This window comes from Natator depressus, chromosome 20, assembly GCF_965152275.1.
Source record: "Natator depressus isolate rNatDep1 chromosome 20, rNatDep2.hap1, whole genome shotgun sequence".
NCBI classification, from domain to species: Eukaryota; Metazoa; Chordata; order Testudines; family Cheloniidae; genus Natator; species Natator depressus.
Genome location: NC_134253.1, coordinates 21,470,539 through 21,612,473, shown reverse-complemented (window position 1 = coordinate 21,612,473; position 141,935 = coordinate 21,470,539). Strand labels below are relative to the sequence as shown.

General features: G+C 50.6%; 3 protein-coding genes across 7 annotated transcripts; 1 reads left to right on the top strand and 2 right to left on the bottom strand.

Annotated features, from left to right (window-relative positions):
• The first annotated feature begins 8,831 nt into the window (after nucleotides 1-8,831).
• On the top strand, nucleotides 8,832-20,385 carry LOC141975332 (transforming growth factor beta receptor type 3-like). The gene is made up of 17 exons (XM_074935619.1): nucleotides 8,832-8,886; nucleotides 9,401-9,579; nucleotides 10,517-10,642; nucleotides 11,422-11,590; nucleotides 12,017-12,176; nucleotides 12,511-12,655; nucleotides 13,156-13,345; nucleotides 13,807-13,988; nucleotides 14,231-14,392; nucleotides 14,658-14,747; nucleotides 15,126-15,299; nucleotides 15,796-16,116; nucleotides 16,787-16,925; nucleotides 17,339-17,407; nucleotides 17,687-17,797; nucleotides 19,288-19,401; nucleotides 19,856-20,385. The coding sequence occupies exons 1-16, from the start codon at nucleotides 8,832-8,834 to the stop codon at nucleotides 19,383-19,385; spliced, it is 2,370 nt and encodes a 789-aa protein (XP_074791720.1). The 3' UTR covers nucleotides 19,386-19,401; nucleotides 19,856-20,385.
• Nucleotides 20,386-20,610: 225 nt separating this feature from the next.
• Nucleotides 20,611-24,539, bottom strand: LOC141975331 (uncharacterized). Its single transcript, XM_074935618.1, has 5 exons — nucleotides 24,500-24,539; nucleotides 23,301-23,506; nucleotides 22,105-22,248; nucleotides 21,679-21,844; nucleotides 20,611-20,982 (listed from the first exon to the last, which is right to left on the bottom strand). Exons 1-5 carry the CDS (start codon nucleotides 24,537-24,539, stop codon nucleotides 20,768-20,770), a joined length of 771 nt encoding a protein of 256 aa, XP_074791719.1. The 3' UTR covers nucleotides 20,611-20,767.
• An 8,249-nt stretch (nucleotides 24,540-32,788) lies between these two features.
• Nucleotides 32,789-120,266, bottom strand: EVI5L (ecotropic viral integration site 5 like). 5 transcript variants are annotated; one of them, XM_074935290.1, is made up of 21 exons: nucleotides 120,068-120,264; nucleotides 111,299-111,447; nucleotides 99,183-99,409; nucleotides 90,662-90,851; nucleotides 90,036-90,260; nucleotides 85,253-85,327; nucleotides 83,974-84,099; nucleotides 83,484-83,627; nucleotides 79,880-79,969; nucleotides 77,014-77,111; nucleotides 75,957-76,017; nucleotides 75,200-75,253; nucleotides 73,746-73,778; nucleotides 67,576-67,716; nucleotides 60,933-61,061; nucleotides 55,045-55,185; nucleotides 49,255-49,413; nucleotides 46,689-46,835; nucleotides 45,947-46,042; nucleotides 45,634-45,729; nucleotides 32,790-40,943 (listed from the first exon to the last, which is right to left on the bottom strand). In XM_074935290.1, the coding sequence occupies exons 3-21, from the start codon at nucleotides 99,362-99,364 to the stop codon at nucleotides 40,620-40,622; spliced, it is 2,511 nt and encodes an 836-aa protein (XP_074791391.1). In that variant the 5' UTR covers nucleotides 99,365-99,409; nucleotides 111,299-111,447; nucleotides 120,068-120,264; the 3' UTR covers nucleotides 32,790-40,619. The 5 variants fall into 5 exon arrangements, with proteins under 5 accessions (XP_074791395.1, XP_074791394.1, XP_074791391.1 ...); XM_074935294.1 differs by lacking the exon at nucleotides 55,045-55,185 and having other exon boundaries at nucleotides 32,789-40,943; nucleotides 120,068-120,266; XM_074935293.1 differs by lacking the exon at nucleotides 73,746-73,778 and having other exon boundaries at nucleotides 32,789-40,943; nucleotides 120,068-120,266.
• Nucleotides 120,267-141,935: the final 21,669 nt, after the last annotated feature.

Here is a 141,935-nt window from a genome sequence, read left to right as displayed (position 1 = left end):
ACTGCCCACTGTCAGAAGACAGGGTACTGGGCTAGATGGACCATTGATCTGACCCAGTATGGCCGTTCTTATGTTCTTAACTGATGGAGCCCGTTGGGTTAATAGACCTGTGGAGCACCAGTCCCAAGCTTGGAAGGAGCGCTCTCTCCCTTCCGAATTCAGGAATCATGTTGACATTTTCACGAATTGTGTGTGTTATTCCTGAGCATGGGCATCTTACCTGGCTCTCCCAAGTTGCTTGTAGTAACTTTACTGGTTCTTAGTCCCCTTTTCTCCCTCAGTCGTAGTCCAGACGACATGTCAAGCTTGTTGTCCCTCTGCTACCAACCAAGCTGGTCTTGTTAATCTCAGTGGGTTTCTTGGATTTAAAATAAAAAAAGAGAGAGAACAAAAAACCCACAAAATATTTTAAAAGGAAATTGTTGCTTATTTTAATAGTTTTTTTTTTACTCTGTTTGTAGAAACCCTCTTAGAAGCTTGAAAATAAAAAATTCTTTCCCTAAATGGTTGTCTCTTTCCACTCAGCAAATGTCTCCAGTATGAAACCTTCTGTTTCTACAACCGCTTTCTTCCCAAAGTGATTGAATCCATAGTGATCTCCTTGCCCAGCAGTGAAATGCAGCCACGTCTGGGTGGGATGCCACAGCTTTTTAATGGCACACGGCAAAGCTGCACAATGGGCAGCCCTGAAATGCAGCCACCTCTCAGCTGAGATACAGCAGCTGTTCAATGGCACACAGGAATCACTCATGCAGCGCTGAAATGCAGCCCCCTCTGTGTGGGGAGCTGCAGCTGTTTAACAGTTGCATAGCAACCGTATGCAAGTCAAAAGGTGAAGAATCATGGCTTGATTTGAAAATGGAAGGGGGTGGGGATTAGGGTGACAGAAGGTAATTTACTCATATTGGAATTAACCCAGACATCAAGATTAACTGAATCTTGAGTAGGATAGCGCCAGGAGCTCCTTACTGACCCTAAGCAAGGACCTTGGTTTTATGTTTCATTGGAAAGACTAAAGCCTGTTCACCAGGGAATTGATAATGTTCTTCCTCTGGGTTTAAAAATAAAACTATATCTGGAGAGGTGAGTTGAATTAAAGGTCAGATCTGATAAAGTGCTAAAACGGGAAACCATTTTTACACAATGTCTGAGGCAGGTACATAGATTTTTGCTACATTTCCAGAAATTGTTCTCTTTCCGAGGACCCCCGTTGTCTGTTAAAATGACAGCTCTGTTCATGAAACAAAATAATTTTCTGTTACCTGTGAGTGTGGGGCTTCCAACTGATTTGTTTAAAAAATAATTACATGCTAATTAACACAGAAATTGGTGCAAAAATAATCATTTAGAATTTACCTTTCCAGCAACTTTTTTGTTTGGTTGGGGTTTTTTGTTTGTGTGGGTGTCTGTGATTCGATGGATTTAAATGTACAATTTTTACCATTCTCATGCCTCTTCCTAAAGGGATGGAGGAGCCAGTTGCTAGGGCATGGGATTGAGAGCCAGGACTCCTGGGTTCTATTCCAGGGTCTGCATCACAGTGCTGCTGTAGGTAAGTCACTTGGCTGCTCTGTGCTCAGTTTCAGTCTTACCAACCTCAAGAGTTCAAAAAGCATGAGTCAGGCTTGAAAAATGAGGTGATTGGTTTAAAAATCAAGAGGGGTTGGTTGTGTTTAATAATAAGGGGGGGGGGGATTTGCCTTCTGGGTTTTGAGCCAGCAGGAGGTCACATTTTCAAGCTTTTTCTCCTCAATCACAAGGGCCAGAAACTTTTTTTTTTTTTAAATGAAAACTCAGATTCTCACTCAAATCACCTGGCTGCTGGAGCTGGGGCTTTAAGAAAAGCACCAGATATTGCAAGGATCCTGACAAAATCCTGAGAGTTTCAGCACTACAGGTTTTAGCTTGTTTGGGTCTCTCCGAAGGGACGGATGGGTCAGTTGATAGAGCCCAAGATTTTGAGGTAAGACTCCTGGCTGTGCATCGCTGTGTGGTTCTAGGTAAGTGTGCCTCAATTTCTCTCTTGCCAAATTGGGCGTGTGCAGGGAATGATGCTGATCGTTCTTGTTAAAGGGAGTTGCTTGGAACTTCAAAAAGCATCCACAGTCGGGGCCAGTTTCCCCCACAAGTGGGGGCACCCAGAACCTGTCCAGAAGTGTCACAGTGGAAGCTGCTGGGGGCTTGTGTACTTTTGAAAATTCTTTACATTCCCAAAGGGGAGCCGTGCCCTGAACAAGCCGCATCTATCCTACGAAAAGCCCTTCGCAAACAGATTCTTTTAAGATTTTCCTGGGTGTCTGCCTCTCGCTGTGCTGTCAGCGGAGGCCTCCCTTGTCAGGCAGCATTGGAGCGGGAAAAACGTCCGAGTTGTGCAGACAGTGTGACAGCAGGGTTTCAGTTGTCAAGAGCCCTAAGCTTTTAGTCAGCGGCAGCAGCTGCTGAGCAGCAGAGGTGGGTGGAGCAGCCTTGAGAGGGGTTTAGCTGAATTGCTTTTTTGCAAAGGCTTGTTTTGCTGGAGGAGTTAAATGCAGTCTGTTCATCGGAGCCTGATCCAGCACTTAGTCCCAATCAGGATTGGGTCCTTAAACAGCCATGGGAAAACATCCATAATTTTAAAATTGTCCCAAACTGTCTGTCTTCCTCCATAGCTGCAGGCTTCAATGCTGGTGTCTACGTCTTAAAATTGGAGAGGGTGCAGAGAAGAGCCCCCAAAGCGATCTGAGGAGTGGAAAATAATGCTGTTCGGTGAAAGGGTTTAAGAGCCCGGTTAGCTCACCAAAAAGAAAAGCAAACGGTGTCTTGTTTATGGCATAACCTCCTGGGCTGTAATGGACCCGTGAGTCTAGTGCTGAAAGATCGAACAAGAACCAATGGCTGGAAGTTAAAGCCGGTCAAATTCCAAATAGAAATAAGGCAGGTTTTTAACGGGGCGGGAGATTGATCAGTATTACAAACTCCTAGGGAAGAGGCGGATTCTCCAGCTCCCAAAGCTTTCAAATCCAGACTGGCTGCCTTGCTGGCAGGTGCATTAGCCAAACAAGTTCTTGGGCTCAGCGGTAAATGTGTGAAATGCAATGGCTTCTCCTATACAGGAGGTCAGACCAGATAATGTAACGGTCCTTTCTGGCTTTAACCTCTGTGAATTCTACCTCCTGCATTACCCTGGTAAATGATTTCCTATTCCAGAGGCTTCAGCATCTGTCCTGATGCAGGAAACAGAACCATGCCTCATCCCCTAGGTGCTGCGAACAGAGATGGATGGAGCCCTTGCTCCCTGTGCTGAATAGTTCTTTTCCCCTCCTGCTTCCGTGAGATCCTGAGCTGTCGGACAGGAATGCCCCGAATTTGAGATTTGCCCAACTGGCAGTAGCTGAAGCTTGACACCCCCAGACTTGTTCTAGATGCAGCGGGACTGGCCTGGCTTGGGCAGAGAGACGCACGACAGAAGGGTGTTACTGGCCAGTCCAGGCTCCAGAGGGAGAGACCGGCTCGTTTCCTTCTCTCCCATCTAGTTTTAACCTCTGTGTCAATGTGGTTCTGTGCACAAATGAGACAGCAGAAATGACCCTTTCTAACACCCAACTGGGCTCCTGCCCATGCGTGCATTGGAGCCAGATCTGCTGCTTAGAGTGACAAACAAACTGCGGAGCCAATGCAGCTACAGGAGAGTGAGCTGGAGTCTACTCCTGTCAGTTGCCCTTGTGCATTACCCTTGATAGCAATGGGGCCATGCAGGGGTTATGGGGGTATCGTTGGGGGGGGGTGAGGCTGTGTGGAGTGTTGGGGGTAGGGCCGCAGCACAGGGGTTACTGAGGATAGAATGGTTAGTGATTGGGTTCCTGACACGGCAGGGAAGCTTTTAATAAAAATCCGAGTTTTATTATTGTTCCTGCCAGGTTTGAAAATCCCTGTCTTTAACAAAACAACTTCTGGGGCCAAAAATTAGAAGCAACAGGGTCTGGAGAGCAGCAGGGGACAGTCGACGCTAAAGCACAGGGCTGGGAGTCAGAACTCCTGAGTTCTACTCTCAGCTCTGGGTGGGTGGGGGGATCTAGTGTTTAGAGCAGGGGGGAATAGGCTAGCAGAGAGGACTCTGGGAGGGCAGTGTGGTCTAGTAGTGAGGAGATTGAACCAGGACTCCTGGGTCCTATTTCCAGCTCTGAGTGGGGGCGGGGTCCTAGCACTGTAGTAATAATTGGGCATACAAAGTATACAAATAATTGGCCCTACCGCTTTTGGGAGCCTAACTGGGAAGTGGATAAAAGTTCATAAAGTGTCACAACAACCTATAACAACGAAGGCTGGTGGGAAAAGATGCAAAAGGGAGACAGACAGACAGAATTAGTCCAAACAAAAAAACCTCCTGATACCACTCAAGGACTGTGTTATGATCATGCCCAGTAAACTACGGGAGTGTGGGACCAGATGTCAATGAAGTAAAAATTGGTATGTCAGAAATGAGGCTTAGTTGGGGAACAAAATCCTGAAGGGATGGGCTAGGCCAGCTGTCTCCCTTTGGGGGTCCTTAAAAAAAACAATTTTGGGGGGAACTATGGTTGTGGAAGTGGGAGTCAGAGTGCAACAAGTGCTGAGGGGAAGGAGCAAACTTCATCATCATGGCTGCCACCCCTGCCTGAGATGCACCGGGACACGACTGGGCCTTCCTTGTCCTGCTCCAAAGAGATGTCCGGGCCAGAGAGTGTGACCCAGACAACATCACCACCTGCACTGACTCCGGCTAAAGCCTGACCCCACCTGGGATGTGAGACTATTTCTTCACCTGCCCCCCTCCTCTCCACGGGTCCTTTTCCTTCCCTACCTTCTTCTCTTCCCTCCTTATGCCTTCTGGCAGAGCTGGCAAAGACTGTATATTTTGCAATGCCCTAAACAGCCCAGCTCTGGTACAAGTTTGCCAGGTCTCAGAATGGCTGATCAGTCCCTGCGTGCCGCTGTTTCTCCAGCAGGGAGGTGGCAAGTGAGAGTCAACGGCAGAAGGAGAAGCTGCATCCCTTGCATCTTCTCTCCCCTCTTGCATGTGTTTAATGTGCAAATGCATTACCCACTTTTCCTTCTCTTCTGCGTCTTTAATAAGAGGGCAAAGGGGTGTTTAATGGGCTGTTTGCTGGGGGACTAAGCAGGCTGATGGCTCTGGTTACCAAACCCCAAAGCTTAATGTCAAGTAGGGACAGGGTCACGTTAACATCTTTCACTCTTTGGGCCCTTCTATTCCATCTACATTAACACAACAGCCGTGAGACAGGGATTGAGCCAGGACTGGCTGTGTGACCTCGGCCAAGGCCTTTGAACCGTGTGCCTCATTTTCCTCTCCTGGGTGTAACACATCCCTGCCTTGTTGGGCTGGGTGTGGGTATCTCCACTCTCCAGTCCAGCTGTTGTTTCATTGTCCTAGCCATCGATCCATGAAAGCCGCTGCAAATTACCTGTGTTCCACCTTGCAGCCCTTCCCCTCCCCCCTGCCGTGTGGGTGGCAGCGAGTCACAGTGACCCAGGGTTTGGCTGCCTGGGGGTTAGCGCAAGGCCTAGAACCCAGCGCCTCTCCCACCCTGCCTGCATTAATCATAAATCCACCCATCTCTGGGGCGACCCAAACTCCCCCCTTGGGCAGCTGGTTTTCTTTTTCCTCCTGGCCCCCATGGGAGGAGATCGGTATCTCCCACCTCCTGGCGCTCAACAGCTAGGGCCACATGAGTGCAACAGGGCTCAGCCCTGCCAGACATTCACCCCCTGCTTGCCTGGTTACAGATGGGCAGAGTTACGCCGGGGAGACCAAAGGTGGGAGGTTGCATCCAGCTTTGGTGTACAGCACATCAACAGTGGGAGGGGGTTCACTTTGTTGATAAAGAGCATAGAATCATAGAATATCAGGGTTGGAAGGGACCCCAGAAGGTCATCTAGTCCAACCCCCTGCTTGAAGCAGGACCAATTCCCAGTTAAATCATCCCAGCCAGGGCTTTGTCAAGCCTGACCTTAAAAACCTCTAAGGAAGGAGATTCTACCACCTCCCTAGGTAACGCATTCCAGTGTTTCACCACCCTCTTAGTGAAAAAGTTTTTCCTAATATCCAATCTAAACCTCCCCCATTGCAACTTGAGACCATTACTCCTCGTTCTGTCATCTGCTACCATTGAGAACAGTCTAGAGCCATCCTCTTTGGAACCCCCTTTCAGGTAGTTGAAAGCAGCTATCAAATCCCCCCTCATTCTTCTCTTCTGCAGACTAAACAATCCCGGCTCCCTCAGCCTCTCTTCATAAGTCATGTGCTCTAGACCCCTAATCATTTTTGTTGCCCTTCGCTGGACTCTCTCCAGTTTATCCACATCCTTCTTGTAGTGTGGGGCCCAAAACTGGACACAGTACTCCAGATGAGGCCTCACCAGTGTCGAATAGAGGGGAACGATCACATCCCTCGATCTGCTCGCTATGCCCCTACTTATACATCCCAAAATGCCATTGGCCTTCTTGGCAACAAGGGCACACTGCTGACTCATATCCAGCTTCTCGTCCACTGTCACCCCTAGGTCCTTTTCCGCAGAACTGCTGCCTAGCCATTCGGTCCCTAGTCTGTAGCGGTGCATTGGATTCTTCCATCCTAAGTGCAGGACCCTGCACTTATCCTTATTGAACCTCATCAGATTTCTTTTGGCCCAATCCTCCAATTTGTCTAGGTCCTTCTGTATCCTATCCCTCCCCTCCAGCGTATCTACCACTCCTCCCAGTTTAGTATCATCTGCAAATTTGCTGAGAGTGCAATCCACACCATCCTCCAGATCATTTATGAAGATATTGAACAAAACCGGCCCCAGGACCGACCCCTGGGGCACTCCACTTGACACCGGCTGCCAACTAGACATGGAGCCATTGATCACTACCCGTTGAGCCCGACAATCTAGCCAGCTTTCTACCCACCTTATAGTGCATTCATCCAGCCCATACTTCCTTAACTTGCTGACAAGAATACTATGGGAGACCGTGTCAAAAGCTTTGCTAAAGTCAAGAAACAATACATCCACTGCTTTCCCTTCATCCACAGAACCAGTAATCTCATCATAAAAGGCGATTAGATTAGTCAGGCATGACCTTCCCTTGGTGAATCCATGCTGACTGTTCCTGATCACTTTCCTCTCATGTAAGTGCTTCAGGATTGATTCTTTGAGGACCTGCTCCATGCATCTCTCTGTCTGTGCCCTACCAGGGACTGGCATCTTTTTGAGTGGTGGGGAGGGGGCTGGGATGCAGGACTCCTGGGTTTTGTGCCCATTTCTGGGAGGAGAGGGTTGGGATCCAGGATTGGGTGCGATTCCCTTAAAAACCGTTGGGAGTCTAATCTCTCCCCTCCCCTGCTCTCTGGTAACCTGACCCTGAGGAGTTGTTATTTTTAAACCTCCCATTGACCCAGATTATTTGTATTCTTCCAATTATTTTTAACTTCCCTGCAGGGAGCAATGAATCCAGCCAGAGCAAAGGGACCCGATGGCCATGGGCCTCTAAGCCCCAGGGACCCACTGCTTTCTGGACAGGCATAAAAGAGCCAAGATCCCTTTGCAGCCTGCACCCACAACCACCTGGAACCCAAGAGTCCTGGCTCCCAGAACCGCCCCCCTTCCCAAGCCTCTTTGCTGTTCTGCGATCAACGCTGCTGCAAGGTAAAGGTGCCCCGGCAGCCTGCTCGTGAGTAGGGTTTGCCATGACCCTGTTCCATGGGGATCTGGCTGGATGTGAGCGGGGGCTGGATTGGAGTCTGATCCCCTCCCAACTTTGCTTCTGTCCTGGATCCAGCTGACACTGGATCAGACTGTGTGGCAGTCCCAGAAGAGGTACCCCAGGGACAAGCCAGCCCCTTGGCATGTCAGGGAGGGGCAGGGGTAGCTGGGAATGGGGAGGAAGGAGGGGGGAATGTTTCTATATGGAACAAGCCTGAAGAGGCACTGGGAGCCAGGACTCCTGGGTTCTATTCCGGGCTCTGGGAGGGGAGTGGGGTATAGTGGTTAGAGCAGGGGGGGCGTGGGAGTCCAGATTCCTTGGTTCTTTACCATACTCTGGAAAGGGAGATGGAATCTAGTGGTTAGAGCAGGAGGCTGGAAATCAGTGGGACCGTGGGCATATCCCTTACCCTCTTGTGCCTCAGTTTCCCTATCTATAAAATAGCAATAAAGGCAAACCTGGGGAGTTGGGAGGCAAAATTAATCTCTGCAAAATGCTCTGAGATGCATCAATCTTGTAGGTAAACCTTCCCCACCCCACCCCACCCCATCCCAAACTGGGTAACCTGGCAGGAGGGGGAAGGAGTCTGGGAGCAGGGGATACCCGGTTCCCTGCTAAGCAGGAAGAGGTAGGGGGAGGATAGTGGAACACCCTTCCTAGGGGGAGGTGTCTAAATACTAGCAGGGAAATCTCATTATTGCCCTGAAGCAGCCCCCCCATGCCACTTGGGGGGAGCACTCCTGGGGTATGTCCGTCCTTGTGTCACATACTTCCCCACCCCCCGTCTGGATTCTTGGGTGGGGAGGATCCCTAGTCTCAGCCAGGGAGTAACGCTGACCCACTCGTGTGAGGATGGAGGAGGTACATGCTGCATCCCAGACACTGTGAATGACTGGGCCCCTGGACTCCCCCTCCCCTTGCCCTGAAACCTCATGGCCCCCCCCCACACACAGCCCCCTCTGTTCTGGGTCCCAGAAACCCCTCCCTCACCCTGGAGCACCCCCGGCACTCACTACAGTTTTCTCTTTCTCTCTGCCTAGGATCACCACCCCCCTCCCCCGGCATCCCCTGGTCAAATTGGGGAGTCCTGCACACCGGGATTGCAGGGGATGGCAGCTTGGAGCTCGATCCTGCTGCTGCTGCTGCTGTGGGGCCAGTCGGCAGGTGGGTGAGGGGGAATGGGGAGGCCAGTCAGGCCCCCACCGGGAGATCGATGGAGGGAGAGGGGGTGTCATCAAATGGTCAATGTGTGTCCCAGTGCCCTGCTTCCACCCTAACCACTAGACCAGTGGTTTTCAAACTCTGTATTGGTGATCCCTTTCACACAGCAAGCCTCCGAGTGTGACACCCCCGCCCCATGCATTAAAAAGGAGGGTAATTTAATTGGGGTTGTGAGCCCTATGGAACTGACAGCTCGCAACCTCCCTGTAACCTTCTGAGGGCTCATGGTCCCCTAGTTTGAGAACCCCTGCACTAGCCCCCACTCCACTCCCAAAGCCAAGGGTAGAACCCAGGAGTCCTGGCTGCGAGCCCCCATCCTCTAGCCATTAGACCACCCTGCCATTTCTGGGGGGGCAGGAGGTTCCCCTTCCAGGCACAGACCAGCTGCTCCCACTTTGGGAACTGCACTCCTTTGTCTGGCTCCTGCTGACCGGGGCCCTTTCTCTCTCCTCTACAGCCGCCTGGCACTGGGCCCTGTGCCAGGCTCGCCCGCTGTCCGCTCGCCACCCTGTGCTGGGCTTCTGGGAGCGGATCCGTGCAGGCACGGGTTGCGCCAGCCGGGGGCGCTCGGCCTCGGGCCGGGAGGTGCACGTGCTCGTCCTGAGGGGGCTAGCGGGGAGGATGGGGGCCAGACAGGTAGGTGGGAGGGAGTGTCCCTTCCCTGTCGTCTTCCAGCCTCACCCTGGGCCCCCCACCTCAGCCCCTTTACCCCCTGCCCTCCATCCTGTGCCCTCTTCCTGCTCCCTCCCCCAATTCCACCCTCTCACCCCCTGCCCTCCACCCTGCCCCCTTCCGTCCATCTTCCTGGTCTCTGTCCTTCAGCCTGTGTGCCCCAAGCTGCCCCTTCCCTCTGCCCCACCCTCTCACACCTCCTCACTCCCAGCCCTCCACCCTGTGCCCCCCAACCTGCCCCTTTTCTCTGCCCCACCCCCTCACTCTGCTCTCCACCCTGCCTCTCCCACAACTCTCACCCCTTCCCTCCACCCTGCCCCTTCCCTCCGCTCCACCCCCTGGCCCCCTTCCCTCCAACTTGTGCCTCCTGCCCCTCCCCCAACCCTCCTCACTCCATCCCCCCAACCTGTACCCCCACCCTGCCCCGTTCCCTCTGCCCCACCCCCTCACTTCCTGCCCTTCATCTTGTACTCCCAACTTGCCTCCTGCCCCTCCACCCTGTACCCCACAGCCTTGCCCCCTGCCCTGCATCCCACATGCCTCCCCTCCAGTCTGTGCTCCATGCCCCCTGTCCCAATCCTGTCTCCAGCCCCCCGCTACATAGTCCTGCTTCCTGTCCCTGCCATCCCCATCCCAACCCCATGGCCTGTGCCCCCACCACGCCCCTTCCTCCAACCCCACTGCCTCACCCCCTGCCCCCACCACACTGTGCCTCCCTATAGCCGCCCCTCCCACTCCTTGGTGCCCCAGCCCCTCAGCTGGCCACATGCCTGCCCTGTGCCCCCCACACCTCCCCTCCCCTACAGCCCCCACACCTTTCCCTGCACCCCCAGCCCCATGGCTTTGCCCCCTCCCCTATGTGCCTGAAGCTCCTAATACAGGGCCCTTTGCTCCCTCCCAGGTGAGCCTAGAACTGGGCCCAGCGCCCCACGGCAGAGCCCCTATCTTTGTGCTCAGCTCCCCAGCGCCTGTGGTCTGGAGCCTCCAAACGGCCCAAGTGGCTCTTGGGGAGCAATGGACCTTCCAGGTGAGGGTAGGGGCGGCTGTGGGGCTTGGGTGAGGGTGGCTGTGGGAGGGGAAGGTGGGAAGGGGGGTAGGAGGGCTGGGAGGGGAGGGCAGGGACATCGGGGCAGCTGGGGGAGGGTGGGGCAAGCAGTGAGGGTGGAGGAAGCATGGGAAGCTTGGGGCAGGTGGGGAGTGGAGCTGGCACAGGTGTGGGGGGAAGTGTGGGGCCAGCAATGGGGATTGAAAATGGGGAGGGCTGTGGTGGGGATGGTGGGGGGCTGGAGGTAGCTGTGGCAGGGGCAGGTGAGCAGTGGGGGTGGAGGCAGGCAGTGGGAGTGGTGGAGGGGTGGGAAGGGGGGGCTGGAGGTCACTTCTCTGGACTGGAGCTGGAGCAGGGTCCCTGGATGGGACAGTGGGTGCAGAGGGGCAGGGTGGGGGCTGGGGACCTGGGAGCATTTGGAGGCAGAGGAGTTTGGGCCCAGGGGCAGCGAGAGGAGTGGGGTGGGTGGAGCAGGGCTGGGTGGGAGAGGGGCTCTCAGGCCCAGGAGCAGCAGGGGTTGGGGGGTTCTGGCCAGGGGCAGTGGGGGTAGGGGCACAGGTTGGGAGGCCGAGGTATTGATGGTTGGAGGATCCTCCCCTCGACAGTTAGCCCTGGGGCTAGGAGGTGTGAGGAACCCAGGAGTCCTGTGGGGGCTGGGAGCGATGGGGAGCTGTGGTGGGAGTGGGGGGTATGTGGCACCCCACTGGGGGATGGGATGTCCATTCCCCAGGTGACCTCTCACCTTTATGCCCCCCCCACAGGTCTCCCCGGGGTCCAGAGTCTCGGCCCTGGGGGGTGTCTCTGTCACTGAAACCCAGCTGCCCCAGACCCCCCGAGGGCTCCTGCGCTGGGCGCATGAGGAGCACGGTGGGGTCAGCTCCCTGGCTGCGTATCGGGGCGTCAACACGGTCTATGTGCGGCTGGGAGACGGTATGGGGGGCTGGGGATTGAACCCCCGTGTCAATGGGGGGAGGGATTCAGGGTGGCTGGGGATCAGATCCTCATGTCAATGGCGGGGGGAAACCCAGGGGGGCTGGGTATTGGACCCCTGTGTCAATGGGGGGAGGGATTCAGGGTGGCTGGGGATTGGACCCCTGTGTCTGTGCGGGGAGGGGACCCTGGGGAGCTTGGACTCTGATCCTCATGTCAATGGGGGGAGGGGACCCAGGGGGCTGGGGATTGGACTCCATGTCAGTGTGGGAGGGGACCTTGGGGATCGGACCCCAGCCCCATGTACCTGAGGGAGGGAATCCCAGGGAGATATTGGGGGATCTACCCTAGGAATCCTGCATTCCTTAAGGGACCTCCGGGGTTAACCCCCCAACCTCCCCAGCCCCTCTGCATTCTCGCTACCAGATGGGGTCTTGCCAGGTGCCTGCAAACCTCGCAGGAACTTCCTCTCCCCGACCCACTTTGCCTCTGACGTCCAACCACAGCCCTTGCGGGGCTGCCTGACCTCTGACCCCCCATGGGACCCCGAAGTTCACGTCATCCTCTCCAAAGGAGCCAGGCCCCGGTATGAACCGTATATCAGAGCATCCTCCAGGGCTGGAATAGTGGGGGGCTGCGGGTCAGGATTGAGGGGCACCAGCAGAGCTGGGGGGCAGTGGGGAGCCCAGGGCTGGGATAGCGGGGGAGGGGAGGGCAGCTGCGCATCAGGATTGAGGGGCACCAGCAAAGCTGAGGGTGGGGGGGGGGAGCCCACAGCAAGGACAGAGGGGGCTTTGGGTCAAAATAGAGGGCCACTGGCAGAGCTGGAGGGCTCTCCACCCCTTTTGCTGCTCAGCCCCATGGCAGGAAATGCGCAGCCTAGCTGATGTTGGGGGTGGGGGGTCCTGCCGTGTCTCCAGGCCCCCAGCACATCTCACTGTGGAGCTCCAAGCGCCCCAAGGCTGCTGCTCCCCCCGGCTGGAGCTGATCGTGGTGCTGAAGAGCGAGGGCGCCACCAGCTGGCTGGTCCGAATCCACCACATGGCTGGGCGTCTGCGAGTCCTGGTAAGAGAGGGGCTCCCTGGGGATGGGAGAGGGGTTACAGGGGCCAGGAACAGCCCCCCCATGCACTGAGGCTGCTCCCCTCTGACCCCTCCCCACCATCAGTCTCTCCCGCATGACCCTGACCCTTTGGCCTGATGCCCCCTGACATCTTCTGAGCCCTCATGACCTTTAACCTCTGATATGGCTTCTCCTCCTGGCCTCAACCCCCTCTGGCCTGGTGCCCCCTGTTGCCAAGGTGAACCCAGGAGTCCTGGTGCCCAGCCCGGCTCCGCTGGTTCCGAGCCCTCTGGCTCCTGACTCAGTGGCTGGGGTGGAGCTGCCCCTCTCTTGAACTCCCCAGCCCCTCCTTGCGCTGACACCTTGTTCACCTGGAGCTGCTCGTTTGTATAGCATTGCCCATGATGCCCCGTTCCAGCCTCAGCCTGATCACCCTGAGCTGGAGCATGGTCTGGGTTGGCCTTGGGCTCTGTCACTTTGCCCTGCCCTCCCTTTCCTTACAGGCATCCCACAAGGTCTCGGTCAGCTGCACAGAACCAGAACCAGACCTGGCTCTGAGCAGCAGCATGTCCCTGGGCCTGGCCTATGCCAGTGACCCCATGGCCTGGGCAATGGAGCAGGGGCTGCCTGGGGTCACATCTTACACGGAGGCCGAGCAGGTGAACAGGTTCCTGGTCATCGTGGGGCTGGATGGTAGGTGACTCCTTCGGGGGCAGGGAATGGGCACAGGGTGCAATGCCACGAGAGGGCCATTAGGGGGCCCACCTGACTCAGGCCCTGCCCTGCCCCCAGTGCGGGGGGAGCTGCAGTTCTGCCCTGTGGCCCCCACTCCCCAGGCACAGCCAGACCCTTGGTGGCCCCCAGTGGTTGGAGAGGCTCATGCCCCAGATGATGCCCTCACGGCTGGCATGTCTGTCCTTCCCAGGGCACCGTCACATCCCAATCCCCAGTGCCATGGTGAAAGGGGAGAAATATGGGGGACTAGGACATAGAGCTGGGCAGTTCTCAATCCAGCCAGCAGGGGGCAGAGTTGCTCGCGCTCTCTCTCTCTCACACACACACATCCCCTCACCCTGTTCTTCAGCCCTATTCAACCCCCACTGGCCCTGTTTCCTTCTTCCCCTCTACCCCCTCACTCTGTTTTCTCCTGCTAGGGGACCCCAAGGCTCCCCACCCCTCCATTCCACCCCCCAGACCAGCCAAGATCTCCCCAATGATCTGGGAAAGGAGCCGAGCGGCCCCAGGAGGCAGGAGCGCTGTGGGGCTGGCGGGAGCTCTGTCTGTGGCGTGTCTGAGCGAGAGGGTGGTAGCTCATGTCAACAAGGACATGCTCCAGGTGAGGAATCCCCTTGTGTAAACAATTCCTTCAGTGCGGCACTAGGGGGCATTGTGCTGCAGTGAGTGTGGTGGGGGCTCAGCAGGGGGCGCTCTCCCCTCACAATCAGTGCTGGTCCCAGTGCAGTGCTAGGGGGCGCTCTGCTGCAGAGAGTCAGGTGGGGGCTCAGTAGGGGGTGCTCACCGCTCGCACTCAGTGCCGGCTGTATCAGTCTCATAGTCTCCCCCACCTGCCTCGGCCAGGCCGCCAGACTCTCCCCAGCCCGAGTGACCCTGCGGGACCCCAGCTGTGCAGCCCAGTCCAATGGCACCCACTTCCTGCTGGAGTCCTCCCTGGCCGGCTGCGGCGCCCTGCGCATCCCAGCCCTAGGCCCCACCTCGGGCATCGTGCGGTACCAGAACGCGGTGAGCTGTGGTATAGAGGGGACAATGAGGGACTGAGTGCGAATGGGAGGGGGTAGATGTGAAGTGAAAGTGTCTGGGGGTCTGCAAACGGGACAGTGTGTTAGGGGAGTCGAGGGGACCAGGACAGGGTCAATGGGGGCTGGACGGGGCTGGAGGAGTGGGAGAAGTGTGGACGACTGGGAACGGGAAGGCTGGGGTTAATGGGGTCTCGTCTGATGCTCTCATGTTTCTGATTGTGCCAATTGCTCCCCACCCCTCCCCCCAGGTGGTGCTCCGGGGCAGCGGGCCAGGGGTAGCGCCTGGGGGTTCCCCACTCCCGGCGAGACAGGCTGAAGATAGCTCGGAGTCCATTGAGGTGGGCAAAGGGGGAGGGGTGGCGTCTTTGGCTGGGCGGTTCTGGTGCTGCTGTGGGGCAGGTCCCTCAGGCCCTTTCAGTGGGGGAGGACCTGGGATTGGCGGATTCCCTCCCAAACTATTGGGAGCAGCTCAAAGTGGGGAAGCATGCTGGGCCCGCTCTGAACCCCCCTGAGCTGGGATGGGGGTTCCTGGCTCCCAACGGCTCCTGGCTCAGTGGGGACCAGGCAGCAGCCGTGGGGAGATGGAGAGCCTTGTTAGGGGAGGTGTCCTAGGGCTTGGGAAGACAGGGCTAACTGGGGAGTCTCTAGGACTGGAGTTCTGGGGGCTGGTCCCCATGTCCCCTACACCCCCCACACCCTCCGCTCCTCTCCCACAGTTCTCCTGCTCCTCCCCAAGCCTGAGCCAGCCGTCCCGCTTTGCCAAGCCCATCCTGGATCTTCCCTTCCACCTGGGCCGTGTCCTGCTCAGCCTGGAGGTCTACAGCTCGGAAGCCTTCACCAAGGCCCAGGGACCCTGCACGGTGTCGGCCAACAGCCGCGTCTTTGTGGAAGTAACTGAGGGGGAGGGAGGCACCATCCAGCCCCATGGCACTGGGATCCCCCTCCCCTCTGCCCCAGCAGGCCTGGGGCTTTGCCCAGTACCCCATCACCTTGGGAAGGGCAGAGCTCTGAGGGGCTGTGCTAGCCAGGTCTCCCCCCCAACCCCAGGCTGGTTAACCTGCTGGAGCTGTGGGGTTCTCTCCCCCAGGCCCCTTCCACACCCACAGGGGGGTTGCTCCAGCCTCTGGGGCAGAAGCTGTGGAGAAAGTTACAATATTAATCTGGCAGGAGGTCAGATTGGTGGTGTTAGAGCAGGGGGTCTGGGTGTCAGGACTTCTGGGTTCTATCCCCAGTTCTGGGAGGGAAGCAGGATCAGGGATTAGACCGGGGATGGGTGCCAGGACTCCTGGGTTCCATGCTTGGGGGTGAGATCATGTTTGTGGAGTGGGACCCAGCAGGCCTGAGGTGTCCTGTCCCCTCCCCTCCTGATCTCAACCCTCTGTGCAGGCTGCTCTGGCTGCCTTCGACCCCTGGCTCAGCTTCAGCATCCGCCTCTGCTTCCTCTCGCCGAGCTCCTCCTCCTCGCTGGACTCCCCCTACATCCTGGTGCGGGGGGGCTGCCCGGCTCACCCCGACGTCTCCCTGCACCCGCCCCACAAGGGGGCTGCAGGCCAGGCATCGCCCTCTGGCTCCCAGGAGCTACAGCGCCTCAGCTTCCTGCTCCGGCCCCTCTACAATGACTCCATCCAATTCCTGCACTGCCGCCTGGCCCTCTGCGCCCAGGAGCCCCAGGGCCAGGCTGGGGTCTATGGGGGCGCCCTCCCCAAGGTCTGTACCGTGCTGCCGGATGCCACCCCTGCTCTAGCCTGCTCCAGTGTGTGGCTGCAGGCCATGGGGAGGATAAAAGCCCAGCTACTGCAAAGGGGTGGGGGGGGGTGTCTCCTTTAGCTCAGATGGCAGAGTGAAGTGGCCCCAGTTCTACCCTGGCCTCCAGGGTTTGTCCCCCAGGCTGGATTTCTACCCTGGGCTGCAGGCAATGCTGGGAACACCTGGATGGGCTGGTGGCTGGAGGGGAGGGGCTGAGTCCCCCAGGACAATACAATGGTCCCTGCTGGGGGGGTGCCACAGGGGGCCAACTCTGCCTTTGGGTTCAACGCTGCAGGGGCTGCTCTGGGAGGAGAATGGAGTCCAGTGTTTACAGGGTCAGGCCCCCTGGCTTCCATCCCCAGCCTCTGGGAGGAGTTTGGGGTCCAGGTCACAGTTGTGACCCCCGGCAGGCAGCTGCGGGGTCTGACTTTCTCTCTGACAAATCAATGTCAATGTATAAAAATTCAGACAAGCGTGGCTGGGCTCAGGAAGGGGGTGGGATCCCAGGGCTGGGAACCGTGGGGTGGAGGGAGGGGCTGGTGCTGAGACTGGGAAAGTTTGGGGGGTGAGGGTGGTGAGGTGAGCACCCAGTACTGGGACAAGGTGCCTGTCTGAGCCTTGTCAGTTTCAGTGTGGGCCCCAGGCCGGGGCATGCACCAGCAGCAGCGTGGGGGAGCCGGGCAGCGGGCGGTTCCAGCACACCTTCACCAAGCCCATCATCGTAATGGTGGGGAGCCTGGGCAGAGCCACCAAACCCACCCCAGGAACAGGTGAGTCCTGGGACGGGTTGGGGGCTGGTTATGGGAGCAGGCAGAGAGACTGCAACACACCAAGGCCCTGATGCAATTGCCCTGCAGTGCAGCACCCCCTTGCACTGGGCTGGGGCATTGGGGTCAGCACTGACTGCGAGGGGAGAGCGCCCCCTACTGAGCCCCTGCCCTGCTCCCTGCTGCACAGCGCCCCCTAGCATTGGGCTGGGGCATTGGGATCAGCACTGACAGCCAGGGGAGAGCGCTCCTTACTGAACTCCTGCTCCCTGCTGCACAGCACCCCCTAGTGCCATGCTGGGGTATTGGGGATGGTCAACACTAACAGCCAGGGGAGAGCACCCCCTAGAGGAGATCAGGGGATGTCTCCATCGTTCTCTCAAAGTGTTTCTGGCTTCCTTGTCCTCTCCCAGCAGATCCCTTTCTGGTGCCCTTTCCTCCGGCTGGCAGGAGGGGGAAGGTGCTGAAGGGAGACACACCCCCTGGTAAGAGAGGCCCCCTTCATATCACCCCCTAAGCCCCCTGCTGTCCCACTTGCCTTGCAAGCTGGTGAGAGCACATAGTTCCCCTTGGTTTCAGTGGGAACAGAGGGCATGCTGGGAATCAGGATTCCTGGGTTCTATTCCCTGCTCTGGGAGGGGGTTGGGGTCTACTGGGTGAGAGCAGGTGGAGAAGGAGTCTGGGAGCCTGGACTCCCTGGGTTCCACCTCCCCCCCCCCCCCAGCACTGGCTCTGCATCTGCTCACTCTCCCCGTTCCCCACAGCCCCCCTGCCCCAGGGCCTGGAGCTGCCCACTGTGGTGGGCATCGTCTTCTCAGCTTTCGTCATTGGTGTCTCTCTCACTGGGGGGCTCTGGCTCATTCACTCCAAGACAGGTAGGAGGGGCCGTCGGTTGAGGTGGGGGTCAGATGGATGGTGCCCCCATTGATCCAGTTGCCACCCATGTACCACCCCCCCCCCCAGCTGGGCCAGTGGTTCCTTCCTAGCCAATACATTTAGGAGTCAGGGTGGGCTTGTTATGTGTCACATGCATGTGGAGGGGAACCAGGGGAATCCCTCTCTGTACCCTGGAGTCTAAAGCTACCAGCATCCCTGGAGCCCCAGGGAAAAGGCCCCTTAACTCTGGGAGGGGATGGGGGAGGGGGTCTTGGAGCCAGAACTCCTGGGTTCTGTCCCAGCCCTGGGTGGGGAGTGGCATCTAGTGGGTTAGAGCAGAGAAAGGCTGAGAGCCAGGACTCCTGTGGGGCTAATGGTTAGAGCAGGCTGAGAGTCAGCATGTCGAAGGGTTACTGATTCCTAGCCCCCATCCCTAAAACGCCCTTAAGTTCTGTTCCCCTTGGCACTCTGCCAGTCCCAGCCCTTTCTCCTAAGCTCTGACAGCCTTGTCCCTGACCGCAGGATTCACACCAGGGCCTTTCCTTCTAGTGAAGCTTCCCCCAGGCGCTCTGTCTTGTGCCAAGTTACACAGATAGCCTGCGGGACTCCCTGCCACAAGGTCTAAAGGTTTAGCTGGCGTCAAATAAAACTGGATGTCTGTAGCTAATGGGTGGGGTGGCAGAGGCAGCATGAGATGAATCCAGGCAGCAGATGACACTCGAAGGGTGGGGTCTTGACCTGGGGGGGGGGTAATCCTTGTTCCTTGCTATGAGCTGGTGGAACTTCTTGCCACAAGGGCTCTGTGAAGCTGGGAGTTTAGCAGGGTTCAGGGAGGGATTTGATGGTTCTACAGTGAATGAGAACAATCCAGAGACACCAGCATGGCTGCCAGGCAGACCCCGGGGCATGGGAAGGGCTGCAGTCCTTCTGGTTTCCTTGCTAACTCTCTCTTCTCAGTGATGGCGGGCTAGGCAGGGTGGTGCAGCAGTCTGGGCAATAGCCTGGATGTGAGAGGCTAGGGTTCAAGTCCCTGCTCTGGCACAGCTTCCCTGGGTGAGCTTGGGCAAGTCACTTTAAAAAAAAAAAAGTGCCTCAGTTTCCCCATCTATACTACGAGGCTAATAGCACATGCCCTATAGTATGTGGGGGGTGTTATGAGGGTAAATACGGTAAAGATTGTTTTGGGGCAGCTACTACAGTAATGGAGGCAGCTAGGTGCTGGAGATGGGCAATTATTCTAGAGCTGCCACTGCCAGCAGGCGCCTCTCTGCCCAGCAGGGGGCAGCAGCAGGCGCCAAGTGGCCACCTAGCTAGTGCCCAGTATTATCCAGGGTGCAGGTGGTGCTGCCCTGATAGGGATCCCCAAGCTGTGGCTCCCTTGTACGATGATCCCTGGCAGTTCCTGCCCGGGGCTGGGCTGGGTGGTGTCCCACCAGCCGCCCCCCGTTGCACTCCCAGGCCAGGGTTTCTAACACCCTGTTTGTTCCAGATCCTGCTGAAGTGCCACCTCCAAGTCCCTCAGCCCCAGCTGTGCCCCCTGCGTTGCCGGCACCTGATGCTGGTGCGGTCTGTGCCCCCCTGGTCTAGGCGCTCAGAGACCCAGGTACGGGGGGTGGCAGGACTCTCAGCCCCCCCCCCCCCCAATTCCCAGGATCTTGAGTGTGACTCATGGTGAATGAGGCACAGTTATGGGAGCACGGGGAAGGGTTGGGGGAAGGGGATGCACTGGGGGCAGAGCTGGGGGGAGGCAATGCCGTGGGGCAGAGCAGGCACTAGGGACTGAAAAGTGCACGCTGCAGCTCAACCCCCCTGTGGGGCTGCTGGGAAAATACCCCCACCCCCACCCGTGGAGGAAGGAGATACCGTCAGTGTGGAGATGGGGCCCCAGCCATGGGTGGGGCCGGGGGTTTGGAGATCCCCCAGCGTGGGTGGGATTCCCTGCTGCAGGGCGGGATGTTGAGCTGTGGGGGATGAGTTGAGCTGTGGTGAATGGTGGAGCATGGGGGTGGATGGGGGGGGCACCCCCACTGACCCATCTATCTGTCTCCCTCTGGCAGCTCACAGGGGCCTCCCTGTCCGTGCTCGTGGGGATACGCTGGCACTGGCCCCACCATCACCACCTGCAGGCGCCCGGCCCTGTGGCTCCCAGGATCAGCAGCCGATTGGACTCTGCTCAGCACAGCCAGGGTGGCCACTGGGGGAAGGGCCTCTCCACCTGGCCTGGAGGGCCCCCTCCCTGTGACCGGCGGGCAGCAGGCCTCGCCCAGGCCGGAAGGGGCCCTGGGGCAGGCCCCACGGCATTGGGACTGCGGCACCGGCTGGTTCTTTGCCGGCTGCAGGGAGCGTTCACGCTTTCTGGGTATAAAGGTGATGGTGGAGGATGGGCCGGTGCTGCCCGTATGTTATTGCTCACGGCGTCGCGCTGCCAGGGGCCGGGACGCAGGCTGCTTTCCACTCACGTCCTTTAATTCTCCGCCGGCAGCCGGGGGAGGGTTACAGCGATGGGCCAAGGAGCCATCTCTGCTTACTGGGGCGCAGGGCAGATCTCGGCTCACATCTCTCCCCTGCGTCTGGGTCGGGGGCACAGCCCCACAGCTCAGCCCTCCCTCTCCCCCATCCCAGCCCCCAGGGGAGATGCTCATGCAAGGAGCCAAACCAGGCTGGTGCTTCCCCCTTGCCCCAGACAGTGCCCCTGACTGTCCCACTGTGCCCACCTTCAGCTATAGGGGGACCGAAGGTCTGGCTGGCACGAGGGGGCCACGAAGGGCAGGCAGCTGAGTCCTCCTGCCGGCTGTCGGCTCCGTCACGTGGTGGCTGTGGGTCCCAGCAGCACCTGCCAGGCGAGGGGGGGTGGGGTGCGATGGCAGCTTGGGGGATGATCTAGGAGCCCCCTCAGCTCTGGGGTTTCTCCTCTGGCCTCCATAGCTGCCCCTGCAGGCCGGGTGTCCCAGACCCCACCTGCCTGGCCCCTAGCGGAGGGCACCCAGTGCCTGGCCACCCCCGGGGCTGTGGAAGAGCCCGTGGGTCTCCTGGTGGCGCCGGAGGTCCACCTTGCGCTGGAAGCCCTTGGGGCAGAGGGAGCAGGCGAAGGGCTTGTGCCCGGAGTGCTTGCGGCTGTGGGTGATGAGGTTGGAGCTCTGACTGAAGGCTTTGCCGCACACCTGGCATTTGTGAGGCTTCTCACCTGCGGGGAGAGGGAGAGAGGTTAGGTGTGGGGGCTGCAGAAGGGGCCAGGATCCCTCAGGGCTCAGCAGAGAGCCCCAAAACTCACCCAGGGTTCTGCAGGACTGGAAGGACCCTAGAGTAGCAGGGCCCTCATCTACCCGGCCGCCCATGGGCCCACGCCCCCACCCAGACAGCCACGGGCCCAGCACAGCCTGGATCCTGCTTGGGCTGCAGTACGGGCATGGGGGTGATGTTTGCAGCCCTGTGACCCCCTTCACCTGCCATTCCCTGATCAGGCCCCCAGGTGCTGCTGTTGCTCCATGGAGTTGCGGAGGGCGGGAGCTGGAGCAGGCGCGAGGGACCAATTTGTGCAGGGCAGGACATGGAGACAAGTGCATCAAATGTCCCGCTGTTCAGTCTGGCTGCAGATCCTGGTCTGCAGCCCCTGCTGTCCCAGCCCTGGGCTCCCACCAGCTCTGGCGCTGCCCCCCAAGCCCCCCCTGCAGCCCACTGCTGTCCCACTCCGCGGCGCTGGTACGCCTAATTCCCAAGCCACAGCTCCCCGCTGTCCCAGCCCTGGGCTCTCCCAACAGCTCTGCTGGTGTCCTCCAGTCCTGACCCACAGCCCCTGCTGTCCCAGCTTTAGGGTCCCCCCAAATGTCTACCAATGCCCCCTGTCCTGGGGTTGGGGGAGTCCGAGCCGGCTGCCTCTCACCAGTGTGGATGAAGGTGTGTTTCTTCATGTCGGATTTCTGATGGAAGCGTTTCCCGCAGAAGGGGCAGGGGAAGGGGCGTGTGTCCGAGTGGATGAGCAAGTGGGTGGAGAGCGTGGATGAGCGCTTGAACTGCTTCCCGCAGATCCGGCAGGGGAAACTCCTCACCTGCAGGGAAACCCATCAGCTGGGGCCTAGGGGGGGAGGGGGGGCGAATTTTTGGGAACTGCAGCAACCCCCCGGTCTCCTCCAGTGGCCTCCCCCGTATAGCCCTGCCTTCACCCCCCACCATGTTAGACCCATGGCTGCCCCCTGCCCAAATGGATGCCCATCCAGGCCCCCAAAGCCCCCCACTGCTGCAAAAGATCCACCTCGAAACCCCCATTTGTATATCACCATCCATCCTCCCCACCCCAGGCCTCACCCACCTCTGGCTTCCCTTTGCCCGGGCAGGGAGGGGCAGGCTGGTGCTGCAGGCTGCCTGGATGTCCACACATCCCCCATGGGGCTATGGGGCTGCAGAGCGTTGAGCATTTCAGGTGGCTGCCTAGCCGCTGGGCTGCAGGGAGGCCCTGGGGGTGGGGAGAGAAAGGGGGTCAACATGGGGAGCCTGCCCCAAATGTACAAGCTGGAATTGGTGGTGGCCATGTAGGGCAGGGCTGAGACCAAACTCATCAGGGCAGTGACTGAACCTAGCCCCTCCAGTGCCTGGACGTTTGTTGGGGCCAACCTGTGTCACCTGCCTTTCTTCTACAGCCACCTTCTCATGAGTCTGACCCGGAAACCTTACAATTCCCCCCCTCCCACCCGCTTTGTGATCTGACACTGGGGAAAGGGGCCCACTGGGCAGCCCCTGGCAGGGACAGGGCTCGGTTACCTACCAGCCCCCTCCACCCAAGCAGGGCGAGTTTCCACCACACAGCGTGGCAGCACCTAGCACCCCCGACAGGGACAGAGCCGGCATCACACTGGGGCCTGCACAGAGTGCTACACTCCCTGGTCACACCCTAAACAGACACAGGGTGGACGGGTAAACTGAGGCACAGAGTGGGAGGGGAAGAACTCACCCAAGCAGATCAGAGAACCCCGGTCCCCAAGTCCCAGTCTGGTGTTTTGTCCACTAGGCCACTCTGCCACTTGTGCCTGCCCCAGAGACCCCCACCCAGCTGCACAGGGGAAGCGCAGCCCCATGCTGGGCAGCACCAGGCTGGGCATGGGGAGGGGGCTTCACTCAGCTCTGTTTAAAGGTGGGGGCTGGGAATGGGACATGGGGCCTTTCCCCTCTAGGGGGTGCCAGCTCCCATCTTGCCCCAGGGCAGGACTAGCTGGCTCAGGGGGCAGGGAATGGGACATGGGGCCTTTCCCCTCTAGGGGGCGCTGGATCTGATCCCGCCCAAGCTGGCAGTGGCAGGGAGTGGTGCCCGCATGAAGTGAGGTGGGAAGGGTTCTTCATCCAGTTCCCAGGGGCAGGAGCCTCCAAACAGCCCCATTGCTGGCAGCCCTGAGGGGAGGCCAAGCGCTGGAGAGGGATGGAGCTCCCGGGGCTGGATCACGCAGGGAGGCCTCAGCTCCCAGGGTCAGCAGGGCGAAGGCCTCAGCCCAGTCCCTTGGGGGGGCCCATTACCTTGTCACAGCAGCTGCACCTGTGTGGTGGCTTGGAGAAGAGCAGGAGAGATCCCAAGAGGCCAGAGGGCTCCTCGGCGTCCCCTCCCAGCTCCCTCCTGGAGCACAGCGCCGGCGGCAGGACGCTCTGCACCAGCTGCTTCAGCTCAGGGCTGCGATAGCTGCTCCAGAAGGGCTTGAACGACACATCTGGGGGGCTGCTCACGCCTACGGGGAAACAGCAACTGAGGGACTGGGACATGCAGCCTTTCCCCTCCAGGGGGCGCTGGCTCCAGCTGGCTCAGTGGGCCAGTGATTGGGACATGGGGCCTTTCCCCTCCAGGGGGCGCCGGCTCCAGCTGGCTCAGTGGGCCAGTGATTGGGACATGGGGCCTTTCCCCTCCAGGGAGCGCCGGCTCCAGCTGGCTCAGTGGGCCAGTGATTGGGACATGGGGCCTTTCCCCTCCAGGGGGCGCTGGCTCCAGCTGGCTCAGTGGGCCAGTGATTGGGACATGGGGCCTTTCCCCTCCAGGGGGCGCCGGCTCCAGCTGGCTCAGTGGGCCAGTGATTGGGACATGGGGCCTTTCCCCTCGAGGGGGCGCCGGCTCCAGCTGGCTCAGTGGGCCAGTGATTGGGACATGGGGCCTTTCCCCTCCAGGGGGCGCCGGCTCCAGCTGGCTCAGTGGGCCAGTGATTGGGACATGGGGCCTTTCCCCTCCAGGGGGTGCCGGCTCCAGCTGGCTCAGTGGGCCAGTGATTGGGACATGCGGCCTTTCCCCTCCAGGGGGCGCTGGCTCCAGCTGGCTCAGTGGGCCAGTGATTGGGACATGGGGCCTTTCCCCTCCAGGGGGCGCCGGCTCCAGCTGGCTCAGTGGGCCAGTGATTGGGACATGCAGCCTTTCCCCTCCAGGGGGTGCCGGCTCCACTCCGGCCCCAGGGTAGGGGACTGGCTGGCTCAGAGGGTGGGGAATGGGACACGGCTGGTTGCTGTTGTGTAAGATGAGGTTAGGTGGGTCTCAGTCCAGTTCCCAGTGGGGCAGGTGGCCCCATCACAGAGCTGGCCACCTGCCTGCCACGGCCCCCCAGAGCAAGGCCAGATGGGGCTGAGAGGGGGATGGGAATTGCAACTGGAGAGGGAAGCTGGGAGGCTGGGGGTGAAGGGCTGGTGTGGGATTGGGAGGGGCTCCCCCAGGGGAGGATGGGGCTGGTTGTGGGGGTTACCTGGCAGGGGCCGACAGGCCCAGCTCTGGCTGAAGTCCATCTCGGAGGGGGGGCTGCACCGTGCCTGGCTGGTTGCCCCATCCCTATCCTGCACCCCCCAGTTTGCCAAGGCCCTGGGGTGGGCTCTGCTCCCTTCCTCTGCCCCGTGCCCCAACTCGGGGGGCCAGGCCAGCGCCGGCCCTGCTCGGGGTGCTCCCCAGGCTGGGTCTGGAAGGAGGATTTGCTGGTGAGATTCTCTAAGCCTCCCCTCCACCCCCAACCCTGGGCTGGGCAGGGCAGGGCAGGCAAACCCCCGGCCTCCAGGTGAGCTCATGGGATGGGGAGGTTCGGGGGTTCTCGCCACGTTCACCCAGCCCCACCCTTCCCATTCCCTGCCCCTCCCTTCCTCTCCAGTAGTGGGTGCCCTTCTTCCCTTGCCTGCCCCCCGTCCATTCCCCTGCCCCCTCCCGCGCATTCTTCCTTTGAGGGTACTCGTTCCCCTCACCTGCTGCCCCAGCTCACCCCTTCCCCCCGCTCCCACTCACCGCCAAGACCCTCCGGTCGCTGCCCCGAGTGGTTTGGGCCCCTCTTGCTTCTCACCAGGAAGGAGCGCGGCATCCTGGCAGCTGCGGGACGGGGAGAGTCACTATGTGGCTGGCCCAGCCACTACCCCTTGGAGCCTGTGGGGGGCACTGAGTCAGTTGAGAATGGCCCGGACAGGCCTAACCGGTCGCTGGTCTGTAGCGGGTCCCAGTAGGGGCAAGTCACTAAGCAACCCCTCCCGTCTCCTGCCCCTCAGTCATTCTCTGCAGACGGGAATGGGGGTCAGGACTCCTGGGCTCAGTGCCCAGCTCTGGGAGGGGAGTGTGGTCTAGTGGTTTGAGGGGTGTGTGTGTGTGGGGAAGGACTGGGGGTCAGGACTCCTGGGTTCTGCCTGTCTCTGACTTGCTATGTGACCTTGAGCCAGTCCCTTCCCCTCTCTGTGCCTCAGTTGCCCCATCTGTTCATTAATCCCTGTGAAGTGCTTCAGTTCACAACTCCAGATGCCCTTTCCTGCCCTGGACCTGACAGTGCTGAGTGCAAGGACCAGGCTTTGCATCTGTTTGTACAGCCCCATGCACAAGGGCCCCCAATAAACCATGGGGCTGAAGATTGTCCCCAGGAACAATCAGATGCTATCTCACACCACTAGGGGCTAGTCATAATGACACCTGCCTGGCCCCGCGAGGGGCAGGTCAGGGTATTCCAGTTAACTGATAGTGAAGAGACCTGTTCTGAGGTCATGCAGCAAGACCGTGCCAAAACTGATACTGGAACCCAGGAGTCCTGCTCCCAGCCCTCCCCCTCCATCTCTAAGCACTAGATCCCACTCCCCTCCCAGAGCTAGGAAAATAACCCAGAAGTCCTGACTCCCAGCCCTCTCTACTCTAACCACTAAACCCCATGCCCCTCCCAGAGCTGGAAAAAGAACCCAGGTGTCCTGACTGCCAGCCCCCATCTAGCTGCTAAACCCACTCCCCTCCCTCACCTGGAAACAGACTAGAGCCAAGCCGCGCCTCTGACAGCAGCCACAAGAGGTGCTGTACAAATGGGCCAGAGCTCAGCTGGTGTAAATCAAGTAGGCTCCAACTGCAAACATCTGATTTTCACCACCTGGGGATCTGGCCCCAGTGACACCAATGGAGTGACACCAGTTTACACCAGCTGGGGATCTGGCCCAAGGTATGGCAGGAAGTTTTCCTGTACAAAACTGGTGCAGGAGCCAGCCCAGCTCCCCAGCTCCCACTGAGCGACACTGCCCCCCCCCCTCCCCGGAGGTGGGGGCTCGGCTGCTTTTAGAGCCTCAGAATACCCTACTTACTGCCCCCCGGGGCGGGAGATGATCAAGTAAGTGGCACCAGCAAGTTACGGGACAGCGCCCTGCAGAGCCCCAGCTCCAGACATGGCCCCCCAGGGACAGAGCTGGAGCCAGCACAGTGCGGGTTGGGTCGGGGTCATGGAGCGACAGCTGGTCAGGATGGTGGGATAGAAAGAACTGGCTTGTATTTACAGCTGTAGGAAGGGAGTGGGCTGTAGTGGGTTAAGGCATTGTGGAGCTGGGGCTCAGGACTCCTGGGTTCCATTTCCTACTCTGGGAGGGGAGTGGGGTCTAGGGGGTAGAGCAGGGTGGGCCTGGGAGTCAGGACTCAACGGTTCTATTCTAAGCTCTGGGAGGGCAGTGGGGGGTCTAGTGGTTATAGGTTGGGGGCTGGGAGTCAGGATGCCTGGGTTCTGTTCCTGGCACCCAACTCTGCGAGGTGTCCTGCCCAAAAGGGCCCTGATTGTGTCTAATCTCCATACTATTTCCTGCCATATGGAAGCCCCAACTGCACCCAATCTGGACAGACACAATCCATCGGCAGTAAGGAAGCCGTGGCAAGACACTCGCATGGACCTCACACCCCCAAGGGTTCACTCACCTGCAGCCTCCGCGCTGTGGGGGATCCTCTGCGGGTGGCTATTCCACCACCTTTGCCATCTCAGCCTGAGAGCCGGGGCAGGGCAGAGCACCCGTATGACGCGCAGCCAATCAGGCTGCCGGACGGGGGCTAACGCTCCCCACTGCAAACCACAGCTGGCTTCCTTCTGATCCGAACAGGCGCCTAACTGCCAGCTGCAAGGCAGAAACCACTGGCTGGAGGCAAGGGGGCGGGGGTGTCTAGTGGCAACAGTCCCTGATCCAGCTGTGCATCAGCAGGGAGCTGGGGCTGTTGCAGTTAACTGGGGCCATCAGCTGAAGGTCCTCAGATTGGACGCACTCTCTCTTGCCCCAAAGCAAGGCGATGGGCCCAGATTGTCCCCAGGCTGCAGTTTAGAGACCTCATCCATCTGTTGATCAGGCTCTTTCCGCCAGCCCATAACGCACGCACGGCCTCTCTATTTTACCTACCAACCTGGGCAGAAATCTGTGCTCTGAAAACAGGCAGTTCACTGCAGGGCCAGCAGGGGGTAGCATGAGGCATTGCTTTTGTGTAGAGCCTACAAAAACGTCTGGAGGGAGCCGATCTCGAGTCCAACTACATCATCGTGATGGAGATCTCTCCCCCACTGTCATGCCGGGTGCTGTGCAGACGGCGAGGGAGACTGGAAGCCCTGTTGTGCCGGGTGCTGCACAGACGCCTAGCGAGACAGACAGCTCCTGCTCACAGGAGTTTACAATTTAAATAGATGGGAGAGATGTAAAATCCCCCTTTTACAGCTGAGAAACTGAGGGCCAGATCCACAGAAATACTTAGGTGTCTAAGTGTAAGGGGACTGTTGGCCCTTTACTAAAGCTCAGTGTGTGTGGGGGTGTGCTTGTGTGTGTGTGTGTGGGGGGGGTGGGTTGGCTAGCTCCCAGTACCAAAAAACATGGGAAGAGTCCATGAGAAATCAGTCCCCAAGGGCAGTGGGGAGAGGCCAATATTCCAGGTCAGCCTGATTGACAGGGCGGGCAGGTTAATCAAGGAGTCAGGAGGCCAGGGGGTTCCCACCCTCCTTGTGAGCTGGAATTGCCTGGGTCAGACAGAGTGGGGCCAAGCTAAGGAGAGAGCAGGGGCCCAAGCTGAGCTGGGGAGCAGAGCCGTGCCAGCCAGAGAACCAGAGAAGCAGCCCAGGGAACAGACCTGTGCTGGGAGCAGAGCTGCAGCAACTGGAGCCAGAGGGGCCAGAGAAGCAGCCCAGGGAGCTGGAGGCAGGGCAGCAGCAGCAGCCCAGCAGAGACCGAGTGGTGGAGCTGGGGCTGGGGCTGGAGCAGTCTGGCGCTGGGTGCAGTGAGCAGCTGGGGGGAGCGAGGGGGACCCTCGGCAGTGGGCCCAGCGCAGGGAGATGGCCCCAGCCAGGGGGCCTTGCAGGCCAGACTTGGAGGGGGATCATAACCCCAGTGGTGGAACTGATGCTGGCAAGAAGGGTCCTGCCACCTAAAGCCTGAGGGCGTGTGGCTACCGCCAGAGCAAGTGTCTGACCCGCAGCATCCCTGCAGCACAGCCAGGCCTGGGCAGGAGGCCTGGGACATGAGGGACAGACTGTGAACTGCCCTGACATCCCAGAGACCCTGGTTGTGATATCCCCTGCCACAGAGAGGGGTCACGTGATTGCCTTAGCTTTTTAAAATTGATTGCTGTTTAATACATTGTATTTGCTTGGAACTGTATGTGATGATCAGTGGGTCAGGGAAGCGTCCAGAGCAGAGAGAGCACCCCGGAGTGGGACACCCTAGCCCCTGCCCTAAGTGACCATGACAAGACTGGGGGTCAAGCCCCTCAGGAATCCTGGGCCCAGCCTTGTTGGGGTTACAAGGACTCTGCCACAGGAGAATGGAAAGGCAGCCCTGGAGGTCAGGCAGCCTCTGGGTAAAGGGAGCGGAAGCAAGGACTCTGATACTTTCACTAGCCCATTCCACTGGGGTCGTGTATAAGCCAGGAAAGTTCCCCACAATAGCGGGACCATTCCCTGGCTTACTTAAGTCCCAGTTTTATTCACCCTTGTGATCCACAAAACCCCTCCTGGCTGCTGTCAAACCCTGTAGGTGCCTACACTTGGCACCTGTGTTTTCAGCATAAAGTTTCCTTTGGCACCAAGTTTCAGCCTCTGGGCATGCACACTGCTGCCTCCCTCTACTTGACCGGCACCTAAGCCCCAGACATTTGTGAACCCGGGAAGATAAGCAGACGAGCGCCTGCCTCAACTGCAGGGCCTGATCCGGTAGTCGGCCTTGGAGGCCACCCACTCCCATTCAAACTTCAGCCAGAGAAGGCAGTGGTACCACCCCCAGTGTTTTAGGCCAATGGTCGGGCACTCAGCAGGGATGTGGGAGACCCGGGTCCAATCACCCTTCTACCTGCGGGGGAGTGAGGATTTGAACAGGGGTCTCCCACATCCCAGCTGAGTGCTCAAGCCACTGTGCTAAAGGTGTAAGTGGGGAAGCGTCACCCCTCCTGCCGTGCAAAGAAACAGGCACCGCCCTGATTCTCACCACAACCAGCCTGGGCACCCCCCCCAGCAGAGGGCTTCCCGCTGCTCATTGCTAGTGGGTGGAGGCACCTACCGGCAGCCCTGATTTGTGCTGAACGCCATGAGAGGGGCGGGGCTTCAGACACACCCCTTTTGTCAGCATCGCCCCATTGGCTAGTTTTGGCAGCTCCTTCCCCAGTATGCTGGTTTTTGTGGGTCCTATTTGACAGCCCCACAATGGATGGGAACAGCAGATATGGTCTGGCGGAGCGGTGGGAGCAGCCCTGGATGGGCCCAGCCCTGCGATGGATGGGGATAGCTGATGGGGGGTGGGAGCAGCCCTGGATGGGCCCTGCCCTGCAATGGATGGGGATGGCCCAATGGGTGTGGGGGGGGGAGCAGTCCTGGATGGGCCCAGCCCTGCGATGGATGGGGATGGCCCAATGGATGTGTGGGGGGGGGAGCAGCCCTAGATGGGCCCAGCCCTGCGATGGATGGGAATAGCTGATACAGATGGGGGGATGGGCCCAGCCCTGCGATGGATGGGGATAGCTGATACGGATGTGGGGATGGGAGCAGCCCTGGATGGGCCCAGCCCTGCAATGGATGGGGATAGCTGATACGGATCGGGGGATGGGAGCAGCCCTGGATGGGCCCAGCCCTGCGATGGATGGGGATAGCTGATACGGATGGGGGGATGGGAGCAGCCCTGGATGGGCCCAGCCCTGCGATGGATGGGAATAGCTGATACAGATCGGGGGGTAGGAGCAGTGCTGGATGGGCCCAGCCCTGCGATGGTTGGGGATAGCTGATACAGATGGGAGGATGGGAGCAGCCCTGGATGGGCCCCAGCAAACAGAACAGCAAGAGTCCTGTATTGCTCCCTGTTCCACTCCTCCAGACCTGGAAATTCAGAGGGCTGGGAAGAAGGCAGGAGCAGCCCCTCTGTCCCAACCAATGCACATCCAGCACTGTTGGAATACAGCCACCTCTGGGGTGGAGCTACCGGCTTGAATCACAGCCATGGGGGGAGGTTTTGGCAGGACACACACTGCTATTGCAGAGGGATCTTTAAGGTCTACACCCAGGCAGACAGGGCTTTAAAATCTTAACAGAATGCTCCACCTGCAGTCAGCTGCTCCGAACCCACCTGCCTGGATGATAGTTGACTGCATGGGGGGGGGCATTGCTGGGTCCAGCTCTCAATCCTTCAAGCAGCTCCTGCAACATGCACCTCTGAACAGCCTCCCCATCATGTCAGCCATGTGCCAGTTTCACTCTCTTGCCGTCTGGTTCTGCTCTGACTCACGGGAGCCCTGATTCCCCTGCCCACTTCCTGTCTCAGCTGGGAGGCTGTTTGCACAGATCTCGCTCTGGGCTGGGCAGGCTGGCTCAGTGCAAGAACTGAACGGGCAGTAGGGGTGATGCCTTTGCTCTGATAAATCCTTCTCATGAGCAGCAAGTCACAAATATCTGGTGCGTGCAGCAGTTGAGTCCGTATGCCATTGGCTGCCAGCCTGGCTCAGACTGATGGGCCCATCTAGCCTGGTATCCCACCTGCGGCAGCGTCCAGCACTGCCAGCTGCAGAGGATGCACCCTAGTGGGCATTAATGGAATAACCTGCTCCCAGGGGAAGTTTCTACCTAACCATTAGCTAAAGGTTGGCTCATGCCCTCAAACCCTGGGGCAGCTGACTTGGTAGGAGCCTGCCCGGTGCAGCCATTGACAGCGGAGGAGCTACTCAGCTTCACTAGATATTCCAGCCGAGAGCAGCTGAGATCCCCCCAGCTCAGCCAGAGGGAAACTCCTATTTGCTGCTGAGGCACCTGCCCAGTCCTGCTGTTCAGACCCCAACTGCAGCAGCATGCACTGCCCACTGCTTCGCCCGTCTCTATGGAGGGGAAGCTCACAGGGTCCCTGCTAATAGGGAACTCGAGCAAAAGGCCAGCAGGGCGATTGTGGCTCACAGCCACAGGGCAAGGACTGGGAGTCCTGGAAGGAATTATAACCAAATTCAGGAGCCCTGGCAAAGGGATATCTGGCCAGGGTCACCTCGGCAACAGCCTGAGCTTGGCGAGAGCCCGCTCAGCACAGGGGAGAGGGCAGTCACACACAATGATCCGCACGAGGTCAGAATGTGAGTGTCGTGAATCTCCCCTGAGCGGGAGTTATTCTTAGGGGTGAGCGAAGCATGGATTCGGGGCCTGGGAAAGGGGCTGGACTGACAGCCCGGCATAGAGAAGGCCTCTTATTACAGGCCATGACGGGGCACTTACCCCACTAGCCTTCCTTTACGGTGCATTCAGTCACGGCTCTGTGGTCCCACAGCTGCCAACTAGGACTGGTCTGTGTGAGATGGACACCAGCCCTTCAAGAACCGGGACTCAGACCCACCAAACAGCCACCATCAATTTTCACTACCTGAGCTGGGCTGGCTCTGAACCAGTGACCAAGATGGCAAAGGCTTTGGGCTGGATCCCGAGCTGATGTAAATCAGAATTGCCCCATTAAAGTCAGTGGAGTGATACTGATTTACACCAGCTAAAGATCTGGCACTCTATGTCCCATATCAGTTCTCCCCTCACCCCCTTGCATAGAGTTTAAGACCAGAAGGGGCCACTATGCTCAATGTCTGCCCTCCAGCATAATCTAGGAGAGAGCAACGCATCCAGGGCTCCCAGCACACAGCCCGTATCTCGTGCTTGAGCTACCGCAGCTCATTGAAAAACACTTCTGCTCAAGTGCTGGAGAATCCACTCCGCCCCCAGGTCATTTCTGGTGGTCAGTCACCCCTCTCCTCATTTGCACCTTATTTTTAGTCTATATTTGTCTGGCTTTAAATTCCAGCCACTGGACTGCGTGATGTCTTTGGCTGCTGGTCGTAAGAGCAGCCTTCTCCCAACCCCGAGTACAAAGGCAGAAAAGATCCACTGGCTGGAAGCTGAAGCTAGATAAATCCAGGCTAGAAATAGGACGTGCATTTTAATGGAGAAGGAAATGAACTGCTGGGACAATTTCCCAAGAGGTGCAGTGGATTCTCCATCACTTGGAAGACCGACTCGAGAGTGGCTGTATCTTTCTCTGTGTGCGCACGCGCGTGCTCTAGCTCAACCACAAGCTATGGGCTGGCTGCAGGAGTCACTGGGCGAGGGTCTATGTGGTTTATGTTATATTGGCCAGACGACATGATCACAATAGTCTTTTCTGGTCAATCTGTGAATATTTTTAACATGCTGACATTTTCCAGATGCGCTCCGGAAGCGGTGCTGACCTGCCAGCCTTCCCGGCCATGCCTGGAACAGAAGCGCCCTGCAGAGCCCAGAGGCACAGAGTTAGTAAGACAGTGTAAATAGTTTATTGTTTTTGATGGTTTTTCTCTCTTTTTTTGAAAGTACAGATGTTTTTTGCACAAGTCAGTTTTTTTTTAAAATGGGCGTGGGCTGAAGAGAACGAAGGTTACAGTCAGAGAGGAGGAGAAGGGGTCATCGCTACATGGATACACCAGACACACGAGTTTGGGAGCGGTCAGACCGTCGGGCGGCAGTTACAGTACCATCAAAATGAACCAAAATTCACTGCAACCTGAGTGCGCTTCTCGGATATGGAGCCAAACGGGCTTCCCCACAGCTGAGCTCGCGCACCTCGCAGGAAGGCAGCATCCAAGCCAAGGAGGTGGCACCGATCTGACATGCCTTTGCACGCTGATTGCCAGTGAGGGAGGCGCCCGTGTGTGTTGGATTCCCTGTGGGGTGGGGTGTCGGTAATGACTCCACCCACTGGTGGGAAGCCCTGCCAGGTCCCCTCCTCAGTCTCACTCGCATCTCACGGTTACTTTCTCTGGAGAGACCAGTTCCACAGCTGGTGGAGCTTTGCAGCTCCAGTGCGACTCCAACGTACACCAGCTGGGGGTCTGGCCCATTGACTCCTACGGAGCAATGCTGGTTCACACCACCTAGGGATCAGTCCCGTGATTGCTGATCCATAGTGGGTGAGCGATCTCTGTGTCTGAGTACCGGCCAACATCCCCTGGTCTAACCTCACCTGTCCTGGGGGTTTCCCCTGCCTCGCAGAGGAACTATTGGAACCATTTACCAGGGTCATGGTGGATTCTCCATCACAGATAATCGTTAAAGCAATGCTGGATGCTTTTCTCAAAGCTCTGCTCTAGGAATTATTGGGGGAAGGTCTCTGACCTGTTATCTAGGTGGTCAGACTAGACGATCACAATGGTCCCCTCTGTCCTTGGAATATGTAACTCCTTATGATCTCCTCCATTGAATCTTCTGAGCTCTCTGCTTCCTGGCCCCCAGGGTCTCCCATCTGGTTCCCATCAGCACCGCTCCTTACTCAGCATGGGGATGGGCATGGAGAGGTCCTAGTTATTCCCTGGCAGCCAGGTGGGGAGACTGAACCTGTGTCAATCCATGCGACAGCTGAGTCCTAGACACAGATCCTGGCTGGTCCTGGTCACTCTGTGGGCCTTTTCTCTCTGGGTCTGCCCTTTGCGGGACTGTCCACTAAGAAGTAGGGCAGACCTGGAGGGGGCTGTTAATGCCCCAACAGCACAGTGGCTTTACAGCCTCTATTAAAGATGGACAGGCAGGAGATCTTGAGTGGTAGAAACTCTGACATTTTTGCTCTTAAATGTTGAGGCTTCCCCAACTTCGGGGGTGTCACAAAATGTGTTTCCTAGAGGTGGATTTGAACCCAAGCCCTAGCTCCAAGTGCCCCCAAATTTGGGGGAGTCCAGGCTGAACTTTCAGGCTCTAAGTTTGCTTCCCCTTCTCTCCGAGTCCCGCACTCAATAAATTAGTAGCAGTTTAAAGCCGGCTCTGAACTTCCCTACAGGGTGACCTTGGGCAAGTTCCTTCCCTTCTCTGGGTCTCAGTTTCCCTCCCACCCTCCATCCTGTCTATCTAGACTGTCAGCTCTTTAGAAAAGGGGCTCTCTTCTACTGTGTCTGTGCAGCACCCTGCAGCCCTGATCTCAGTTAGGGCCCCTAGACACTGCCATAGTACACCTAATAATATTTCATCCAGCACATTCCACATGTTTTACAAACATAACTAGTTGACCATCCTGGCACCAGATGGGGAAACTGAGGCAGAAAGGAGGAGGCAGTGACTTGCATTGCACGATCTGGAGTCAGAGCTGGGATGGGAACACAGGAGACACCGGGCTCCCAGTCCCAGAGTCTACCCACTAGACCACGCCTCTCCCTCCCTAAAGGACAGAGTTCAGGTGAAGCCCCCCCCCGCCAACAGCTACTCAGCACCTACTCCCTATCTATGCATCCACATGGGCGCTGCCTGCAGCCTGCCCTGCAACCCTGGCTGTGCTAAACAAAGGGCTTGCCAGAGTGGATCAACCTAACGGTCTATCCAGTCCTGTCTACAACTGGCCAGTCCCAGCTACGTCAGAGGAAGATGGATCCTTGCAGCGGGCAGGCAGTTGAAGAAGCAGCAAGGGGACCAAAGCTGCCAGGTTAGAGGCAACAAGAGTGAAATGTCTGGCTGAGGTTTGCCCATGGTGTGCTGAGCTGTACTTACGCTCTTGCCGGGGAGGGGCGGGCATACGTGAGTGTCAGCAAGCAGGCGTGCCCTGCCGCCCTGGATGCTGCCTTCTCGGATCTAGGCGGCTGCAGCCTACTACAGAGCACACAGCAGGTCACCTTTAGGCACCTTGTTTTAGTTGCTACTCAAAAATCATACAGGAAAAAAACAAACAAAACAAACAAACAAAACCAAACCCCCCAACATAAGTAGCTCGAGAATGAGCCTTGCCAGAGCCGCGGGGAGTTGGGGAGGCAGTGGATTTTCCCTTCTAAACTCAGTTCAGTTTGCTTTAGTCATGATCCAAACCCTTCCACGTGCCATAGTAGCCAGCACTGCAGGTGGGATTTACAGGCTCTGTCCATGTCACGGAGGCGATAGCAACACATCAAGCAAACTCCCTTGCAGGCAATGGGAGCCTTCAAAACACGCCTTGAACTTGGCACCACTTATCCACACAGAAGAGCCAGCTGAGACCCTGATGCCCCGCTTGCATGGAGTGCCTGGGAAGGAACCTGCAGCTGAACTGGCCCTGTCTATGGTGGATGGAAAGCCACCCAGAGCCTTCCTACCAAGTCACCCCACAGTGCACAACTTCGTCATTTGTAAGAAGCCCATGCTCCCAAGCCGTATGGCCCGGCGCTATGGAGCGGGAGCCCCAGGATACATTGCTACTGGGGACATGGTCTATGGATGTGTCGAAGGGTGTGGGGTGAGGGACCAGGCTGAACAGCGACATGCTGCCATTGATGCAACCAAGGGTCTGCCTAGAGTAGACTGTGTCCAAGGCTACTAGGGAGTCTGGACAATATTCTGCTCTGACACCCTCTGGCTGGGCATTTCCACCGACAGCAGTGGGGGCAGAAAGCGGGTGGCCAACCATGCCTTGCAGTTCTTCTCCAGGTCCAGCCCTGGGGGGAAGGCAGCCAAGGAGTAACCCAGTGGCCTGCTGTAGGCAGCAGACTCTGCTGGGCTGAGCTTGTGGTTACACCCACGCTGTCCCACCCATTTCAGTGGCATTGCATGGGACTCAGCAATGGCAGAATCTGGCCCTCTGTTCATGCAGGTTGCTGCAATGCTGACTTGAACCAGGGACCTCCTGTGGGCTGCAGGCAGCACCCCTATCAAAGAGTCCCTCCCCCACCAGCTGTGCAAGAAGAAGGGGTGCTAAACTGGGAGTCAGCTCATGCCACCTCCAGGGAATGATATTACCCCACCCTGCTTCCTCATGGCCCAGCACCTCTGTGGTTGGGATGATGTCCTAGGGAGGGTCTGGGTCTCCCTGAGAGCTGATTCCTTATGGGGGGTGGCGGTGGGCAGGGAGCCGGTCCTGAACACCTGACTGCTCAGTGTGTAGCTGTGGAAGTGGGCATGCAAGAGGAAAGGGGGCATCTGGAGCCCACTCGTCCTGTACCCCAGATTCTGCTATTATTAACTCCAGTGTGATCCCACTGAAACCACTGTGTGTGTCTAAGTGGGGACAGGATTCCAGCAGAGCAGAGCAGGGCTAGTGTCTGCTCCCTACAGCAGGGTCATACCCAATTGCAAGGTGCGACGTGCGAAGTCTCTGCTAGAACGTGATAAACCCGCCCAAGGGGACTGTCTTCTCGGAAAGGGTGTGAAAATAAGGGCCTGATCCTGACTACAGCAAAATTCCCAGCGAAGTCAAAGAGCCAAAGCCAGAGACCGTGAACGATTTACTCAGTTTACTCAGGATATACTCTAGAAAACTCCCACTGATTTCAAAGACATGTTTTGCCTAAGTACTGAGGCCAGATCTCCAGTTAGTGTAAATTAGTGTCACGGTGCTAGAGCCAACAGGCTAAATCCCTAGCTGGTGTAAATCAGCGTAAGTGCACTGGGGTCAATGGGGTTATGCCGATTTGCACTAGCTATGGATCTGGTGCAGACACACTGCTCTTAGTAGTAGAAGTAGTACAGTGTCCTCTGTAGCTCACGACAGCTTACGCTCAAATAAATTTGTAAGTCTCTAAGGTGCCAAAAGTCCTCCTGTTCTTTTTGCAGATACAGACTGACACAGCTGCTACCCTGAATCCTCCAGCTGTGGCCCCGGCACTGCTCCCAGCTGCAGTACTTTGGAAGTCCTTTAATAGGAGCCAAATGCCAAAGCCTTTCCTTCGGCAAAGCTCTCAGCTCCTTGACTGGGTAAGGCCCAGGTAAATGCCGAGTACAGGAAGGACTTGGCCCTATGGGACAGATTCTGATCTGGTATTCCAGCGTTAATCTGAAGCAACTCCACTGAAATCAACCAATGGGGGAAGGAGCTCCAAATCAATCCCTTATTTCCAGAAGGGCTCGTGCCTTCAGGCCGCTCTCTGAAGCTGCTAGTCCTCGTCTGGTGCTATACAGAATAAATAAAATAACGAAGTGGCGCGTATGACCAGCTCCGTAACCAGCAAATGGATTCACAAGCCATCTTCTGTTGTAAACAGGGCCCCCAGCATAGGAAAGTGGCATCTGGAGCGAAAGGCAATGGCAGAGAAAGGCCTGCATGTTAATCACCCTCAGCTCATGTGGGATGCTGCTGCTCTCTGTGGGGGAGGGAGGAGGAAGGGGGAGAGGTATCACAAGAATTTGGCAATACAGTGCAGCATGTATATATATAATATATATATTAAAATATACAGATTATAAATACCCAACCAAAGCCTCTCCCAGGCATATTTATATAAGTATACATAATACTCCAGTCCAGTGACGTAGCGGGCCAGTGAGGGGCTCAATCCAAGCATTCATGTCCACTGGGGCTGTTTTCCATCTCAGAAGGGGAAGGTTTAGGATATGGGGGAAGGTTCTGCCAAGCTGGGAGGTCCAAGGCATCCCTCCTTTGGAAACAGACCGAGTGAACTTAATACACCAGCAGGGAAGGGGAAAGCTATGAAAATACCTATTGGCAGGGGAGGGTTGGAGGTATACAGTGCATTGAAAGTGACATTTGCAATCGGCCGGAGAGGAAATCAGGCAAAGCCACCCATGGGAATGGGTTTTCCGCAGCTGCTGGATGTCCGGGTTTATTGAATTCAGAGAGCAGAAGGGAAATAAGAGGAGGGTGTAAAGCAGGGGCAGGATGGGAAAGAAAGAAAGGAAATAAAACAACTCCATAAGAGAGCAAGCCAGATAATCTCCACAGGGACTGATGGATCCAGCCAGCTCCACACCCCTTCCAGCATTCTGCTTCTCTCTGCCTGAGCAGGTCTGCGCACAGGCTGCTCTCGATGGCTGGTACCCTCCATAAATAGAACAGCCAATGGGCAACAACGCACCCCATGCGCTCAAGGTTTTAAAGCGGCCATTTGTGCCTAGCAGCATCAGTCTCTCCCAGGGACACGACAATGGCCCCAAAGGGGCCCTCCCGCCATGTCCCAGCACCACGTGAACTCTGGTCCTGAGCCCCACGGCCTTCGTTTGCCATCCAGGTGCCTGGAAAACTCAGCCTTCATCCCAGCCACCCGAGATCTTCCATCCCTGCTGGGAGCAGCCAGTCCTGGAGATCTCGCCTTCCATTTTCCACCCGTGCTCCTCGAAGGGCGTTGGAATGGAGCTGTGTTTCTGCTGCACAGAGGGGGTGGAAATGAATGGACACTACAGGCTCAGGGGCTTGCAGCTCCATGGCATCTCTCCACCGCCAGGAAGTGATGCAAAGTCCCGAAGCAGGAAGTGATGCAAGACTGACTCTGTCACAAACAAATGGAAGCGCAATCTGGACCGTTTCGTAGTGAGGGAAGCAGAGCCTGACACTGGAAATTAGGAGTCAGAGCTGTAGATAGAATGGACTAGCTCCTGTGCTGGTGTAGATCAGTGTAGCGCCATTTACTGCAGCAGAGCTCGGGGGATTTGCACCAGCTGAGCAGCTGGCTTGCTGACTGCAAGCAAAGCTCTTTGGGTGAAGGGCTGTGGTGGTGGGCCTGGCTGGCTCTTCCACACAAATGATACTTGATGGGCACTGTTGCCAAGAACGATGTCGCTAGCCAAGGTGGGAGCACGGCAGGCTGCACTTTATTGGAAAATTCCTTCAAGGGGGATCATGTTTGCAGACTGGCTCCATCCCAAGGAAGCTGCTTCATCTGCTGCCTGATCACCAGGGCAGGCTTCGAAGTGGTGAATGGTTCAGCAATTCTGGCCCAAGGTGGCCTATTTGGAGATAAGCAGCTTGGGTTTCTCTCTCATTAGGAGCTGAGCTCTCTATTAAGGGCTACTCCAAGGAGCTGGCATTTCCATCATCTGACCAGGGCTCGCTGAGCCGTGCATGCCGTCCATCCATCGCTCCAAATCTCCTTACTGCTCTGGCAGACTGGAGGGCATCTCACGGGGCTACTGAAACGGTACGGACACATGGTGCCAGCTGCAGAGCTGGGAGAGCCAGTTCAGAGAAACACAGGCCAGGCTGGCTGAGGGAGGTGAATCCCCATCATGCATAGAAACAAACCTTCTCCAGATGATTCCTGGCTGGGGACTTCTCTCTAGGCTCCTCCCGAAACTGCTCTTGCTTACCGGGCACCTTTGCTGTGCACCAGACAGATCTTGGTAGGGACACGAGGTTTAAGGTGGCTCTCTGGGTAGAGTAAGAAAGGTTCTCCTAGGGGATTTGTTTCCACATAGCCCTCTCCAGACAGGGAGGTTAGGAATTTAGCTGGAAACCCTGCAGTTTGCCATATGGAGCACAAGAGAAAGGGAACAATTACAACACCTTCTGGAGAACTTAACTGTGCAGGAGATTGAGAGCGCAGCTCCATTACGGATGGAGGACAGGAAGGCAGCAGGGCAGAACACTGCTCCCCTAGATTTCCTTATGACACAATTATGGTCAGTGTAATTTCCTAGAACTTAAAGCTTAGTGTGGAGCTCCCCGAGGGGAGACCAGTTGGCATCATAACAGTTTAAATAAATAACATCTGGAGAACAAAAATAAAATATAATCTCTCACGTAACCAAGCAGGCTCCTCGATCCAGAATCCCCCGCGCTGGGCCCTTCCCATCCTGGGAAGAGCTCCCTTGAGAACAGGGATATGAAGGCCTCCAACTCTCCCCTCTCCGAGCAGATGCTCTCGGGATCATCGGGGACATGCATTTAAATAAAAGGAAGAGGGACCCAACTTCCTGCCCTCTGAGTGTGGAGGGGAGGGAATGGTTTGTTGGCCAGTTGCCCACAGGTGCTCGGACCAGGTGGATGGTCATTGGGCCTGGATATCCAGCGGCCTTGCCGCTTCCATACCCGCTCAGGATGACACTGAGCTGAGTTCTCAAGTGTGCAAACTTTTGGGAAAGGGCAATACAAGAAGGAGGCATTAGGGGGTGGGGTTGGGTGAACAAGGGTTACTCAATGGAGTCGGAGTGTAACTACCGGTGACAACAGAGCAGGAGAAAGGCAGTGCAGACAACAATCAAGAGGTTCTGTATAACACAGGCTGGCTGGAGAGCTGTCCCCGCATGGCAGCAGACGTGCAATGCTCTCTAAGTCCAGCCATCATGTTGGGTCTATGATCTCCCCCACCTGCTGCTACTGAGAGCGCCAAGGAGAGGAGTCTCTTCTCTCCAGGCTGCCCGCTCAGTGCCCGATTGGTGGAGGGGGGGATCCCCCTGGCATCGGCATCTCCTCTCACTTGCTGAGGGTTTCTCCGAAGATGATCTGCGGCTCCATCTCGCCATCAGCCTCAGCGGTGGAGGTGGGGTCCTCGGGCTCACTGTCCGTGGAGCCATCGCTCTCCTTGCCGGAGCTCTCCGTGCCCCGCAGGAAGCGGGCATTGCAGGGTGAGAGTGGGTACAGCACGTCCTGCAGCGCGCCCACCACCATGGGGTTGGTCAGCAGCTCCTCATCTGAGGAGTGCAGCGAGTCCTCGTCCACTGCCAGGTGGCTCACAATATGGATGCCATCAAAGCCCATGGAGTCCTCGAAGGGCTTCTGGCCCTTCATCAGCCGGATCTGGAGGGCACAGGGAACCGGAGGTGAGGAACAGCAGTGACAGGGCTGGCGCATGCACCCTTGCCAGCCCTGCCTGGCTGGCCTGGATGGGGAGGGGCAGGGCATGATGGAGCTCAGAAATACACTGGGGGATCCGGCTGTCCAATCCCTCAGAGACAAAAGGGTGTACAGACAGCTCCCTCAAGGAGGGAGCAGAGGGCTGACTGGGTTATATTTATGGAGACTACCTCTTCCCAGTGTGGGGTAGAGGGAGCTTGGGGGGAGGAGGAGCAGAGACAGCCCCTCCCGGTATGGGGCAGAGGGAGCTCTGGGGAGTGGGAGGAGCAGAGATGGCCCCATGCAGCATAGGGCAGAGACAGCTCCCCAGTGTGGGGCAGAGGAGGACGGCTGATGGAGGATGGCTGCTTACCCACAGAGCTGATCTTGAGGAATTCGACAGAGAATTTCTTGGCTCTGCACAACCTTGGGCAAGTCACATGCCCTGTTTGTGCCTCAGTTTCCCTGTCTGTTAAGGGGTTAATAATGCTGTCCCACCTCCCAGGGTGGGGTTGTGAGGCTGAATTCATTCCTCTTTCCAAAGTGCTTTGACTCAGATCCCCAGCAGTGACAAGTGCTGCCTTTATGATTCAATATGTACAGCCAGATCCCCAGCTGGTCTAACCAGGCAGAGCTCTATGGGAGTCAATGGACCATATCCCCACCTGGTTTAAATCAGCATTGCTATACTGGAGTCAATGGGGCTACAGAAATTTACACCAGCTGAGGATCTGGCCCAATGCAGTCTAGAAACCTCGGTCACCTGGGAAATTGACAATTCAGCGTACAAAGCATCACACCGGGTGACACCGTGACAGACAGGCCTCCCCGAGCAGTGAATCCCAAAAGTCTTTAGGCCTCCTGGCAGCAAAGCAGTCAAGCACAGGTTAACGGAGAATCAGAGAACTCAGACAGATAGCGAGCATGGCCAAACAGGTGAGGCATCAGACTAGGGACAGGAGACATCAGGGTTGTTTGAATTATGGTAGCATCTAGAGGCCTCAACCAGAGCCAGGGTCCCACTGTGCTAGGCACTGCATGGACCCCGAGCAAGACTAGGGTCCCTGCCCCTTGTGCTGGACACTGCGCAGACCCTGCCTGAGACTGGGGCCTGGTTGTATTGGGCGCTGCCACACCCTGCCTGAGATTGGGGACCCATCATGCCAGGCGCTGTCAGACTCCAGCCTACCAAGATCTGTGCGTGACAGAGCAGCTGCTAGAGTCTCTGCCGAGCCCAGCTCCCCATATAGGCTTGTCCTGGGGGTTGCTGAAGGTGCTGGTTGGCTGACTCAGAAGCATACCTCCGATCTCTATCAGCTCCCCTGAAAATCAGTGACTTAGAAGCCTTAGTCACAGGCTGTTCCTCAACTCGACTTCACCATGCGTAGGTGGCTGAGGTCTGCCACAAAGACACTAGTACGAGAGTCCCGGGAGCGAATCTATACTGCGTTCAACCGGCTTGGCTTAACAGCGAAATCTTCAGCAAGTTTAAACACAAAAAGGAAGCTTACAAGAAATGGAAATTTGGACAGATGACTAGGGAGGAGTATAAAGCTATTGCTCAAGCATGCAGGGGTGTAATCAGGAAGGCCAAGGCACAATTGGAGTTGCAGCTAACAAGGGATGTGAAGGGGAACAAGAAGGGTTTCTACAGGTATGTTAGCAACAAGAAGGTGGTCGGGGGAAGTGTGCGACCCTTACTGAATGGGAGAGGCAACCTAGTGACAGAGGATGTGGAAAAAGCTGAAGTACTCAATGCTTTTTTTGCCTCTGTCTTCACAGACAAGGTCAGCTCCCAGACTGCTGCACTGGGCAGCACAGTATGGGGAGGAGGTGACCTGCCCTCAGTGGTGAAAGACCAGATTAAGGACTATTTAGAAAAGCTGGACATGCACAAATCCATGGGGCCAGATGCAATGCATCTGAGGGAGTTGGCTGATATGATTGCAGAGCCAGTGGCCATTATCTTTGAAAACTCATGGCGATCAGGGGAGGTCCCGGAAGATTGGAAAAAGGCAAATATAGTGCCCATATTTAAAAAAGGGAAGAAGGAGAATCTGGGGAACTACAGACTGGTCAGCCTCACTTCAGTCCCCAGCAAAATCTTGGAGCAGGTCCTCAAGGAATCCATTCTGAAGCACTTGTAGGAGAGGAAAGTGATCAGGAACAGTCAACGTGGATTCACCAAGGGCAAATCATGCCTGACCAACCTGATTGCCTTCTATGATGAGATAATTGGCTCTGTGGATATGGGGAAAGAGGTGGATGTGATATATCTTGACTTTAGCAAAGCTTTTGATACCGTCTCCCACAGTATTCTTGTCAGCAAGTTAAAGAAGTATGGATTGGATGAATGGACTATAAGGTGGATAGAAAACTGGCTAGATTGTCGGGCTCAACGGGTAGTGATCGATGGCGTGATGTCTAGTTGGCAGCTGGTAGCAAGCAGAGTGCCCCAGGGGTCGGTCCTGGGGCCGGTTTTGTTCAACATTTTTATTAATGATCTGGATGATGGGATGAATTGTACACTCAGCAAGTTTGCAGATGACACTAAGCTGGGGGGAGAGGCAGATACGATGGAGAGTAGAGATAGGGTCCAGAGTGACCTAGACAAATTGGAGGATTGGGCCAAGAGAAATCTGATGAGGTTCAATAAGGACAAGTGCAGAGTCCTGCACTTAGGAAGGAAGAATCCCATGCACCGCTACAGGCTGGGGACCAACTGGCTAAGCAGCAGTTCTGCAGAAAAGAACCTGGGGATTACAGTGGACGAGAAGCTGGATATGAGTCAGCAGTGTGCCCTTGTTTCCAAGAAGGCCAACAGCATATTGGGCTGTATTAGTAGGAGCACTGCCAGCAGATCAAGGGAGGTGATTATTCCCCTCTATTTGGCACTGGTGAGGCCACACCTGGAGTATTGTGTCCAGTTTTGGTCCCTCCACTACAGAAGGGAGGTGGACAAATTGGAGAGAGTCCAGTGGAGGGCAACAAAAATGATTAGGGGTCTGGGGCACATGACTTATGAGGAGAAGCTGAGGGAACTGGGCTTATTTAGTCTGCAGAAGAGAAGAGTGAGGGGGGATTTGATAGCAGCCTATGAAATGGATGGATGGAGCTCGGCTGTTCTCAGTGGTAGCAGATGACAGAACAAGAAGCAATGGTCTCAAGTTGCAGTGGGGGAGGTGTAGGTTGGATATTAGGAAACACTATTTCACAAGTAGGGTGGTGAAGCACTGGAATGGGTTACCTAGGGAGGTGGTGGAATCTCCATCCTTGGAGGCTTTTAAGGCCCATCTTGACAAAGCCCTGGCTCGGATGATTTAGTTGGTGTTGGTCCTGCTTTGAGCAGGGGGTTGGACTAGATGATCTCCTGAAGTCTCTTCCAACCCTGATATTCTATGATTCTTCCCCCTGCCCCTCTGGATTCTGATCACTCTCCACAGCCCAGCACCAACGACCTTCAAACCCCACTGTGCGCGGTGATACGTCCACCCCGCCGTCCATCAGGGCATGCCAGTGAATGTTCTGCCCCATCCACTGCAGCAGCAGCAGCCTCACTGCACCCCCCACCCCCGCCTCCCTTTCTTATGAAGCCAAAGGCTTTTCATGGGGAAGGAGATGTGTCCAGCCACCTGTAGAAGCTGTGGAGGTGAACAAACAGCCGCCAGCTATTGGCTCAGCTACACAGGACTGGGGATGTGGGATAAGTATATGGCTTCTTCTATGGCCCCATCACTGTAGTATCTGAGCACCTCATGAACTTTAATGCATTTATCCTACCACCACCACTGTGAGGCGGGGCAGGGCTATCATCCCCACTGTACAGACGGGGAAACAGAGGCATAGAGCGACTAAGCAACTTATCCGAAGTCACCCAGGGAGTTTGTGGCAGACCAGGGAATTGAACACAGGTCCCCCGAGGTCCTAACCACTGTGCCACCCTTGTCCTGGCTCTTACAACATAGGCATAGTTTGAGTTCTATATTTGGGAGGGCAGTTCCAGCCAGGCCAATGGGACCGTGCATGGGGGCCAAATTCCACACCTGCCAGAGGCTTGCAGTTTGGGGGGGCATGCCCCCCATGCCCTTCCCAAACTACGCCCATGTCTTGCAGCCAAAAGTCACCAGCAGAGAGGGTGCTTGCAAGGACAGGTCTGAGCCAGGGGCACTGCCTTTCCCTGGCCCTTCCAAAGCTCTGTGCTATGCAGCACAGAGGGCTGAGTAGTCTATGGGATTGGTGCCTTACATACGCATACAATGAGGCAGAGACAGAGGAGAGTCGTGATAATATGGGTTGCAACTAGAGATGGGCTGCAGACAAGAGCCCAGGTCCCAAATCCCCCAAATCCAGAGCTCGATCCAGTTCAAAAATTTGCTAACAGCCCCAATTTCCTGTGGGCCAGCCCAAAAGCCTGGATCTGGATTCACTCTCTGTGCCGAGGAGGGATCAACTGGAAGGAAGCTGGGTCTGGCATCTCCCATTCGGAAAGTGGTTTCAGGGATCCTGCAAGAAGGGACACTGCTATTCACCCAAGGTCTAAACTCGGACACAGGGGAGCAAGATGGCCTGGCAGGACCCTGGCCAAGGAGGAACCTGATAAGCTGCTCTCTGCCCCCATAATGGACACAGCACTGGGGGTGGGGACTGCACTCACCTCAGCCTTGAGCTCATCAATCTGGTCCTTGAGCTCCCGGATGTATTGGGAGGAGTCAGAGTTGTTCAGCTGGCCCTGGATCATCCCTTCTTCCCTCTGTGGAGAGTGGGGAGAGAGTCAGGCTTGGTCCAAAGGCGACTGGGAACAGAGATGGGGGCAGGGATGCCAAGGTGACAGCCGTTTCCCTTTCCCACCTCACTCAGAGATCCCTTCCTGACCCCCAGCTGGGATCAGGACAGGCTCTGGAGCAGGAGTGTGGTTTTTGTGCTCACAAAGATACACATGTCTGGGTGAGCTGGTTATTTCCCCGCACCTGGATCTCCAGCTCAGCAATCCGCTGCCGCATCTCTGCCACGGCTGCCATGCTGTCGGCCTCCCGCAGCCGCACCGCCATCACCTCCTCTTTGCTCTGCGGTGTCAAACACACGGTGTTAGTGCCAGCGCAATAGCCAGGGGAACAACAGGACTCAGCAAGGGGAGGGTTCAGATCCGCCAAGACCCAGCTCGAGGATATGCCATGCCCCTGCTGAAAGCACCACGAGCCTCCAACATGTCACAGAGCTGCAGAAACCACCCAGATTCTGCTGCCTGGAAATTCATCTGCGTTAGTTTGGGGTACAGCCCCTCCACCCACATACGGGCTGCATCGTCACCATGTCTGTCCTGCTGGGTCCAGGTCTACACAGGTGGTGGTGTGTTCAAAGCAGGAAGGGAAGCCCAGATGTGGGCCACCTGATCCCTGCCCCCCAAGCTCATCCCCTTGGGTTCCTGAGTCAGCACATCGGGGGCTGTGAATCCTAGGTCTGGGGAGAGGATTTCTGCACAAGCTGCTGTTAGATTCACTGTCTGGAGGCCACACCTGGGGGCTGACAGTGCTGGCTTCTTGCCACCTAGCCCCTGAAAAGCAGCCAGGTGAATTTCACCCAGTGCCAAGCAGAGCAGAGCAGAGCTGGCTGGGGTGGGGCAGGGCAGGGCAGGGCAAGGGACGATTTCCTGGGCTGGAGCAGGCCGTCCCCACTGCATTGCTGTGGCCGCCCCCTCAGCCTGGGGCTCACCTTGCACTCGGACTCCGCATGCTTGCGCTTGGTCTCACTCAGCTGCGTCTGCAGTCCTTTGTTCTGGGCAGTGAGGTATTGCAGCTTCTCCTGCAGCCCTAGGCACTCCTGCTCCGTCCGGTTCAGCAGATTACTGTGAATCTGATCCTGGGGTGCCGGGCGGAGACAGACAGACAGGGAACAAAGCTCAGGTGACAGGCCATTCTACCATGCCCGCTCACAGCAAACATGGGGTTCCAGCCCTACAGCTTCCATGGCGCGCGCGCGCGTGTGTGTGTGTGTGTAAACACCCAATACACTCCCTCATCCCCAACTGCACCCCCACCCTGCAAACACCCACATCCCCCAACTGCACCCCCACAGAACACACACCCATAACTGATCTCCATGCACATGCAATACACACCCACTCCTCACAACTGCGTCCTCCCACTCTATAGCAGCACCCCCAACTCAGCATGCCCCATAACTGCACCCCCACTGAATCCTCATTGGCACATCCACTCCCCTAGCCCCCCCAATACCCACCACACACACACTACCAGCCTGCAAACATCCACCCCAACTGCACCCCTACACAATGCACACCCACACTCCATGGCTCTGCTCCATGCACACACAACACACGTCCCCACCACCTGCACTCCCATCCCCATAAGAACGGCCATACTGGGTCAGCCCAATGGTCCATCTACCCCAGTGGCCTGTCTGCTGACAGTGGCTGGTGCCAGATGCTTCAGGGGGAAGGAACAGAACAGGGCAATTAGCAAGTGATCCACCACTGTCGAGCCCCAGCTTCCGATCATCACCCAGTGCACCCGCTCCAAACAGCCACCCCTTAGTGCACCCCCCAGTATGGCCACACTCCAGGATTACACTCCATGTGCACACAACACCCCTCGATACACACCACACACTCACTCACCAACACACTATACATGCCCACATACTCCAACACACTGCTCATGCCTGCAAAACTCACCACCCCCACCACAGTGTATGCGCCCTGCACGCATCCACACCCCCAACACACTGTACGTGCCCCGCATGCATCCACACCGCCAAAACACTGTACACGCCCTACACACATCCACACCCAACACACTGTACACACCTCCCGACCCAAACACACTGTACAAGCCCATAGCCACCCACTTCCCAACACTGTGCACGCCCTGCATACACACACACTGTGCATGCCTCCACCCCAATACACTGAACTATGCTCCGCAGTCCCCGAACATGATACACATTTCCCCCCAACACATAGTACATGCCCCACGCCCCTCCCATACCCCACCCACATCCCCCTTCCCTACACACTACCCACATTCCTGTCCTTATGTACTGCCCGTACCCCACCCCCCTGCCTACACACCACCCACATTCCCCCTCTCTATGCAGCGCCCACATCCCCATCCCTATGCACTGCCCACATTCCCCCCTGTGACGAAGTGGGACTATTCTTAATGTTTCCTCTGAATATTGTGGGGGTGCCTCAGTTTCCCATATGCAGTTCTTAAGTGTCTAGGTGGTGGGATAAGGCTGTATGATCATTGCAGAGCCCTAGAGGGCAGGTGTGTGCAGGGGTCTGGACACAGAGAATGGCCAACACCCTGTTTCCTGGCAACTGGTGGCCTGGGCCCTTCCCCCCTGCAAGGCGAGAGCTAACGGGTTGGAGAACAAAGGAATCCGGTGACCTCCTGGCCTGGGAAAGGGACAAAGCCCAGAGGAGGAGGGGCTGGAGAGAGTTTCAGTTTGGGGCTGGCTGGGGACATGGAGTGAAGTGCAGACGTGGTTGTCTGGCTCACTGCCCCCAAAATGGACCCAGCTGAGGGGTCCTGTTCTCTGCATCTACAAGCTCTGTGTTAGACCATGTTCCTGTTGTCTAATAAACTTTCTGTTTTACTGGCTGGCTGAGAGTCAGGTCTGACTGCGAAGTTGGGGGGCAGGACCCTCTGGCTTCCCCAGGACCCCGCCTGGGCGGACTCGCTGTGGGAAGCGCACGGAGGGGCAGAGGATGCTGAATGCTCTGAGGTCAGACCCAGGAAGGTGGAAGCTGTGTGTCCTGAAGACAGTCTGCTCACAGAAAGGAGACTTCCCCAGAGTCCTGCCTGGCTTTGTAGGGAGCAGTTCCAGAGCATCGCCCGGGGACTCCGTGACACCCCCCTAGACCCCACCCACATCCCCCTCCCTACGCACCGCCACACACCCCTCCCACATCCCCCTCCCTACATACCACTCATGCCCCACCCACATCCCGTCCCTATACACCGCACACATTCCTCTCCCTATGCACTGCCCATGCCCCACGACCCTCTCTATACATAGTACATGCCCCACACACATCCCCCCCTCAACTGCAGCCCCCCTTATATATCCACAACATCCCCCCCTCCTTACTTGCATGCTTCCCCCACAGCCATCACCCACACAACTGCAGCCCAACCCCACCCCTCTCCCCACTGTCAGGGGTCCTCGCCTGGGGGTACATCGGGACCGTGTGCCGATCTCCCATGGGAACGTTCCTGACCCAGCTGGCTTGTCACCCTGCCAACTGCCTCACCTGGGTTTCAAGCTCCACCAGCCTCTGCCGCAGCTCGCGGAGGTCGGCTTGGGCCTGGGCCTCCCGCAGGCGGATGGTCATCAGCTCGTCCTGGAGGTCATTCATGGTGTTCTTGCGGGGGGACTCCTTCCAGCGCCCGCCTGTCCGTGACAGATGAGCCTAGGGGAGTGGAGGGTGCACAGGGTGAATGTGTGCCCCCATGTCAGGATTCATGCACCAACCTGTGGAGCTCCTGCTCCTCGCCTGCATGGGCCCCTCCAACCAGGGTACCACAGCGCTTCTCAAGCCTCGTTCTGCCCCACTGCACTCCCACGAGGTCAGGTCATGATCCCCGCACTGCCAATCCTAAAGCCATAGAAGTGTGCAGCCAGATGGACGGGGTTGACACTGGGGACTAGAAACTAATCAATTCGGCTTTGCTGCTTAAGTGTGAATTGACCTAAGGCTTACAGGAAAAGGTTTCAGGGTGTGCAAAAGACCCAGGGTGTGACCTAAATGAAAGCCAGCATCCTGATGGGAGAATATCTCCACAAATGGGGTAAGCGTGCAGGGCTCACCATGCTGGTTGGGTTGGAAAAACTTTATGAGATCTGTCCCTATGAGCTTAAAATGTGGTCAGTGGACAGAAAGCCTAAAGATCTGTGGTGTGCAGGCTGGCTGGCTGATGAGTTTGTGGGCAGCAGGGCTGGGTATGAAGAGACCCAAAGGGGACTGGCCTAAGCCTGGGAAAGGAAACCCCTGGAAGCATCCCAGAAGGGGACTCAGGAAAACCCAAAGTTGGGGTACGGCCGATGGAGACCTCCTCCAAGGGACATCTGAGACCTGCGGTATAATTTCTGTAGGAAAACAGGGCATAAGTGGGCAAAATGCCCAAGGGTAAGGAAAGAGTGGCCAAACAGAATCTTCAAAGTGTTAACCTGGCCAACGCCCAGGGCAGAGGGGCTAAATCAGCGTCTGTCCGAACGGGAAAGCACCCTGAGCTCAGGCTCCAAGGGCAAACTGTGACTCAACTATTGGAGGAAAGCAGTCATGTAGTCAGCCCCTCAGGGACACGCTGGACAGTGACAGAGGGGCTCCCAATCCAGGCACCAGTACATATGTCCTGCTGTCCTCTCCTGTGCTTAGATACATCTGACCCCTATAGAGAGCAGCAGGTTGTGGCTAATGGGAAGACATTCATGGGGTGCAGAGATTCTGGGTCAGAGAGAAACTGCATCAAACCATGTGTGGTGCAACCCCATGAAGTGCTGAATGGCTGTGTAACCTAGGTGAAGGTCCCAAAAGTGAAGTCATTTGCCCTGCCTGTGGCTCAGGTCTCTGTGCGGACACAGGAAGGATCGGGGTGGGGTGGGGTAGTTGGGGTTCTCCGAGGATATCACCTTGGACACCCTTTGGGAAATGACTGTATCACTCTAAGCAAGGATCCAGTCCCTGCTTCTGTAGTGGCCAAAGACTTGAATCCAGGGAGCCAGAAGGCTCAGAATGAAGGTGTCATAGAACATGCAAATAGCCTGGTGGGCAGGGAGGAGGGGTTTTCCCCCCTGGCTGCTAACACAAAGGAAGAGCTGCTAAGCTTAAGACACCTGCCTGTCTGCCCTGTAGCTGAGTGGGGCAGAGGGGTCACCTCGCCCATCTCCACATGTGAGATGTGACAAGGAGAACTGCCATGTTTGCCCTGTCCACGGGTGCGAGAAGCCCCAGAGAAGGGTAATGCAGCTGGAAGGCTGCTGCTGGCTAACAGAGACCCCTGGTCAGAATGTGGCCCTGGTCATGGTGGGTTTTCCTGAACAAGAGACCCCGAATCATAACCCTCCAGAATAGGGCCCGAGAGAGGACTTAGTCCTGGGGGTGGGGGCAACAGGGTGACCCCAAGAGGGGAGATGGGCTCCTGGCATATGCACAGCTCTGGGGTTGGGACACCCTGCATCCCTGCCTCACCACACCTTGGGACACCAGAGCCCCAGAGATGTGACTGGGTGAAGACCCAAGGCTCAAGGGCTCACTCCCTAATCCAACCAAGAGGTAAAGGCACCCCACTTTGCGGCCAAGATGGCTGACTCATGGAGGAATGTGGGCTCATTGCACTCCTCACTCCGGCAGGACCCCATCCCAACTTTGGGATGGCAAAAGGGCACAGAGCTGCATGAAAACTCCTTATGCGTGCCCTGCTGGTGCCATCTAACAGACCAGACCCGAGTGAGGACATGAAACTGCACTGACTTGTGTATTGGGCACTGTACATTTGATTGATTAGCAAGGGTGCTAAATGAATCTTGCTAGTGCCTGGTAGAACAGCTGCCAAGGAAATGTGACAGATGCTGCGGCATCTATGGATAACATTGGGGGTTCGAACGTCCCTAGGTCACTGGTTAAAGTGACCCTGCTCAGTTCAGTCTCAAAGGGGGAAGAGAAGTGACAGCGTGGGAATTCTCTGTAATATTTTGTAGGAATACTGTGTGTGCCTCAGTTTCCCCTATATGCTGCATTGTCATCTGGGGGTGGCAAAGGGCTGTTTACTCTCGGGCAAGCTACCACACAGGTGGAAATGGTGCCTGGCTCTCTGTGGACTGGCCCGTCATTGGAGAGTCAGGGAAGACAACGGCAAAGCCAAACACTGGAGCATTTGCTACCTAGCAACAAAGGACCATGGATGGTCCACACCCTCCCCAGGAAGCCAGCTGTGTTTGACCAGTTGGAGAACAAGGGACTGACGAGGGGCCAAGCCAGGAACTTGAACAAGGAAGGAGGACACAGAGGGACAGAGCAGGAGCCAAGGGTGGGCACTGCTTTGCTGGGACTCCAGGCTGGCCAAGATGAACCAGGCTGTACGTTTCTGTTCTGTGTGCTGACCAAGGACTTTCTACGCTGTGTCGCAGACATCTAGCAATCCTAACTGCTTCTGCGATGCTGGCTGAGAGTCAGTGCAGCTGCTGAAGGGAGGGAGTCCGGTGCACTTACTGCTCCTTTTGAGTGTACAAGTCTCTTTCAGGTGCTTGCTCATCTCAGCTGGACTCACTGAAGGGAGATCATGAAGTGAAGCAGGAGTGCTGAAGACCCTGAGGTCTAAGGAGGCGGTGAGGCCGAGTGGCTCACTCTAGTGAAAGAGTGAGACTCTAAAGGGGGTCTGGCACACTGAAAGGCGTACAGAGGGGAAGGAACTTGCCTATAGTTGCTCTGTGAGCCCGGGATAGAACCCAGGAGTTCGGACTCCCCGCCCCCACTGCTCTGTCAGATCATCCCAGGCTAGCTGAAAGACATTCCATACTGAAGCACAGATCTGCTGAGGGTGAAGGGAGCTCTTACCCCCTAAGGCTGAGCTTTGAGGGAAAGTGGACTGGTCTGTGACCCTGGGAGCCAGCTCACTTTGAGCCTAGATACCCGAGCCTGTGACACCATGAAGGAAATTTATGACAAACAAGGAGGTTGTGGACGCTTCTTCACTGGAGGTTTTCAAAAGGAGGCTGGAGCCACCTGTCTGGGATGATTTAGACACAACAAATCCTGCATCTTGGCAGAGGGTTAGGCCAGGTGACCCTAGCGGTCCCCTCTAACCCTATGATTCTAACCCCCTGCCACGGTCCTGTTCCAGGTTGAGATTCAGGCCAGTTTTGAGCTGATTCAACTAGTAAAAGCCCCAGAGGGGCAGATCTGAGGATCACAGAATCCCAGAACTGTAGGGCTGGAAGGGACCTAGAGAGGTCTTCTAGTCCAGCCCCCTACACTGGGGCAGGACCAAGTAAACCAAGACCATCCCTGACAGGTGTTTGTCCAACCTGTTCTTAAAAATCTCCAATGACAGGAATTCTACAACCTCCTTTGAAAGCCCATTCCAGAGTTTAAATCTCCCTTGCTGCAGATTAAGCGGATTACTTCTTGCCCTACCTTCAGTGGACATGGAGAACAACTGATCTTCGTCCTCTTCAGAACAACCTTTAACATATCTGAAGACTGTTATCATGTCACCCTCCCTCCTCAGCCTTCTTTTCTCAAGATTAAACATGCCCAGTTTAACCATTCCTCACAGGTGAGGTTTTCTAAACCTTTGATTATTTGTTGGTCTCCCTGAATTCTCTCCAATTTGTCCACATCCTTCTTGAAATGTGATGCCCCAAACTGGGACACAGGACTCCAGCTGAGGCCGCACAGGTGCTGAGCAGAAGGGGACAATTACCTCCCATGTCTGATATACAACACTGCTGTAGGTATACCCCAGAATGATGAGAGCTGTTTTTGTAACTGCATCACATTTGACTCAGAGTAGACTCATAGACTTTAAGGCCAGAAGACTTTAAGGCCATCATGATCATCTAGTCTGATCTCCCATATATTGCAGGCCACAGAACCTCACCCACCCGCTCCTGTAACAGACCCATAACCTCTGGCTGAGTAACTGATGTCCTCAAAGTCACTGTTGGCTCATATTCAATTTGAGGTCTACTATAACCCCCAGAACCGTTTCAGCACTACTACCACCTAGCCAGTGATTCCTCATTTTGTATTTATGCATTTGATTTTTCCTTCCCAAGTACAGTACTTTGCACTTGTCTTTGTTGGATTTCAACAAATTTGTCAAGGTCATTTTCAATTCTAAACCTGTCCTCCAAAGTGCTTACAATCTTTCCCAGCTTGGTGACTTCTGCAAGTTTTATAAACATGCTGTCCACTCCATTATCCAAATCAGTAATGAAAATATTGATTAGTACTGGACCCAAGACTGACTGCGGAGCCCCACAAGATACAGTTTGACAGTGAACTTTTTACAACTACTCTTTGAGTTACAGTCTTTCAACCACTTGTGCATCCACCTTATAGCAATTTCATCTAGACCTTCTTTAGTTTGCTCAGAAGAATGCCTTGTGAGATTGTCAAAAGCCTTACTAAAATCAACATATATCTGTGACATTACACCCCATATTCTTCATAGAAATATGATGATACAAATATGGCATGACTAAGATATACTTTACGCAAGATGGCTCATGTAAGATATCATTGGAAAGGTTATGATTCACTGAATGTGATTATCCAATTTGTATGCATGTATCCTTTCTGTATCTGAAGTTAGGAATATTGACTATGTAACAACTACAACTGTGTGTGTACTTGGAGGAACGCCCACCAGATAGCAGGCAATCCTCAGTGCAAGACAGTATTATTTTGGGTTTATTCCCCCAAAAGGGGTGTGCACACGAGTGCTGGGTGAATCCTCTCACACAGAGCTGACTTCAGTCTGTGTCTGTAGCTGGGTGGGGCCCTACCTGTGTGTTTGTGTGCTGCAAGAGGCCACAGAGCCTCATTCAGCAAAACAGGGAGAGGAAGTCCAGGCTGGTGGAACAGGAGGGGCTCAGTGAGACAGCAGTACATCAGGTGACATCCCAAAGGGGGGGTCTAACCCGTCACAATATCATATCTACAGCTTTCATGCATCTGCTAGGCCAGTAACCCTATCAAAGAAGGAAATTAGGTTGGTTTGGCACAATTTGTTGGTTATTACTTATTACCCTATTATCCTTTAGGTGCCAACAAACTGATTAATAGTTTGTTCCAGTATCTTTCCAGGTACCGAAGTCAGAGTGTTCTATCATTCCCTTGGTCCTCTGTATTCCCCTTTTAAAGATAGGTACTGTGTTAGCCCTTCTCCTGTCCTCTGGGACCTCACCCATGAGTTCTCAAAGATAATCGCTAATCAGATGTATCACTGGTTGTGGGGTTGTCTCTGCCCACGTGCTGGGGTCAGGGATGGGTAGCTGGCCTGGTGGTGAGTGGAGCGGACGGGGAAAGGGGCTTTACCTGCCAGCTGTCATTGAGCTCCTTCACCTGCAGCTGTAGCTCCTTGAGTGAGGTCAGTGCCGCCACCTCACGTACCTTCAGTGCCTTGAGCTCCTCCTGCAAACGGGCCACGTTGTTCTCGTCAGGCAGTGAGCTGTTCTTCTGCAGGGAGGTGGGGGCAGAGGGGGTCAGACTGGGACCTCAGCAGCACAGGCTTCTCTGCTCTGACCACTGCACTGTGCTGCCCACCTTTCCACATCCAGGCTCTGTGGGCACTGAGGGTGCTCCCATGGGTGGGTGTGGGCAGGGAACGAGCGCCACAGCTGCGCACTCATATAATTTGGGGCTAGGGTTGGAGCCTTTGGAAGTGCTGCTGGAGTTCAAAGTGACATGCTGCTCTGTGTGACCCCCCAGCTAGCTCCTGGAAGCAGCTCCCTGAGACCGCAAGGCCACCCCCACCCCCTAATATTCAGCAGGCTGCACTCCCACCCTGGCTGTAAGCAGAGGGCAAAGAAGGATATCCCAGGTGGCTCCAAGCTTCCTACTGTTGGGATCTCCCGACAAAAAGGGACAGCAGCATGGCCTAATGGGCAGCTCTAGCCCTGGCATGGTGAGGACACAACCTGGTCCCATCTAGAGAGAGCCACGTTTGCACCCTGACCCTGCTGGAAGCGCAGTCCCCAACATGGTGGCTGTTCTAGAGAAGCTAGACCACTGGCTGACAGTTCAGGAGATGGGACAGGCTCTGGCTCGCTCCCCTGGAGATATCTCCTGGGATTTGTCCAGAGCAGCACAAAGTGAGAAGACCGGAGCAGGGGCGGAGACCTGGGGCCTGCTCTCTGCTCACAATGGTGGAATTCCACTGGCGTCCATACAGCCCTGTTGCTGTAAAGGGACAGTCCAGCCTGGGTAGCAAGAAGGGGCTCATGTTTATACCCACTTCTTGACTATAACAACTGCAGCAGGGCTGAGCGCGCTCTGCAAACCCCCAGCTACAGAAGAAAAGAGGACAGGCATTAGCACAGCCCAAGCAGAGCCTCTCTGAACTCTCATCAGCCCTTGGGCACTGTTGGAAAGGGGGGTCAACCGAGTGGCTTTTCTATAACACGCTAGGGAGCAGTGAGCTGAGGCCTCGTCTACACTGTGGTTTCAGCCCTGGAGAAGCTGCACCAGTGCGGATCACAAGGGCAGATCTGGTTTGAACTGGTGCAGCTCATCTTGGCTTTACACCAGGGTGAGCTGTGCTGGTGGAAACAATCTTTATGCTGGGTTTGAACCAGTGGCTGAAATCCCAGGGGCAGATCCCTGGCTGGTATAAATCAGCGCTGCCCCATGGGAGTCCGTCCATAGAGCTGTGCCTGTTTACAGCAGCGGAGGCTCTGGCTGCCAGTGCAGACAAAGCCACCCAAGGAGCTCTGTGATTGCTGAGTGATTCACACACAGCGCACAGGCAGGGGAGGCTTCCAGTGGGTTTCAGACACCGCCCCCATGCTCAGCAGGAAAGCAATCAGATGAGGTGTTATCTCACCTCTGCTGGAGCAGAAATCACATGCTGGAAGCTGCAGGGGAGACGTGAGGGGGCAGGGTAAAGTTTGGTGATTGCGAGTTCATCTCTTCTGAACTGGTGCTGGGGGGCCAGTGGCCCTGCACCCACCACGAACCCTGGGGTTCATATCATGAGAAGGCAATCACAGTCATCCCCTTCATCTGCCTGGGCTCAATACTCCAAGCAGCAACATGGCTCATACTGATCTCCTGTCATGCCACTAATCATAACTAGCTCAAGTGTCACTAGGTACACCCTTGTCCCTCAGTATCTACCTGCCATCCCTCATCTTATACTTAGACGACAAACTCCTAGGAGCAGGGACAGGTGTTATTATTTCTTTGGTGTATCACGGTAGCCCTAGGAGCCGCAGGCAGGGAGCAGGACCCCATTGTGCTAGGTGCTGTACATCTTAGTGCTGTGTGTGCACAGTGCCTGGCACAATGGGGCCCTGGTCACCAATTGCAGCCTGTAGGTCAAACCGTAATATCAATCAACAGTGAGAAAACACCACCATGCCACCAACTGTGTGCAAAGAGGTCTGTTCGGAGCAGAAGCAGCTGCTTCTCTGTCTCCCTCTGCTTCATGGGACTATCAGGAGAGAGGACAGATGTGTGTGTGTAATGGGGGGGGGGGGAGTGATGACCCCACTTAGAATGGAGCAATCACACATCTGTCTGGTAAGACTGCAACATCCGTTAGTCAAATAAACCCTGGGCACGTCTCGTTCCTAGGACAAATGGGGACCCAGCAGTGGTGTCACACACGTGGCTATGCATGGTCCAGCTCTTTCCTCACCCCACGCCTCAGGGTTTTCACACTGATGTGTTGGGTGGAGGGTGAGGCCTTGAGTCATTCTTTGAGCTCCCAAGCCCCCATGGGCTTTCTCACAGGTTGCTCCAGTGTGGTTGCAGTGCAAGCTGCAACAGGAAGGGCTGGTTCAGGGCCTGTCGGGGTGTTAAAAGGGTGGGAGGACTTGATTCTCACAGCTCTGATCAGCTAAGATGAGGTGCTCCAGCATCAGCTCAGCCCAAGCTAGAGGTCAGATTTAAGGTACAGAAATTCAGCTCTGGACAGACCACCCCCAAAAGTGGAGGGTTGGGGATCTGACATTCGGCTCAGCCTGCTATAAGGACGGGGATCCTTTGCAGTATTTAGATTCAGGTCTGTTATCAGACTTCAAGCCCCCACAATGTCTGGAGGACTTAGAATAAGTGGGGGTTTATTCAGGCCCAGTCTCTGGCTAGATCACAGCAAGGCTGCAAGGCAGAGAGGAAGGATGGTCCTACGATTAAGGTGGTAGACTGAGACTTAGTAGATTTCAAACTTTGGGGCAGGAACTGTCTTTTTGTTCTGTGTTTGTACAGCACCTGGCACAAGGAGGTCCTGGGCCATGACAGATGCTTATGTATTATACCTAATAAATAAAATAATAATAATAATAGAAACTTCAATTCCTAGCTTTCCCTGGGTGACCTCAGGCCAATTGGGATGATGATCCTTCCCTGCCATGCTGGGAGGATGAATTCAATAGGTAACCGTGAGGCGCTCAGATTGGGCCCTGAACGTATCTTGATGGATGGGTCTTGCTGCGTGGAGGAGTGGGGGAACCTTTGGCCCTTGGGCTGTGACCCATGGCACCCTCTTGTGTGTCTCTGTGGCACTCAGCCCCAAATGGGGGAGCCCCATGTACAGGATTGGACTGAACCTACTTAGCTGAGGTTGCTTCGCTTTACTAAGTGTGTGCTGAGCAGGCCACTCCTTGCCTTTTTCCCTTCCCACTCACGTTGAAGGCTCCATATCCTGAACCCAGCCCTTACTCTCCCCTGAAAGGAGGCCCAGGTGCATTTGGGAACATTACAGACCCCCCTGGCCCTTTAGCTCTTGGACTTTCGTCCAAGGCTGTGTGAGAGGGAGCAGATTAGTGCCAACAGGTGGGTTTGTGATATAAACTGGATTTGCACCAATCTCCCACTCGAGGAGTTAAGGCCGCTGGCTTTGGGTCAGGTCTGCTGCGTGAGAGTTCCACTAGCACCATGTTCACCCTCCGAGCTGCCCCTCTCCTGCTCCCATAGGATTGCAGCCCAGGCCTGAAACCGACCCGGCAGTAACTGTGTAGCCTTCCCATTGCCAGACTTTGCAGAGAGACCTGGTCTGGTTTTGTGAAGCACAAAAGTGTGCTGACGTGCAACTTACAACCATGCAGGAAGGAAATGGTTACAAGGCAAGGCCTTTTCTGGAAGGGGAGGGTTTATCTAGCTGCTTTTATTTTTAATCATGCTCTGATAACCATCTTCAGAGGTTTTCAAATCTAATCCCAGTTGCGACCGCAAAGGAAAAAATAAATCAAATGTACAATCAATCACTTATTGCAAGATGGTCAAGGAAAAAGAAATGTGGGCAGAAAATCTTGACTGCATGAGATCCTGTCTCGGTTCAGTGTCCATGGGGACACTGAATGGGTCCAGGCAGATGCTGTGTAGGGTAGGGAGCCTTCTTAATATAACCCCCAAACAGTTCAGGAGGGGGGTGTGTGCGTGTGTGTGTGTGTGATAAAACCCTATTCTCAGCAGAGGATTCAGGCTGAGCAAAAACAGCCACCAGTTATTAATTTATAGCAGCATCCAGAAGCCTTGATTGATTTCAGGGATCCCACTGAAACAGAGAGGGGAAGTGACTTGCCCAAGGCCAGACAGCAAGTCAGTGGCAGAGCTGAAAAAAGACCCAGGTCTCCTGACTCCTATGCATGGCCCACACTGCCTCTCACTGCTAGTGAAATGGATTAACAGAAGACATACTAAAGATACCTGCAGCCTGAGTGAGGCAAATAAAGTAAGAGTCACAAAAAGCAGGTATGATCAGCCTTGTGCTGTGATCAGGTCACACCTCAAAAGTCAGGAAGCATCAGCTCAACTTTGCACTTGGATGGGAAACCACCAAGGAACATCCAGGGTGCTGCAGGAAGGGTTAAGTGTGGCTTAGTACTAAAGCTGTGCCCCAGTGTGGTATCAGGGGCACTCTACAATGGAAACACTGCCTTTCAGAAGGCTGGGAGCTACACAGAACCCAGCTGAGATCAGAGCCCTATTGAGCCAGGTGCTGCACAGGTCATAACTGGGATTCTTCTTCACTTCCTGTCCTAAATTCTCCCTTAGTGTTGCTTGGTGCCATTGAACAAATGTTCCATCCTCAAAAGATGACTGAATTTCAGTGGGGTAGGTTTGACCTCTGCAGACGAAGCTAAGTCCCGTGGGGTCCTTCAGACTGAAAGGCACTCAGGCAGCAGTTCTCAAACTGTGGGTCAGAACCTCAAAGTGGGTTGCAACCCCATTTTAATGGGGTCACCAGGGTTGGTGTTAGAATTGCTGGGGCCCGAGGCTGGAGCCCCACCGCCCAAGACTGAAGCCGAAGCCGGAGCCCCACCACCTAGAGCTGAAGCCAAGGCCCGAGGGCTTCAGCCCTGGACAGCGGGGCTCAGGTTACAGACCCCCGCCCAGGGCTGAAGCCCTTTGGCTTCCCCGCTGGGGCGGTGGGGCTTGGTCGGGCTCAGACTTTGGTCCCCCTCTCCTAGGGTCGTGTAGTAATTTTTGTTGTCAGAAGGGGGTCACGGTGCAATGAAGTTTGAGAACCCCTGCACTAAGGGAATATAGGTTATCTTCAACTCCTCCTTTAATCACTGTGATACGCACAGCAGCTGCTATCAATTCGATTCAGGCCCCACTAAAAGGAAGGCTGAGTCTAGCTCAGGACTTCCTTTGCTTAGGATTGTGAACTACAATTAAACATCAGGGATGCACTTCACCAGCCTAACTCCACATGGCACAGATCAGTAGCATCACAGTGAATATCTCAGGCCAGATCCCCAAATGACATCAGCTGCAATATCTCCATTGAAGTCAATAGCACTATGCTGAGTTACCCCAGCTGAGCATCTGACCCCTTATGCCTTTCATCCTGAAAGACCCCAATGCACTCTGCAAACTACACAGGGTTCACTTAACTTCTCACTTAAATACACCAACTTCTTGGGGGACACAGCAGCTGTTTAACTACACATCAGAGGAGGATGGAAAATCCCACATCTAGCTGAAACTACAGGGAGGAGAGGGTCTAAGTAGGCAAAACCCTTCTATGGTACTGGACCAGGAGGGCTGGGCTAACAGCTCCACTTTTATGGAAAGCATCACGGGATCTTTAATGACCCTGAAGCCATCAAAGGCCTCAGTTTTACAACCCATGCTATAAAAGTAACAGATTCACAGGAAGTTGTAGGGGCAGAGGCTGCTCATGGCTGCTCCTCCCTTGACTCCCACTGCATGTTTAAACAATGCTGGAGCAGGGATTTCTCCCTCCCCACACACACCTTTTCCATGTCCAGCACTTTGTCCTGCATCTCCTTGAGTGCGCCCAGTGTCTCAGTCTCCCTCAGACGCGACTGCTCCAGCTCTGTTTCCAGGTGATTCACAAAATCCTCTGTGAACCGGGGGTTTCCCTGTGAGCAAGCAAAGAAACCCAAACCAGGCATTGTTAACCAGGGAGGGGATCTTTAGCACTGAAATCACAGGCCTCTACCAAATGAGGAACTCCTCTAGCGAGAGCAAGGCTGTTCTCATTGAAGGGGCCAGCCTCTAGGGGGAGACATGCTCAAGCACACATAGCCAATTTTTATCCACAAGTGCACCCCCATATTCAATGCAGGACAATCGAGAGAGGCCGCTGGAAGGAACTCCTCTGGCAGCCCTGTAGGGCAGGGGGAAGGATGGCAGATTGCAGGATTACAGACACAGATGTGCACTTTGGGGGCCCAGCGCAATGTTAAGCTGCACCCATGATCCGACAGCTCTGCTCACCTCCCCCGCCACTCTTGGAGATCCCCCCCGACTCGCTGCCCAGGTCTGGAGTCTCTCTTCCTGTAGACGTGCCCTCTGAAGCAACTACTGTGCCCATCACTGCAATGCAGCAGCTCTGGGGTGGTATGTGGCAGTGGGTAATAGATGTACAGCAGTGCTACAGCTGAAGGTTGTAAGAGGTGAATGAAGCATTAGTCTGACTGGGCACCAGGGTTAACACTCCCACTTTTGCAGAAAGGGCCACAAGGCTAGGACTATAACAGGGTTTAAAAGAGAACTAGATAAATTCATGGAGGTTAAGTCCACTAACGGCGATTAGCCAGGATGGGTAAGGACTGGTGTCCCTAGCGTCTGTTTGTCAGAGGGTGGAGATGGATGGCAGGAGAGAGATCACTTGATCATTACCTGTTAGGTTCACTCCCTCTGGGGCACCTGGTATTGGCCGCTGTCGGCAGACGAGATACTGGGCTGGATGGACCTTTGGTCTGACTCAGTGTGGCCATTCTTATGTTCTTAGGATCTTTAATGTCCATAAGCCTTCAAGGCCTTGGTCTTGTGTCTCATCCAAGAATCACAGTGAAGGCCAGCACAGTGCCCCCTAGCAGCATGCTCTGAGATTTCCCATTAAGGCTTCACATTGGACCAAACTGTCCAGGACTTGGCTTCTGGGGACCCATTAACATGACACCTGGGCAGCTGGGATGGGGGTGATTCTTAAGAGCCAGGTGACTGCTGCCTTGTCAGTCCCTGCTGAGCTATGGGGCAAATGGACCCAACTCCCATCACTGTACCGTGCACTGCCTGATGGGGTTAGACACTTAGCACCTGAATGTGATGGCTGCTCTGGATCTCGTTCTGAACCTTCTCTCCAGTGGCCACAGTTCTGGCAGGGACTAGACACACTCCAAGGAGGAGGCAGGCCATGAGGCTGCTTATGCGACACCCTGGGGCCCCTAAAAGGGTAGCTGGGTGGGGATACCGTTGCTGGCTGATGTAGGCTCTCCTGTAGCGGGATCCAGCTGGCTCTTCACTCTCACCCCACCCTACCCAATCTGAGCAGAGTGCTACTCTCCAGAGCACGCCTCAACCACAGCAACCTCCGCTGGGGGAAAGACTGGGGGAGCGCTGGCACAGCTCCTACCCACCGTAACCGTCTGTGCTATCGCAGCTGTTGGCAGTTCATCAGATAAACACCAGCTTGTTTTCTGGGGGAGAATTAAACGCGATCCAACCCAGCCCTTGGGGGAAGGGGTGGAGACCTCTCCTTGCAACCAGATGCAACCTTGAACCCAACACTCTTTGAATTTTGGAGCGTTTTGGATTGGAGGCCTCGCATTCAAAACCACCCCTCTGTAGCTGTGGTTTTAGGTTGGACCCAAAATCAAAAGGGGACTAATTTCTGGTTCTGCTTTGGTTGGGTCAGAAGACTTGCGCCAGCAAGGTGTGAGATCTCAGCACCCTTGAATCAGAGTTTTAGGGGCCAGATCCTCGGCTGGTGCAAATCGCCATCGTTGCATTTGAGTCAATGGGTCCGAATCCCCGGCTGGTGTATAAACCAGCATCGCTCCATTGTAGTCAATGGGGCCAGATCCCCGGCTGGTGGGATGCTGCATCAGAGTCAGTGGCAATTTTTATCAGCTGGCCCCCGTTTGGTCTCAAACCTTAACCCAGATCCAAGCCAACCCTAACCAGCACCAAGCTTGAGTGGCAGAACCGTCATCTCTCATCAGTGAAGCAAGAACCCTCCCCAACCGGATCCCCCCCATGCTGAGTGAGTGCGGCTGCAAACCCCACAGGAGAGGAATATGCTGGGAGGGGAGGAGGAGAAGGAGAACAACCATCCCTGCCAATGGGAGCAAGATGTGGGGACCTCTGTCCCTGCCCTTGCCTCTATGGGTGGATGGACTAGATGGGCACTCGGAGGGCTTGTCTGTGATCACTCTGCATATTGCAGGCAGTGGGAGGGGAGGTTACAGAGTCTGATACCATAGCTGGTTTAAAGGCAGGCTGGAGAGTTTTGTGGCCGTTGTCATGTGAACGGAGATGATGGGGTTTATCAGATCTCATGTTGGGGCACACACTGATTGCCGGTATGGGCTCAGGAAGGAATCTCCCACCACAATGCACCTGGTCAATTCCACAGTGCTGCAGATGCGTGAAGGAGGAAGGAGGCATGTGGGGTGAGAAGGTTCCGCTTTCCATGAAGCTGTGGTTCTCCAGTTCTTTCAGTCTCCGGAGACCCAGCTCCGCACTTCCAATCCCCCTCATCAGCCACCACCAGGATCTGAAAAGAGCTGCCAGGAACGGCTGTCACCACTGATGGTCCAAAGGAGAGGCTGCTCTGATGCCTCGTGTAGTGGCCTCTGCCACAGTAGATGGACCAATGTTCTGCTCCAGTATGGCAAAGCCCCGTCTTCTCAGAAGCTGAACTCAGAACCAATCCAGCTGTGAACTCCCCTAGGATTGGTGAATTAAAGATGGGAAAGGCCAGCTGGGTCACAGCTTCTCATCCTCCCCATAGCTAGTGTAGGATTCTTCTCCTGGATGGTCTGGTGCTTTGCTTAGCAGCCTGAGATGTTCCTGGATCTGCCCAAGAGGGAAGAGCTCTCTGTAGCGCAAGGCTCAGGTGGGAGGGGACTCCCTCATTTCACTCAGCCCATTTGCCACAGATTTCTCATATGGGTCAGTGCATGTGAACTGACACCTTTGGTTTATGTCCAGAGGCGAATAGTTATCCCTCTCCAGCTATCAGCTCCCTACCCGGGGTCTATGGCTTCCATCAGACTTCTCCTCTGTAGGGTTGTACCTCTGGAATGAGTCAGTTGCCCATGGAATGAAAGAGACATTTCTAGTGTAACACTGTGCCTCAACACGCTCCGCATTTAACAGCAACACTCTGCCCATCTCCCTCTCGAACATCCCAACGCTTACAGACGTTAAGTAACTTGGTATTACAATGCTCCTGCTGTGTAGAGAACTGTTATCCGCATTTGCAGCTGCAGAAACTGAGGCAGAGAGAGGTGTTGAGATTTGCCTGAGGTCACACAGTCGGTGGCAAAACCAGAAATAGAACCCAAGAGTCCTACCACCCAGACCCCTGCTAACTCACTAGACCCCACTCAGAGCCAGGAACAGCACCCAGGAGTCCTGATTCCCAGTCCTGTGCTCTAACCAGAAGACCAGCCCTTCCTTCCCACAAAGAATCCATTTTGGATGAACCAGAAGAGCTCATGAAGCAGACAAACCTCTAGGTTCTTTTTTTCTGCCCATCCACCGTAGGCAGGTCTGCTTTCTAGGCACTATTGTTCTCCCTGTAACCACACAGTCCTGCGTTCTCTCCTGGAGAGCTTTCACCTGGGGCTCTTTCCGAAGAAGAGCCGCTGAGCACTGTTTTAAGCACTTGTCTCCATTTGGTGAGAGCTCTGCATTTTTTGATGGGGTAAAATACCAGAGACTTCAGTTGCACAAAGAAGGGGGGGATTCGAAGCCCTCCCCCCACCCAAGAAAAAACAACCTACTGTTTGGCCGTTTTTCCCACTTGCAAGGACACCTGTGAGATTCAGAAGAAGCCCTCTCTGATCAAAAAGCTTCTGCCAAAGACAGGCAAAGACAGGTGGCAAAGAGATCAGGCTCTCAGCAATGTGCTGAGACATGGTGACCTTTACATGGGAGTGTGTGTATGTGAGACCATCACAGCCACCAAGAGCCCCTTCCACACACACTTAGCTTTTGCTTTGCTTTTGCTTTCATCTCCGTAACTTCCACTTAGTGGTTCAGCCCTGACTTCACAGCAGCTCTAATGCCCACAGCTATCAACAGTACATGTCCAAAATTATTGTAGCAGCAATTAGAAAGCTCATTTGAGATCAGGGCCCCAGTGCTGCACAGAGACAGAATGAGAGACAGTCCATGCCCCAAAGAGCTCAGAGTCTGAAAAGACAAAGGAAGGGAGCATTGTTATCCATCTTTTACAAGTGGGGAACTGGGGCCAAGAGACATGCAGGGACTTGTCCAAGCTCACACAGAGAGTCAGTGGCAAAGCTGAGAATGGAATCTAGATCGGAGTCCCAGCCCAAGCCTTAACCACAAGGCCATCCTATGTCCTTCCTCTCTAGTTATTTTCACAGTACAGATATTAACTGTGTTATAGCAAGCTCAGCCCCAGAGTGGGGACTCCCTGCTAAAGGGCACACTTCAGCTGTTTGTTAGGGCAAGATTTGAATTTCGGCTTTGGTCTGGATTCAGCATGAGTAACACGTGTGCAGCAAACCGCTCCACAGATGCAGATCACAAAAAAGCAACCTTTGCTACATCACCCATCTCCAGGGCCACTGCTGAAATCCACAAGCTCACCTCCTCTGCTTCTTGGAAGACGGGGAGTTTGACTATAGAGAACAGTGACCAAAGTGGAACCAGCAGAGGCACCATCAATGATTTAAAAAAATTAAAATAAATAAAAACCAACTGATTTTTCAAAACATACATTGGATTATTTAAAATTTAAAGTGCATATTTTTCCTTTTTAAAAATGATCCTATTTAAAATTAAATTTGAAGTTATGGCAATATATGTTAAGGCCTAAACGGACTGTAATCTATTAAAATAGTTTAAATTAAAACAAAACATTTAATATTAAACAATACAAGTTTGCTGCTAAAGTTTTAAAGAAAGTCAAACCACTGAACTGGTGGAAGACAATGGGCTCAGCACCTGCAACCAGAGTTTGTTGAAGTGCTAAGTGAGTTTATGACAGCAGTAGCTTCTTCTACAGGTGCAAAGAGAATATTTTCTTGATTTCAGTTTATTCAAATAGTTCAGTTCAATGACTAGTTCACTGAAAGTTAAGAAACCAATTGGGAGTTGAAAAAGGAGGAAAACTTGTTTACCTTTTCCAATCTATGAATAAAAACTAGATGTTAGAGGATGAGATCTGCTAGTTCTAAAATCTCAATGAGACAAGATGGGTTAGGTAATATCTTTTATTGGACCAACTACTGTTGGTGAGAAACAAGCTTTACATACACTGCATATTAAAATCTTGAAGGACATGTTTACCAGAAGCAGTTACTCATTGTCAGATAATACTTTCTTTGTTCAATAAATAAATTAGTTTTAAATGAAAAATGTGTTTTGATTAATTTATTTTTCTTACGTATCCAGAACATTTAAGGTAGTTTTATTTAACTAATATTTTAAAAAAAAATTTTTTTTTTTTGGCACATTTTAAATTAGACTCCAGTTTCCATCCAAATAGAGCTTGACAAACTTCACAAATAAAAAAATCATGTAGTAAATAAATGCATCATTTACCATTTTATAACATTATAAAAAAGTAAACATTAAGACTCTGAATAATCTGAATGTTAAGCTCTATAACTGTGTAAATAAAAGTGTATAAATATAGTGTATCCTGCTGGTTAGAAAAATGAAGTTCCAAGTTTAGGGTAAAGCTTATAGTTTGGTGGAAATCAACATGTTTTAATGGTTAACAACCCATGAGAATCAACGCCTCTTTAGAACAATAACTAAAAAGTGCAAACACAAAATAAGATTAAAATCAATTATTTAAATCATTGATTTAAATCTATCCACCATAAGCCCTGTCCAAAGACCAAATATGGTCTTGTGGTTAAAGTGCTGAATTAGAACTCAGGAGATGTTGGTTCAAGTCCTAGCTCTACCAAATGCTTCTTGGGCACAGCTCTGTGCCTCAGTTTCCCCAGGTATAAAATGGGGCTATTAATCTTTCCTTTGCGTCATTAGAGTGTAAGCTCCAGGGCAGGGATTGTCTGTGCAGTGCCTGGCACTACACGGCCCCAATCTTAGTTGGGGTCTCTGGGTGCTACCCTAACACAAATATTACATTCTCTTGTTGCAGCTAAATGGCAGCTCCCTGAACATCTGGGATGCAGGATCCCAAGATGGCATCGTGTGGCTAAATCGTACCCAGCTAGATGTGCAGCTGCACTAGCATGGGCAGGCCTCGCTGCTATTTGCCCAAGGGTAAGCTGCACATCAGGGCTTACAGCTGCTTTGCCCATCTAGTCCAGGGGTTCCGGTAAGCAGGGCCAATCCCCAGGCCTGCATTTTCAGTGCCACCGGGCTCCCTGTGTCATGCTCCCACCCCAGCAGTGCCACCCTAGCCTGCTTCCTCACCTGTTGGTCCTGCAGCTGCCGGATGGTGCTCTGGGCCTTCTGCAGGTTCTCCGTGGCTGAGCTGCACTGCTGCTTCACCACCGCCAGCTCTCGCTTGATGATGTAATTCTCTTCGGCCTCCTGTGCGCGGGTGACTTGGCCCTGGGGGAGGTGGAGGGGGGGGAAGAGGAGAAGGAAAGAGGATGTCAAAGGAAACACCTTCAACATGCTCCATGTGCATCTGCATGGTAAATCTCTCTCTGGGCCACACGCAGTAGCTGGGATCACAGCCCAGTGGGATCAGATTTACCGGTCAGAAGTGAATTCCCCAAGGGGCCGCCTGTGCCTTAGATAGCTCTGTCGGCAGCTGCCCAACCTTCCGCTGCCAATGCTCCAGTGCCAGTTACCCCTTCTGAGTATAAAGGTACTACTTGCCACAGGGTCTTGCAGCTAAAGTATACAGAGGTGGGAGTCAGGACTCCTGGGTTGCATTTCTAGCTCTGGGAGAAGAGTGTGATCGAGTGAGATCAGAGGGATGGGACTCAGGACTCCTGGATTAGAGTCTCAGATCTTGATGGGGAGTGCGGTCTAGTGGTGAGAGTGGGGGAACCTCTGGGGTTCCACAACTGTGAACTTGGGACAAATGCTTGCCTGCTTTACAAGGAGGCATACAACATATTAACGCTCATCCCTTTTAGACCAGTTTTCATGCATAGGCCACACTGCTTTAGAGTAGTGAGTAAATGGGGGAAACAGATGGGGAAACTGAGGCACATAAAGGCGGGGGGAAGTGACTTGCCTAAGCTCACATTAGTCAGTGGAAAGCCCAGGATTAGAATGTACAGGGGGCCTGACGCCTAGCACCCTGTCCTGTCCATTGGGCCACAATATCTCATTTATTCACTGATGTGCTTGGACAAAACACCCCCTCCAAAAAAACCAGTTACTAATCAGACTGGCCTACGAACATCCTGCTAGCAAGAGGATGAGTGCCACGAGGGAGCCAGGACTCCTGGGTTCTATTCCCAGCACTGGGAGACAATGTCTCTATTGGTTAGAGCAGGGAACTAGATCACCTGACTTGTATTTATTGTACTCGAGGGGCAGCATAGTGTAGTGCTTAGAGCAGAGGGGAGGGATTTGGAATCAGGGGCTGCTGGCTCTCCCACTGACCCTCTCTCACCAGATTGGAGGATCCTCTATCCCAGAAATCCAAGAATGAGCATCAGGCACTGGTGACTTCCTGATGGGTGAGAAATTGAAAGGCCCTAGGATACTGTATTGGGCAGAGGGACTGGTGCAAAACTTGCACGAAAGGTCATTTACCCTGTGCATGGGTGCACATGTGCATACATGTGCACAGTGCCTCACCCAGTGCAGATCATAAAGCCTGTGTATGCATGTGCATGGGGCCATTTACTCTGTGTGGTCATTTTTGGGCGTGTACAGCACCTAGCACCCTGCCAATGGGGGTCATTTACTCTGCATGTGGGTGGGTGCAGTGCCTGGCACAACAAGGCACCGATGTGATTGGGCTCCAGGTGCTATGACCATCTAAATGTTAAATTATCATCATAATGGTGCTGAGAGCTGGCAGTGTCCGCCACCCGGTGGATGAGCTCTGTTTCCTCCCTCGAAGCCTCTGTTCTCAGCTCCACAGGGTTGATTTAGCCCTGTCTCTCTGAGGGCAATCGGGTTCTCTCATGTTCACCAGGGTACAGACACAGGGTCCCATCTACTTGGTGAAGAGAACCACCACATTTTTCACCAACAGTGGGCTCAGTGACAGTTTCTAGACAAAATCTGCTCTCATCGCCCTTACGTGGCTACTAGCTACCTCTCTCCACCCCAGAGGTGGCTGTTCTTGCAGAGGAGCTGTCTGCAGCTGGCATGAGAAATGTTTTGCAATGTAAATATGAAGTATTAGTACTAACGAGATAACAGCTACATTAGACCTTATCACACCAGCTCTGCAAACAATGCCAGCCTTCATGTCTCCTCCCACTCCCATCTCTGTATTCAGCAGGCCCTCCAGCCTGATCCACCTACCCACTGCCCCTTCTCCTGGTTCAAACCTCTCCTCACAGCTCTGTGACATGGGTGTGTGGGACATGCAGGAAGGGGTGAAACCTCTTCTCTGGGCACAATGGAGGAAGCTGGCCTTGAAAGCCTGCCAGGGTAAAGAGCCGGGAGCTGTGGCTTGCTAGGAGGTGGCACTGATAGCTGGGCCTCCCAGGTGAGGGAAGTTATAGTGGTCTCCTCCAACCAAGGAGACTCCTGAGCAAGCCCTGGATGAGGCAGAGGACTTGGCATTGAGGAATGCACTGGGGCTGAAATTCAAGAGGCATTCTGGTTAGGTTTCTTTTGTTTCATTGAGACCCACTGCTCAGGAAAACTGCCCTGGGACTTCTATCTTCCTCTGGCCAAGAGCCACACTTTTCATGATTTGACTTAAAGAGTCCATGACGCTCCCTCCCCCCGAGGGTGGCCCAGTGGTGTGGCGACAGACTCCCCACTGCTGTGCTCACCCGAAGAGGGAGCATTCTCAGCTAAGAAGAGCTAAGGGGGCTGACTCTGCTGAACACTGTGCTGGCAGCAGGAAGTGAACACAATCAGTGGTGTAAAGGGGTGCTGGAGTAAATGAGAATGTGGCCCTAGCTGAGGCGGTCTCTACACAACCAAAATTGAGCGGGATCACTACAGCAAGCCCCTTTCTCCCCCCCTGCCCCCAAGCTTGGGAGTTCTCCGTAAATACCCACAAAGCCACTGTCCTCTTTCAAACGCTCCTTTGCCACAATTCTACAAAACTCTGGATGCTCGGGAGACTGCTGGTGTGTTGAGCGCACTGCCGATCAGGCTGTCCAGTACTGTCTCACTGGTTTCTTGTACTGCTTTGGTTGGCTGCCTCTTGTCTGCTGCCTCTTGTCTTAGATCTGAAGTCCCCAAACTCTAGGCTGTGCCCCTTAGGGGAGCAAGGAGGAATGTTCGTGAGGGCAAGGTGGACCAGGCCAGCCCCCACAGGGGGCAGGGAGGGAGTACCACCCAGCCCTGCCCCCAGCCCCATGACTGCCCCCATCCCTGCCATTGCTCCACCCCCAACTGGGGGCCCAGCTGCGGCTCCACTCCCAGCTCCGCTCCTGGCCACAACTCTGGCCCTAGCCCCACTCCCAGCTGTTGCCCCAGCCTCGGCCCCCTTACCCCGTCTGCTTCCTCCTCCCCCCAGAGCTGCAGTCCTGCTCCTGGCCCTGGAGGGTATGGACAGGGGGAAGGAGGGGCCTGACTCTCAGAAGTTTGGGGACTACTGTCTTAGATGGGGAGCTCTTTGGGGCAGGGACCATCATTCTGTTGGGTGTTTGTACAGCAACTAGCAAAATGAGGGTCTGAGCCATGACTGGGGCTCCAAGGTGTTATAATAACACAAATAATAAATCAATGTAGCTGCTCGAGTGCAACCAGTAATGATATGCAGAACTGGTACTAACACAGGTGTTAATTACCAGATTAAGGTACACTGCATCTCAGAGGGGTGCAGTGATTTAATTACAGCAGTTTAGTTACACAAGGGTGAATTTCCTTAACACAGGCAGGGCTAGTTATTCCTGCCTTGTCCTTCCCATGACTTTGCTTTCTCTCTTCAGTTTGCACCTTCTACAGCACTAAGCAAATTGTTGGCACTTAAAGAACAGCATGACGAACTCACAGCCATCAACCCCTGCTCCCAGAAGAGGAATGCACACCAGTGTGAACACCTTCCTCAGTGTCCTCAACATTGCACCAGTTTAACTAAAGCCACTTTAGTTAAATCAGTACAAACCCGTTATGTAGCCACTCATAAAACTTAATTCAAACCCAATTTGTCAATGTAGCTTAAAATAGGAACAAACAGACTTAAGCTAAGTTGATACAAACCAGGTTTACATACATTTAAGTGCCTGCACAGGGGTTTGCATTGGTTTAACTTCACCCCTTCAGTTAAACTAGTGTGGAGACTAAGCTGTAGTAATTTAGCTTCGGCGACATACTTAATGTACATAAGCGGTTGTGCTAATCCCACTGCTACTTTTAATGCTAGCGTGCTCTAGAGCCTCTCACTCCTGGCTTCCGTAGAAGCAGCAAAGCTGGGAGCTGCAATACAATCAGGAAGTTGGCCTCAGAAGCTTCATGCTGTTAGCCAGTGACTTCCATTGCCCCATCTTTGTCGGTTTTGCATTGAAGACCCTGGCCCAGTTTTTAGATGGCAATGCAGACTTCCATAGTGACTGCAGGTGAGGTGGGCGTTTCCAACCCTGAATTTGTTTTGACTGAAGTGAGGCACAGCTGGGGTCCTTCCCATCTTCTAGTTCTAGGAGTCAGGGGCGATGGGTATCAAAGTTAGAGTCTTCCCCCACCCTCATCGCACAGCACTGTGGGTCTCCTCTTCATCACACTGCCCCAGTGACCTCTTAACTAGAGTTGACTAGGACATATAGTAAAACAAGGCTCATTGCTCCTTCATGTCGGAGGCAGGGGAGAAGAAGGGTAATAATGCCATGCAAGGGCTGCTTATACTGCATACACAAGAATTGACCCACCTTGCGTAAGAACTGGGTCAGACCAAAGGTCCATCTAGCCTAGTATCCTGTCTTCTGACAGTGGCCAGTGCCAGGTCCCCCACAGGGAATGAACAGAACAGGTAAATCATCAAGTGATCCATCCCTTTGCCCATTCCCAGCTCCTGGCAAACAGACTAGGGATACCATCCTTGCCCATCCTGGCTAACAGCCACTGATGGACCTATCCTCCATGAATTTATCTAGTACTTTTTTGAACCCTGTGATAGTCTCGGCCTTCACACCATCCTCCTGCATGGAGTTTCACAGGCTGCCTGGGTGTTGTGTAAAGAAATACTTCCTTTTGCTTATTTTAAACCCGTTGCTTATTAATTTCATTTGGTAACCCCTAGTTGTTGTTATTTATGCTTCATAAACACAAGACTTCCTTATTTACTTTCTCTACACCAGTTTTGAATTTATAGACCTCTCTCTCTTAAAGTCCCAGTCTGATTAATAGAAGCTGTTCCATACCCCTCATCATTTTTGTTGCCCTTTTCCAATTCCAATATATCTCGTTTTGAGATGGGGCGACCACATCTGCACACAGGATTCAAGATCTGGACATACCAAGGATTTATACAGAGGCAATTGGAGGCAGAACCACCTGCCCCTGCAGGGCACTTTGGAGCTTATTGTGCTAGTGGCATAGTTACAGTGGTAAGTCCTGCAGGAACCACAGTTATAGTAGGGATCCCCTTTACTCAGGTTTGCTACACCAGATCATGGGATGTGCTCCCCACACCCAACCTTGTGCCCCAGTGGTTAAAGGGACCCTCATGTGCTTTACAGCAGCTGGGCATTTCTGGAATCCGCCAGCCAGGTATAGCAGACAGGGCTGCCCACCCACACCTCACCCTGGCTCCTGCCTGATGTGGAGGGGCCAGCTCTGTGGCTGTCAGAATTACCTTCTCTGCCCTAGTTGGTGCTTGGCCGAAGACCGGCAACACGCATACCTGACAGTGTGGTGCCATTTAAGCAACAAGAATGGTCTTGCAGCTGAAGCACAAGCCTCGGAAGGTCTGGATGCCAATTCCCACCCCAGCCCCATGCTCACTGTGGAACCCTGGGCAAGTCACTTCACCGAGTTTCCCAGCTGCAAAACAAGAATAATCCTTTCCACACACACTTTGCCTGCCTTGGCTAGTCAGGCAAAGCCAGGGGTGGGTGGGCAATAATTTTTGCAGGGGGGCCGCTCCACGAATGTCTGCCTAAAGATCAAGGGCCAGATCCTCAGCTAGTGTAAACCGAAAGTGCTCTAGTGAAGTCAACAACACTATGCCAATTTACACCCACTGGGGATCTGGCCCTTTTATTTTAATAGCGCTTTGCTGATTTATAGCAACTGAGGCTCTGGCCTGAAAATCTTTTTCGAGTACTTGTTTAAGAAGTCCCCTCTCCCACCAAAGACCTCTGAAACTTTGTGATAAAGGAAGGATGCACTTGCAGCCCTTTGAATCTGGCGTAGGAGTGCTGCTATGACCTTGTATAAAGACAGGTGAAGCAAATGCAAATCATACACAGAGTGGGTGCAGCTGTTTTGTTTCTGGACTGAAATGTAAAACCAAGAAAGGAGAGATGAAAGTAAAGGTTTTACAGTACCTGGATCAGTCTGTCTGCCAAGGCAGCGCTCTCCTAGGGGAGATCCAGACAGGGAAGGAAAGATGGAGCAGGAAAGAAAAAAAAAATAGACATGACAATAACAAAGTCATTGCACAAGCGCTCCAACCACAGCTAGAAGCACAGAAGACAGCAAGACTTAGCAGCAGGAGGAGGAGAACCCAGCAGAGCCCAGTGAGATAAGTGCACCCAAGACGAGAAGTCTTCCAGAGCAGCTAGGGCAGGGGAGTCCAAACTTTTTCACCTAACTACCTTTTGTTGCAAACAGTGGCAGCCTGCCAGGAGCCACCCCAAACCTGTACTGGAATTTGTCCAACAAGTGTCTCCCTTGATAGAAGGCTAATTGCTCGTTGCGTTCACCAGCAATAAACCTGCCACTGATTAGCTGGGTCTGAACCCTTCAGTTCCAGGGGGATAGAGAGCTGCTATGGACAGACTTTAGGGCCACATGCTGCCTGCAGATCTTGAAGATGTTCTCAGTGATGTCCTACAAGATTGTAGTAATTAGCAATGGAAAATCCATGAGAGCCGGAGTCCTTGACAGAGGACGTACCACCTGAAAAGATTATATTAAATACTTGATCTTGGCAAGTGCTGTCAGGGAGAGTAGCATCTTGAGCCTGCTTTTACCGAGGTGCTGAATGCCCACATTTACCTACTGAGGTGGATGGGAGCTGCAGGTGCTCAGCATCTCTGAAGATCAGGACTATAGTGCCAGAATGCAGGACAGCAGTGCGGATTGGCTATTTTGTATCTTTTTTTTTTTTTTTTTTTAAAAACACACAAGAACTAAGTAGTGTGACGTATTTTACAATGTGAGGCTGAGTGACAGAATTAGAGGCTGAGGTACAAAACTCAATGGCAGGGCAATCAAATCCATTTCAGGCCAGGATAAATAGGTTTTAAAAGCCACACTACAGTATGGTCAATGCCACATGGGAAAAGAATCCAGGCACTCTGGTCAGTTCCAGAGATACGCTTTTACAAGTGACCTCGGACTTGGGCTCTATACGTTTTATTCTGCAGTTGAAGATTTAAAAAACCAAAACAACCAAACAACAATCTAAGCATCGGTTCAGTGACCTGGCAAGTAAGGTTTAAAGTGCTTTAGCATCTCATCCAGATTGCAAGACGTTTGAACACACAAGCATCACTTTAATAGTCACCCTGAGAGTACGTATAGTTCCTGCCCTTTGACCTGGCTCCAAAGACATCCTTTAGGAGCCATCACTATTGTTGACAGTGCATTAGACTGACATGCCAGGCAGTGGTGTGAGCTTATGATGCAGCCTACATGGCCTGGGCTAACGGTTGCCTTTCCTGGGCACGTTTATAGTGAGCTGGGAGAGGCGGCTGTGCAAGGCCTCGTTTTTGGAAGCCAAGCTAGTCTGGAAGTGGAGAAGATGGATTCGCACACGGCCCGGCATGCCTCTCACCTTCTCCAGGGTCTCAATCCGCTGCTTCAGGAGGCGGTTCTCAGTCCGGAGCCTCTGCAGAGGAAGAAGTGAGACATCAACAGGAGCTTCCTGTACACAAGCCTGGCCTTATTAAATAGGTTGGGTCTGCCCTCTACTGGGAAATAACTGAAATCACAGCAAGTGATGGACCAGAGACATAAAGAGAACTTCTGGGGTGCAGAAAACCCTTTGCCAGTGCTTTGGGGTAGGCGCCAAATTCAGTCATAAGAATGAAGTAGGAGTAATCTCTTACATTTACATAGTGCCTTTCATATTCTATGAACCCAGACAGTATATACAGGGATCACCATGCTCATCTCTGAGGAGCAACTGTCTCTGGGGTGGAACATGGCAGCTGTTTAACAGCATGCAGCACCACCGTACAGGAAACGAAGGGGGCATCCGACTGAAGTTGCTGGGGGAATTTCAGTACCCAAGTGCAGTTAGCTACACAAATGTGAAATGCCAGATGGAAGAGGGAAGCATCTGTGTTATGCTTATAAGAAGCACATGGGATCTTTTTCAGGGGAAAAAGGTCTGTAAAGCTGTAATCTCTGTCCCTACAGGTCTAGTTTTGGATAACGGTGCTGGAGCACCAATCAGAAGCATTAGAGGCAGTGATCTGATGAGCTCTCGGAGTTAAACTCAGGTGGCTCCCATAATCTTTCCCTCGGTGTGCTGCTGTGCTTCAGACAACACTAGAGCAAGGAGGGCATGGAGCAAAGGAAGGACTTACTTTGATCTCAATCTGCTCCTCCATCTCTTTGTTTTTGATTGCAGCATACTCCTTCTCCAGCCTGAGACAGACATGCAAGCCAGGTTGGATCAAATCTGCTTCAGACGCCCCCACCCCCTCCCCTACCCTCAGCAGAGTGCTCAGGGTCTGTGGGTACACCTGCAATGGACAGGAGCTAACAATTTAGGCTGACCCCAGCTCCCCTGCAGTGCCTTGTGCTGAGGCCCATGCAGCAACAGGCCACACATATTGAAGCTTCTGGGCATGATGGGGCAAATTAGTGTCCCTGGATTGGGGGTTTTACATATATGCTGATTTTTACAAACACACTGCCCCACCCAAGTATTATATTTTTAAGTCCCCTAGCTGAATGGCTGAGGTCTTACACACTCGTAATCAACTTAAAGACCTACCACTGACACACTAGTCCTTTAACTGAACTACAAGGAAAATTGGAATAGCTCAATTTTGCCTGATCTTTATCTTTCTATCTTTTGCACCCTCCTTCACACCAAGTGTCAGGATGACTGTCCCCACTTAAGAGATTCAAAATGCAGGCTTCTATCTTCCAGAAGAGGAAGGCAGGAGGTCATAGCATCTCCTGCTTGCACAGCAGGAGATGGAAGTTTGGGGCAGGAGCTATACCCACTTCCTTGGATACACAAAATCACCCCCCCCCCCCCCCAACTCCTAGCAAAGCCAGAGTCCCTGCCAAGGCCAAGCAGCTCTGCTGCCATCAGCCTGCCTGGTCTCTATATTGTGGAAAAGCTTTCATGGCCTCCCACAAACCCATCAGACCTGCTGTCAGAGAAGGCAGTAATTCCATTATTAGGGAGTCCTTCCGCACAGCACTCACTCATCTCTTCTCTATTTTCACTGCTGCTTGCTGTGTGGCTCTAATGAATAACTAGAGGATCCCGCGATGCACGCTCCCTTTCCATTCCCTATCCTCCTGCTTACGTCTAACGCAGGATCCTCGAAACAGCACAGCCCAGGGAGGGGTTTTTCTGCCAGTTGCCTGTCTAGGATCTTTCACAGGGTGAGGGAGCGAACTTACCTCTTCATTTTCTTGGGGTTGTATTTGACCTGATATGCCTTCAGGATCAACTTGTCCGGGCAACTGTCGAACTGATGAGGAATCACCTTCTGGAAATACTGTGAGAAGGGAGCAGAGGGCAGGATGCATTTCTCTGAGCCCCTTTTGAGCACTCAAATAAATTCTACCCACTCTTCCCAAATCTCCTCCCATCCTCTTCATTCAGTACTTGCTTCTCCTCTCAAGCCAGAACAGGCAGCCCAGCAACTTGCCTTCCCTGTGCTACCTGGGCTCCACTCGTTCCCGACCCTCTTGATCAATCACTAGAAGTCTCTTACTAGTGACTAGTCTCTTGGTGTTTCAAGTGCACCTGTGGAATGTGGGACTCTTCCTGAGCAGCACGTGGGTATGTTCAGTATCTGGAAAGCCCCCAAAGTTCCAGCTTCAGCAGCCAGGGAAAAGTGTGGGGAGCACAGCTACATGAGAAGAAGCTGGATGGTTCGAGTCAGTAAGGGGAGCCGGGGAGGAAGAGAAACAGGAGGGTATTTCTAGGAATTCTGGAGGGGATTACACCCCTACCCCAATTCATGGCCCAGGATCATGGACAGGCTCCTGCTGACAGGGCAGCATGGACACTGCACCACTCTTGGCATTTTTATAGTTCTTATCTTCAAACCTTATCTTAACACCAGCGGGGTGAGTTAGGAGAACTGAGGGACAGGCAGGTGACATGACTTGTAGGATCTGAGCTCCTGCACAAGGCAGGCACAAGAAGCTTATCTAATACTGTCAGCTCCAAACACACAGAGGATGTTCATGTGTTTGGTCTCAGGACATCTCAAATCCAACAGGACAACTGAAAGTTAAGCCTCATAGTGCCCCGTGCCCAGGCTGCAGGGGGACTGAAAGGAAAAATCACTCTGCAACCTCAGCAGGCCTGAAAGTGCTTCTTCACCTTCTGTCTGGTGCACAACACGGACAGCACAGCGAGTTAGAGCTGTAACTGCTGTTGGGCCAGGCTCACAAAGCTCAATTGTATTTAACACAGTAATGCATTCTCTTGTGATGTAATTGTTCTATTCACCCGTCCCACCAATTGCTTGACTCATCAGTGGGTCCCACACAGCTAAGATGTTGGTACTGCATCATCTGCAGTCTAAGCAGAACAAGAGCTACAGGTTACAGGGTTGTAAGATTAACCCTGTGCATGGCACTGCTGGGATAAACCATACACATTGCAGGCAACTATTTCGCTGTTTGGAGAGTGAGAATATCTAGTGATTCTTTCACATCTCACCTTTGAAACTGTGCCTAAGGAAAAAGGAAACTGCCCGTAGAAGTTGCTTAAACTCACTTTTCACAAAGATCTGGATTCAGGTTTTGGGCTAGACTGGGACTAGAGGGCGGCAGGACGTAAGAGAGGCTGCTCAGACTCCTGGCCCACTGAGTTTCAGAAGCATGGCAGGATGAGCCTCTTCATGGCTGGAAGCACAGCAGCGTTACACCAAAAGAGCTCCAGGCAACTCTGCGTTGATGCTTGGGCCAGTCACTAGGAAATGGGCTGACCTTGGGCGTTATATGGGGCATCTTCTATTTATACACTGGACATGTGTCAGGGAGTGTGCGGGAGTCAGGGCCCTGCACCCCTCTTCCTGGGTTTCACCGTGACTCTCAGCCAGCCAGCCAAACAGAAGGTTTATTGGACAATAGGAACACAGTCTAAAACAGAGCTTGTAGGTACAACCAGGACCCCTCAGTCAAGTCCTTCTGGGGGGCAGGGAGCTTAGACCCCAGCCTTGGGGTTCCCCTGCTTTCCAGCACAAAACTGAAACCAAAAACCCCTCCCGTAGGCTCTCTCCTCTAGGCTTTGTCCAGTTTCCCGGGCAAAGGTGTCATCTGACCCCACCCCCTTCCTGGCTCAGGTTACAGGCCCATCTCCTGCTATCCCATCCCCAATGCAGACAGTCCCAGTAGAATTAGACGACATTCCCTGGTCAATCCACCCCTCTCCCTACTGCGTCACAGCATGGCCAGCCAATCAGAGCTCAACAGGATTATGGGTAGGACCCTACCAAATTCACGGCCATGAAAAACACGACAGACTGTGAAATCTGGTCTTGTGTGCTTTTAACCTCTACTATACAGATTTCACTGAGGAGGCCAGCATTTCTCAAACGGGGAGGTCCTGACCCAAAAGGGAGTTGTAGGGGCATTGCAAGGTAATTTTTTTTGGGGGGGGGGGGCGGGGTGTGTCACAGTATTGCCACCCTTACGTCCACACAGCCTTCAGAGCTGGGCAGCTGGAGAGTGGCCGTGGTTGGCCAAGCGCCCAGCTCTGAAGGAAGCCCCCCCGCCAGCAGCAGCATGGAAGTGAGGGTGGCAATACCAGACCATGTCACCCTTATTTCTGCGCTGCTGCCTTCAGAGCTGGGTGGCAGGAGAGTGGCGGCTGCTGACTGAGGGCCCACCTCATGCTATCCTTACTGCTGCGCTGCTGCTGGCGGCGGCGCTGCCTTCAGAGCTGGGGTCCCGGCCAGCAGCCGCCGCTCTCCAGCTGCCCAGCTCTGAAGGCAGCAGCAGCAGCAGCGCAAAAGTAAGGGTAGCAGTATCACAGCGCCCCCCCTACAATAACCTTGTGACACCCCCTCCACACAACTCCTTTTTGTGTCAAGACCCCTACAATTAGAACACCATGACATTTCAGATTTAAATCACTGAAATTATGAAATTTACAATTTTTAAAATCTTAATGATTGTGAAATTGACAAAAATGGACCATGAATTTGGTAGAGCCGTAATTATGGGCTTCTTTCTACCACAACTGCATGGCTGAAGTATAAACCCCTCCCGAGAGGGCAGTTTGAGTGCAATGCAGAGCTGCTCTGACCTGCGACATCCCCTCCATATCCAGCTGCATCAGCTCTGCCTGGTTGAACTGCAGGAGAGCCATCCCCACACGAAAGATGATCTCCAGCCCCTATGGCAAAGCACAGAGAGGTTTCAGCCCCAGACACAAGGCTCATGTGGCATTTGAGAGTGCAATAAAAGTTAGGTGCCTAAGCTCGGAGATGCAGAGAGGAGGAGGACAGGGAAAGGCACCCAAGGCCTGATTCTCATTTACAACCAGGCCCAGACATCACTATGGCAATAAAAAGAGCCTTAAAGTAAATGTAATTTATGCCCACACTAAGCTCCCTTTAACCTGCTAGAGCAATGACGACACAGGAACTTCACTGCCAGAACCACATAGCAGAACTGAGAATTAGGCCCTGAATTTCTAGTGGGTCACGCAAAAGCCTCACTGGGGGAAAACTGTCAGTTTCCTCAGGATTGGCTACAAGTTAAAGCTTACATCTCATATTTGCACATACCGTGTGGGGAACCCGAACTCTGACTAGCTCAATAGTCCCTAAAGGCAACTTGCCAGGCTCAGGGAGGGCAAACTAACTTGCAGAAAATGGGAATATGCAAATACCTCATCCTGAGTGTGCGTCTGGTCAGCCATGCCCCTCTGATCAAGAAGGCTGACTAGGACTTAGAGTAGCAGCCATGTTAGTCTGTATTCGCAAAAAGAACAGGAGGACTTGTGGCACCTTAGACACTAACAAATTTATTTGAGCATAAGCTTTCGTGAGCTACAGCTCACTTCATCACTTGATGAAGAGTGATCAGGTAAGGTGAGCTATTACCAGCAGGAGAGCGGGGGGTGACAATCAATTTTGTAGTGATAATCAAGGTGGGCCACTTCCAGCAGTTGACAAGAACGTCTGAGGAACAGTGGGGGGTGAATGGAGGGAATAAACCAGGGGAAATAGTTTTACTTTGTGTAATGACCCATCCACTCCCAGTCTCTATTCAAGCCTAAGTTAAATTGTATCCAGTTTGCAAATTAATTCCAATTCAGCAGTCTCTCGTTGGAGTACGTTTTTGAAGTTTTTTTGTTGAAGAATTGCCACTGTTAGGTCTGTAATCGAGTGACCAAAGGAGATTGAAGTGTTCTCCGACTGGTTTATGAATGTTATAATTCTTGACATCTGATTTGTGTCCATTTATTCTTTTACGTAGAGACTGTCCAGTTTGACCAATGTACATGGCAGAGGGGCATTGCTGGCACATGATGGCATATATCACATTGGTAGATGTGCAGGTGAACAAGCCTCTGATAGTGTGGCTGATGTGATTAGGCCCTATGATGGTGTTCCCTGAATAGATATGTGGACACAGTTGGCAAAGGGCTTCGTTGCAAGGATAGGTTCCTGGGTTAGTGGTTCTGTTGCGTGGTTGCTGGTGAGTATTTGCTTCAGGTTGGGGGGCTGTCTGTAAGCAAGGACTGGCCGTCTCCCAAGATCTGTGAGAGTGATGGGTCGTCCTTCAGGATAGGTTGTAGATCCTTAATGATGCGTTGGAGGGGTTTTAGTTGGGGGCTGAAGGTGACGGCTAGTGGCGTTCTGTTTATTTTCTTTGTTGGGCCTATCCTGTAGTAGGTGACTTCTGGGTACTCTTCTGGCTCTGTCAGTCTGTTTCTTCACTTCAGCAGGTGGGTATTGTAGTTGTAAGAATGCTTGATAGAGATCTTGTAGGCATTTGCCTCTGTCTGAGGGGCTGGAGCAAATGCGGTTGTATCGTAGAGCTTGGCTGTAGACAATGGATCGTGTGGTGTGGTCTGGATGAAAGCTGGAGGCATGTAGGTAAGGATAATGATCAGTAGGTTTCCGTTATAGGGTGGTGTTTATGTGACCATCGCTTATTAGCGCCATAGTGTCCAGGAAGTGGATCTCTTGTGTGGACTGGTCCAGGCTGAGGTTGATGGTGGGATGGAAATTGTTGAAATCATGGTGGAGTTCCTCAAGGGCTTCTTTTCCATGGGTCCAGATGATGAAGATGTCATCAATGTAGCGCAAGTAGAGTGGGGCATTAGGGGATGAGAGCTGAGGAAGTGTTGTTCTAAGTCAGCCATAAAAATGTTGGCATACTGTGGGGCCATGCAGGTATGCATAGCAATGCTGCTGATTTGAAGGTATACATTGTCCCCAAATGTGAAATAGTTATGAGTGAGGACAAAGTCACAAAGTTCAGCCACCAAGTTTGCTGTGACATTATCGGGGATACTGTTCCTGATGGCTTGTAGTCCATCTTTGTGTGGAATGTTGGTGTAGAGTGCTTCTACATCCATAGTGGCCAGGATGGTGTTTTCAGGAAGATCACCGATGGATTGTAGTTTCCTCAGGAAATCAGTGGTGTCTCGAAGATAGCTGGGAGTGCTGGTAGCGTAGGGCCTGAGGAGGAAGTCTACATAGCCAGACAATCCTGCTGTCAGGGTGCCAATGCCTGAGATGATGGGGCGCCCAGGATTTCCAGGCTTATGGATCTTGAGTAGCAGATAGAATACCCCAGGTCGGGGTTCCAGGGGTGTGTCTGTGCAGATTCGTTCTTGTGCTTTTTCAGGTAGTTTCTTGAGCAAATGTTGTAGTCCCCCCCGCCCCGCTGGTAATAGCTCACCTTAAGTGATCACTCATTACAGTGTGTATGGTGACACCCATTGTTTCATGTTCTCTGTGTATATAAATCTCCCCACGGTATTTTCCACTGAATGCATCCGATGAAGTGAGCTGTAGCTCACGAAAGCTTATGCTCAAATAAATCTGATAGTCTCTAAGGTGCCACAAGTACTCCTTTTCTTTTTGACTAGGACTTGTCTCCCCAGAACTCCATGTGTTGCAGTTTAGCCATCGCTAACATGGAAATGACTCCAATTTACAGACAACAGCTAATGGCCCAAAGATACTTCTGCTAACATGGCCAGACTCAGTGGGGAGGAGTGAAGTGCAGTACAGACGAGTCTCAACTTATGCTGGGGTTACGTTCCAGTCAGCGCGTAAAGTGAAAATCGCGTATAGTCAAAATTACATTGAGTGTAATGGCAGGCGGAATCGCCCGCACTACAGGTATAGTATTTAAATTGCTATTTTTCTCTTTTTTGTTGTTTTCTTTTGTTTTTGCCGACCGCGCAAAGCTGAATTCGCTCATGTTAAATGCGCGTAAGATGAGACTCACCTGTATAGGGCTCCTGCCACTAAGCTGTTCCCCTTGCTAGTCCATCAGGGCTAATCATTGCTGATTTTCAGAGTAATCTCACCTAGTCACCCAGGAATGAAAGATTCAATGGGAGTTTGGGGTGCTCAGTGTCATTGGAAAAAAGGAAAACCAGGACACAGGTTTTTAAAACACTTGAAGCACTGTGTAGCCAGGAAACTCCTTTCTTATTTTACAAGGCAGCCCAAGCAAGATCTAACGAGGTCCTTCTATTCAAGCAGAAAATTCAGCTGTGTTTTTTAAAAATGATCTATCTTGTTCTCAATTAATCCATCCCAGACGCTGGCATCATTGCCTTTGAACACTGCACTGAGACGAGCAGTTGCTCCCACTCAGTATCAGAAATCCCTCTGAGCCCATGATCATGCCCCCAGTCGTCCTGGTATGAAGCACTTTACCTCATACATGAAGATGTCAAACACTCGGGTGGCCACAGGCAGAGGGAAGGTTGTGAGGAAGAGTGTGAGAAACCAGGATGAGGAGTACATGGAGGTGAGGAAACTCTGGGAGCGGAAGTGGATGTTCAGCTCAGGCAGCTGCTCCTGAATACGAGAAAGACACAGCAGCAGTAGTAAAATGCCTGCTAATTACAGCCAACTGGGTTCCGCCATCCCCTCTGGGATATGGGATGCTCTTGGCCAGAGGAGGCTCTGAACAATCAGAGCTAAGGACTTTATTCCCAGAACCAATTCCATTAGCCGCTCTGGTCTTCTCTAACATTCCCAGGGGAATCTGGAAAGGAGCTAGACTTCTCCAGCTTGGATTCACAGACCATTATGTGCACAAAGAAACCACTGGCCAGTTCCTCATAGTTAGCCTGCTACTACTCTGGATCACATGGCCTCATTGTCTAAGCTACTATCACCCTGGTCTCCTCACTGTATTTACCTGCAGCATGTACTCAAACTGGTAGATGCACAGGCCTAGCTCAGCCATGCTAGGTTTGAATAGCTCTCGTAATCGATATTCCTGCATCAGTCGCACAAACACACAGAAAGCCTCTTCTTCAGGCATCTACAGGTTCAAAATGAGACAAATCCCACATTAGTCTCTCAACAGAACCCGGCACAGAACCGACCCAGAACGATACTCTAACGTAGATCATACAAACACTTGTTACGAGAGGTGGAGCAGCTTTACATAGAACAATGCTTTACATTTGGGTTTGATTCCTGATGCTTCTGGGCAGCGATCACATGGAAGCAGAAGGAAAATAGAATGGCCAGCGACTGCTCAGATAAAACACATTCCCAGTGGAGAATGTAATCCCACTTGCAAACTGAATAGTACCTTGCCATGCTGGGCCCTCTTCTCCCCAGTAGGTCTGTATTGATTTTACATGTCATTTGTACAGAGCATACCATAAATTTATGCTGGACTTTACAAACAGATTAGTCTGATCTAGACAGGTTCTAAAAAGGTAAAGGGGAGGCCCAATGACTTTTCTCCCCCCACTTCCTTTCATTCCTGGTTTTAGGGATCACTGGTGTGAGATAAGGGTCAAAACAGGCGATGAGGAAACAAAGGAATATTCAAAAAATTTTCCAAGTGGTTTGCTGATTATGAGAGGAAACATCTAAATTCCTGGCCAGATGCAAGTGTGTCGATTCACCTGTGAAGTGTTTGAGAGGCATTTCCAGCACCGGTTCATGACAAAACAAGTACTGTACTTAGCTTTTCATCTTTAAAAGTCCCTCCTTAAAACCCTCCACGGCATGTGTTTCACAGGGCGAGGTAGTGGATTTGGGCTTTTAAAAGGCTCTGCTTTGTTACACAAATGCGGGAAGGATGCCATATTTTATGCTCAATGTCAATGGAAAATTCCTGTTCCCTAAAAAAGGCACTCCGGCACCCAAGCGAGGACATGTTCCAGAAATGGCAGAGAACTAGAAACAAGTCAGCACAGCTCAAGCTGGCTGCATTCACAGTCCAGAAGGTCACTAACTCTGCTCCCAGGATTTGCATTTGTACTGACAGTGCAGTAAGCGTCAGGGGTCCTTTGAGTGAGCCATTAAACCAAGTCCCTTCTGCCAAGTCTCGGGGGGAAGTTAAAGATCCTGTGGCATTTCCACAGCAATTAACTGAACTGGGAAGAGCTTTGGGCTAGCAACTTTGGTGGGATCGATGCTGCATATTCTCCTGTTATATGATCTCCACTCATACCAACCTGCATTAGCAGCAATCCCACGATGAATGCGCTGCCCTGACAATATCCAACCTCACGGTCCACTAGGGAATAGGCCTGGAAGAGAGAGTGCTCGAGTGTGATGCAGACAGGGATACCGTCTCTAGAGTCCTGCAGGGGAGCTACAGAGCTCTGACGGAACATACTGAGACACAAGTGATAATTACTTAGAAGAGAACAAAAGGGCAAGGAGTAAGGCAACAAAACCAAGGGTCATTGGGGTTGGAGATCAGAGGAAGGAACTTGGGAAAGGATACTTCTTTTTAGGACCAGGAAGTAGCTTAAGTATTTCTATGCAACCCACCCTGCCCCCCCCCCCCCCACATGCAGAGAAACGTATCTTAGATGATATTATGCCTACAATGTGCTCTCCTGTGCCCCGGGATTGCAGCCAGCAAATGTAGTGCTTTAAATACCACAAAGCTACAGTAAATGTCTATAGCAGGGTCTGATAAGAAACAGAACTTATATCAACATCCAGTTACTGTCAGAAAAGCAACTAGGTAGAAAGCATCCGACGTAGTGGGTATGTACCCACGAAGGCTTATGCTCCAATACGTCTGTTAGTCTATAAGGTGCCACAGAACTCTTTGCCACTTTTAGGTAGAAAGAGTGCACTTGCCAAACACACACGGGACACGTAACAGAGTTTAATATGCCCTCACTGCAGCCATATTTATTCCAATGAGATTCCAGCCAAAGAACCACAGCACAAATAGGTCTCGCTCATCTCTCTCTACAAGTGCATAAAAATTGATTTCTTGGAATGTAATGAAGTTATCACTACAAATTTAAATTAAATCCACAGAAAACTTCAATGGGAGGGTGGGGACAATCTGTGCCTTTCCCACAACATTTATTCAGAGATGAGAAAAACTAAATAGAAAAGAACATACAAACTGAAGGCCATAATTAGAGATTAGATCCCATTAACGTTTAAAGGATTCCGTTCTCTCCTTAAGCCAGGCCCTTAACAGCCACTGATGAGAATGAGGAGTTATGTCCCAATAAGGGAAGAAACCTGCCTGCATAGCAAAGAAGCTCAAAGTCCAACTCTCAACCTGAAAGCTGAAGAGAATCGCTGTGAAATGCACATGGAGACAAAGCTTTATATTACTAGCATATCTAAGATGCCCCCTGGTGATGGTCAGTATGTTTGTGATAAGGTGTCATTTGTGATACCAAAAAGAAAAGGAGTACTTGTGGCACCTTAGAGACTAACCAATTTATTTGAGCATAAGCTTTCGTGAGCTACAGCTCACTTCATCGGGTGCACCCGATGAAGTGAGCTGTAGCTCACGAAAGCTTATGCTCAAATAAATTGGTTAGTCTCTAAGGTGCCACAAGTACTCCTTTTCTTTTTGCGAATACAGACTAACACGGCTGTTACTCTGAAATTTGTGATACCACTAATGCAAGGCAGCCACTGGGAGGTAGGGCTGAAAGAAATGGCTACTAAAAAACAGAAAGAAGAGGGTACATTATAAATGTGAGATGCTGTATTTATTGTCCCTCAGGGCTCTCAGATCACAACTGCTCAATTCCCAGCACTAAGTTTATTAAGATTTCTGTAACCACCAGTGCTTGCAAACTCTCACTGGGAGGTCATATTCAAGTGGGTTCTCCCTGCCTCCACCCTCGGCCCCAGTAACAGAGATTTTACAGTTGGAATTTACCAAACAATACTGTTGACGCATAATCCAGCTTGTTCTCCAATAGCTGGATTGGCTACTTCAGGACTCTGATGTTTCCACAGAAGTCTCAGATTGGTGTCGAGGCCACATGAAATGAGTTTGTGGGCTCAACTGGTTTGTCATAGACTACCGTGCACCCAGAAACCATCATTGCAATTGGCCTTCTGATTGGGAGCCTCGGAGCCAACCACTGAATGAGCTATGGAGACTGGAGAACCCTGAAGTCCTTCGAGAGTCTTTCTAGAACAAGGCAGCATATTGGCAGGGGAAGTTTGTATGGTGGCTGCCCATGGGGCGTACCTGTTCTTGGTGAGACAATATCTAGCTCTTACACAGCACTTTTCATCATAGATCTCAAAGTGCTTTAGAAGACTTCAAACTCCAACACCTTTACATTCCAGAGGAATGGATGTGCTTTCATCCATTGTTTAATAATTGAGACACTTTGCTGATGTATCACCAAAAGCATAATTTCACCAGAGAAAACTGAAGAGCTTTAAACCACTGTATACAGCTCTCCACTGTACTTATGCAACAAGAGATAAGAACTGACACCCAGGCTGTGGCAAAGGTCCTGAGATTGCAATGAGAAACATATTAAAGGGAAATTGCCTCTCGTTTCTCAGGTGCTTTATTAGCCCCCCTCTTTCTAAGCCCATTTTCCTTATTTGACAGGAAAAAAAACACACTCCGTGTTTTAAGGGGAAAGCATGCTCCAGTGATTTGCAGTCGATAGGGTGTTTTCATTTAATACGCCTTTACAGCTAGAAGAACAACTTGGTATACATGGTCCCTTCTTACACCATCTCCCTAAGTCAGATGAAACTGACAAGTTACTCAGGTTCCTGTTAGCCCTGCAAGACGCATAAAGTTACAGCAGAACGATCTGGGTACTAGTCTTCCTCATCCTGTCAGACATCATCATTGGGGATGACATGAGGGGCGGGAGGAAGAGAGTTCCCTGGCTGAAGTTGTCACCAGCTTCTCACTGATGGGTCAGGACATAATGAAAATGATGGGGAAGACAGATGGAGGAGGATACTGTTAGGATATAGATATTCAGGCCCGTCTGTAAAGGCCTATACTCTAAGAATTTAGGTGTATTCTTATCACTTGGCTAGTTATAGAGGTATAAAAGAAAGAATCAAAATCACTGTCTGCTAGTGTAAGGTCCTTCTCTTACTGTGACAGTCTGAGGCCCTGTTCTTAGGCTAAGGCCTTTGGCTAAGCAGCAGAAGCAGCCATAAGCTGGGAAGCGACCGGTCACCTCCTCACATTCCAAACTAGTCACATTGAAATAAGGTGCTATTGGGCTGTTAGGAACACAATCCTGTCCTGATAATGCCTATCGCCTCCAGAGAAAGGGAAGGGCCTAGAAGATGTAAAAGGAAACTTAGTTTGATAGCATCCTGTCTGGCAAGAACTCACTTATCACTAGCTGGGATGTGAAATCCTCATTTCTGTTTTCAGAGTAGCAGCCGTGTTAGTCTGTATTCGCAAAAAGAAAAGGAGTACTTGTGGCACCTTAGAGACTAACAAATTTATTTCTGTGTTTGTTCTATCACTGTAGTCCCCATTTCCCCATTGTTTGTCTGTATAATCCCTGTCTGGTTCTGTGATTGTTTCTGTCTGCTGTATAATTAATTTTGCTGGGTGTAAACTAATTAAGGTGGTGGGATATAATTGGTTAAATAATCATGTTACAATATGTTAGGATTGGTTAGTTAATTTCAGTAAAATGATTGTTCAAGGTATAGCTAAGCAGAACTCAAGTTTCACTATATAGTCTGCAGTCAATCAGGAAGTGGGTGGGTGGGGGAAATGGGAACAGGAAATGGAGGTGGGGAAATTGGAATCATGTTTGGCTAAGGGCAGGAATGGGAACAGGGACACAGGTGTAAGGCTCTGTGGTGTCAGAGCTGGGAAGGGGGACACTAAGGAAGGAAACTGGAATCATGCTTGCTGGAAGTTCACCCCAATAAACATCGAATTGTTTGCACCTTTGGACTCTGGGTATTGTTGCTCTCTGTTATCTGCGAGAAGGACCAGGGAAGTAAGTGGGTGAAGGAAAAAGCCCCCTAACAGATACTCTCTGGAGAACGTTCTGTAGCCCAGTCCCCTTGAAGTATTTAGTAATATCACGCCCCAACATCTTTGGTACACAGTCAATACAGGCTTCACGCAAGAGAACCTCTCCAACCCCTTATTCTGTACATACCCACAGGTTTAATCTTCCCAGATCCTTCAGATAGCATCCCCTGCCTGGCATAGGCGCCGACTCCGTGGGTGCTCCGGGGCTGGCGCACCCACCGGCAGCTCCCTGCCCCAGCTCACCTCTGCCTCCTCCCCTGAGCGCGCCGCAGCTCCGCTTCTCCCCCTGGCTCCCAGCTCTTGTGCTGCAAAACAGCTGTTTTGGGTGGTAAGCGCTGGGAGGGAGAGGGGAAATGCAGCACGCTCGGGGAAGAGGCAGGGCTGGGGCAGGGATTTGGGGAGGGGTCCAAGGGAGCAGGAAGGGGGCAGAGTCAGGGGGGTGCAAGCACCCATCGGCGCCGAGGAAAGTTGGCACCTGGGCTGCCTGGTATTATTCCTCTGAGCATTCCCTTAGCAAGCAGCCCTTTCTCTGACGCGGGCTCTCCCTCCTCCTGACTAGGAAGTACCTGTACTTTTTAGGGCCCAGACTCCTGACTCCCAGCATGCTTTGCTAAAGACTACTAATAGCCAGGGCTCCCTCCCCTGTTCTAACAGTGAGTGAAATCGGCTGGATCACACCCTAACTTGAGGTAGGCACAAACTCTTTTCAGACTACTTCCTGGTAAGACGTGCTTCTTACAGCGCTTGGGGTTTTCACGCCCCCCTCTCGCCCCATATGAGAGTTTACTCTGTCACAGACCTGTCATTCAAGACCGTGAAATGGAACTCATGTAGCTTCCACTGAGTCACTTTTCTGACTGTACGCTCACTTTGAGAGAGTGCAGTGCTTGCATCATGTGCTGCCATGGCTCACATACACAATCTGCTCATATGCTAGATACTGCCCTCCAACGTGACCATTACAGGTGGCTCCTTCTTACCTTCATGACATTGAAAAGGACCTCTTGGCCTAGGCTGTCCTGTCCCTTGAAGAACTCATGCTCAGGATATGTGCGGGCTATGTCCCTCCGGATCAGCTTCTCGCAGGGGGAAGACATCTTCAGCAGCTCTGAATACTGGTTCTTGACAGGCATATCTGTGGCACTGCACAGAAGCTGCCATACAATGGCTCGGAAGTGGTGTGGGATTCCTTTCCGTATAAGCTCCTGGTGAAAAGCAAGGTATGGCAGATCATGAGCCAGCATGGGAGAACGTTCCAAAATCCTGGTATTTTATGTGGCCCCTCTTTGTGCCACAAGGGGTGAGTGGGGTTCAATCCTCTGCATGAGCTTGTGCTGATGCACTTGCTGGCAAGGGTTTGGGATGCTGCAGAGGGCCCTGAAGAGGGCCCATCCTTTCTCATTTGTGATTGAGATGGATAGACATGGGGGTGAGTAGAGAAAGAATGTTTGTGGCAAGTCCTAGGACAGGGTTAGAGCCACAGAGGAAATCAAACCACCTTTGATCCTGAAAAGAATCTCAGGTTTTGTGGGAATGAGCATGGGGAGTGGAGGATGTCTGTGCTATCAGCCTCTCAATTTCTCACTAACCTGCCTTCTTTCCTCACCTTCAGCAGTTTCTCTTTCTTCTTCCGCCATTCATCCCATTCATTGACAATCCTCCCCCATAGGATCCAGGTGTCCTCCTCGAGGTGGCTCAGGTTTGAGGAGGCTGAGGAGCTGGAGACTAAGGAGGAGCCGCTGTTCCTGCGGGAGCCATTCATGGAGCGCATGGACTTGGAATCTGCTTCCAGCAGCCTGCAAGAGATGCCATCACCCTGGTGAGACCAGAGCTACTGCCACCCCTTCCCAGATTCCATGTAGCAAAGCCACAAGGGCAACAACCAAGCAAGCATACAAGCCACGTAGCAAGACCACCAAAGCAAGTCTGTCCCCCCGGTGCTCTACATCACATGCATGGAGCTAACACTCCTCATCCAAAGAGAAAGCGCTCCTGCAGGAAGAAGGGATATTAAAGTCACCAACCTCTACAGCAAAAGCAGAAACAGGAGGGAGAGTTTAATGTATTACTACATTACTTTTAAAAATAAGAGTTCAAGTTTGTGTGTTTCAGGAAGTGATTCGGACTCAAAGATTCCATCATGGAACACGGATTTTTTTGTCGAGGTATCTTTTAAGAACAAAAGTTAACTAGACTTGCAATAGGGCTTTTTGAGAGGGAATTTACACCAGGTGTTATTCCTGGGGGAATTCTGTGCCAAAAAATTAAAGATTCTGCAAAATTTATTGGCAAAATAACACTATATAATCATGCCAGTTTCAATTATTTCGGTACTTTATTTCAAATACCTGTAACAATACAGACAAAATTTCCCCCAGGAATAGAGAGTTAAAGAAACCCCCAAAACAACACAGTTCCTATTTATCTACCCCCCCCCCCGCCCCCCAGAGTCCAGCCAGATGGGCCAGGCACCTCTTCTCCCCCCAGAGCCCAGCCATGTCCCACCCGAGCCCAGACACTCACACCCCCCCCAGAGCCCTGCTGCAACCCCCCCCCCCACCCCGCCTAGACACTCACACCCTCTCCCCTCCAGAGCCCAGTTGCAAGCCCCCCGCCCTGACAGACACACTGCCTACCCCCCGATAGGCCAGCTGTGGGCGCCCCGGCCCAGGCATTCACACCTTCTACCCCTAGAGCGCAGGGATCCAGAGGGATAAACAGTCTGATGCTGGGTCCTGGGCTTGCAGTTTCCTGCGCACCGCTGCCTCCTTCCTTCAGGGCTTGCTGGGAACTGCAGCTGACGGGAACCCTCCAGTTCCCTCCCCCTGCCCCGTCTTTTATTTGTGAGCTGGGCTCTGCTGGGTCCAGCAGCCCCTAGTGGCAGCTAGCAGCACTGCAGCCCATTACTGGGGGGCGGGGGGGAGAGAAAGAAAATTCTGTGTGCACAACATTAATTTCTGCAAAATTCTACATTGTGCAGTGGTGCGGAATTCCTCCAGGAATAAGGAGTGCAACCAGAGGCCAGGGCAAAACCTCTGTACTGCTGTGGGAGGATCTTAGGATCTGTCAATTTCCAATTTAAGCTCTTTAACCCTTCTTGTCTTCTGTTTCAAAGGAAGATACCAACCTTTAAATACAGTCAGAATTAATGGGCAAGATGAACTCCATCTTGTCACCTTTTGCAAGTCACTTTAATAATCTGTTTTGATACCCCTCTTAATCTGGCTATGGGGAGTGTGTGGTGCGGGGGTGCTATTCAGCACATTACTACCTTTAAAAATAGATTAAATGTAAACCTTAATGTTATGTTGTTAGAACACAACACTTTAAAGTTTACATTTCATGAGGGAAAGAATAACTGACATCAGCCTATGTACAACACAGCCAAGTTCACTTATTCCTGGGCCCTTGATCTCACAACCCTAATGCTAGGGGCCTTTGCATTTAATTGTCTAGGAAAAACAGAAGTCTGGAGTTAATCAGTGCACATACTTTCCAAGCTCCTCTGTGGGTTTACGTATTCTTGCTCCACTGCTGAACTCTCATGCCCCAGCCTGAAGGAATTCTGATCAAACTTAAAAAAAAAAAACTTTAAAAAATTGCCTTTGGGCAGAGACCAAACTAGAAGGTATCAGATTAAAAGGTGAATGATTCAGAAAGTGATGACCCTGGACTACAGGGTGTTATAACTAAAGATGTCTGGAGACCTTATATAGGAGATATTAGCAAGAATCAAATTAGAATAAGAATCACAGCCCCTTTCACTCTGTGTGTCTATGGCACTTAGCACAATTGGGCCCCAACCCTGGCTGGGGCTTACTGTAGCATTACATTGTTATTCCCTTATGATGCCACCACGTGGACATTTAAAATAATTGCAGGCTACGTGATGTAAATCAGCATAGCTCTACTGAAGTCAACAGAAATAGGGCATTTAAATCAGCTGAAATTCTGCCCCTACATTTCAGGATACCAAAGTGCTTTACAAAGAAACTGTATGCAGTATTGTTGTAGTTGCATAAGTCCCAGGAGATTCGAGAGACAAGGTGGGTGAGATAATAAGACCAACTTGTGTTGATGAGAGAGACAAGCTTTGGCGCGTACACAGAGCTCTTATTCAGGTCTGGGAAATTTCAGCAAATCCATAACTTTGCTAGACACTAAAAATCATGGATTGAACGGTCACTGGATTTATGGTTTATTACAACTCCTGTCCCCCATCACTGGAGAGGTGTTAACAGGCTACTTCACCTTGAATGGTCCCTTGAAAGGTGTTAACTGCTTATGCTAAACGATCTGTTCCACCTTGTATTTAGCTGTGACACCCTGAATACATTTCCCAGACCTAAAGAAGAACTCTGTGTAAGCTCGAAAGCTTCTCTCTCACCAACACAAGTTGGTCTTACCACCTCACCCACCTTGTCTTTCTCACAAAGGAAACTAAAAGGCAAAGCAAGAGGAGAGCTCTTCACCTTTCAGTGAAATGCTACCATCTCTGGGATGGGACACAGCACGTATTTAACAGCACACAGCAACACCGTGCTACGGTTTAGAACAGGAAATGAAGATGAGCTACAAATTAAACTGCACAGGGAGTTTTAAGCATGCAAGATATAGTAACCCAATACCCAATTTGTAACCTGACCAAGACAGAGGTATCACCCTCACTCTTGCTAGAAGTACCATTATCTTCAGCCACCACAAGCAGGCAGCACCTCTGCTTTCCATTTCATCTGAAGACAAAGTCATTGTTCAAAGCTGCTGGACCCTTACCAGGATTCTGCATTTTTCCTCCAGTCACTCAGACAATAGAGCTTAGAGCTGGTTGTGTTTCCTTTTAAACATTCAGCAACTAAGAAATCGGATGTGCTCAGGGACACCCAGGTGCACCCCCTCGGAGCAATCAGAGAGGGAAGGAAATCTACAACTGAGCTACAGAGTCAGATGCCTACTGGGGCAGAAATGGGCAATGAAAGTGGCTTTTGTTATCTGCAGCACAAGCTAGGGCCGTGCAGAGTGACTTCCTGATTTGAGACTAATAGTTACTCTTAATATACTATTAAACTCAGTAATGAAGCTGAACAGAAAAGGAGTCTCCCTTTCCAGAAATTCTCAGAGTCACTTTAAGAAAAGTCACCTTCTTGATTAAAAGAACGTGGCACATTATAGAGCTGAGTGGGACACAGAGAGAAGCAGAATGGAGGCAGTTTCAGTGCACAGGGGATACAGTATAGTTTCAGGGGACATTCTAAAAGATGGGAAAGGGTACTGAATCTGGTGCCTTTCTGAATATTAGTTCATCCTACCAACAGCTGCATCTTTCTGCTTTCAAGTTCAGCTGGCAAGGTTGGCTGCCATTTTTTGATTCAGTGTCATCAAATTAGAGACTGATTGATTGGCTGCTGAGGAACAGGGAGAGGAAAGTATGAGGAAACAGGATGATCAGTACCTGACAAGGTCAGTGTCCCCCACCCTCTTCCTCACACTGTGTAATTCCTCCCCCTCCCCACCACAAACTGCATCCCCGAGACGTCAACCTGTTGATAGGAACCTCCTCTAGCAGCATCCTTGCCATAGCACAATCAGAGATCTAGGAGAAGCATTTGCTTTTGTGGCCTGGATTCTTTAAAGGCAGATGGACAGAGAATCATAGATTGAACGGTTTGCTAGAGTCCCCTCCTGCTACAGGGGGAAGCTTAGCTTCCCACTCATGATGGGAGGAAGGAAAATGGCATTTATAGAGTCATGGCTGGAACTATGCAAAGCCAACAGACACAGATTCCAAGGCCAAAAGGGACCATTGTGATCATCTAGTCTGACCTCCTGTAGAACACCGGTCATAGAACTTCCTCAAATCAACTCTGGTGCCCTCAGAATGGTTTTTCCAGAACAGACATCACTAAAGAAACCATTCATTTTACACTCAGAAAAAAAAAAAAAAACCTTACCTGGAGAATGAGAAGAGGCCTGGGGATCGAACTCAGGTTCGCAATGTGGCCATTGCGTTGTGTTGATACTGAGTGCACATATTGGGATTCACATTTGCTCTCGTGGGGTGTGGTGCTGGGCCCTTGGTCAGAGTCTCCTGTTAGCAGGATATGCTTCTTGCCAAGGCAGAGTAGAAGATAATTACTTGATTAACTCATCTCCACTACAAGTTTAACAGTGGAGATCAAAGTTTAAAAATAATTTGTTTTAAACTTTGAAAACTGCACTTAAGCACAGGAGACGGGATTTTTTTTTTTTTTTTTTTTTTAAAAAGCAAGAATTATCCGGACCATCTTTTACCAGGGTAAGATGCAGCACATGATGCTATTTCAAATGGTCCTTTTCAGATACTTTAATGAAATAACTTTAATAAAGTCCTCTTCAACAGATCCTCTCTCTCGGTTTTTCTTCACATGGTGGATCACAACCCTCCAATGGGTCATGAGAAGATTGTCGCCAGTTCAGAGAGGAGGTCCCAGGGGGTTGTGGAGGAGAATGAGCCCACCTTGTGCTCACCCCACAGCAGCTCCTGTCCCATGGGGGTGCGCCTGGCTCCCTGCTCCGGGAGTTGTGAGCTAGTGCATGGGGTTGCAGTGCCACTCAGGTTTGGCCTGGCCGCGGGGTGAGTGTGGGCGGCCTTCCACTCTGACCCAACCCTGCCTTTGGGGCCTCCCCTCTGCATCTGACTGGGATTAGGGTTGCAGTGCCAGGATGGAGAGTGTTGCTGAAGGTGGTCAGTGTCCACTCAGTGGGGCAAGGAGGAGGAGAAGCTGGCAGAGGAGTAGAAGAATGCTGGCCTATGATTTTGCCCTCCCACCCCCGAATTTGGATCCTGTGCGGGTCACAGAAAAAAAGACAAGATGCATTTAGTGGGTCATCTTAGTAACAAGTTAGGATCAGGAGTTCCCAAACTCCTTCTGTCTCCAACTAGGGATGTAAAATAGTAAACAGTTAACTGGTAAGCACTAGTCTTACCAATTAACTGCCCTAGCCATTAACCCCAGCTGTGCTGGCCAGAGCAACCTCAGCCCAGGGCCAGCCAGAGCAGCCCCAGCCCCAGCAGTTAACCGGTTAAACGATATAATTAGGGGTGTCAATTAATCGCAGTTAACTCACACGATTAACTCAAAAAAAATAATAACAATACCAACTGAAAATTTATTAAATATTTTTGGATTTTTTCCACATTTTCAAAATGGATTTCAAATACAAACAACACAGTGCGCACTTTATATTATTTTTTATTACAAATATATGAACTGTAAAACTGCAAAACAAAATAAACGGTATTTTTCAATTCACCTCATACAAGTACTGAAGTGCAATCTCTGTCATGAAAGTGTAACTTACAAATGCAGATTTTTTTGGTTACATAACTGCACTCAAAAACAAAACAGTGTAAAACTTTAGAGCCTATGAAGTCCACTCAGTCCTACTTCTTATTCTGCCAATCGCTAAGACAAACAAGTTTGTTTACATTGACGGGAGATACTGCTGCCTGCTTCTTATTACAGTGTCACCTGAAAGTGAGAACAGGTATTTGCATGGCACTTTTGTAGCCGACGTTGCAAAGTATTTACATGCCAGATATGCTAAACATTCGCATGCCCCTTCCATTCTTCAGCCACCATTCCAGAGGACATGCTTCAATGCTGATGCTTGTTAAAAATATAAAATAAAAGTGCGTCATTTAAATTTGTGACTGGACTCCTTGGGGGGAGAATTGTAGGTCTCCTGCTCTGTTTTACCCGCATTCTGCATATATTTAATCTTATAGCATTCTCGGATGATGACCCAGCATATGTTTGTTTTAAGAACACTTTCCCAGCAGATTTGACAAAACGCAAAGAAGGTACCGATGTGAGATTTCTAAAAATAGCTATAGCACTCGACCCAAGGTTTAAGAATCTGAAGTGCCGTCCAAAATCAGAGGGACGAGGTGAGGAGCATGCTTTCAGAAGTCTTAAAAGAGCAACACTCCAATGCAGAAACTACAGAATCCGAACCACCAAAAAAGAAAATCAACCTTCTGCTGGTAGTGTCTGACTCAGATTATAAAAATGAACATGCGTCAGTCCACACTGCTTTGGATCATTATCAAGCAGAACCCATCATAAGCATGGAAGCATGTCCTCTGGAATGGTGGTTGAAGCATAAAGGGACATATGAATCTTTAGCGCATCTGGCACTTAAATATCTTGCAACGCCAGCTACAACAGTGCCATGCGAATGCCTGTTCTCACTTTCAGGTGACATTGTAAACAAGAAGCAGGCAGCATTATCTCCTGCAAATTGTAACCAACCTTGTTAGTCTGAATGATTGGCTGACCAAGAAGTAGGACTGAGTGGACTTGTAGGATCTAAAGTTTTACAATGTTTTATTTATGAATGCAGGGTTGGTTTTTTTTTTTAAAAAACATAATTCTACATTTTTAAGTTCAACTTTCATGATAAAGAGATTGCACTACAATACCTGTATGAGGTGAACTGAAAAATAAATTTTTTTGTTGTTTTACACTGCAAATATTTGTAATAAAAAATATAAAGTGAGCACTGTACTTTGTATTCTGTGTTGTAATTGAAATTAATATATTTGAAAATAATGTAAATCCAAAAATATGTAATCCAAATATATTTAAAATAAACAGTATTCTATTGTTGTTTAATCGCATGATTAATCACAATTAATTTTTGTAATTGCTTGACAGCCCTAGATACAATTTTAATTGTTTACACGGTTAACTTTTTTAAACAATATTTCCATCCCTATCTCCAACAGGCTAGAGATCACAAGGTGTCAGCAACATTCTTGTACTTTGTTAAAATGCAGCTATTTGCTTTGTTTCCCAGAGAATCATCAACAACTGTTTGTATGGACAGATGACAAAAGAAGTTCCAGCTGCCATGAGCTAAATTACCATGAATATAAACACTAAAATTGCCCCATTCTAAAAAAGAACAAGCTGTGGAAACACCCACATCTCACAGGGAAGTTGGTGCCTTCCCTTACCCCTTTATTTTGCAAACTTGAGCTGCACAAGGCTCTTTACATTTCCAGTGTCCAGACCTCTCGTGTTTGGGTCAGATGTTAAAGAGAACACGTTCACTTGTATTCTAAAAACAACACAAAACCAACAAGGGAATCATTTTTCCCCATCAGAAACTGCAGATGAGGCAGATACTAAATTCATCAGGAGATGGGACAAAAGATCTCTGGAAGGATAAAGGCAATGGCAGCCCAAGACAAATGCTACAGGCCAGTTTTTCTCCTTGGATGCTCAGAGGTAACATCTGCCAATGTTAAGGGGACTCAGGTGCATGTCTCCAAGGGCAGAATTTGGCCCAGACTAATTAAGCCTCACAACCCCTCTTTGGGGAAGGTAAGTATTATCCTCCATTTTAAAGATGGAGGAAACAAGGCACAGAATGGTGAAATGACTTGCCTCAGGCTACAGATTAAGAGGCAGAGTGGGAAAAGATGTCCAGCCCCCAGTTTTGCAGACCAGATAATTGGTCTGTTACTGTGGACACTATGCACTGTGCTAGGTGGATGTTTTCTGTAAACAGCTACCCAACTGGAACTACACCTACTGTGGAGCAAGTGGCAGGTACCTCAAGATAGATGAAACATCAGAAAGAATGAGATCAGCTGGACAGAGTAACTCAAGTGATTGGCTGAAATATATGGCGCCTTTCACCTCTAGACCACTGAAGCAAAAGTGACCTAGTTTAGTTAAAAACCCTTGGTCACTACCATTCATCTTCTGGCTGCAGGGGGATCTCTGAAGTGAGCTGTTGGTGGGGAGAAGGAAGCTTGCATACACTTGCCACTAGCACAAGACTGTCAATCACAATTGAGGTCTTGCTGATAGTCAGGAGTGAGGCAAAGGACTGTATGGACCTTACAGGCCAAGCTGTCCTTTCACCTGAAGAGGCAATCCCTCCAGGTCAGGGCTGACACACATCGCTGGAGCACTTAAGCAGTACTGTTCTTTGGTGGTTTCACACTATGGTTCAGACACAGGTGATGACACATTGCACACTACAACATATAGAGACTCCTTGGATTATAAATTACCTCCCATCGGCCTTGGCCTCCTCAGCAACAAGGATACACTAGAACTTTAAGCTTCCCTCACCTGTTCTGTTCCTCCAGCTTTGCCAACAGCTCCAGCTCATCTGGGCTTAGGTTCTCTGAATCTGAGGTGGGGGAGCATGCTGGCGCAGAGTTGACAGAAGAAAGAGCCTCATGGGAGGAAGAGTCTGGGCTGACTGCCGGACTTGCCATCTCAGGAAGGCTGAGGGTATCAGGGATGTTCATTCGCAAAATCCACAGGAACACCCTTCAGGAAAGTCAAAGTTTCATCTGGAAGTGAACAAGCAGCATCAATACACATGGACAGCACCAGAATCTATAGCTCCTTTGTTTTAGACCTTTTCTTACCCACACTGTGTCAGGTTCAGCAGCCACTGGCTCCCCTATGGAAAACTGAATTATGCTAAATAGGGCTGTTGATTAATCACAGTTAACTCACGCAATTAATTAAAAAAAATTGTGATTAATCGCAGTTTTAAAATCGCACTGTTAAACAATAGAATACCAACTGAAATTTATTAAATATTTTGGATGTTTTTCTACATTTTCATATATATTGTATTCTGTATTTAAGTGAAATCAAGTATATTATTTTTTATTACAAATATTTGCTCTGTAAAAATGAAGAGAAATAGTAATTTTCAATTCACCTCATACAAGTACTGCAGTGCAATCTCCTTTTGTGAAAGTGAAAATTACAAATTGTTTTGTTTTTGAATGCAGTTATGTAACAAAAAAAAAAACTATGTAAAACTTCAGCACCTACAAGTCCACTCAGTCCTACTTCTTGTTCAGCCAATTGCTAAGACAAAACAAGTTGTTTCCATTTACAGGATATAATGCCTCCCGCTTCCTATTTACAATGTCACCAGAAAGTAAGTACAGGCATTTGCATGGCACTTTTGTAGTCGGCACTGCAAGGTATTTACGTGCCAGATATGCTAAACATTTGCATGCCCCTTCATGCTTCAGACACCATTCCAGAAGACATGCTTCCATGCTGATGACTCATTAAAAAAAATAATGCGTTAATTAAATTTGTGACTCAACTCCTTGGGAGAGAATTCTATGTCCCCTGCTCTGTTTTACTTGCATTCTGCCATATATTTCATGTTATAGCAGTCTGTGATGATGACCCAGCACATGTTGTTCATTTTAAGAACAAAAAGAAAAGGAGTACTTGTGGCACCTTAGAGACTAACCAATTTATTTGAGCATAAGCTTTCGTGAGCTACAGCTCACTTCATCGGATGCAACTGTATCGGATGCTGTAGCTCACGAAAGCTCATGCTCAAATAAATTGGTTAGTCTCTAAGGTGCCATAAGTACTCCTTTTCTTTTTGCGAATACAGACTAACACGGCTGTTACTCTGAAACCTGTCATTTTAAGACCACTTTCACTACAGATTTCACAAAATGCATAGAAGGTAATGTGGAAGTATAACATTGTATAAGGGGACATGCTGGATACATTGTATATGAGAGGGCATGCCAAAACATGTTACAAAGTATCTGAGGGAGCACACGTAGGGACAGTTAGCTTTTGAATGGAGAAGCAATTAAGATAGAGCCAGCACGTCTAAGAAGCAGGCATCAGAATGGAAGGTGTGAAGGGCAATTAGTTAAGTTAACTGGAAGCTGTTAAAGGAGATTGTTAAGGGTGGCAGGTAATTGAAGATACGTGACTGGTCTCAGGGATCTCGAAGGGTGGTGACTAAAATCTTTTCTTCTTTTGTCTGTAACTTCTCTGTAACTTGTTCTCCAGCAAGCTGTATAAATTAAGAGACACAAGCCCCACTCGGGGGGGCTCACTTCTACATGTATTAGCAGAGCAGCTTTGCTAATAAAACAGTGGTCTGATAAACTGTGAGTCTGAGTCAAACTTTGACAATTTGGAGGTTCCACCGAGATGGCAAGCGGCTTCACTGAGGCTGTGTGATCCCTGACTGCCTTGCAGGACGATCGTGGCAGCCGGCGCCTGGACGCTTAGTCCAAGCGATCCTCCACAAGACAGAAAGGTACACAGCAGCAGCGCAGTCTACGCCATTGAACTTGTTGGTTCCCACTCTGTTCGGGTAGGGGTCTTTGGATCCAGCTTCTGGAATCAGACGTCTCAGGTAATTATTATTTTTGTGCTTTAACCAGTTTGAGGACTGTCTTGTCTTTGTGTCTATCCATCTTCCCCGTGGTGTGTGTGTGAGAATCTGGGAGCCATCTCTGTCCGGAGACTGGCTGACCAAGGGGTCCCCGTCCCCACGGTCTGAATAAGTGGAATCTGCACAGCTGCAGCCGCACCACGCCTTGGGTATAACTCCTGGTGTGAAAGCAAGGGCAGTTGAGGCAGTAGCCTGTGGGCTCCTTTCTGTGTGTTGCACCGGGTACCGCTCTGCTGAGCCCGAATTTCCTTCTTGTGTGAGTGCTGTGTGAAGTCCTCCTGGATGGGTAATCAGAAGTCTAAGGTAGAACAGTTCCCTAAGGGAAGTCCAGCTTATTTTATGTATTTTAGGAGGGGTCTGGACTCTTGTAGGTTTCTTGAAAAATGGTCCAAATTAGCTCTAGAGAACCCCAAATTACAGTGGCCACTGTTAGGTTCTTGGGACAAGGATTGAGTGGACGCTTTAAAAAGCAAACTCGTCCTCCCAAAAACCAAATTGGAGAGAGGAGAAGTAGACTGCTTCATGCAGTGGTGGGAAGAGGCAAATCGTAGATGGACTGAGTCAAAACTCTCACCTCTCTTAAAAATTCTATCAAAAAAACTAATTCAATTGGATGCAGTCTCTCCCACCACTAGTCCGAGCGCTCCCCTTTGCCCAGTCCTGTGCAATGATCCGGATCAAACCCGACCCCCCACCATACTCCTGCGCAAATAAGAAATCAGAAAAGGAAAAATCTTCAGTGACTACAGATAATGAAAGTGAAGAAGATACCCTCATTGGCCTCGCAGCTCTGCAAAATATTAAGAAGAAGAAATCCAAAGCAGACTGCAAAGATTCTCTTGACATCTCTTCTTGGAAAAGAGAACCTGATGGGAGGTTAATGAGAGACTCTGATCAAACTGTTGTGGCACCCTTACGAGTCCTTAAGATGGGAGAAAGTGAGTCCATATGGGATTATAAGCCCTGGACTCGTACAGAACTTTTATCTATAGTTAAAAGTTTTCCCAAACCACAGGAAAACTCTGTCAAATTTGCTGAGGAGTTTCTGTTAATCTGTGAAACCTATGAACCCTCTGAGACAGATCTCCTCCAACTGTGTAAATTGTTAGCTCCTGCCAGTTATGAAAAATGGTTGGCTGTCGCAGACTGGCCAGCTGAGGCACGCCACTCAACCATAAAAAGTACTGGCCCAGATTCGGCATACAGAGACCGGTGTATGGCTCTTTGGAAGCGCCTGCATCAAGCCATTCCCAAAGTGTGGTCTCCTAAAACAAACTGGACAGCAATACGTTGCTGTAAGCAAGGCAAGGAGAAAGCCCAGGCGACTATAGGTCCCGGCTAACTGATATTTTCCTACAACATTCAGGAATACAAGAGCCCAATGTAAATGGGCAGGGGGCCTTGGCACATGCATTTGTTGACGGTCTTCTCCCTGCCACAGGCAGCATGTTAAAACGAGTAAGTGTGGGATGGGAGACTGAAACCATGGACAAATTGCTGGCAGTAGCAGAGTATTGCCACCGCACTTTAAAAGGAAAGGAGGAACAGTCCTCCCAAAAGTTAATGGCTCTGCAGATACAGCATTATTCAGGACTAAGCAGACCACACCGGGGACAGGGACGGGGTTGCGGAAGGGGGCGGGGGGCTGGATTAACTGGGGTTTGTAACTACTGTAAACAGCCTGGACACTGGAAAAAAGAGTGTCCAAGATGACCTAATAATTGTATGGGAAATCAAGTGAACCCCCCACTGGTTCCTCCAGCTGATCCCCAACCCTATTTTTCACCCCAACAATGACGGGATGCTGGGAAACCTCACAAAGTTTTAGCTCCCTTATTACCTCTGTCCCCTACTGGAGAATGTGTCCTGACTGTAAATGATCTCTCTCTCCCTTTCCTTGTTGATACTGGAGCTTCTCTTTCTACAATAAGAAAAGGAGGACTTGTGGCACCTTAGAGACTAACCAATTTATTTGAGCATGAGCTTTCGTGAGTTACAGCTCACTTCCGATGAAGTGAGCTGTAGCTCACGAAAGCTCATGCTCAAATAAATTGGTTAGTCTCTAAGGTGCCACAAGTCCTCCTTTTCTTTTTGCGAATACAGACTAACACGGCTGTTACTCTGAAATCTTTCTACAATCCGCACCACTGACTTGCCTGAGGTTCCCCGATCTGGAAAATCTGTGTCTGCTGTTGGCATTACAGGGATCCCTACCTCTTTTCCCTTCTCAAAACCTTTGTCTGTTCAGGTCGGTCCCCTCTCTGAGGAGCATGCATTCCTCCTCTCTGATTCCACCCCTGCAAACCTTCTGGGACGGGACTTGCTATGCAAACTTGGCTGTTCTATTTACTGCTCCCCAGATGGTGTCTATCTGCAAATCCCTCAGTCTTCCTGATGTGATTCTGTAGCCTCCCTGCAACCTTGGACCCTGTAGCCCAGGGTTTACCCCCTTGCCTACGCGCTGTAGCTGCTGCAGTCTGATGTTGTAGATGCTGCAGTGCTGAGATGTCCGAGTCCCTTGTCCTCCGCTCTCCTCTCACTCTCATGGTTCCCCATTCTGTGGAAACTCTCCTTCTGCAACGCAACACTGCTCACCTCTCCTCTGCTCGCCTCACTAGGTATGAACTTTTGCTGCTTTCAGCCTCACATATCACTATTAAGCGCTGCTCCCGGTTAAACCCTGCTACCCTCCTTCCTTTACCTAGTGATGGTGAACCCCATGACTGCCTTGCAACTGTCTCCGCTATCACTGTCCCACGCCCCGACCTTTCAGATGTACCTCTCCCTAACTCTGACCTGGTATTATTCACTGATGGGTCCTGTTATAGAAATGACCAAGGCCACCTTCTTGCAGGGTACGCTGTGGTCTCTCTCTCCGAGACCATAGAAGCTGCGCCCTCACCCTCTGTGACCTCTGCCCAGGTGGCTGAACTGATTGCTCTAACCCGTGCCTGCTTTCTAGCCGAAGGGCTCTCTGCCACTATTTTTACTGATTCTCGGTATGCCTTTGGGGTTGTGCATGACTTTGGCACCGTCTGGCAGGCTCGAGGTTTTCTTACCTCTACTGGTACCCCTATCAAGAACGGCCCCTACATTGCCGCCCTCCTGTATGCAGTTTTACTACCGTCTGCCTTGGCAATTGTTAAGCGTACTGGCCACTCAGCGGCAGACACCGAGGTGGCAAAAGGTAATTCACTTGCTGATGCTGCTGCAAAACATAATGCCACTATAAAACCTTCACCAGAAGCGTTTCTTGGTCCCCTCTCTGTCTCTGTAACGCCACCATCCCTGTCTCATCTCGCTCAGCTCCAGGATTCTGCCCCAGAAACAGAGAGACTCCTGGAGTGCTTTGGGTTGCTCTTTGCATTCTGATTCCCTTTGGTGATCGCCCACCGGTACCTTTGTAGCCCCCCTCTCACTCTACCCGTCTCTAGCCTCCCTGCTACATGGTGTTTCGCATGTCGGCAAGGAGGGGATGGTCTCTGCTATGAGTAAGGCGGGGTGGTGGGCTCCCCATTTCAGCTCCTTTGCAACCCGCCACTGTGCCGCTTGTGTTACTTGTCAAAGCCACAATGTAGGCAAATCTGTAAAAGTAACACAAGGGTTCCGGGGTTTGCCTCAAGCACCTTTCCTACACTGGCAACTTGATTTTGTACAAATGCCAAAGTGTCAGAAATATGAATTCATTTTAGTTATAATATGTCTGTTTTCAGGTTGGATTGAAGCCTTTCCCTGTCGCAAAGCTGATTCATTGTCCGTTGCAAAATGTCTGTTAAACCACATTATCCCTACCAAGGGAATTCCTGCCACTTTGTCTAGTGACCGGGGAACACATTTTACTGGAAAAATTGTTCAACATCTAAACCAGGTATTATATGTCACCCACCTGTTGCACTGCCCTTACCATCCACAGAGTGCAGGGGCAGTTGAAAGGCGAAATGGTGTGCTTAAAAATAAGCTGGCAAAAATCTGTAGTTCCACAGGGTTTAACTGGCCAGCTGCTTTACCACTGGCCCTTATGGAAATTGGGTCATCCCCATCCCAGAGACACAAACTGAGTCCATTTGAAATCATCATGGGACGCCCTATGCGAACAATGGCTACTATTACCCCAGCCCCAAACCTAAACCTAACTCACAGCACACTCCTCCAGTACTGCAAAGGGTTAATGCAAGCTGTGAGCTCCTTCCATTCGCAGGTGCGAGCAGCTTGGCCGACGGAACCCACCTCTGCTGCCTGTCACACTCTTGAGCCTGGTGATTGGGTCTACCTGCGGCACCACCTTCGGAAGCACGCCTTGGAACCCCGGTGGAAGGGTCCATACCAGGTACTGCTCACCACCCAGACAGCAGTGAAATTATCCGGCATCGCTGCATGGATCCACGCCTCTCAGTGTAAGCCAGAGCCACCTCAAGGAGACCAAGCACCTCTGCAAGACCACGCAGAACCAGCTTCAACCCCAGAAGACAAAGAGGAACAGCCTGCAATACCTTACAATCTGCGCTCTCGTAAGGGTTGCCAGAAGCAGAGGGTAAGCAGACAGCAGGACCCAACAAACAAGAAGCAGTAGTGAGCCTAGCGCCTGCTGCCTGGTGGACGTAAAACCGTGACTGCGGTTCCCTCGAAAGGGGTTGTCGGAACCAGAAAGGGTCCTGCTTCCAACATGTGTCCTTTGAGAAGCTTAATCCTCAGCTACTGTGTCCTGAGGGTCTGGGGAATCCAGAGTGACAGTGACAATTCTTTCATCCAACAACAGGTGCAGATAGCCCAGATCCTGAATATTTCTAATTGCTGGGTCTGCAGCCACATCCCAGCTCACTCACAAGCCAGTATCCCCACCATGGCAATCCCTTTGAATTCCTCAGAGCTTGCTGGAGAACCCTATCCACTTAAAAGGACATGGAAGGAAAATGACACTTGGGGGCTGGGAAAGGAAAGGGCCACTGGTGCTGGGTGTGTAATGGGACAGGGCTGAATCTAGGGAGGAGCAGCTCTTGCTCCCCCTACAGCCTCCCTGAGAAAAACAGCACCATCTACAAATGTCATGTGAATGCTACCTCTTCTCCCAGTGAAAATCATCCTGTGCCCTTTGGGGGATACTATTCCTCCTTCGATGAAAAAGAACGACTGATGTATGGAATCCAGTAAGTCATTGGTCATGGGCGCAGCCTTGACCAAAAGGGAGGATTGTGGAAGTATAACATTGTATAAGGGGACATGCTGGATACATTGTATATGAGAGGGCATGCCAAAACATGTTACAAAGTATCTGAGGGAGCACACGTAGGGACAGTTAGCTTTTGAATGGAGAAGCAATTAAGATAGAGCCAGCACGTCTAAGAAGCAAGCATCAGAATGGAAGGTGTGAAGGGCAATTAGTTAAGTTAACTGGAAGCTGTTAAAGGAGATTGTTAAGGGTGGTAGGTAATTGAAGATACGTGACTGGTCTCAGGGATCTCGAAGGGTGGTGACTAAAATCTTTTCTTCTTTTGTCTGTAACTTCTCTGTAACTTGTTCTCCAGCAAGCTGTATAAATTAAGAGACACAAGCCCCACTCGGGGGGGCTCACTTCTACATGTATTAGCAGAGCAGCTTTGCTAATAAAACAGAGTGGTCTGATAAATTGTGAGTCTGAGTCAAACTTTGACAGTACCAATGTGAGATCTCTAAAGATAGCTATAGCACTCAACCCAAGGTTTAAGAATCTGAAGTGTCTTCCAAGATCTGAGAGGGACGAGGTGTGGAACATGCTTTCAGAAGTCTTAAAAGAGCAACACTCCAATGCAGAAACTACAGAATCCGAACCACCAAAAAAGAAAATCAACCTTCTGCTGGTGGTGTCTGACTCAAATTATGAAAATGAACATGCGTTGGTCTGTACTGCTTTGGATTGTTATCGAGCAGAACCCGTCATCAGCATGGAAGCATGTCCTCTGGAATGGTGGTTGAAGCATGAAGGGATATATGAATCTTTAGTGCATCTGGCACATAAATATCTAGCGACACCGGCTACAACAGTGCAATGAGAAAACCTGTTCTCACACTCAGGTGACACTGTAAACAAGAAGCAGGCAGCATTATCTCCTGCAAATGTAAACAAACTTGTTTGTCTGAGCGAATGGCTGAACAAGAAGGGCTGAGTGGACTTTCAGGCTCTAAAATTTTACATTGTTTTATTTTTGAATACAGGTTTTTTGTGCATAATTCTACATTTGTAAATTCAACTTTAATGACAAAGATGCACTACAGTACTTGTATTATTAGGCGAACTGAAAAATACTAGTTCTTTGGTTTTTATGGTGCAAATACTTGTAATCAAAAATAAAGCGAGCACTGTACAAGTTGTATTCTGGGTTGTAACTGAAATCAATATATTTGCAAGTGTAGAAAACATCAAAAAATATTTAAACAAACAGTATTCTATTATTGTTTAACAGTGTGATTAATCGCATGATTAAGTTTTTTAATCGCTTGACAGCCCTAATGCTAAACCAACATGGTATTGACTGAAATGTAGATAACCTTCAACTCAGCACTCTAAGTCTAATCTCATGCCCCTTCGTTTCCATTAGGAACCGCTCAACTACCCATTGCAGAGATTCATGTCCATGTTGGCCTCATCCAATGCCTTCTGTCATGGTCTCTCCCAGGACCAAGACTCCAGACTTTGCACCTACTGTTTGCAGTCTGTCACCATAAGGGAGCTTTTAGGGTGAGTTGAAAGGACCACATCTCTAGCAACAAACTGCCCCTTTATACAGGTTTAATTTTATGCCGTTTAAAAACCAATTTAAATAAACTGATGCAAAAGTCAGAATTAAATTTAAGTCAGTTTAAAGGCTTGTCCACATAAGGAGTTATTCTGAAATATCTATTCCTGATTAACTCCATGTGTGGACACCCTTATTCTGGAATAGGAGTACCTGATTCCGAATTAGTTTCTCTGAATTGGATTAAGCTAATTTGGAATCAGGCAGTTTTACTCCAGAGTAACAGTATCCACACATGGAGTTAACCAGGAATAGTTAATCTGCTTTACATTCTCACCCTATTTTATTCTAGATTATCTTTAATAAATAGATAAATCCGGAGACTTAAGAGTATCAACTCTTGATGGCACTGGTTTAACTAAATCAGTTTTAAAAAACCATACCTACAGCTAAACTGGTGCAACTTTGAATATGGACAATGTTTTAGCACCCTGGTAGGACGTGGACTCAGAGGGGACAGCACCTCTACTGGTGGACCTAAAGCACAATGGGTTTTTCATAGATGGCTTACACCCAAATACTAACCAGGCCTGACTCCCGTTACTTGCAAGATCTGACAAGATCACAGCCCAAATTCATGTATGTCTGCAGACTATACTATCTATTTTAGGTACTTAGATGGCTCCCATTACCATAATATCCGAGTGCCCCTCAACAGTTAGCATATTTATCCTCACAACACTTCTGTGATGTAGGATAGTGTTTGCAAGCCAATTTGAATTACGTTTTTCAAGACAGAGGGAAGTCACATGCAGCTAGTTTATACTTACCCACAGCATTCCTTCCATCTATGGATTTTGTAAATTTAACCTTTTAAAAAACCTCAGTCAAGTTTCTCAGAGATGATTTGTTGGATGATGACAGACATAACAGCAGCCTTAGCTATGAATTAATTTTATTGGTTGGTGTCAGCCTTCAGGTTACTAAAATGTGGTTTAATTTATGTATTAATACAATATTTTACAGAGGAATTCCTCCCAGGGAGGGCAAGACTAGAGTGATTGAGGCAGAGCAGTCCACAGAGTCTACTTTGTGCGTCACAAACATTAGTAGCATGCAGAAGGATATTTCCTCATGCACGCATACCGTTTCTTAAGTTTGATCTCAAGCTGGCAGAGCACTGCACTTTCCAGGGACACAAACAAGGGTCACCTATCCCTTCAACCTGGACCCACGGCTCAGGTATATTTTTAAACCCTTTGTGCTGCTGTTCTTATTCTAACAAGCTTGCATCAATGTCTCCTGAGTTAACCATTGAGGGCATCCCACACAGGAACCAAGTAAGGTGCTTTGACCACAGAGTGATTGACAGAGGTTTCCAAAGCTGCTCCAAAAAGTCTCCCTCACATGAACTCTAAAAGAGTACACTCCACATGTAGTCAACTAACTAAGTGGCCTTTCCTCATGGCATACAGAATGTGGGGTTGGGATGGTTGGAAGGCAGGTGTGTTCACAAGTCAAAGTGGTCTGCTGAATGAAAGAGTTGGAGGACCAGTGTACTAGTCACCACTGGGATAGATGGGGGAAGATCAGAGAACAAGGCTCTGACAGACAAACGTACCTCTCTCTGACCACTTCTAACAGTCAAGTCTTTGGTAGCCCTGACATTACAATTCCCCTGTCACTTCCTACACTTTTTTAGGAGGAGAATACTCCTGTATCAACACTTTGTACATCCAATCTTTGTACAATTGTCTTAAATTTATGGCAAATGGTACTTGCTGAAATAGGCATTGAAAACCACACATGAAGATCCAACATGTTACACTCGGACAGAACTGCATGAGGAATGCTAGAGGGTCTCATTCTGCCCTTCCCTAACCTGCAATTTGGCTACCTCTGCCTAATTAGTAGGGTGACCATACGTCCCATTTTGGCTGGGACAAACCATTTTTAAGCCCTATCCTGGTTGTTTCAATTTTTCTGGCAAAACTTGGCATTTATCCTGTTTGCTTTTGCCAACTGATCATCACTTTTCCCAAAAAAGTGGGGTGCGACCTCTAGTGGGGTGCAGAGGAATGTGCGGGGGCTGGGGGGAGGGGGAGAAGAGGACTGACAACACCAGCCCCTTGTAGGAGGGAGGGCTCAGGAGAGCACCTTAGCCTGGGCCAGCCCTGCACGAGCAAGTGGCAGGGAGTGTTGGGCCAGCCCCGAGCACACGGGGAAAGAAGGCCTCAGGCTGGTCCTGCACGGGGAAGCGTGGGGATGGGGGGGCCCTCAGGCCGGCCTGTGGTATGTCCTGTTTTCCCTTTGGGAAAATATGGTCACCCTACCAATTAGGGTGAAGAGTCTGGCATACTGAGCTCAACTTGAGAAGACCAATAGAGTATACCGATACCTCAGGAAAGACAGACATCACAATACTGAAAAGTTTTAGTAAGTACAGTGGGTTCATAATAGAACTTAGAGTACAGAAGGCAACAAAGGTGCCCAGTATATTGTTTTCATACTGGGATAAAGCACTGAAATAAGACCAAGGAGGCTGGTATATTACACTGAAGCATCGGGTCTGTAGCACTGAGATACACCTAAAACAGTGGCAGACCCTGGCGGGCAGAGGGGACCTAAGCATCAATTTCTGCTGAGCACAAGCACTCATTAAAAAAACAACAACCCCCCCCCACACACATACATCCGCCTGATTTGCACAGGTGCTGTGCAGCCACAGCTCCCACGGAGTTCAGTGAAAGCTGCAGGTGCTCAGTGCTTCTGAAAATCAGGTCACAAGGCTTTTAGCTTGCATTTATTGCTGAGAACCTTCCAAAAGTGAACCCATATAGGGCTGTTTCCGTGAGACTATAGGCAGAGATTTGGTACCTCTCTCGCTCCCCATTGCTTTCTAAACAAGTGAAATTAACAAGACTCATCCTAGTTTCACCATAGTTGTTCTAGGCAGCCAGGAAACTGACAAGAATATCAAGTCAAAACTTAGGCTGCTGTAGCTGCAAGCAGTGATACTATTTGTGACGGACAACCATCCCCCTTCACCCCCACCCAAAAAAACCCAACACCACAGAGGCTGGAGGAAGGATAGAATAGGAGACCCCCCCCCCCGTATTTAGGAGGCTTTGGAGTGTGGGTGGAAGGGGAAAGAGTTCATCTCTTCCAGTAGCTTGGGATCTGTGCAGAGAGGAGAAAGCAAGAGGCTTCAAAAACTGGTATATCTATCATCCAAGGGCATTGAAAAATAAAGATGTATAAAAAAAATAAATAAAAAGAGTCTGGGGGGTCACCTTGGAAGGAACTCCCCTCCAGTAGCTGGAAGTGGTGGAGTAGAGCTTCTCAGTAAGACACTGATTCTGGACTTAACTGGTGCCTCCATCTTTTGTAACAATCTCTGTCCAGTAACGTGTAGTCCTCTAGAAATCCACCATGCCTTGTCCTAGTTATGATAATAGGGCTGATTAATCAATGTGATAAATGATTATGCAGGCATCTACTAATTTTATAGCTATTTGTCAGCTGCAAACATGTAACATGTGCTTCAATTTCTCCCCCGTTCCCTTAATACAGGAAGGGTATGACATGTTCTTATAAATCTCAGCCTCATTTATTTGCTGACACCAGCAGGGCATTACTGTAAAATTACAACTATTATCCACAGACTGGAAGCACCATGTCTGAAAAAATGCAGCAAAGTTAATTTTACCACTGTGAACAATGCAGCTAGCTCTGCCTGTTTTAACAGACCCAGACACTTTTAAAAGGGAACATTTTCTAGTGCTTATTAATAAGTGATCCCTTATGCTTCCTGGATTAATTGAGCATTATTTCACTCCCAGCTCTTCTGAGCATCCTGTTACAACAGGCAACTGGCAGCTGTGTGCAGGTTTGGATCCGAGGAAGAGGCACTGACAAGGTACACTGTAGCAATCAGTGCCACAATCCTGCTTCTCATTCTTAGATCTACAAAGGTTTCACTGCAAACACGCTTGCTGGGTGTGATGTGTTTGATCATCTCTTCCCTGTCACTAGGCAAAAATGCCTGTGCCATTGTACATTTCTCAGTCTTCTTCTGGGGAGGAGCTCAAGGAGCAAATCTGGTTTAACAGCTCCTAACAACAATGGAAATTATACAGGACACCAAAAACTCTTCATAAAATTGTACCCACTCATGTTTGTAATCAATTGAACATGTTTCCATATGAACTCTGAATAATCATGATCACTACACAATTCACTGCTATAAAAATGGGCATTATGCAAGGAGTATGATTAGCTGATAGATTCTAGCACAGCATGTAGCTGGTTATAAATCAGAGGTCAGGACTCATTAGCTAATTGTTTATAACATTAATAAAGTATGTTTTGTTACAAGTAACAACCCTTTGAGAAGGACAGGTATAAGCAGATACCTGCACTGCTCAAGAGGTGTGGTTGAAAAGGCTTCACCTTCAGCCTTACAGGATAGTATAAGGCCATAAGAAAACAGGAACACATGACAAAGGCAACCTGAAAACCAAATCAATCATGACATTTCAAAAGCTTCAGGGCTACATTGGGAATGGCACTGAGCTTGCAGGGCCCTAATTTGATTCCTGGCAGAAGAGGGTGCCTATTGCTAGTAAGGCAACCTGCAGTAACTATCAGTGGACATAACAGTAACAGAAATGTTATAAACAGCTCTGAGATGAGAGGAAAAACAACCAAACCACCCTGAGAAACAGGGTTTTGGAAAACAAGATATTTTTAGTAATTAACATTCCTTATTTACCTGCATCAAGTTTAATTCAATCTCAATGCAAACCAGATGCCATCAGAATAGGAATAAGTGACTGCCTATTGTGAAAGATGCTTGCTTAGGTCTACTTCAAGAAGGATTAAGCTGTGCTATAATTTTAAGTTGTCAGAAAACTGACTATCCTAGTAGGGAGCAGCATTTCATACAGCTTCCATCCCTTCATCAGAAGGAAAGTGGGCACACTAAACAGACTAAAAACTTGGAACAGCCAGACAGAAAAAGAGTGGATAAGACAGACAACACCTGATAATAACAAAGTTATTTCAGTTTGGAATATCGTGTTAACATGCCGTTAGGTTAATAGTTCTGAAGTTCAGCAAAGTTTAACCAAAACATTTCAAGTCTAAAGGGCATAGCTACTTGGCCCTAGGAGGAAGATGGGAATTAAATTGTTAACAGAAGTGGCTGCATTATAAGGGACTGGTTAGTGAGTAGCTTTTTTTTTTTTTTTTTTTTTTTTAAAAAGGAAAAAATCCCAAGACCTAGATTAAGGTTGAGCAATTCTGCTTCAAACTCCATGATCTGCTTCTGACTGGTGCCGAACAACTGACACTAGTCTTGCCCCATTGCACAGTTAAGGTTTTCTGTGAATTATTACATTCTGCTTAAATTATTTTTGATGATAGAAGTGCCATATTGAAGACTTCGCAGACCTCTCTGTGAAGTCTTCAATATCATTTACAGTGAAAAGATCACTTCACTACCATCTGTGGTTCTGTGATGCTTAAGAAATAACAGTCTTGAAGTAAACTTTCATAGATTCAGCCAGCCTATAAGATCTTCCTCAAATTGTCTTGAGCAGATCTTATTTTTATAATCTATAGGGAACAAAACACACATTTTCAGAAGCAAGTATCGCCTATACTGGGACTGTAATTTTAAACACACATCCTCCTTGCTCTTATTAATATCACCAGCAGAAACCTTTGCTGAAACCTTAAGGAATGTCCCAAATTTTGCTTCATTCTGAAACAAAACCAAGGTTCTATTTTAAAATCATTAACATTTTTTGGAAGGGATAAACATTTAGCAGCTTTCCAAAAAGCAATTGGAAGGAAAAAACAGCATTATCCTTAACATAAGACATAGCCTTGTTTTATTTTACACACACCGCGCACACCTTTCTGATAACATGCTTAAAATTCACTGTAATGCTTAGAGTTCTACAGTGGAGTAATGACATCTACTAAAAACATGAGTCCAGTGGACTAGTATACAGCTGCCAAGATACAGTATTTATCATATAGACTCTTTCACCTTTTGTACAAAAGAAATTTCCCTCTAATTTTCCACCATGGGACAGGCAAGGACATCAGAACTCTATAGCTTAGGGTATGCCAAGATTAAAAGGCTACTGGTTTATTCATACCAGTGCAGTTAACCATTAGGAGCGAATCACCCACAATTGCAGCAGTTAATTCAGTACCTGGTTGAGTTCTCACATGTTCAGGCAAGGAGGAGGAGAAGAAAGAAATTAATATAATAAACCCTTCATTTTAATAGGACTGTCCAATCCACATATCTAACATTGCCACAAGTGCTCGAAGATTAAAAAAACACTTTGTTCTTCCTAGCTCTGAAGTTTACAGAGTCTTAATTTAGCAGCTCTACATCATCCAAGATGTAGGCTCCTCTAGGTCGCTGGTTCAAATCCATTTCTGATGGTAGTAACCAAAAGTAATGGCCATCTGAAGGCTGTTTAGGGGATTATATGAAATGAGCTGGGGGGTCTATACAGTTCTCAGCAGCCTCGTGTTGTATCAAGTCACTATCACATTTGATGCTACGTAACAGGTTTGTAGGCAGTCTCAGAGAGGCTAGGGCTGAACGGACTGACACAAATTGAAAACCTAGCGCTACCTCCAGGACAGAGGTGAGGTACATTGCTACAGGCAAAATGTGGGAAAGATTATCCTTTTATTGTCCTGGGGATAGACAGAGGACTGTAGTCTCAAAGACATTTTCAATCCGGCATCTTCCATGGTAGTAAGTTCACTTTAAAAAATTCAGTGGGCTAACCTGTAGAGACAGGTCACTCCAGCTACCAGCAGAACACTAATGAGCCCCCATTATTGGTTCCCCCCCACATCCCATGTGAGAGAGCAGGGTCTGTTATGTATACAAGGGCAGGAGTGCATAAGCTCGCCCTCACTATCCTACTAGCATACTTTTGCAAAAAACAAATCAGTTACAAAGAAACTAATGTTCATTCGTTGTCTGGCTCCAGCCTATATGCTACTCCAGCCAGGGGTTACAACGGGGGAGGGGGGCCTTGAGGGTGGTGGGAGTTTTAGAAGCACCATGGGATTCAGACAGGTGGTTTGAGGACTCGTGACATTCTCATTTGGGGGTGAGAATCTGGTTTCTGACCCAGGGGAAAGACAACTCATGTTTGTCATTCACTAGAGTCATTCCACTTTTTAATGAGCCTCAAAATAATATCTAAACAATGGGCAATCTTAAATGCTATATTAAAATCTATATTTCTGCACAGGGATATGATGGCAGCCCTAGGTCTGAGTTTTCTTGCTTTTATTAGTTTAACTGAGACTGTATCCAGTGTTAAACTGCTCATGCAACAATGCTGATATCAGACACAGAAGCAGCTCTAGTAATACGAGTAAATGTTAGCATTATGACTATGTTTGACTTTCCAGGCAAAAACTCAGTGACCTCTACGGTGCAAGAATCTTCTTCACTTCAGTGGGAGTTCTGAGTAACAACATGCCAAAGAGTATAGGGGGGGGAAAAAAAAAAAATCAGAACACACCATCAATGTCATCATTCAAAGCCTTACCATACCACAGGAGCCTTGCAAGGTGCTAAAATACCACAGTTCAGACACAGTAGAATTATATAGCTAGGACAGCTACTCTGATGGCATAATCCCTATCAATCAAATTGCCATCAATGCCCCCAAACCTCCCAAGTTGTAGGAGGTCTTAGAGGACTGAGTGAGCAACAGGTCTTGAACTCTAAAGCCCAAAGGTTTTCTCTTCAGGGCAGCTGCAAGATGCATTGGTGCGAACAGCATGTGGTGAAACTAAATTGAATTGGTGCTGTAAAAACTGTCCTTTAAGACAACCACCTAAGTAGCCAATGAACAGTCTACCACCTAACACACTGATTCAAAAGTCTTTTCTTCCCAATTTCATTTTGCACGATGCATTTTCAACACAGATCATCAGTCTTTGTATGTATGCAAAGATCTCATTGTGCTAAGCATCTCACAAGTATAGGCAATCCAATTTCAATAACTTTCCTGGCATGACAAATCATAAAAGTGTTGCTAGAGTCAATATATCTGGACTCCAGATATAGGTCAGTTTAAAAAGAACACCTTTAAATATGTATTTTATAACATTAGAATGATGTAATGTTGCTAATATGCTTCAGAAAAACTTCAAGGTCATAAGAAACCCTTAGTTCTCAGCCTTTGGCTGCCAGTATTTACCAAAGAATCTATTACTCCCAAGCACACCTATAAAGTCCCATTGAGATCAATGTCACAGGCAACCCAGGACTTTATTACTTTATTACTGAATGTGAAAGTAAATATTGCTTTAAAGGGCCAGTGTCAAGTTTGTTAGGTCTGAAATTATATTGGCTAATTGTCCTGGATCTTGCATGATGAACCCACACATGTACATGTCACATCTCCTCTTCTGAGAGCCATAGCAAGCCACTAGGGCCCTATAATTTCAAAGAATCTTGCACTCTAATGTGGACAGCAGAGAAGGGCGGATGGTAAAACTCATGCCTACAAGCCAGAGCAAGTTCAATGCTCTAGGATTTTTTGAAGTCGGCTACCCAACAGAGAAACTGGGCTTCATCCCAACTTGTGGCTCTTCTTTTGGATGGTAATAAAAGTATTGGAGAGCACTGGCTATTTCCCCACCCATCCCCAAGTTAAATTTTTGTAGACTGACATGTTCAAAGGCACTTCAGGGTTTTAAGCAACCGAATCCTTGTCAGTGGGAATTGGGTACCAAGCTTCTTTAGCCTCCTTTACAAATCCGAAACTTAAATGTTATTGGGTTTTTCTGGAGGGTCGGGGATGTTTTTTGATACATGAAATTTTCAGCAAACTTTTCTGAAGTTTCCTAAAACAAAAATGTTGCCATAGGAGGAATTCACAAATGGACATATAAAGATTCAACTACTAAGCGGAAAAATAATTTTGTTTCAAATATAAAGTTGTTTTTCCATTGGATATCCCAACTGCAAAACCAGGTCCATTGATAATTTACAATTGGAAAGGTCTTTGTCAACAGTATGTATGTCATGTATTAGATTGATGGGACTTCATATCTTGGCTGTTTCACATTAATATACTTCTTGATACTTAGAGTGTAAGAAATAAAGCATGGTTAAGAGAAACTCCACAACCATGGATCAAAAACTTTCCCTCTTCTGCTCACTAGTTCAGGAAGGATATCTGGAAGCATTAACTGATCCTGGAAACCTTGATACCAGTTGACCAAAAAAAGTCATATGGTTCAAATGATCTTTTCTTTCCACTTCAATTTTGACATGATTTCAGCAGCTGACATCTCAGTCTCCAATGTCAGCGGGTCACAGTTATACTACTTGAAGGCTGAGACACCAAGCTACTTCCAAATGGTAAATGACACCAGTTTCTAACTGTTAAGGCCCCATCTATTTTACAAAAGTTAGTACTCATTTTTTTGGAACTGTGTATGAATTAGTGTAGACTAGCTTCTGGCACTTTTACTACATCAGCTAATCTTGCTGGAGGTGTCTGTATTATGGAAAAGATGCCTTAGGCCTTGTCTACAAGAACAATTAGCTGAAATGGCACGCTAGTGGCCTAAAGCACTCTAACCAACTACTAACAAGCATCAGCAGGATGTATGCTGACAGACTGCGGCAGGCTAGCGTGGGACAGATTCATGCCCCATTTTACCACAAACAAATTGTTTGTGTAGACGAGCTCTTAGTGTAAATAGCCTGCCAGCTGCCAACACCATTTTATGCATTCTGTTCATGAGACCTGCCCACAGCAAGTCTGAGCAATAGTTTTCAAAGCCATGCCGGCAGTGGAGGGTTGTCTACACTATGGCGTTTAACATTATTAGCACTGATGGAGATGAGCTTCCAATGCCATAGTCAAAGTTCACAGTGTGCATTTATGAAAGGGTGGTAAAACTACTTAAAGCCCCATCTACCCAAATGCTTGTGTCACTGCTGAAAAACGGGTATCAGTTTTCCAAGTGCAGATGCACCCTGGTTGCTCCTGAGACAGTGGCTGCTAAAATCCTATCTAAAGTCAAGTGGAGAACGACAACACAGGATGGTGATCAAAATAATTTGATTTTTTAAAAGGTGCCAATAAGTTGCAACTTGGGCTGACAACAAACGTTTTATATCCTTGAGAAGTTTTCCATTGGTACCTAGTCTGGTGATGTGCAAGATCTCAGACTAGCAGTGCTTTCTTTGCATCGATCCAGGACTGACTAAAGCAAGTCCCATGGACACCAAAAATCAACCTAATTTTCATTCCCTGCAAGCAACCTACTAAGCAGTTAACAAACATCTGGGCCATTTTGAGGCATTTTCTTTCAGAAATACTCTACAAGCAAATCAGTCACAGCAGAGATCCTCCTCTTCGTAATGTAGCCATTTTGGGCATACTGAATAGGCAAAAATTAAACTCGAAGTCTGGAGCATTTAACACCATTTTGGCAATCTTTCATTCGAAGGCAGTCAGTTGGCAGTGTATTTTTTAAAAGTTATCTCAAGAGGGACAAGCTGTGTCCAAGGTTTCTACCCCGGTTACTAAACCCCACTAAAAATGAACACAATGGGCACAATAACAAACCTTCAGCTATAGCACAATTCAGTGGATGCTGCCACTACACCTGCCAAGTGATATCCAGTTAGACCAGAGGTTCTCAAAAAAAATTTTTTTTTAGCCCCCCTCCCAACATACTATAAAAACGCCATGGCCCACTTGTGCCACAATAACTGTTTTTTCTGCATATAAAAGCCAGGGATGGTGTTAGGGGGTAGCGGGCAGAGCAATTGCCTGGGGCCCCATGCCACAGGGGTTCCCACAAAGCCACATTGTTCAGGCTTCAGCCCCATGCGGTGGGGCTTTGGTGTTCTGTCCTTGGTCCCAGCGAGTCTAATGCTAGCCCTGCTTGGAGGCCCCCCTGAAATCTGCTCGAGGCACCCTAGGGGGTCCTGGACCCTTGGTTAAGAACTACTGAGTTAGACCTTGAGACAATCCTCATGTCTGCGCTGGGTTCAGCAAAGCCATCAACTAAGGGATTTTGGATACTGGCCTAACAGGCCAAAAAAAGGAGCAAGGCCCACCCAAGAGCTAGAACTGGGGAGTGAATATCTCAGGTTCAGCAGCAGATACCATTTCAGAAAAGGAGGCAAAGGGAGGGCTCCTTCTAGAACAGACTAAAATATCACTTGGCAGGTGTAGTGGCAGCATCCACTGAATTGTGCTATAGCTGAAGGTTTGATTCCCTGGCCTAGATTTCACATTTTTTTAACCCAGAAGAAGATGGTAGCTGCTGGGATTGGGACACAGACAGATGAAAAGCTCCTATCACAGAGACACAGCTTCAGTGGCCAGGAGCTGGTGATGTGCCAGTGCGTGCTGAAGGCAGATGTGCCAGCTTCTACCATCTTTCCCCTGGAAAGAGAGGGGATCTGGCACTCTCTCTTCCCTACGCCCATCTCATAGGGATATGAGGGGCTGTGGGACGGGGGTAACACTGCGCCTGGGGGAATAGGGCATATGTGAAATCCTCCTGGCGGTTGGGGGAAAAGGAGGGCATTAGGGGAACAGGGAGTATCCACGCCTCTGGGCAAGAGACCAGGCACTCCCTAGAGGGGAGGGGGGTTACAGATGCCACTCACCGAGCTGGGAGAGGAGGAGGAGCCCAAGGCAGGAGGGGTTTGGTTTGGGGGTCAGGGTGAATCACTCCTATCCCAGGGCAGGCTGGGCGAAGGAGCAGTTGGTTGGGAGGTGGCCCGCCGTGGCTGGGGGTGGCAGGTGGAGTCTGGGAGCAGACGCCCCCCCTCCATCTTTCTGACGGGGATTCGGGGGGGGGGGGGGTGGCCGGACCCAACCAGGCTGGAGCGGGGAGGGGGGAGCAGGCACCCCGCCGGGGAGAGTGGGCCCCACCCCGCACACACGGGCATCAGGGTGTCTGGATGGGGGAAGGGCACTGGGAACCAGCCGCCCCCGGGCTGGGGGGAGGCCCCCGGCTGCTCCTCCTACCTTCGCGGCGCTGCCATAGCGGCTCCCCAGCCTCCTCCTCAGGGGGGCGGGGGACCGAACCCCGCGGGGGCGGGCCCGGCCTCCTCTCCCCAAGTCACCGCATGAACGGGGGCGGGGGCGCCGGGCTCCGCAGCGGCCATGGAACCGCCACCTCCCCCGCCGGCTCCCCGGACCAGGCGGGCGGACAGACTGACTGACTGACAGGCAGCTCCGCCCTCCTCCCCGCCCCCTCGCCCCGCTACCCAATCCCGCCCCGAGAAGGTACACTCTGAGCCCGCCTACCGAGCCACATCCTCCAATCGGAGCTCACGGCTGGGAACAGACCGTATCCACACCCACCAGCAGTCGGAGAGGGAATGAACTGCGGTTCCGAGAGAAGAAGGGTGGAGTGGGGGCGGGGATATAAGCCACGCCTATTAAACGATTAACCAATAGCCACCGAGAATAGTTAATGGACAAGACTTCCCACCCATTACTTTGAAAAAGACGTTGAGTGGCAGGACACAGGGGGCAGGACCCCCCTTGTTCCAGAGACCAATAGAAATCGCAAGAGGTATTGATAGACAGGTCTCTTCACCTATCAAGTGCAGAAAAGCTTTGGCGTGACATGCTTTGTGATGGAAGACAATAATCCCCACCTCTTGCTCCCAGGGCCAATAGGTTAGCAGTCTAGCTTTGATTGACAGGTAATTAAACGGATCAGTTACAGGAAGGTTTCGCAGTGGCAGCTCGGCAAACCAATGGATTGTGAAGACCGAGCTGTGCAGGTCTGTCACAACCCTCTGAGCTGGAGAAGAGTTCTAATTGGTAGAGCGCAGGAGACGGACAAGGGTCTCAACCTATGGGGCGTCGAGTAGCTGGAGTCGCGTTACTGAAGGGAATTTTGCCTTGCCTTGGTTACGTTTCACCAGGCGGAGCCAAGCGCAGGAAGTGGGGGGGAGAGGCTGGAGGAGAAACGTTGAGGGAGGGGTCCATGGGGGGTTGACAGGGGGTTCCCAGGGAGCACTGGGGGAGGGGGCCTGAGGGGTTGCCAGGGGGTTAGGGAGCATTGGGAGAGGGGGGCCTTGCGGGGTTGGCAGGGGGTTCCCAGGGAGCCCTGGGGGAGGGGGCCTGAAGGATTGCCGGGGGTTAGGGAGCATTGGGAGAGGGGGCCTGAGGGGTGGCAGGGGGTTCCCAGGGAGCTTTGGTGGAGGGGGCACTTAGGGGTGACAGAGGGTTAGGGAGCATTGGGGGAGGGGCCCCCGAGGGGTTTGCAGGGAGTTCCCAGAGAGCATGGGGGATCCCCAAGGAGCCCATAGGGGATTGGCTCAGGAGTGTCAGGCCCCCAAGCATTTCCTCAGCCCTTTCTCTCCTGACACAACCTTATTTCTGCCCTTTAACTAGCAACAATTGGTCAGTTGTGAAGCATGCTATGTATGAGCTTAAATTGCACCCCATTCCATTGCCCTGGAACTTCACAGCCCCTTAGCCCCATACCTGGCCCCCTTTTGGCTCATTATGTCTCAGCCCATCAGCAGAACGTGTCCCCAAAGGAATGGTGCAATGTGGAGCACACTAAGATTCTGCTGCTCTGGATGAATGGACAGGACTCCTGATTTTGTGTGGAGGTGGACACAGAGACAGTGACACTGGCAGCATGGCTGAGAGCCAGGTAACATTGCAAAATTAGAGGGAAAAAAGTGTGGTGTGACCAAGGCAATAGAGTCCTGGATTCACTTCCTGGCTTTGCCACCATCTTCTTCTGTCACCTTGAACAAGTGTCTTATTTCTTCACATGGCTCAATTGCTCATCGAAACTTTGGGATGATTGTGGTACTTCTGTAGCTCCCCAAAGTGTTGTGATACTTATTACAGTGTTACAGATGGACAATTAAGACACAGGGAGAATAAGTAAAACTGGGTACTCTGATTTCACACGTGATGAACGATGGAATTTTGGGTTTTTTTTAATGATTCCTATGTGTGCCTTCATTTCCTTTTATGCTTTGCATTGCTGTGCATGGAATATGTAAAGGGTTAAAAGCTGCTCTTAGGGCAAAGGAGGAGACATGAGGCATTTGTATAACTGTCGGGGTTGGTATGAATGGGTTGTTAAAGGACTGGTTGAAACCATCCCCTATCAATGGAGAATCCAGAAAGACAGTGGGAAAGGGAACCCCAAGGACTGAACAGTGGATACCTATCCCTGGGAAAATCCTGCAAGCAGAACATGTGAACTCATCATGGGTCTGCAGGAGGAAGACAATGGACCAAGATATGACAGGAGGACAGGATAAGAGCTGGCCTTTGGGAGAAATACGGCAGCTCTCACCTAGGACTGAAAGAGAAAGAGAGACAAAGGGACAGAGAGATAGATAGAGAGGAAACCAAGATAGTTCCTTCAGTAGCATGACTCAAGCGAGCACTGGCTTGGCCAGTATGAACTTTGTCTTAATCATTGCTTTTCTTTACTAACCTAAGGACTTTTCCATGCTGCATTCCAGCTAACTAATAAACTTTATTCTGTTTTGAAAAGGCTGCCTAGTGTCACTGCAAATGCTTGCTGAGGTATATTGACCCCTGTAGAGGGCAAAATGTCTTAGCACAGGAGTCTGTCTCAGTTGGACTCACTCGGGTCCACAGGCTCAGTCTCAGAGGCTGTGAGACTGCATGGCCTACCCTTAAGGAAGAGTTGGACTCTTCAAGGCCTGACACACTGATGGGGCTCCTCCAAGGGACTGTTGAAAAGATAGGACATAGCACAGATCTTGTGGATCCATGACAACGCAATCAAAGATTTACTTTAGTACAGTGGTTCTCAGTCTTTTCCATACCAGGATGCCTTATTCCAAACAAAGACACACCTCGCCACAGAACCCCTCCCCAGTCTTGGTGGGATCCTCTACCTTTCAGCAATATGGAAAAGACAGAGTGACAGCTATCTCACGGTTAAGAACAGTTGCCCTACTAACTTAAGTTTTTAGAGAGCCCTTATTACAATAGTGTCTGAGCACCATACAATCTTTAATTATGCTTATTCCATAACTTCCACAGCTGTGGTAAGGAGACATTAATTAATGATTCATTGGGTCTGTAGGGAGCCGGTGTGGTCTCCCTCCGAACCAGAGGGTGAGGAGTCACTCTCTCAGCCTGAGTGGGCGGAGCCAGGGGATGCCCTGGACCTGGGGAAACCTGACCCAGAGGAGTGACTCGGGTTACCAGGACTGACGGTATCCCGAGGAGCTGGGCAGTGACCCGAGCCCGATGCTGAGGGCAAGCTGGGGCTACCGGCAGCTGAATACCCAGATGAGTTGGAGGAACCAGAGGTACCAACTCGAGAGACCGGGTAGGAAGTAGCCCAGGGGCAGAACTGGACAGTGTGGTGAGTTGGTGTTTGGCCAGCATGTTGCGGATGGATCCCCACTGACCCAATGGCAGGATTTCCCCTCCCCCTCCCCCCCGCCACTGTCAGGGCCCTGGGCTGGAATTCAGTGGAGTCGCGTGGGCCTGTGTTCCCCTACCCCTGCTACCCTGCCTCTGGGTGGCAGTGTTGGACTAGATTGATAACTAGTATATTTCTGATATGGGAAATGTAAGAAAGAGTGACTCCACAGCAGACCCCAGAATTTGGCCTGGCCATTAGAAAGAAATATGTTTCTCAGCCACCCTGCTGAGTCTGTGTTGATTGAAATTGCCTGTCAGTTTTACAAGGTCAGTGTTAATGGTAGAAGCACATCCAGAGACAAAGAGATTGTTCTAAAAGTAACAGGATGACAGCTGTCCTTTATAGCTGGTACAACTTTGTTTTCCTAAACTCCAGAATAAGATTTGTGAACCCCCCACTCTTGCATGCTTATCTTGTTTGTTTCCTTTTAGATGTAACAAGTGGGATGAATAGACTTCTTGAAGTCTCCATGTCCCACTGATTTTAGAATTGTTATGTTAAAGGATAGGTGGGTGATCAAGTTCAGATGTGACAGGATATACGTTGGAGTGTGATTGTATGTATGATTAAATGAGGAATTAAAGATTGAGGTGCCAGTCTTAAAATGAGACCGTTTGGCTGAAGAATACAGTGGACAAGATAGCCCAATAACCCTGAGGGCATACTTGCCCCAAGGACAGGAGGGCCGAAGAACAAGATAATAACACACTGTCATTCTGTCATCGCTGTTCCATCTGCATGATTGCCTATCACTTCATACATGAGAACAGTCATTGATTACCACTTCAAACATGAGAACAGCATGACAAGGCAATTAATTGCATGAGGATGGATCCCTATAAGAACAGATCCTGAAGACTGAGGACTTTGAATATGATTCTACAAACCAACTTCCAGGAGCATCAGATGCGCATCTGAAAAGGCCCTGCTCCCTCCTCTTGTCCAGGCTACCTGGCCAGTGGCTTGGCACGAGCAACTCTAAGGCTGGTAACTATGATAACAACCTTGCAGAACCTGTGTGTGTATGAATGTATGTGTGAATGAATGTGAAATTGAATGGAATGTTATAGCTATAACTGACTGCTTACTATGATTCTTTCTGTATTCACAATAAACGTGGCATTTGGCCTTATCCCCTTTAATAAGATCTGCTGGTTTTTATTTTATTGGTATAACACGGAACCCCGAAAAAGTGCTAAGGACTCTTGCTGGCGCTCCCCCTGCCTGAGGGGCGCGCCATGGACCTTTGTTGTCACTCCCCTGCTGGAGGGGTGTGCCACGGACTCTTGCCGCTACTCCCGTGTCGCGCCAATTGCGACATCACACCTCCCTCCGCTAATTTCTCATTGACAGAGGGCTGACCCAGGCCTTTTAGCAAGGCAGTAGCTCCCTGCCGCCCTCCGGCCGCTTGGCAGACCAACTGAGACCGTGCTACACATGGTGGAGAATGTGGGCAGCTGACCCTATCCCTGTGGTAAGGGATTAGAATGAGGTGGCCTCTGAAGCTCCCCTAATCGAAGCATGGAGATGGATAAGCTTCTCAAGTTCCTTGCTGAGATCCAGCAACAGCAGCAGCAACAACTAGTACAGCAGCTGGGTGTCCAACAGCAGCAATTGCTTCAGACCTTGGGGGCCCAGCACTGCGAACAACAACAATGACGGCCCCCATGGAAGTCGCAGGGACTCACGTTACTGGCCTAGTTGATGCGGGCTGTGGGCAGACACTTGTCCACCAGGCACTCATCCCAGACGCGACCAGACCATTGCAGAGGTCCAGATCCAGTACATCCATAGAGATGTGAAATCGTACCCCCCGACGGCTCAGGTCCCTCTCATGGTAAATGGGGCGACCCAGTTAATGACCATGGCGCTGGCAAGGGCAAGTCATGCCTGACTAATCTAATTGCCTTCTATGATGAGATAACTGGCTCTGTGGATGAAGGGAAAGCAGTGGATGTGTTATTCCTTGACTTTAGCAAAGCTTTTGATACAGTTGTCACGAGTTGGATCACAGAAACCCCCTTGGGAGCTACCACCTGATGTGCCAAGACTACTTCTGCCCCTGCTTTCCTGCCCAGTCATCTTAGGACTTCAGTACCGTGCCTAGTTTGAGCCAGACCCGCTAGCCTGCTGCAAACCCAGACCCAGGTCTGTACCATGCCCCCTACCAGCTGTAGGCTGAACTGAAAGCAGCTTACAGAAGTGTGCCTGTCTTTAACACTCAGATGCCCAACTCCCAATGGGTTCCAAACCCCAAATAAATCCATTTTATCCTGTATAAAGCTTATACAGGGTAAACTCATAAATTGTTCGCCCTCTATAACACTGATAGAGATGCACGGCTGTTTGCCCCCCCAAGTATTAATACATACTCTGGGTTAATTAATAAGTAAAGTGATTTTATTAAATACAGAAAGTAGGATTTAAGTGGTTCCAAGTAGTAACAGACAGAACAAAGTGAATTACCAAGCAAAATAAAATAAAACCTGCAAGTCTATGTCTAATAAAACTGAATACAGACAAAATCTCACCAGTTCCAGTAAGCTTCCTTTTACAGACTAATCTCCTTCTAGTCCAGGTCCAGCAATCACTCACACCCCTGTAGTTACTGTCTTTTGTTCCAGTTTCTTTCAGGTATCCTTGGGGGTGGAGAGGCTATCTCCTTAGTCAGCTAAAGACCAAATGGAGGGGTCTCCCACGGGCTTAAATAGACTTTCTCTTGTGGGTGGAGACCCCCTCTTCTCTCCTATGCAAAGTCCAGCTCCAAGATAGAGTTCTGGAGTCACCTGTCCATGCATGACTCACAGTTTTTACAGGCAGAAGCCATTGCCCACATGGAATCTTCAGTGTCTCCAGGAAGACTTCTTATGTGAATTGGAGCATTCCAAGATGCATTGTTCCTTAAGTGCTTCTTGATTGGGCACTTAACTTTGCGAATTCCTTTTTCCAGGAACTGACCAAATGCTCTACTAAGGTTATTTAGAAATCAAGCCAGTACACGGCCCATATTCATAACTTCAAATACAAAAATGACACATGCATACAAATAGGATTAATAGATTCAGTCGATCATAACCTTTACATAGATATGTTACGTGGCATATGTAGCATAGAACATATTCCAGTTATGTCGTATATATTCATAAGCATATTTCCATAAAGCCTTATGGGGGGCATCATCACAACGGTCTCCCACAGTATTTTTGCCAGCAAGTTAAAGAAGTATGGGCTGGATGAATGGACTATAAGGGGGATAGAAAGCTAGCTAGATCCTCGGGCTCAACAAGTAGTGATCAATGGCTCCATGTCTAGTTGGCAGCCGGTATCAAGCGGAATGCCCCAAGGGTCGGTCCTGGGGCCGGTTTTGTTCAATATCTTCATTAATGATCTGGAGAATGGCGTGGATTGCATCCTCAGCAAGTTTGCAGATGACACTAAACTGGGAGGAGTGGTAGATACGCTGGAGGGTAGGGATAGGATACAGAGGGACCTAGACAAATTAGAGGATTGGGCCAAAAGAAATCTGATGAGGTTCAACAAAGAAAAGTGCAGAGTCCTGCACTTAGGACAGAAGAATCCCATGCACCGCTATAGACTAGGGACTGAATGACTAGGCAGCAGTTCTCCAGAAAAGGACCTAGGGGTTACAGTGGACGAGAAGCTGGATATGAGTCAACAGTGTGCCCTTGTTGCCAAGAAGGCCAATGGCATTTTGGGCTGTATAAGTAGGGGCAATGCCAGCAGATCGAGGGACGTGATCATTTCCCTCTATTCGACATTGGTGAGGCCTCATCTGGAGTAGTGTGTCCAGTTTTGGGCCCCACACTACAAGAAGGATGTGGATAAATTGGAGAGAGTCCAGTGAAGGGCAACAAAAATGATTAGGGGTCTGGAACACATGACTTATGAGGAGAGACTGAGGGAACTGGGATTGTTTAGTCTGCAGAAGAGAAGGATGAGGGGGGATTTGATAGCTGCTTTCAACTACCTGAAAGGGGGTTCCAAAGAGGATGGATCTAGACTGTTCTCAGTGGTAGCAGATGACAGAACAAGGAGTAATGGTCTCAAGTTGCAGTGGGGGAGGTTTAGGTTGGGTATTAGGAAAATCTTTTTCACTAGGAGGGTGGTGAAGCACTGGAATGCGTTACCTAGGGAGGTGGTGGAATCTCCTTCCTTAGAGGTTTTTAAGGTCAGGCTTGACAAAGCCCTGGCTGGGATGATTTAGTTGGGGATTGGTCCTGCTTTGAGCAGGGGGTTGGACTAGATGACCTCCTGAGGTCCTTTCCAACCCTGATATTCTATGATTCTTGGCATACCCAGTTATTCTGGGCCGCGACTGGCCGAACTTCATTGAGGTAGTCTGATCCCTACCAACAGAAGAGGCATTCGAGGGAACTCCACCCAAGACAGAGGTAGCCCCGGACTTTATGTCTGACCCCGGAGTCGCCCCAGCTCCCATACCTGATGGGAAGCGCCCGGAGACTGCTGGCCCCTCTCCCGGCCTTGCAGACTTTAGTTGAGACCAAAGGGAAGACCGTACACTGCGGTTTGCCTATGAGCAGCTGGCCCAGGTGGATGGTGAGGTCGTTGAGGCCCAGCACGTGACCCAATCGCCTAGGTTCGAACTGAATCACGATTGGCTCTATTCATTGACTGAGACCTCCACACCCAAGAAGTCAGGACAAAACGAGCTCCTCATCAGACTGTCCTGAAACTTGCACGACTCTTGCCGACTCTCCCCTGCCTGAGTTGCTCGCCCCAGATGCTTGCTGGCACTCCCCTGCAGGAAGGGCTTGCCACAGACTCTTGCCAGTACTCCCGTGTTGCACCCACTGTGATGTCACACCTCCCTCCGCTAATTCCCAGTCGACAGAGAGGTGTGACCAGGGTCTTTTGGCGAGGAAGTAGCTCCCCACCGCCCCCCAGCAGCTTGGCAGACCAACTGAGACCATGCTACAGGGTCAAAGCTAAAGATGATTCTCACAGGGCAGCTGGTAGGCATTCAGAGCAGATGACCGTGGCACCTTAGAGAGTGTTGAGTGATAGTTTGAAAGAGTGGGACTATCAGAGCCAGGTCACGGGCAGCCAGACCAAATGGTCAGCGCCAGGGTCCACAGTCACAGGATGGGAGTCAAGAGTCAGCCAGGTCAGGATACCAGGAGATCAGAAACAGCAAACAAACTTGAAGCAGTAATCAGGCTGGGTTGGAATATCAGGGGGTCAGAGGCAGGAGACAAACCAGAGGTTGGAACGGCAAGCTGGATGCCAGAAAGTCAAGCCCAGGGCACAGGAGCAGGAAGCACATAGAGCAGGATGAATCCCAGTTGCATGGACAGCTTCCTGGTCCTGTGCTAGGTTTAAATAGCAGCTGTGGACAAATCAGGACCCCCAGCAGTCTGCCAGTCAGGTTCTAGGACTGGAGTCCTCTGTCAGGGTGCAACTTCTACCCTCACAACTGTTAGCAGGTCCCTGGGTGGCACTTACAAGCACCTAAGAGTCCAGTGGACCTCCGTTCAAGACCCAAGGTTCCTGACATCACCCCCTCCCCAAGAGGCACCCTCAGAGTAATGAGGGACCAGGTTTTTCAGGGCGATTCTTATGGAACACCTGTACAAGGAGCATGTACATTTTCCGCACGCTCATAGGTGCATTCCTCAGGACAATATCCTTTCCAGTCATCAGGATACCAAAGCCTGCCACATTTGTCTTTGGAGTCCAAGATCTCATGAATCACATATTCTTTGTGGCCCTATACTTGTACCGGTGGAGAAGGTGGCTGGGTCCTGTGAGGTTTTCTGTGTAGAGTTTCAAAAGTGAAACATGGGGTGAATCTTGGAGAAGGGGGTAGTTGGAATTCAACAGTAACTGTATTAACCTGTCGCAGGTTCTTAAAAGGGCCAAAGAACCAAAAGTCCAGCTTGCGAGCAGGCCTGTCTGTGCGGAGGTGCTCTGTGGAGAGCCATACTTGTCCTACTGCATAGGTGAGGCCATGCTACCAATGCTGGTCCGCAGGCCACTTATAGTTTGGTTTTGCCTTTTCCAGGTGCTTCTTCACTTCTTCCAAGGCCTGACAAATCTGCTGCACCAGGTCTGAGGCAGCTGGGTTGGGCAAGGGTGCAGGTAATTGTGGGTGAAATTGTGGGTGTATCCACTGTAGGTAAAAAGGGGGCTCTGACCATAGATGCATCGTCTGAATTGTTGTAGGCAAACCAGCATAAGGCAGAAGTGAGGACCAATCGTCTTAGTGATGATTGACGTAGCATTGCAGATACTGCTTGAGAACCTGGTTGCCCCTTTCCATCTGGCTGTTGGACTGTGAATGGTAAGCAGAGGAAGACATGCAGTTTCCCAGCAGGTGCATGGCCTTGTGCCAGAACCAGACCATGAACTGTGACCCTGGATAGGAGATTATGGGCTTTGGAAGGTCATGGAGGTGGACTCTCTCTTCAGCAGGAGAGACCTGTGCAAGGGATAAAGTGGGCCATTTTGGTAAAGTGGTCCACTATTGTTAAAATTGTCATAACTTTGTTGGACTTTGGTAATTCTAGGATAACATCTATAGCAATGCCTGGAGGAGACCACAAGGCTTGTGGTGTGGGGTTATGAAATGGACACAAACATCACAGGAGGCAATGAATGACTGTATGGTTTGGTGCATCCAGAGCCACCAAAAGGAGCAGGATATTAGTCTTTGGGTCTTGAAGTACCCCAAGTGTCCTGCTAGGGGAAAATTGTGGCATAGTTGCAGGACTGCGACCCTTGCAAGTCCTGGGGGCACACAGACACAGTCCCTTATGTATGACGAGTTTCAGAGTAGCAGCCGTGTTAGTCTGTATCCATAAAAAGAAAAGGAGTACTTGTGGCACCTTAGAGACTAACAAATATATTAGAGCATAAGCTTTCGTGAGCTACGGCTCACTTCATCGGATGCATACAGTGGAAAATATAGTGTATATTATGTATATTATCCCTTCCCAGGAGTCATGTGGCTGCTTGTCAATAATAGCTTCATCAGGTGGAATTCCTGAGGCAAAGGCAGTGCATATCTATCTGAGTATATCCTGGTGATAAGCTGCACTGAGAAAGTTATGAGATGTGTTCCTGGTTGGGGGTCTTGTGGAGTGGTATCATTTCTTTAGGACAGGGCATCTGCCTTGGCATTTTTGGATCCGGGGTGGTAGGTGATAATGAAATCAAATAATGAAAAACAGATGTTTTTTGGGCAGAAAGAGAACCTGAACAAGCAAGGGAAAGACTGCAGAGCTCTCCAGGCAGTGGAGAAGCCTGAGGCTTATAGCAGGAGGTGCTGCTGCTGGAGATTGTTATGTGGGCTCTGGGGTAAACCTGGGTAAAACCGAGCCTGTAAACCTACAAGTGCTCCTTTCAGAAGGCTTTATTAAAGGGAGAGATAATGCTGTAAAGAAGAGCTCTTAGCTTCTCCTTGATGGGACATTTTAAGTGATCTCAGTGTTACCCCATTAAGGGGAGGATCTGAGGCAGGCCACAGCAGAGCCACATTCAGCAAAAGGGGGTGCTCTGGAAGCAGTTGTGCCCCTTCTGTGGAGTCAGTATTCTGACCTATGGAATCAAACAAGCAAACAAAATTTCAGAAAACTAAGAAATGCACAGGGCAACCACAAAACCTTAATTCTGCCCTGATGATGATGGCAATATACTTCAAACATTACTATCCAGATTACAACCTTCAAATTCAGGAACGTTCTGGTCTGGGATTTTGGCTCAACCATGCTGTGGTTCATACTTAGTTTGTGTGGTGTGAGTAAAGCAGAATGATCTGTGGATCATCAGTTCACTGACATCTTGACATATTGGGACAGTGACTGGATGATACAAACACAAAGAGTCAGCCTATATTATATCCCTGCTCTAGATTCAGCCAGCACCAGAGGGAAGCAAAGGAGTGTTTAGAGATAGCTTAAATTAGGTTTCTGTTCCCTGTGTATGGCATTGTGTATATAACATAGAGGGACTGGCATTTTCTCCCTTCAGAATGAATCTTTTCTTCCCTTCACAAGGCTGCAGTTGTAGAGAGGTCAGCTGTAAAAATTGTGATGTATTGTACTCTACTATGGGCTCCACACAAGGAGGATTATTATAGTTTTGTCTTTTCTGCATGCAAAGTTGCATAGAAATGGGGTAATGTGACTTGTACACTCAAAACATTTATGGTTAGATGCCCAAGTTTCATCTAGGATTAAATTCACAGACCCCAATTCTCTTATGCTTGTTTTACACCAGTATAACTCTACTGAAATCAGTGGAGTTACTGAAGTGAAAGGAGAATCGGGTGCAATGTGCAAGATACTACTCAGTTATACCAGTGTAAATCCAGAGTAACTCTGGAATGCAGTAAAGTTACTCCAGATTTATACTAGTATAAATCAGAGCAGGATCTGGTCTGACAGAATTACATGAGTGTACACCTGGTGTGAGATCAGAATCAGGCCCACAATGGCTGTTTCTAAGGAGGGAAGAATTGTCTTGAAGTTGAGATACAGGCCTAGAAGGTAGAAGACTTGCATTCTATTCCTCATTCTCCTTTCACACCAGTTTATACCAGTATAACTCCACTGGTTTCATTAGTTACTTCTGATTCTCGCCAGTATGCGGGGAGAATGAGGCCCACAGCCTTTCTCTATAACTGGAGGCAAGTCACTTAAGGATTAAATTCTAATAACAATTACAGAGGTGTAAATTAGGAGGCACTCCACTGCTGTTAGTGGATTTAAAATGAAGTAACTGAGAATAAGTATTTGCCGGCACTGTAAGCTAGTATTGCTGCAGCACACTGAGAGGGTCTTAGTCTCCCCTTACTCAGGTTTTACATCAGTGCAACTGCATTGGGCTAGATCCTCATCTGATGTAAATTGGCATAGCTCTGTTGAAGTTAATGGAGATATACTGATTTACATCAGCTAAGTGTGATTGACTGGCCCATTGACTTCATGGAGTTACTTCTGATTTACACTGGGATAAGTGGGAGGAGAACCAGACCTTGTTAAATCCTTGCATGTATAAGTGCAAAATTTTATAATTTTGTAAATGAACATACAACTAATCTGCTACTCTCCTAATAATGATCTTGATAAAGAAAAGAAACACTGAGGATATGATGATTAATGTCTTGCTTAACAGTTTCTTTGACCCTGTACTTTTTAACATTTTTATCAATGACCTGAAAGAAAACATAAGATCATCACTGATAAAGTTTGCTGATGACCCAAAAATCCCTCTATCCTGGGAAGTAGTGACTCTGGAAAAGATTTGAGGGTCATGGTAGATAATCAGTTGAACATGAGCTCCCAATTTGACACTGTAGCCAAAACAGCTCATGAGATCCTGGGATGCTTAAACAAGGGAATCTCAAGTAGGAGTAGAGAGGTTATTTTACCTCTATATTAGGTACTGGTGTGACCGCTGCTGGAATCTTGTGTTCAGTTCTGGTGCCCACAATTCAAGAAGGATGATAATAAATTAGAGGGGGTTTGGAGAAGAGAAGGTTAAGGGGGACTTGATTATAGTCTAAGTAACTACATGGGGAACAAATATTTAATAATGGGATCTTCAATCTCTCAGAGAAAGGAATAACACAATTCAATGGCTGGAAGTTGAAGCTAGGCAAATTCAAACAAGAAATAAAGTATAAATGTTTAACAATGAGGGCAATTAACCATTGGGACAATTTACAAAGTGTTGTCATAGATTCTCCAACACTGACTATTTGTAAATCAAGTTTGGACTTTTTTCTAAAAGATATGCTGTAGAAATTATTTGTTGTATGGCCTCTATTACATAGGAGGTCAGACTAGAATATGATCAGAATGGTCCCTTCTGGCCTTGGCATCTATGAATCTGTGAGGAGCAGGAATTGTGTGTCACAACCAACACTTTGAAATCAAAAGAAAGATACCTGAAAATGAGATAAATATTAGAAGGTGTCTGTAGCCTAAACAGCGTCTGTGACCAAATGTGGTGTTAAGAACTATTGTACTTTTGGAGATGATGTGCCTGCTTGCCCTGGATGCTGAAGAGCCTAGTTATGACTCTGCGGAGACAGCTTTTTCTGATCTGCAACGAGCAAGGAAAAATCCAGGACATTTCTTCACATTTAAAAAATCCACCTGGATGGAGATCAGAGGACCAAAAAAGAGGTCATGTCCAGGAAATCCCGGACATATGGTAACCCTATAATTACGGAAACTCACCTGTGTGGGAACAGATGAGATTTATATAAAGACAGGAAATTGGAAGCAGAGGAGGCTGCAGGACGGTGTCTGCAATTGCTCCCTGGGAAAAGAGTTGAGAGACTGGCAAACCAGTGTAGCTGCACCTGTGCTGCTGTGGTACTGATAGTGTAGACATACCCTTGGTGTTTGAGTGTCAGCCAGGTGGAGATCACTCCTATTTGCTACATCTGACCTAAACCCTAATTCTAAACTCTTAAATAAATAACTTTTTCAATATTGCTTTCCCCTAGAGTCAGTGGACGCCATGCCCTAACTCAGGTAAATACCAAGTGACTGAGATCAGTTGGGGAACAATTAGAGTCACGTTGAGCAATAAAAGAAGAATGAGTTAATTTTGTAAAATGCTAGTTTTGGGGGGGTCTGTCTCTTGAGAACCCCATGCTCAAATGACCCCAAATTTGGTCCTCTAATACTACCCAGCACCCTTATGATGCACAGCCAATTTCAAGACAATCCAAGTTAGAGCACTTAGAACAGTCCACCTTTAAACAAAAGCAATGCTCAATCTTCTCTTTAGCAGAGAAGCATATATGATGTGCATTGGGAAGTTCCTTCTTAAAACCAGCATGACACCAGAGTACTCAGATACTCTGGTAGTTGGTACATTATAATCTATATAGATGCATACATATAATGATAATTAGATAAACTTCTGGATGCTGTCAGGGATTGTTAATAGAATCTTGAAACTTTCAGTTCTATCTGATTTATATAGCCTTCTATACCGTACTCAGCAGAATGGTATACAAATGCCTTAGTAACTTCTAGTTTTGTGGTCTGAGTTCAGCCTAGGTTGTTGCAACAGAGTTGTTCATATCCAGTTGTAAGGCATCCACCTTACAGAACCCATCCTCACACCTGACACTGCTGGCAACCTTAGCAGAGAGACCAAGAACTGAATAGGCCACAAAAATTGAACTATTGTCATATACCCAGAAATTGGATCTCCATGCCAGGCTTGAGGCACAGTGGATGAATGTGGTGCATGGAAAATATGTACAGCTGTTGCCAGTGCTTCTCTGTGGAAAAATAGAGGAGCAAAGATCTATGATGTGTTGTGTCCTCAGTTCCTATGGGCCTCGGAGCATCTCAGCAACACACAGGATCAAGCCCCAGTTTGCCAGTCCTATACTTTCACCAGCATGAAATTTACACATAGGATTAATTAATTAAGAAGAAAAGAAAGAAAATAATCAAGGACAGGCACTGTACTCCTATAGTTCTGGATGAGAGTCTGATCTCATTTACACCTGTGATAACTCAGCTAGTGTTGATGGAATTACTCCAGATTTACACCAATATGACTGAAATCAGTGTCTGTTCTAATTAGTTTAACTTAGTTTCTAAGGCCATGTCTACACTACGAAAGTACTCCGATTTTACAGAAGTTGATTTTTGGGAACAGATTGTATAAAGTCGAGTGCATGCATCCACACTAAGCACATTAATTCGGCAGTGTGCGTCCACAGTACCTTGGCAAGCGTCGACATTCCGAGCGGTGCACTGTGGGTAGCTATCCCACAGTTCCTGCAGTCCCCTCTGCCCATTGGAATTCTGGGCTGAGCTCCCAATGCCTGATTGGGCCAAAAATTTGTCACAGGTGGTTACGGGTAAATGTCATCAGTCAACCCTCCCTCCCTCCGTGAAAGCAACAGCAGACAATCGTTTTGCGCCCTTTTCCCTGGATTGCCTGAGCAGACACCATAGCACAGCAAGCATGGAGCCCGTTCAGCTCACTGCAGCAGTTCTGACCACTGTAAACATCTCGCACATTATTGTGCAGTTTATGCAGAACCAATACCTGAAAAACCAGGCGAGGAGGCGACGGAAGCGCGGTGGTGAGGACATGAACACGGATTTCTCTAAAACTGCGGTCCCCAGCAATTTGGAGATCATGGTGTTACTGGGGCAGGCTCTGGGCCCGGGAAACAAGCACAGAGTGGTGGGACCGCATAGTGTTGCAGGTTCGGGATGATTCCCAGTGGCTCTGAAACTTTTGCATGCGCACTTTCATGGTACTTTGTGACTTGCATTCCCCTGCCCTGAAGTGCAAGAATACCAAGATGAGAGCAGCCCTCACAGTTCACAAGCGAATTGCAATAGCCCTGTGGAAGCTTGCAACACCGGACAGCAACCGGTCAGTCAGTAATCAATTTGGAGTGGGCAAATCTACTGTGGGGGTTGCTGTGATGCAAGTAGCCAACGCAATCCTTGAGCTGCTGCTATCAAAGGTAGTGACTCTGGGAAATGTGCAGGTCATACTAGATGGCTTTGCTGCAATGGGATTCCCTAACTGTGGCGGGGCTATAGACGGAACGCATATCCCTATCTTGGGACCGGACCACCAGGGCAGCCAGTACATAAACTGCAAGGGGTACTTTTCAATGGTGCTGCAAGTACTGGTGGATCACAAGGGACTTTTCACCAACATCAGTGTGGGATGGCAGGGAAAGGTTCATGACACTCACGTCTTCAGGAACTCTGGTCTGTTTAAATGGCTGCAGGAAGGGATTTACTTCCCAGACCAGAAAATAACTGTTGGGGAATGTTGAAATGCCTATAGTTATCCTTGGGGACCCAGCCTACCCCTTAATGCCCTGGCTCATGAAGCCGTATACAGGCACCCTGGACAGTAGTAAGGAGCTGTTCAACTATAGGCTAAGCAAGTGCAGAATGGTGGTAGAGTGCGCATTTGGACGTTTAAAGGGTTGCTGGCGCAGTTTACTGAATTGCTCAGACCTCAGCGAAACCAATATTTCCATTGTTATTGCTGCTTGCTGTGTGCTCCACAATCTCTGTGAGAATAAGGGGGAGACGTTTATGGCGGGGTGGGAGGTTGATGCAAGTCGCCTGGCCGCTGAATACGCGCAGCCAGACACCAGGGCGGTTAGAAGAGCACAGCAGGAAGCGCTGTGCATCAGAGAAGCTTTGAAAACCAGTTTCATAACTGGGCAGGGTATTGTGTGACACTTCTGTTTGTTTCTCCTTGATGAAAACCCGCCCCCTTGGTTGCCTCTAAATTCCCTGTAAGCCACCCGCCCTCCCCCCTTCGATCACAGCTTCCTTGCAAAGGAAGTAAAGTCACTATAGTTTTAAAAACATGTATTCTTTATTAATTGATTATAAAAATAGGGAGATAACTCACAAGGTAGCCCGGGTGGGGTGTGGGAGGAGGGTAGGAGGGAAGGAAAAGGCCACATTAAAACTTCTTGAATGACAGCCTTCTGTTGCTTGGGCTGTCCACTGGGGTGGAGTGGTTGGGTACCCGGAGCCTCCCCCCCGCCTTCTTGGGCATCTGGGTGAGGATGGGGAGGAGGGAGGGTGGTTGGGGAGGAAGGAGGGCGGTTAAACAGGGGCTTCAGCTGCAGTCTGTGATCCTGCTGCCGTTCGTGAACCTCCACCTGATGCCGGAGCGTGTCTGTTTGATCCCGTAGTAGCCCCAGGTTTGCCTCATGCCTCCTCTGATCTTCCTGCTGCCACCTCTCCTCATGTTCATCAGCCACTTTCCTGTACTCTGCTATTGTGTCCCTCCACACATTCTGCTGAGCTCTGTCAGTGCCAGATGTCATGAGCTCAGAGAACATTTCATCGCGCATGCGTTTTTTTCGCCGCCTTGTCTGAGATAGCCTTTGGGACGGAGGAGGGAGGCTTGAAACATTTGCAGCTGCTGGAGGAAAAAAAGGGAGTGAAGTATTTTAAAAGATACATTTTACAGAACGATGGCTATACTCTTTCATGGTGAACAACACTATTCACATTACATAGCACATGTGATTTTGGGACAAGGTCGCATTTTGCATCTTATATTGAGTGCCTGTGGCTTTGGTGTTAGAGATCACACACGCAGTGCCGGGCAACAGAATTCGGCTTGCAGGCAGCCATGGTAAGCCATAGTCTTTCGGCTTCTGCAACCTTCATAATAGCAGCGCCCTCCTCTCCCATACCAAGCAAAGCACATTGAGTTGGCCATTTAGTGCTGCGGTTTTCCTGTTAACGTACAGCAGCAGAAACCAAACTAACCCTCACCCCCAATCCAATTCTCTGGGATGATCGCTTTACCCCTCCCCCCACCACGTGGCTGGTATCAGGGAAGATCCCTGCTAGCCAAACGCGAACAGCTCAGCGCCAATGCCCCCTTCCCCGCCCCTACCACGTGGCTAACTGCGGGGAGGATTTCTTTTCAGCCACAGGCAAACAGCCCAGTAGGAACGGCCACCTCTGAATGTCCCCTTAATTAAATTCCCCTATTTCAACCAGGTTACCGTGAACGATATCACTCTCCTGACGAAAAGAAAAGGAGTACTTGTGGCACCTTAGAGACTAACCAATTTATTTGAGCATAAGTTTTCGTGAGCTACAGCTCACTTCATCGGATGCATACTGTGGAAAGTGTAGAAGATCTTATTATATACACACAAAGCATGAAAAAATACCTCCTCCCACCCCACTCTCCTGCTGGTAATAGTTTATCTAAAGTGATCACTCTCCTTACAATGTGTATGATAATCAAGTTGGGCCATTTCCAGCACAAATCCAGGTTTTCTCACCCCCCCCCCACACACAAACTCACTCTCCTGCTGGTAATAGCTTATCTAAAGTGACCACTCTCCTTACAATGTGTATGACTCTCCTGACGATAACACAGAGAGATAAAGAACGGATGTTACTTGAATGCCAGCAAACACCGGGACCATACGCTTCCAGGCTTTGTCATGCAATGATACCAGATTACTTGCTACTAGCATGGCGTGGTAAAGTGTCCTACCATGGAGGACAGAATAAGGTTGCTCTCCCCAGAAACCTTCTGCAAAGGCTTTTAGAGTACCTCCAGGAGAGCTTCATGGAGATGTCCCTGGAGGATTTCCGCTCCTTCCCCAGACATGTTAACAGACTTTTCCAGTAGCTGTACTGGCCACGAATGTATCCCAAGTCCTCAGGGCTACTTAATCATTAAAAAACACTTGCTTTTATAACATGTATTATATTTTAAAAGGTACACTCACCAGAGATTCCTTCTCCAGCTTCGTTGGGTTGGGAGGTATTTCAGTCAGGGTGATAAAAAGATCCTGGCTATCGGGAGAATGGTGTGCTGTGTGCTGTCCTGAAGCTCGTCGTCCTCCTCCTCATCTTCCCCATACGCAAAATCCTCAAGCGTGGCGGAGAGTAGCCCATCATCGCAGTCCATGGACAGGGGTGGGGTAGTGGTGGCGCCCACCCCTAGAATTGCATGTAGCTCAGCGTAGAAGCGTCATGTATGGGGCTCTGTCCCAGAGCATCCGTTTGATTCTTTGGTTTTCTGGTATGCTTGTCTGAGCTCCTTAAGTTTCACGCAGCACGTGTTGCGTCCCTGCTGTAGCCTCTGTCCCTCATGGCCTCTGAGATTTTTTGAAATGTTTTGGCATTTCGTCTTTTGGAATGGAGTTCTGATAGCACGGATTCCTCTCCTCATACAGCGATCAGATCCAGTACCTCCCGTTCGGACCATGCTGGAGCTCTTTTTCGATTCTGGGACTGCATGGTCACCTGTGCTGATGAGCTCGCCTGGCCAAACAGGAAATGAAATTCAAAAGTTCCCAGGGCTTTTCTTGTACATCTGGCCAGTGCATCCGAGTTCAGAGTGCTGTCCAGAGTGGTCACAATGGTGCATTGTGGAATAGCTCCCGGAGGCCTTCGAATTGCATCCACACTAACCCTAATTCGAAACGGCGATGTCGATTTCAGCGCTAATCCCCTCCGTTGGGGAGGAGTACAGAAATCGGTTTTAAGAGCCCTTTATGTCGAAAAAAAATGGCTTCGTTGTATGGACGGGTGCAGGGTTAATTTGATTTAACGCTGCTAAATCCGACATAAAGTCGTAGTGTAGACCAGGCCTCAGAAAACCAATCTTCCTATAAATCCAAAGGGCCAAATTCACACCAGTGGAGTCAATGGAATTATATGAGAGATGAATTTGTCCCAAATGCTTTATTTAAAGGCTGTCTCTTTATTTTTCTTGATTTGTTAGAATGCAGTGGCCATTGCCCCAGGAAAACAGCGTGAATAGAAACATTTAAACAGATGAACTATTGTCCCCTGACTTGCTGGAATCGTTTTCTCTTAAGAAACTAGTTGGCATTAGACAGTAGGTGGTGCAGTGCGTTTTCTGGACTTTATGCTGCAAGTTTGAAGGCATTTCCTGGAAGTGACTAGCATCGTTTCATCAGAACCTATAGCAGTGGTGGGCAACCTGCGGCCCATGGCCCGTCAGGGTAATCCACTGGCAGGCTGCAAGACAGATTGTTTACATCAGTGGTTCTAAAACTTTTGTACTGGTGACCCCTTTCACAGAGGAAGCCTGAGTGTGACCCCCCTTTTAAATTAAAAACACTTTTAAATATATTTAACACGAATATAAACGCTGGAGGCAAAGCAGGATTTGGGGTGGAGGCCGGCAGCTCACAACCCCCCCATGTAATAACCTCGCGACCCCCTGAGGGATCCTGATCCCCAGTTTGAGAACCCCTGGTTTACATTGACTGTCCACAGGTACAGCTGCCCACAGCTCCCAGTGGTTGCAGTTAGCTGTTCCCAGCCAATGGGAGCTGTGGGAAGCAGTAGCCAGCACATCCCTGTTGTCCTTGCTGCTTCCCGCAGCTCCCATTGGCCAGGAATGGCGAACCGCGGCCATTGGGAGCTGCGGGTGGCCATGCCTGCCAACGGTCAATGTAAACAAACTGTCTTGTGGCCCGCCTGTGGATTACCCTGACGGGCCACGTGTGACCCATGTGCCGCAGGTTGCCCTCCGCTGACCTATAGGATCAGGTGCTACCTTCAGTTATGCTGAATTAAATCTAGAATAATTTCCCTGAAATCAGTGGTGTAAATGGTAACTCAATCTGGCCAAGTGAAGTTATTTCAGATTTACAAGAGGGTAAATGAGAGAAGAATCCAGTCTAATGTAGTAACTGCAGATTTATACAGGTGTAACTGAGAACACAATCTGATCCAATGAAAGTACTCCAGTTTTATACTGTGTAACTAGAACAGAATGTGACCCACCTGGCCAGATCCTCAGCTGGTGTAAATAGGCATAGATGCATTGAAGTAAATGGAGCTATAACAATTTATACCAGCTGAAGATTTGGCCCACTATCTTTAAGGAACTTCCAGGCTGTTCCAAATCTGTCAGTCACTTATACCAGGATAAATTCAGAGCAACTCCATTTGCTGAAGAATCTTTGGTCTTACTAATAAGTATTCTGGTGGGAGTCTGATTCTGATCATCTCACACCAACACAAATCATGAGTAACTAGACTGAAAAATGGAGTCACATAGGTGTAGAGCAGATCAGAATCAGGGGTGGTATCTAGTCGTTAGTGTGTGGGAGTGAGTGAGCATGTGTTAACTAGAGATCAACATGTCTTAACTAGAGATCAATGGCTCAATGTCTAGTTAGCAGCTGGTATCAAATGGAGTGCCCCAGGGGTCAGTCTTGGGGCCGGTTTTGTTCAACATCTTCATTAATGATCTGGATGATGGGATGGATTGCACTCTCAGCAACTTCGTGGATAACAGTAAACTGGGGGGAGAGGTAGATATGCTGAAGGGTAGGGATAGGGTCCAGAGTGACCTAGACAAATTGGAGGATTGGGCCAAAAGAAATCTGATGAGGTTCAACAAGGACAAGTGCAGAGTCCTGCACTTTGAATGGAACAATCCCATGCACTGCTACAGTCTGGGGACCAACTGGCTAAGCAGCAGTTCTGCAGAAAAGGACTTGGGGATTACAGTGGACAAGAAGCTGGATATGAGTCAGCAGTGTGCCCTTGCTGTCAAGAAGGCTAACGGCACATTGCGCTGCATTAGTAGGAGCACTGCCAGCAGATCAAGGAAAGTGATTATTCCCCTCTACTTGGCACTGGTGAGGCCACATCTGGAGTATTGAGTCCAGTTTTGGGCCCCCACTACAGAAAGGACATGGACAAATTGGAGAGAGTCTGGCGGAGGGCAACAAAAATGATTAGGGGGGTGGGGCACATGACTTACGAGGAGAGGCTGAGGGAACTGGGCTTATTTAGTCTGCAGAAGGGAAGAGTGAGCGGGGATTTGACAGCAGCCTTCAACTACCTGAAAGGGGGTTCCAAAGAGGATGGAGCTCGGCTGTTCTCAGTGGTGGCAGATGATAGAACAAAAAGC

Coding starts and splice junctions, on each gene's coding strand:
- LOC141975332 (XM_074935619.1), top strand. CDS start 8,832: ATGGCAGCTTGGAGCTCGATCCTGCTGCTGCTGCTGCTGTGGGGCCAG. Junction 10,643..11,421: donor GGGAGCAATGGACCTTCCAG/GTGAGGGTAGGG, acceptor CCCCCCCCACAG/GTCTCCCCGGGGTCCAGAGT. Junction 12,656..13,155: donor CTGGGCGTCTGCGAGTCCTG/GTAAGAGAGGGG, acceptor CTTTCCTTACAG/GCATCCCACAAGGTCTCGGT.
- LOC141975331 (XM_074935618.1), bottom strand. CDS start 24,539: ATGGACTTCAGCCAGAGCTGGGCCTGTCGGCCCCTGCCAG. Junction 22,249..23,300: donor GGTGCAGCTGCTGTGACAAG/GTAATGGGCCCC, acceptor CCCCACCCCCAG/GGCCTCCCTGCAGCCCAGCG. Junction 21,845..22,104: donor CGGGCAAAGGGAAGCCAGAG/GTGGGTGAGGCC, acceptor GTTTCCCTGCAG/GTGAGGAGTTTCCCCTGCCG.
- EVI5L (XM_074935290.1), bottom strand. CDS start 99,364: ATGAACATCCCTGATACCCTCAGCCTTCCTGAGATGGCAAGTCCGGCA. Junction 73,779..75,199: donor GGATTGAGACCCTGGAGAAG/GTGAGAGGCATG, acceptor GATCTCCCCTAG/GAGAGCGCTGCCTTGGCAGA. Junction 49,414..55,044: donor AGCTCAATGACAGCTGGCAG/GTAAAGCCCCTT, acceptor CCACTCCCCTAG/GCTCATCTGTCACGGACAGG.